The sequence below is a fragment of the Phasianus colchicus genome, chromosome 15, assembly GCF_987193195.1.
Source record: "Phasianus colchicus chromosome 15, bPhaCol1.hap1.1, whole genome shotgun sequence".
In the NCBI taxonomy this organism is placed as follows: domain Eukaryota; kingdom Metazoa; phylum Chordata; class Aves; order Galliformes; family Phasianidae; genus Phasianus; species Phasianus colchicus.
In genome coordinates, this window is record NC_143450.1 from 6909368 (window position 1) to 7053546 (window position 144179).

The following is a 144179-nucleotide window of genomic DNA, read 5'->3' on the forward strand; positions in this document are numbered from 1 at the left end:
AGAAAGGGGAGTATTACAGTACAAACAGTCTGTTAGGAAAGTCATTAATTGTAACTTCAGGGATAAGTGGGGAAATCACTGTAAGTGAAACCTTAACATTTTCAGCTTAAATATGACCCTGAGCAATCTCTGTCACCCTTTAAAAACAACCAGATTTCTTAGTTTTTGCTACAGATCCTGTATACGGAAGGGGAGAAATACATACAATGCTTACATACACATACACATAAAAATACACAGAATTCATTGCTCCTTGCAGACAGGGGGAAACTTCAGGCTCATGTGCACAATTTCTTCCTAACTTTGGCAAAGAAAATGAAGCAAAAGAACTGCATTCTAATGGTGAGAAAATTAGCTTTGTGTACTCTCAGCTTTCTCTGTTGCCAGAGGCTGAAGACACTCTAGAGAAAGGGAGAAGAGTGAAACAAAGCAGTTTCAGCAGCTTCATCCTCTGCAGTAGGATCATACTGGGAGCAACCCAGCAGATTCAAAGCTGATTCTTTCTATTTTGAGCTGCCATCCTCTGTACACCAAAGGAAACAGAAAGTGTTGTGCTAAATCATGTACTATCCCCATCAGTGAAAAAGCTGGTGGGCATTTGGAGTCTCTTACTGCAGTCAGTGAACCAACTTGAGATCAGAAACCTGTCTTTCTGAACACTTCATGTTCCTTTCATTACAATGCAGAGGACTCATTTCAGAAAAGGGAGAGCAAATGGAATACTTTTCAAACAATTTTAAGAAAATTGGGTTATCTAGCTGAGGTATGGAAATTATTAATTTCTCCTGACAACTTCAGTTTGCTGCGTTAAGCCCAGATACAGATACAAGTGCAAACTGATGGGGTATCATCTCTATAACTCATGTATTTATTTATTTATGCAGTCCATATATTTAGATCTCCTAACACAGTTAAATCAAGAATGTTAATGAACACAAGGAATCTCCTGAGTCAGTCAGTCTTCCTAATACATTTTCAGAGTTCTATCTTCTTTCAGTGTTAAAATCTCTGTTTATAGTGTAAATGCTATCAATTATGAAAATAATGAGGAAACAAATACATTTTTTTCACCTTTAAATACATAAATAATCTTAATAACATACCAAGTGCTGATGAGTGATGTTTATCTTTCGGTACAAATTTGCTAATAGTATGCACTAGAAAATAACATTAACATAAGTTTGCAATTTAAACTCTTGTTCTGTAGTGTGAGACTGGAAAATTTTGACTGTTCTTAAATGAAGACTCTCTAATTACTTTTCCTGATTTCATCATTATCTGCTCAAAATACTGATGTTTCCAAAGTGAAGAATGTGGAGATGTGTCTGGGAAATAGGAATGGAAACGAAGGTCTAAAGGCAAGTATTTGGAAACTGATAGGGGAGGTTTAATCAAAATGCCACTATGTCAAACATAGTTAGAAAATAATAGAGTTGGCACCCAGACAACTTCTAGAACTTCATTTGAGGCTTTCTTGTTTCAGCAAACAGCACGGCGCTGCTGGATCTCCAGCGGTGCTTCTTTCACAAGCTCATTTTCTATTCTTATAACAATGCACCTTAATTCCAATTTGATGAGTATTCCTGCCAGCAACACATTTTCATTTCCCTAAACCTCTGCCTGGGGATTTCTCAGAGCTGACGGTGCTGTTTTAGGGCCAATTTCTTGCAGTCATTGCTACCTATTCCCATCCACACAGCCTTGCCAAGATGCACAGTTCATGCTATGATTATGTCCTGACCGGGTCTAAATTAATTCCCTCTACTTGAGTTTTGCTGCTACAACCTCAAATTTTAGTAACTGTGTCCCCAAGGAACTTTATTATATCATGCATTCTATTATGGGGACAAAAATAGCTTTACTTCCTCATAAATGCTGATTAAAGCTTCTGAAAAGTTAGGAGGGTCACGATTATAAGTTCATTTTAGGTCCATTTCGAATCATGAACATCCATTATTATGAGCTAGAGTAACTAAGTTAGAATGCTCATTAGGCCTCCAAAAAAGTAATTAAAAATAATAACAATTTAAAAAATAATAAGATTTTAAAAATTAGAAGTAGAAGGAATGCTGCTCAAAAGATGCTTTGTTGCACTATTTTAATAAATACAGAGTTCTTAGATTTCTGTTCTGTAAAATTCTCCTTATTTTTAAACTTCTTTTTTGCACGTACTTTCTTTCCATTGCCCTGCTCTTAATACATTTAACATCGATACTTTGTTCTCAGAATCCTCTTCCCTACCTCTGTTTCATCTCCATTTCTGCAATTTTCTGTCAAGAATTGCAATCTTATCTTTTCTTGCAATGCTTCCTGCATGTTTTCATTCTGTTTTCATTTCTGTAACAGCTCCAGACCAGCAATACTTTGCTCAGAGAGGCCACAGTCCTCAGTGATGATTATTACATCTCCCCAATTTCTGCACTCAGTCACAAGCAAAACTTGCTCAAACACACAACTTCAGTTTTCAAGTCTGCCAAAAATCTAAGAAAAAAAAAAAAGTAAAATGATGCATGATTCCAAAGAGTTATAGTAAAAGGTCCATCCTCCAACTGCCCACACTTTTAAGAATGCATGGGAATTGCTATTCAGAATCACGCTAAATACAGGCAACAGCAGTTACCAGAACTGATTAAAAGGGTCTGCTCCATGAGACAGGCTGTCTGATCAGTGAGATGTGTCAGCAGAAAACGTTCTGAACATCACTTTACCACATGGTCAGGAGCCAGAGGTCAGTCAGGATTGAGACTCTAACAGGCAATGTCTGTGTGGCAAAGAGAAGTTGCAAAGACAACAAGTGTAGGAGTGACAACTGCTAGCTGTAATCCAGTTAGTGGAAGCAGTTGGAGGAATAAAAACATGATGCAACGCCTTCAAAGCGATCTAACAACCAGCATGTACAGCTACAAATAACAGCAAAAAGAAACTCATGGCCAACCCAATGCCACTTGGGTCTTCCATGCCAGCAAAAACATGTACCAGCCAAGATACAGATTCTGAGGTCCACCCAGAGGTCAGCCACGTGAGTACTTTGCTGTAGGAGTAGAACACCGCAAAAGCTGGAAAAATGTAGCCAAATAAAAGATTGCCTAGAGAATTCCTCAGCATCAGTGGCTCTTAAACTTACTCCTGTACAGTCTGCTAGGTGATGTGGGCTATGTAACTGCAATCATGGGGAAAGGCTGCCTGTGGTACTATGACTTTCCTGAGTTCCCATTGAGAATATTACTCATTATTATAAAAAAAAAAATCTAATATATACATATGTCACAGCTAAAGAGCAACAGCTTTGTGTTCCTTGATATGTGTTTTTCAGAACACTGATTTTGAACATTAAGTTTCATTTTCCAGGGGTTAGCTACATTAAACACCATAAAACTGTCTAACATTTCCCACCACTAATCCTTTTACCTAACTTTTAATAGGGTTTTAAATCTTTATTAAACTTTGATATTTAATATACTCGATATTCTGCAGGATGCAAAATTTTCACTCTAATTATTTTACTGGCAACACGCGCATTCAGTAAATTGGAATCCTCTAAATAGGGTTACAATGCATTAATAAGCCAAAATCTCTTGGCCCCGATGTTTAATTCATTGTTTTTTATTAGTATATTTCCAGGAGAGTATTTAATTTGTATGTATCAAGCACACCAACCACACAGCTTCACACAGGATGCATTTCATTAAGCGTAATCTCTAGTAATGAATCTTTTCAAATCTCTCATACAAAACTCTCCTCCCTCCTTTTCATTCCACCTCACATGTTTCTTGAGAAACTTAATCAAATTTATTAGGAAGGAAGCTAAAAATTCCCTTTGTGATACTAAGTATCAATCTTCTCTGTATGCAGATTTCCATTCACCCCCTGTTCCACCAGCAAGATTTTAGTCATAAAGTGGGCTAAAGGAATGCTTTGCCCTCACCTGCAGTATATGGCAGTATTTGCTGCAGTATTTACTTGCAAGCATGAGGCTCTGTTTTCAAGTTCTCCCTCAGAAGGCTAACTACCTTCATACTATTAATTATCTCTTTATTTCTTGCACATCGTGAAGCCACAAAGGAGGTGCAGTATTAAAATAATAAGAAAATGATCCTTGCGGAGAAATATAGTCTCTCAGTAAGGCATAAATACTGTAATAAAGGAAATTAATCATCTATTTATTTACAGCACGTTTAACATTTCCAAGGTTTTATGTATTGAGTCTTGATTACGGAATTATCAGAGTCTGTTTTCAGCTAATCTGTTTTTAATGAATGCGTGCTTGCCAACTTGGTGGCCCCATCTCCACCAATCCTACTTCATTTGCAATATTTTACCTTTACTCTGTGCCAAACTGAAGGGAAAAAAAGCTCATAAAATTGAAGAAAAGTACTTAAAGTATTTTTGAAGTCCCACTATAAAGCTTTAATTAAGGAAATCATTTGAGCATGTGCCTGATTTTATGCCAAGGCTAAGCATATGTGAAATTAGTCTTAAACATTACGTTGAATTGGACTCCATGTACCATTAACAGTTTAAATTGAATCGCAACAAAATAGTCATCTATGTTATACAACTTTTGTTTTCAGTAAGTCATCAATTTTTAAGTCAGGCAAATCACTACAGCTAAAATTCCACTGAAGAGTCAAGACAAATGATCACGATAGTAAAAGGAGTACTTGTGCTCACTGATGGGATATCTGGTGTATTGCTTTCCATAATAAAATATCAATAGAGCAAGAATTCCTGAGGGAATAGTACACTAGATTCTAAAAAGAACAGAAAAGCTTAGGTGCCACTTCAGCAGTGCAGTAAACGAAAAGAGATGATATTCAGCAGCTTTTTGCTCTTTTGTTCTGGATCTGTGCCAGCCCAGCTTCTCAAAAAGACTATTTTAACAGACACAAGCAACACAGGGCAACTAAGGACTCTCCAGTCAGGTGTGAATGCAGACAGATGCCCAGGCCATCACAAAAGCAGGGGTAAAAACAGGGGGCTGAAGCTCCTGGGAGAAGCTCACATAAGGAAAATTGCCAGTGGTTATTTAGGCCTCATTCAGGGAAACTGTAATAACAGAGTAAAACTTTTCCAACCTTTTGGAAAATTGAGTTCAAAGTCTTGGCACATTTTTTCAAAACAGTGTAGCGCTGTGGTAGGTGGTCACATGAATACTTACTGCATCAGAAATGAAAAGAAAAATTTCAAATTCCTGATACGGTGTCATTTTTGAAACATCTCATTTTGCATAGCTGATTTAGTCTCAGAGGAAAACTTTCTTCCACAGTGAGGAGAGAGAAAAACAAAACAAACAAAAAACACCTATTCAGTAATTTCTTATGCAGAAAGACTAGCTGTAGTGTTAGAACATGGGAGCCTTGCAGCCAAGAGAAAACAGTTTTAGTTCCAAGTCTGCACATATCTGAGATTATTAATTTTGGATTCTCCGGCTTTTGAGACAGATTGGTTGGAATAAAGGGTTAACAAGGAATGGATCACAAATGTGTTTCTGCTATTGAGAAGAAGCTGCCGCCTGAAAGCTATTACCCTGCATTAGTATGATCTCTCATCTTTCTAAGATACAGTCCTGAATTACTAATTTAAATACTTGTTTTTATTTCAAGTCACTTGACTGTGAGTTTGGCAGATTCCTTATTATTTGCTTGGAGACCCATAGTGAGATTCTGCAGAACATGGCTGGTATCTGCAGGCCTCCTCTAAAAGTCAAGCAGGGTAAAATCACTCAGGGCTGTTGTTCTGATGGCTGTCGCAGCCTGACCAGAAGCATAAATTAAGCTGAACTGCAGACACTGGTGTTACTTCTTTTTTAATCATATCACAAGCTCCAAGAAGGCCAAGTTAGGACCAAAGCCAACACCAGAACCTGTATCAACTGTGCTACCAAATCCACCTCATTTCTGCCAAGAAATGATCTCTGAGAAAACCACATTTTCCACCTTTTGCATTTGTTTGCTGTTACATCAATGCTTTCATTTTCAGTGACACAACAGCAAAAGGAATGGAAAGATAATTTACAGATAAGCAGAACTAAAGATACATATTTATAAAAGTAAACTCTCCAAAACATCTAACTCTTTGGGTGACTTGTGAAACCAGAGCAATCAAATCAGTCATTGTCAAAAGTCTAGCAATAATTCAAAATATAAATTCATTTGATTTGATTGTAACGTTTAATACACTTTTGCCCTCACAAAGAAGAATAGAATTAGCAAGTGCTCTTATTAATTCATAAAAGAAGCACTTAGATTTAAGTGGCTGTGCCAAAATACGGCAGATCTGATGACCTGACCTATGATTAAAATGATGAGCAATATTCGTTAACACTCTTTTTTTTAATGATAAATCTTTTTATCCTTTTGTTAGAAAGACAAGAGGTTAGCTCATGTACTTAAAACAGCATTATCTCATCCAGAGGACAAAGCAAAGATACAAGAGAAGGAAACCTTACTTTTGGATGCCAAATTACATAAGTAAACAACTTCGAGTGAATTCTGCATGGCAATTCATACGCATGCATATTTTCTACTACTGTGCAATTAGGCTTCCCAGCTTCCTCATTCTCTGTTGTAGGAAGTAAAGGAAAGCTATTATCAAACTGTCTGCACCACTCAGTTTAATGCAGCAGAACCTGATTTCGTTTGCCTAGATACAATTCCAGGGCTCTCATTTAAACACAGAAACTCTAGATTAATATCTGTGTAAATGAACTCAGTTTCACATTCTGCTTTTGCTACACTGCAATTGCTGCTGGTAAAACACTATGCAAAACAGAAACTGACAAAAGCTGGTGTAAAAGGGGGAGCAGGGCGTTAAGAACCCAGAAGAGGCAGCGTGAGCAGCACTGCTGTAACACCACAGGGCGCAGCTCTGTGAGGGCAAGCAGGAGCACTGCAGGAGGAGAGAGCCTGGCAGAGAGCTGCACCTGGCAGAGAGCTGCCTGAGCCCTGCAAGGCTCAGGCCAAGCATTGTGCATGTCAAGAAATTAGATTTATGCAGGGGAAAATATTTAGGCCTTATGAACAAACCAACTAGACCATCAAAAAATTCAGTATCTAAAGTGTCAGAAGCCTTAATTAAAGCTAAGTAATTAATTCTACTGTGACAGATAGTCACTGCTACTGTTCTGTAATGCAGTCTTAATTCTGTTCACAACACACGTGTACACAACTTACAGACACCCCATAAACCTCCCATTCTTTATTTTTCACAATTATTTATTTATTTTTATGGCCCCGATCATTTTTCTTCCTAGCAGGACCAAGCACAAACGATGGTTCTGTATAAAACGTTTACAGCTTCCAATAACGAGTAAATGCTTAAGTCCTTCACTTACCTCAATGTTAACTGCTGCCCCTGAGAAGAGATATAATCAGCTTCGTGTTTCTTTTGTGATTTGTTCTTTTTAAATATAAGTGAATGTAATGTAGGCAAAAGCTGCTGTTTTGCTTAGCCTCTCTCTGGAAAGGCAGCCCTGGCCTTCCGAGACAGCCAGGCACTCATTAAGGTGTGCAGCCTCGTTGGAACTGGAAAACATGGAAGAGGCAAAGAAAGGACACCTCAGGAGGATGGCTGTGGCAGAGGATCCCCATAAAGACAGATGCTTGCCATTTAATGCTTAGCACGGGCAATTGCAAACCACCAGAACAGCAGGGCTTGTGGTAAGGAAGCACAAGGGAAGCAACAGAGAGTAGGCAGGCTCAGGCTGGAGACAGCAGCCCAGGAACAGGGCAGAGGCAGAGGACATGGAAGGAATATATCCTAGTAATAAATTGTTTTGTCCTGAAGAAAAAAATCCTTACAAATTCTCATCTTTGAGTGAAGTCAAAAAGAGAAAACTGCATTAAAAACATTTTTCAGTAATATTTTCTTCTTTGAAAACTTCTGAAGAATTCAAATCCTTTATTATTTAAAACCTTTAAGAAATAAGACCATAAAGTGTCCTTCTTACATAAGGTGTTTCTTACTAACTTTCAGTGAAATTCAAAGGATTAAGCTGCATTCTGGCAGCTTGCATGGAAATTAAATAGGAAAGAACCTATCAGCACTGCAGACACTAACACATCAGTGCTGGGGGCAGCTTTGCCTATATAAGATAACAGAATGTGGACCCATAAAGACTGAAATGTAACATACTCCAACACTAGAAGCATTACTGGCACTAGAAGCACCCATACTTTGCCAACACTTCTCAGCTCTGGCTTGGAAAGGAGCATCCATAATGTGAGAAAATCATTCAACTACCCCCATTCTTTTTCCCTATAGAACAATTCAATACAATGTATTAATTTTCAATTTTGATGCTTTCTTGTAATGTCGGTATTGGATTATTTCCAATGGCCTGATACATTCTTCAGTTTGGTCTTCAGAACAACTGAATATATCAGCGATTTTTGACAGATAACAAATCCAGAAGTAAAAATGACTTTAGCCAAAATCTATTTAAGATAAGTGCATTAACTAGTCTTTAACTTCTAGTGGATACTATTGTCCTCAATGATAAGGAAGGTTCTTGATGCTTTTTATTTAATGGATAACATACATCTTTTTTCAGTAGGGAAAAAAGAATACTGCAATTCCATTACTCAATAATTGAAATGGTTTTTGCAATCCAATTTCCTTTTAATTTTGCTTCCAAATAGCATATCCTCAGATGAGAATGCCAAATTCTGTCACTAATTTAGCATTTAATTCAAATGTATACAAATTTGCCATGGAACTGAAATTTAGCAAAAGAAATAAATACTATTATTTAGGCTTTCATTTAACAACTACCACAACAAAAACACAATCCCCTTAAAACAGTTATGAAGAAAAGTACATAACCTGAAATTGATGATTCAAGTGTTATAGCATCACTTAGAGCTGATGGTTAAGAAATCCATGGATTCATCCTGCTTATTTAAGCTGCCTATTTAAGTTTCTCATTATTGTCATTTAACATGGAGAAACACCCAGTCATGTCCAAAAGGCAGCAGAGTCTTGAGATGAGTATTTTCCCTTCTAAATCTTCTAAAATCATTAATACTGAAATTTCTAGCACCTTCAGAGGATAAATTTTCAGGACAGAGTGATGCATATGGATTCAAGAAAAACATAATGGCTTTCAGACTACTTACAGATGGCAGTTTAACTCCATATTAATTTCTGCATAAAATCTGTTTCTTTTAATCCTCCTAAAGCTGCCATACAATTTGCAGCCAGGTATATTGTAAAGCTAGGGTCAAGTTTACAGTGGCACACGTCAGACTTGATAATCACTTGTGATATTTAAATCTCTAAGTCAAAACCAGTGGCCTATAACTGAAGTGCAATCAAACATTTCTGCTGCCAAACAGCTGCTAATAGCTAAACTGGAGTGAGTGAGATCAATAGGGCTGCATTAGTGTGCAAGCAAGAAGGCAGAACCATGAACTGCTGGAGCTAGGAAGAAATTACAGTCAACTAACTCCATAATGATTCATCACAGTCTTTATTTTGTGCTCCCTTAAGTACCTTTGTTTGTCAGAGATGGTACGGATGGATCACTGGTACACTGTGTTTGTGTTCTTTCACCCACAAGCACATCAGTTTTAGCACTGTGTCATACATATTATCTTGCTGCAGTCATAGGCTGGATCAGGAATAAGGTTCTGTTGCTTCTGTGACAACTCTGCACCTTTCTTTACTCCTCTTAGTACTGCTAACTGCCACTAGTTAATGCTAGGTGTGTTTTAATTCTCAAGGACGAATTAGAGGAGAGATCATTTTCTGTCAAGCTAGTTTTGAAGGCAAGTACAACTACCATAAAAACCAGTGCATTTATAGAATCATGAGGAGATTCTCACTCTGCTTTAACCAATTGCCCAGTACATAAACTCTTCCAAGCAGAGCACTGGCATAGACAGACAGTTCATTAACAGGAGCTACCGGAGCAGATCTTCACCAATCACATTGGTAAGCCACCCCTCATTAGTTTCATAATTACACTGTATATGTCCCACACACTACATATCATGTTTTTGAGCTGTTAAAATATAGCTTTCATTTTCTGAAAGGCTAATCACATTAAATCATAGAAGCCAGGAGTAACACTCTCTTAAACAAATCATCATTCATGTTAGACATATAAACACTTCTTTTCTGAATGACAAAATCTAGCAAGGTACAATATTGCTGCTCTTCAGAAGTTACTTGTTCTTCAGAGATGAGATTTTAATTATGAAGAAAATCATGAAATTGTTATAAGTAGGCTGTTAAATGAAAAACCTATCTTGTGGTTCACATGCCTTTCTCTAGGTTGCCATCACTCTTACCACCCCTGAAGAAAAACTGGAAATTCTCTTCAAATCAAAGTTGCCTAAACTTTGTATGATCAACAGACACAGACAAACTGATAGTGTGCTTCACAGACAAAAGGCATTTTGATGTATCTCCCTTGGACTCTGTAGCCCCTTAATTCCTTTAAGAAGCCATTGAATATTGCATTGAATATGAATATGCTTTGAAGCACTCCTCAGCCAAATATATATACTCAAATTTAGTTTTTGGAGTGGAAAACACACAGGACTACGTAGGCATCACTTCTAATGAAATGCCTTCCATAGATCCAATAGATATCCAAGGACAAGACAGGTCCAGCTACACCATCCAAAAGGCAAGGTGCGGCACATTTCCAGACGGTCACAGACAAACCCACTCTTCCCAGTATGGGCTGGCAGCTCCTTTTTCCAGTAACTTAGAAATATTTCTTTCTGTATTGAAAATACTTCAACACTTTTGATTGTATTAGTCATTAATACTATAAGTACAATTTGCACTACTTCTGCTTTTCTAGTTGTAACTACGAACTTGTATACAACATTGGCTACCATCCAAAAAGGTTGCTGTTTTCCTCTTTGAATTTTGGGGTCAGGTAAGTTACTGTGTCTGTAACCAGATACATACAACAGGCAGTCATGCAGAGATTACCGGTGTAATCCACCCTGCAGTAACCAAGGAGTCAAGCAAGGAAAGATGGAACAGAGATTTGACAGTTGCCTCTGAATGCATTTGAGCTGCAAAATTCATAGGGACCAAGTACTGTAAATACTGTGTGTTTATATAGCTTTACTGAGAGGTTATTCTGAGAAAAGCATCACTTCATCATCCCGAACATTCAGTTGAACCAAGAAATGAATGCATTAATTACTTTGTACTGTAGATTACAATTGTATTCAAACTGTACACAATAGGAAAAGCTGTGTTCAGAGTACTTAAGATTAAGTGGTTTTAAAAAACATTCTATCATCAAACTTTGGTACATTTAAACCACAGCTCTTCAGTATGGCATAAACTTCATATAAAAGAGTGTAACCGTTGATGTTCTTCAACCTGCTCCTGAAGTCATCTGTAAAAGAGTCTCCAACAAATTACAGTATTACTTTAACTGTGTCCAACATATCTATTCTGTCAGACATACAGTGGAACAATACCTCACTTCTTAGCAGCGTTTATGTGAATGGCATAATGAAGAAGTTGGCAGAGGCATTCTATAATGATTATTGCCTGTAAATCTTACTGCACCCAAATTTATGTATTTCTCTGGCCCAAATGAGACAAAATCATTATATATAAATACATTATCTTCTTTATCATCTTTCTCTTCTAAGAACTCAAGATTCCCTAGAAATCCAAAGATGAGAGACTTAATTGAAAATACCAGCAAATAGCTGGTATATATCCTCTATGAAGTAGAAATATAATCTTTACAAAATTATCCATTTGGTTTTCCCAATGTACAAGGGTAGCCAGTCTAATTTGAAGCTGCTAATGGTTTATGTCCAAAATAGCCTACCAGCAAAGTTTTTTCAGTTAGATTTTATTTTCTTGGCTTCCTTTCTTATATAATCCAAACTGACGCCCCAGACTCTCATTAAAAATTCAAAAAAATTAAATTTTTTCTCATTCACTTAAATACTCAACATTTATCACATTCTCTGTATTTATTCTTCCTTTACAATTATACTGTAAGAGAATGCTTTGGGACTACTCTGCAATATGGAAGACTTCCCTTTTAGAGGAATAATGAAAATGAATTATTGAATCCCTTACTACTCCTCAACTGTAAAATGTCATCAGCAGTTCTTATAAGATCACCAGCTGTTGAAAATGGCTTGACTTTCTGCACTGACCTTTAGCATTTGTAGACTGTTGGAGGACTCTGTACTGTTACATCTGCTTGAAAAGGATTGTAATGAAAAGGAAACTAATACTAAAAACAATTCATATAAATTTGTGTATTCATAATACTCATTCAAGACTTCCACTATTTCTCCTTTTCAATTTAATTAAATTTCAAAAATAAAAGAATTACCTATGTGGATGTGACACTTAATGTGACAATTTTTTTAACAGAAGATGTCTCCAGATAGCACAGGATAAAAATTAGTGGCAGCTGGCTAGGATCTTAGTATGAAGGAGAAAAGGAGGAACGAAGGATATGAAATAAGGGTAATATAAGATAAATCTAGGATAGAAGATTAAACGGGACAACCACCTTTGTCCAATTATATAAGCCACCCTGTCAGAGCACTGCGCTCTCTGCAGTCTCACAGTGATTCTGTCTTGTAACTGGCACAGCTATGTTGTGCCTGAAGCAATAGAACTGGCTTGGTTTGGGCTTAAGACAATTATTACCTTGTCTTTATCAATTTGTCCACTTGCTGAAACCAAGTGAAACTTTGACAATTTTATTATGAATCTCCCAGTAATGAAGGAATGGACCTTCATCGGTAATACAGTCTCATGAAAGCAAACAGTGTAGATACTAGGTTGTATAAACTATAAACACACTAGCACTCTGGAGATGCTTAATATATAACTAGAAGAACTCCTTCAAATATCTCACATGGGAGTATAGAAAACAAGAGACTTCCACAAGGCATCCTGACAAATATGTTTGGTTCAAATGCTTTGTCTTTAGTCTATAGAAAATAAAAACAATATTGTATATGAGCTACTAGGCACCACTTTGAGCAAAAGAACAAGGAAACTACAAATGCAAAGGGCACCTGAGCTCATTTTTTATTGCATCTTCTCATGTTTGTAAATAATTAAGGCATTTCCTTTATGTATGTCTATTCCTGAAAGAGACTGAACACAAAAAAGCTTCCTTATGTTAATGGTACCAGGAAGCTCTTCACTCGAATTGGACAATATCTTCTACATTAGCAGATTGGTGTCAGAGAATAGAAGAGATTTTGTTAATTACCAGTAACATTTTGTGAGGTCAATTTGTGAACTGTAAATACAACTACACGAAAATGAAGATTCATCCTTTCATGGGACAGATACAAGATAATGCTGCAGCCTAGAGCATCCAGAAGCAAATGTTGGGTGCAAAAACATCACCACTCAATAAATACATAAATTACAGCTAATCAGCAAGCATGAAAAACCAACTACAGAAACAGAAACAGATCCACCTTTTCTACAGTCTTATCTAGCCATTTCTAAAAGCTTAAAACAAATGTGCAGATCAAACTTTTCAGCAGGAAAACATTTTACCTGCAACCTACCCCCAAGCTATAGCAATGAGGTAGAGGGATTATGCAATAGGCTTTTAAATAATCATTAAAAACGTTAGCTTAAACTTCCTGATGTTAGCGTTAGTCACTGTTATGTTTTAAGACAAGAAATTAAATAAAATGTGTTGAATAGAAATAGCATGGGGAAATATGAATTTTCCTTCCAGAAAGATGCAAAAAAAAAAACCCTAGTTTAATGTTGTTATTTTAAAAATACTATTATTTTCACCTTTACTAAATAAATTATACATATTTTAATAACTCTACAATACAGAGAAGGCACATAATGTGTTCCTCATACTTAAAAGCTACACCACCAAAATGATCAGTTCCCTACTTCTTTTTTCTGCCCTTCAAACATGGCAGACTCATTTTGAATTATGGCTTTTTTTTTTTTTTTTTTTTTTACTGTGCAAATTTAGACCCATCTATTCTTGAGTTAACCTGTGTAGCCAGCATGCTGGGAGTCATTTTGGTTGAGCATCTGGCCCAACCACATGTTTTCCATTGGAAATAAATCATCATTTACGAGTTATGAGTATTAAAAAGGGGGCAACAAAGATGGGGTTGCATATATTTGCTACATTGTGAGAAAAGATTATAACAAAGTTGTCTTTCAGAAGTTTATGGAATAAACTGAAAATGAGATGCTTATCCCCACTGCAGAAAAGTAAATTATACTTTCATAGTTCAACAGATTCTGCATGGATTAGAAGTCTGAAAAATATTACAGCACCATCTGTATATAATTGATATTTAATTAATAATAAATACCTTAATTTACCAAAAAAAAAAAAAAAAAAAAAAAGAATGTGATACATATCTGTCTATGGACCTCTCGGTGATTTTTCTTCTACAGACCAAAGACCTGGTGGACCTGCCTTTAGTAAGTAATTGTGATCACAAGAGTGTCTTCAGGCTTCCTTGAATTAGTGAGGGACTCCAATATTTTGTCCTTATGCCTCCCTGAAATACCATTTCAGTACCATAGACTGGAAACAGGTGCAAAGGAAATCCATTGCTCAAGTTATACGTCACCTGAGCATTCAGACCTGAAATACACAGGAGTCATTTGTTTTCATTAGGCAATCAACCTTCCTGGAAGAACCTTCTGGCTTTTATTTACGATATACATATCTGGCAGCAGCAACTAATTGTCAGTCTGTCAGTATCAAAGCAACTTTAAAGTGATACTTCCCTTCACAGATGAAAGGAAAACAGAAACAGTTAGTTTGAAAAACCTTTTGCTAAAATATCAGGAGACTTTAAACCAAGTTATGGAAGCTCGTGACAGGAAGGGCTCTACTGGCTGTAGAATGGCACTAACTTCTACACAGACATCTCTGCAGCCGGAGATGTGTGCAGCTATGCCCCAGTAACGTTGAAATGATCAGTTCAGTAGTCAAGAAAGCATAAATGCATAAACTGACAGACATTAATTTGTAAACAATCCAGAAGGTAAAAATATTACAAAGCTGTATCTAACATTGGTCTTAAAGGCAGATGATAGGAAGAAACTGCAAGGCCAGAAGCTCTGTAAGTGCTTACAAAGCCTGCATACTTCTCTCCATTTCTGCATTCCCAAACTGAAGTGAAGTTTTCTTATCACTTTAGCAATGAGTTTTCTCTTAATATATGTGCATATTTTTTTTAAACCATACTGCAGTCACATTTACAAATCAATTATTTCTTTTTAGGTGACAGATTTAGCTAACGTGCAAAGTCCCAAACTGAAATTCTGCAAGAAAAGTTTCAAAGTTTTCATTGGTGCAAAAGGATTAAGGCCTCACTATTACATGTATTATGGACCACAACTGTCAAACTGGTTTAAATATTGTGTAAGGTTCAGTATGGAAAGTTCATATAATTACATTAAGCAGTGGGGTGTTCCAAAAAGCCACAACTTGTTGAAGCCTGTGATTACATGAGAAGACTCATTTTTGTAGACGAAAAACAAGCTAACAAATAAAGAAATATTCTTAGTTGAAGTAGTTAAGGTAAAACGCTTGAAAACACAAGTTGAGTTTGTATTAAAAAAAACAAAAAGAGGACATGAAAGACATGGAGAGCCATTCCAAATTCATTATTTTGAAAAAAAAAAATCTTCTGGGTACCAAGCCAAAAGCCTCAATTTCTTGTGCCTGAATGATGTCTTTTTTATAACCTCACACTGATCATGTCTAATGCACATCACAATCTCACTGTACCTACATCTTTAGTGCGATCAGAGGATGTGCAATGAATGCTTAACAAGGGTATGCATCATGCACTACGGATCCATATTATTGACTGCATAATAAAAGTCAATTAGAATATCAGTGAATGCAGTCACAGCCAACACATTTCAGCTCTTTTTCAGTGAACTGTTTGAATGCCAAGAAGATTTCTTCCATAAAGTTATGGAGAAAGAACTAGAACAAAAACTTTGATCATCAAGTGACATAATCATCTTTTGATTGAGAATTTATGGGCAGTATGTAAATATGGGCAGTAACTGAAATATAGGTACTGAGTATCCTACTTCTGGATATAATTTCCAGAGACTACTTAAGATGTAATTTCTGCATCTAAGCCATGTTGCAGCTTGCATGGGCAACATCATGCTTTTTGAGCTCCTGAGCCAGCAGCCCTGTTTTTGTTGCCCGTCCGTCAGCACAACACATCTGCAGACAGGTAAGGAGACAGATAAGTTTATTCCTATAGGATTAATTTTCAACCAGATCTCTCAGCTGGTCCAAGTTCCCACACAATCATATTATATCTGATGCTGACATATGGAATGTGGAGGGAACATACTGGAAAGCAGCAGTAGTGGGGAGGCAAGGATCAGTCACTTCAGAAGCAGCTCAAACATCTGCTTAAACACATCCCAGAAAAAACTGTCTTCAGGTCCTCTCTAATATTAAAAAGATCCTAGCTACTAATAAGGAAATGTACCTTGTTTCCATTTTGAAGTTTTTATTCAACATAGTTTTTCATGCTGAATGCACAAATGGCTTTGAGTTAGCCTGGAAAACTACACATTTTCCATCTATTTCAATGCATGCTTTTTATTATGGATACAGGCAGACATGCTATTCTCACTACAACCTTACCTTGGTAAAGAAACCACTATTTCCACCTCCTCCACAATGTCTCATCTCTCTTCTTACCTACCTCACCATTCCAGAAGGCATCCAAAACTACAGTTTTAACCTGGCTCCAGCACTTAGACTGTTTCAGGTAAGAACTGGTTTAGAGAGCAGATAAGGGAAAGAGAAGGATCTAGGTGTGTAGAATTTGCATCAAGTATTTTATGTTTAATACTGATCTAACCCCTAGCTTTAAAATGACTCTCTAATTCTCAGTTATATGAAGGTGCCTTCTTGGCTGGGGCTGATGAGGTGGTTTGCACAGCTCCATTCCCCACTCTAGGTGCAGGAAATGACCTGAAGACTCATTAAATATAGAGTGCTGTGTACTGTGCTCATTTTTTTCTTCTGATGAACTACAGGGAGCCATGATAAACATTCAAATTTATAAAGATTCGGTACAAGCAACATTCCCTTGGATGGTTCTATAAGATGTTGGGCCAAGTATGAATTTGCCATAATCTGTCACTCTACCAGTGCTTTCTAATTAGAGAAAAGCGCTTTGTACTAGATTAGTATTTCCATCAGATACTGCAAATGTGAATCATGTCTTGTGTTTGCAAAGAATTCTACTGGCCTAACTCACAGAATCACAGAATCACATAATGGCCAGGATTGGAAGGGACCTCAAGGATCATGAATCTCCAACCCCCCTGCCACATGCAGGGAACTCTTTCCAGCAGGGTGCCAAGGAGATATGCTCCTGGGCTAACCAAGTACCGAAGCTGCTCTTATAGGTGCAGCTACACAGCAAACTCCTTATTCCAGCAGACTGCCTTGTTTCCCTTCTAAGACATGGTTTTGATATGATGGCATCAGGCTTCCTGTATCGCTGCATTCATGCTGGGATCACGTTCTGGGAGCTTATGAAGTCCTAAGACCGTTAAAGGTATGTATCACCTTAAAGCATCCTCTGTTTCTCTTGTATCAACTTCCTAAGGAAAGGGAAATGCTGATATTAGGACTCAAAAGTCTTAGAAAGTTCATTGTTAATGCACTTACTGGTTGCCACCCTGTGACTCTCATTTAAGCCTGACTCTCTTCAAGCACAAATACCCTCATCACAGCTCACCCAGCCCTGTGGTGCACAGCAGCACAGACAGCACTAGCATCCCACTAGGTACATTATTTGCTCTGAAAGAGCCAGATCCTCAACAAGTGTTTCTCCTTTCACGTCACTAGAGCTACACTAGTTTGGATCAGTTAAGGGATCTAAGTCAAGGACTTGTTGGCTCCATCCCAAAATTGTTTCCTGCCCAGATTTCTGAAATTGTTAAGGAAGAACTACCAGGCACTTTCAAACTTTTTGTTCTTATACTATTCATTTATTTCTTTGGTCCAAATTCTGTGCCTGCAGATTGTAGGCACTAAGTAGGACACTGAAGCTGGTTTTTCCTCTTTTGAGTCAATACTGTTACTCAGAATTTGCCTTTCTCTCAGAACAGTTAAGTACCTGTGGTATTGCAGATTATTTCCCTATAGAACAACACTACACTTTGAAAATCATGTGACTAGCTCCACAGAAAGTCTTTAGTTCCTTATAGATGATGCAAAACCTTATAATTTACTGCACAGTGTCTACATCTTCTCAGAACTAAAATAATCCTATTGAAAAAAAGTTGCAAAAGTCCAGACAAGCATGGAGACTCATCTATTCTGAATTCCTCACATACTGTCAAGAAGACCTTACATGATGAAACCCCAGCCCACATGCATTGTGAAAGCTGGTGTGAATTTCACTTTGGCTAGTAGTAATGTGGAAAACTTACATTAGAAACTACAGAAAACTCCTTTTTTTTTTTTTTTTTTCAAAAGCACAGAAAATCCTGTGTATGTAAATTAATTAAGTAGAAACAACTCTATAGTAAAAGTCCACTAACAGGTGAAACGGAAAATAATAAAGTTACAAATCAGCAGCAAGTATTTGAGAACAGGCTTATTTACGCACTTATGAGAGTCAGTGAAAAAAATTTAATGTTCAATGTCACTAAAGCACAATTTATTACACATCCTTTTCCAGTTTTCTCAGCTCTCTCCTCTCATTCTATAGCAATGATTCATTTCAGCTATTTTTTATCTTAAGCACAAAGAGTTCCAAAATGATATATGACATGCAAGACTACATCCAGCCAGTGCCTAAAAAATTATCTTATGAACTTCAAACAGATGAAACTTTTGGCAATATATTTTTTTGAGTTGCTCTTAGTCTCCAGGTATAAGACAGACTCACAATTTCAGAGGAGACTGGTTCTGACTATATGCCAAGAAAGTTCTTTGTTATTATTTGACCTGATAAATATCAGTAGTGTTATCTTACAAAGCTGAATTATAAACAAATCATGTTAAATTTAACATATTTGGCTATCGATTGTATTTTTATTATTGCCATATTACTTTTCTTACTTTTACTGTATTACATGACAAAAAAATTACCAACTTGACTGTAAAAAATCATTCATGCCACGTGCAAAAGCTCATAACTGTATTTCTGCATATGGGATAAGCACAACTAAACTCCTAAAACTATTCAGTTAGATCATATATAGATGTGCCTAGAAACATGTGTTAGAAAAGTTAAACAAACTGGTATACTAATCTTGTGCATCTGAACAGAACATCTAAGGAAATTATTTTAAAAATGTTATAAATTAATTAGATTACATAAAAACATCAAGAGATATCTCAAAACACATTCTATGAATGTATTCGCTTTTAATTTGACTTTTAACTGAAAAATTCACATTGGTATTTTATGTTTAAAAAAAATGTACAGTGCATCTTTAAAGTATATTGCAGATGTTCTCAGGAGTAAACTTGCTCAAAGGTAAGATAACATAAGGACAAATGCAGTAGTTCTAACTGCTCAACAACAGCCAGGCATTGTAGTCAGAAGTAATATTTGCTAACTTAGGTTAACACTGTAGATGACACACGCAGAAATCTCTTACCTGCCTTGGTTGAATCTCTCCTGATAAGGTTTATTCTGTGAAAGATGCAAGTCTTTATGTATAAATCAGAAGCAACTTGTGCGTGGCACATCCAGTTTTCAGCAAAGCTCAAGCTTGTATGCGTAAGTAATAAATTGGCTTCTCAAAGTAGCTCAGATCGTATTAATTAGAAATAGTTAAAGTCACTGCTTGCAAGGTTGCTGATGCTGCTCCTTCTGCTTTGTGCCTTTGCAGAGAGCAAATGTATGAATAAGCCAGAGAGCAATTCCCTTTCTCTCCCGTTCTCCCTTTACCTTTCACTCCTTCTCTTTAATGGTGACTTAGAGTTCAGTTTATTCTGCAGACGGTGGTAGAGGACAGGCTGACAGGCAAGTGTTGCTTCCTCCCCTGCAGAGACACACTGAATGTGTTGTGAATAAAGACAAAGCCCTCTACCAGTGCACCACATCACTCTGTAGATAAGAGCTGCAAGGATGTGCTGTGCTGTTCTTCAGCATGCAGACAAGCCTTAAGCGCAGCCGGACAAACTCATCATGCTTTCCTCACTGAGGACTTACTGCAGTAACTTCAGTTGAGTACCACACCTCTCCTGTGAGGGCAGCTCCGTCCCTGCGGCTGGCAGGAGTTCTGCTTTGCCTTCTGGAACTGTCTGTCTATATGGTTTTGTTGTTTTCTTAAATCATAAAAAGCAATTTAATTCTAGTCGTTCCTTCTGCCTCATGGGTAATGGGATAGATAAACTGACACTTTTTCATACAGTTAATTCATGTAAGATCCTTACTGTGACTTCAGTTTTAGGGCTTGTAATGAAGTTAGGCCTGCAGAATACTTGCTGAAGTTTTTTGCATGTGTAAAACTGTGCTTTCCCCTCTGTTTCCCACTCCCCATTCTTTGTTGTTTTTTTTCTCAGTAAGAATGAGGATGACTGTATGCAAACAACGATTTTAAAAGACATGCAGAATACATAGGAAATACAAAATGTTTCAAGTTTACCAAAGGTGGACTTAGAGCAATTTTAAAAGGATAAGCATTGTTTTCTGTACTCATATCTACAGACTCTGACCAGTGGCAGGTAAAATATATATATATAAGTTGCTCTAAAAACACAACTATTTTTAATTCTTCATTTTTGGACATGTATATAGATTATATTCATGGCTACATGCAAACTTACGCGTTAGCACCTAACATGAAACAGTACTATCTTTATTCCTCAATTTTGAAGGCAAAAAACCTCTGGGGGAAAAAGAAAAAAATGGGAAAGAGGGGGCATTGAGGGAAAAAAGAAAATTTGTTTTCTTTCCCTAAGTACATTCTGAACTACCTGGAAAGAATCTCATTCCTGCTCACAAATGACAAGAAGCTCATCACCAAATGTTGCTCTAACCTCAGCTCTGAAATTCAGAAATCCCAAAGCCTCTCAGCACCAAAGTGCTGGGACCATGCGCACAAAGGCTGCGTTAGGAACGGAAAGGCTGCAGAAATGATCCCTAAAAGCATCTCCATTTTCCTGCAAAGGCAGATTGGATGACGAGGTGCTTACAGAACCACAACATATCGCATGGAAACCCGGAAATGGGACAAAATTCTGATTTGTGGAGTAAGTTATAAGGCATCTAATTTCTGTAGTATCAGGAACTACAAGGAATGAAGGCACTTCCCTCAGGTTTGGATACAATCATCAACATACTATGTAACACACATGCAACATACCCTGTGGATCTTCTATTCTTAATAAAAGTCTCTTTGGTCACTACAGGAATTATGTTGGAATGAAAGAAATTATTGTGAAATTTGAACACACACATGCAATTTTTTATGGTTTGAAAAGATAACAAGCATAAACAAGATAGCAAGCATTAAACACCAAAAAATGCAATTTGTCTCAGGCTGGTATTTCCACTGAAACTGATCCAGCTGTCAATCACACTGCAATTGTTTTAGTGAATTCCAGTAATAACGAAACAAAGAGATTGAACACGCAGCAGCCTGTGCCAGTTTCATGAGTGCATATACAGAAAAGAGAACTTTAAGGACAAGAAACATTTAAAATAGTGATTTATTTCCCCAGAGACGATCTTCCCAAGTAAGTTGCATCTGCTATTTGGTAACCTGATTTGAAGATGAAATTGCTTTTCCCAAGAGAAATATTAAGCAGTTAGCATTCAGCTTTGTGTTTAGAAATACTTTGGGATGGCTTGAGAACCACCACTGGTACTCAAGCCATTTTGCCTCCTCCTTCCTATAAACTGAAAACTTGAACCCTGGATCAAAGATCCCTTGCTTTTCCATTACTGAATAGTACATAGTTGTTACGATGCAACATGGGAGTAAATTTTGCTGCGAAGAGACACACACATACAAAAGATAAATTCACTCAAACACCTCACAGTGCACCAAATGCTGCATTGAGCACAGCAGCTCCCAGTTTTCCCAGAGGAAGCTGTTGGTTCCCACTGGCTTTCAGATGAGCTCTGCTCCTTAGAGCCTTGCTGAGCAACTACAGAATCACATACAGTATAGAAATGTGACCTAAGTCATAAAACACGACTAATCCTCTGCTTATATAGTCAACATCCCAAGGGTTATTGATAAAACTGCAAGGAAGGATAAGCAGGAGATTATTAAAATGTAACCACTACTTTAGAATTTAATCTAAGCCTTCATTATTCTATATAAATGTTTCTGGCTTTTAATGTTAATATTTCAAGTGGTGTTTAAAAATAGAATGTATCAAATGCACTGGCACAGGACTACAAAAAAATTCAAAGTCTTTCTAGAATTTCTCACTCTTCATGATGTGCCAGTGGGAATAAACCCAGTCAGTAGTAAAGAGCAAATTAATGGCCAGCCCTGAGCAGCATGAAGGCCTTATTCATGAATATTCACAGCCATGAAATGACTCTACAAAAATTTTAATGCCAATCAACAATCACCAGTATTAGAAGTATTTCACAATGGAAATATTTTTTGCCAGCCACTGGAAAAATCTTTCCTCATCATTCATCTAATAATTTCTGGCATAATAACTAAATAAAATCTTTCACCTTTTGAAGTTTGCCTATGATGAGCAGCAAGTGTGACAACAATCAGGTCTGGATCACCATGCTGGATGTATCTGTTCTTTCTCTCACATGAAATAATGATGCTGTATATTTTAATTGTATATTCCATTAGATCATCACCTTCATCTACTACAGCATCACAGCCCCTATCAGTTCTTTAGCATTCTTGCATTTATAAATGTGGAATATTTCTTTACAGTTTAATATTCTTTTGCTTGTTCATCACCATCATACTGAAGGAGCATGAAGAGACAGAGTGAGAAAGAACAGGAAAGAGAGACTCCTATTTACTGCTTGCTGAGGTAACACCAGCTGCTTTGCTACACTCTGATCTATATTGCTTCTGCATTAATTTTGGAGCTGATTAACTGACTCCATGTGATTTCTGACAGGTATGAGTAGTTTACTGATTCATGTGTTAATAGAAAAAAGAAAAGTTTAACAGTACTCTAAATTTCCAGAGTTGGAAGCTCACTAAAAGATCAAACAAAGGGCTAAAGGATCAGAGATTACCTTCCTAACTCAGTTGAGCATATTTACTGAAAGCAGTGCCACAGACTGTGGTCCCAGGTTAAATGACACAAACCAGTAACACTGCTAGCACAGTTCCTGCATTGTAAATGTTACTTACAGCACAGGGTTCCTCAGTAACCAAGCCAGCTGTTACCTGAAAAATACTGCTAACAGTTTCAAGGACCAAATTAAACCATCTCCACCACTTTTTCCCAGAGGTCACCATCAAAAATAAGATAAAAGAAAATGTAATAAAATTATATATTCAAGATACCTGCTATTCTGGATTTTAACATGTCAGCTGCTGCAGATGCTCTCAGTCAGCACTATGGGTGTTTTGTAGCTGTCAGTGCTATTGATGCAGTTAGTCAGAGTATATACTGGATTTAATCATAAGATGTTAAGGAGCAGCTTTAATTTCCTCTTTCCACATAGTCTATTTCTCTGGGTTTTTTTTTGTTTGTTTGTTTGTTTGTTTTTGGTTTTTTTTTTTTCCATATATATTTAAGTTCTTTTCATAAGCACAAGGGACATTCTTCAACAAAATAGAAAACACAATCAGTCCATAAACTTTTGTCAGCTACTATGTATGCAAGATTTAGAAGGGATATTGAAATATAGTTGGATGGCAGCGTTTTAAAATGTCAGTTTAAGAATGAATTCTTGTCTGCAGACACAGAGAGGAAAACAAAATTCTGGGCCAAAGCCTGTATACCTCTTGTGCATACAATATTCAGGGACATAAGAGGTTACATGGGCAGATGAAGAACACATGATAAGTACTTTCTTTTGTACATTTAGTGATCCATTCAACTAATTATATCTGGCCTTTCAGAATTGCACTACAAAGGAGAACTTTTAAACTACTATCCTCATGTGTTTCAATAGTCCCAAGCATAATACACTTGGTGCACTTCACATATTAGAGTCTCAAATTTGAATAATAGCTTCAAAATCACTAGGGACGAAATTCTGGAGTTTAGTCTAGAGAAAGCTGTCAGCAATTCTCTCCATATAGGATACTAGTTTTTCAGCACAAAGTAAAGCAAATACATTAAGCCTAACCAAGTGTGTCTTAACAGAAAAGACAGAAATTTGTCATTTGCTTTCAAGACATTCCCTTTTAATAAAGAACAATGTATTTGACAGAAAAGACAATGTGTCAGGGGAGAAACACTTTGAGAGTAAATTTTTACAATTATGTAAGTTGTCGGGTAACTTTTTAATAGCCTGGTTATTCCTAGAGTGTAAAAGACCCAGAAAATCAAGAACAATTCTGCCTTTGAGCTACTGGGATCCTTCACAGGCATTAAATGCTAAATGCACTCATTATGCATCACTGTTTTATTACTATCTAAATCATTTGTGTATTAGCTCAGATAAGTATGCCCCCAAGGGAGTGCTGTAGCTTTTAGGGACTTCCGTCATTTCATAATGGGAATAAAAGAAAGTGAAGAAAAGTGAGAGATCACTTATCAAATATCTGCAAAGATAAAGAGAAAACAGGAGCTCATGTAAGCATTGCATTTAGTCTGAAAATAAAAATAAAACATTTTCCTTTGTTTGTAAAGCATAGATGGAGATTATCATCTCTGGAGTTGAAGTGACTTTGGATATCTAAAATGAAGGACAATTCAGAATAAGAAGTGTGCATATTGAAGCAGGAAGAAAACCAGCCAAAGAATCCCATCTATTGGAAAAACGTGCATGAAATCCTACAGAAAATAAAAACAAAGGCCAGACATTCAGCATCTTCACAGAACTAGATTCCTACACTGAGAAGGTTATACAGACCAAAAGAAAAGTAAACATTTTAAAAGAGTAATATGTGACCTCATCCAGGGCAGTTCAGCACATCTGGCTTACAACATTAAAAACTGAAATTCAAAGGTGCCTGACCATAAGCTAAACACATAGCGTAATGGGTCTGAAAGACATCCTTCCTGTGGAATCCTGCAGAGGCCCAAGATGGCTCAGGGAGATTTAATTTAAACCTCTGTGCATCAGCATTAGTTAATCTGGCCATTAAACTTTAGAGTTATCCACTTCAGAATAGCTCTGCTCTTTAGGTGATGTAATAAATCAAACCGTGCCACATTAATGGAAAGCTAATGATAGCAGGTTAACCTGGCTTTCCTACCTGGCTTTCACTGCTACTTGTGTCCAATCAGCCTGTCAGCTCCAGCCATTACCCAGGAGATGAATCCAGTCACTTAGATGGTCCATCTCTGATCCCAGCCTTTGATTAGTTTTCAGTACCTTCAATACAGCTTCCCAGTTTTATCACCAGCAGAATATACTGAAATCTGTCCTTTGGTTTAGTAAAGGGTGGTATCAAAGTAACTAATCTTGGGTCTCTAGCAAACAATTTGTCACGCCCAGGCTAGCTGGTAAACAGTTTCTCAAAATTCTTCCAGTGTCTCAGGCTTAATTCAAGCTTCTGAAATAAAAGCATACAATTGTTACTATGCACACGTTAGCAGGAGGCTGTGGTACTTTTTCAGCATACCTTGTTCCACTAACTCTTATCCTGTGTTGTTTTCCTAAGAAGTCTGATGGAAAATTGCTGATCATCAGGCTTCAGTAGCTCTTAGATCGTCAGTTGCTATTCTCTTTATATTTATTTATTCATTTATTTTCCATGGGTGAACGTCCCCTAATTGTGTTTTAAGTCTCTAACTCTTTTCGTCTTTATTTGCACGTTTTCTCTAATACGCTGTTAACTCAAAACTGTTGCCAGAAAGATGGATTACCAAAGAGCCAAAAGAAAAGTAAGATTTCAAGAAGTCTGTTTCCCAGTGTTGCACCCAGTTATAACTGCTTTATATAACAAGGAGCAATGAAAGAAATTGTTTAATTTATTTTTCATGTCTGCAATATGTTAAATTAATCAAAAAGGTGTTGTTCACATTCACTGACTCAAAAGGACACTTTTAGCTAAAACAACTGATAACTCACCAACGTTGGCTACTGCTGAGCAGAGTTGACACAGTATCACAGATTTCTCTCTCTTCTTCCATGCCATTCAGCAAGTTGACAAGGGGCTGGTGGCTGGGAGGGGACACAACCACTACAGCTGACCCCAAATGATCAGAGGTATTCATTCCATTCCATTCCATACAGCACCATTCTCATCAATAACATCTCAGGGAAAGGAGGAGGAAGGCAGAAGACCTTTGTGGTGTTCCCAAATAACTGCATGCTCTGGGACCTGCTTTCCAGAAAGTGGTCGAATGTCTGTCTCCCAATGGAAAGCAGTCAATGAATTCCTCTTTTTCTTCAACTTGTGCATAGGCTTCTGCTTTCCCTATTAAATTGTCATTATTTCAATCCATGGGTCTTCCTGCCTTCCTTCCATTTTCTCCATGGCTCACAGGAAAGGAGAGTGCGCCAGAAGCTAAGTGGATGTTTCATCACTGACTAGGTCATGGCTAGAGACATGAGTTGTAGTGGATCTGTGAAAATTTTTGTTTGGGGCTGACAGAGAATGTCAGACTCCATGCCCTCTGCCATGCTTTCTCCATTCCTCAGGACCTGGGAGGGAGCTCACAGCTCCACACCAAAATGCCACCTGTGGCTACAAAACCTTCAGACAACTTCCACATTCAGTAAGAAGACAACATATAAAAGCAGGGGAGTTACCCCATATTCCTCTTTCTAGCAGAAAAGATGTATGGATTGAAGATTGAAAACATGTCCATTTCATTCAGTATCATAGTATAATTCAACTTCAGTTTAGATCACAGAATCACTGAATCACCAAGTTTGGAAAAGACTTCCAAGATCATCTAGTCCAAGTGACCCCCTATGGTTCCCCACTAAACTGTGTCCTTTAGTACATCTAAACATTTCTTGATCATCTCTAAGGATGGTGACTCAATCACCTCTGTGAGCAGCACATTCCAGTGCCTGATCACTCTTTTGAAGGAGAAATTGTTCCTAATGCCAACCTGAGGGTAGGGAACCTAAAGCCACCACTACAGCCTTACTCTTTCTAATAGTGAAAGGCTATTTTTCACAACAGTTATTTGGAATCTGATGACTTTTTAAAACTTTGACCTCTGAGGCTTTTCAACAACTGCTAGGGACAGTGACTGAGGAAAGCTGCCCCTTGTCAAGACGGAAAGAGCTGGGACAGTCATCAGGTTGAGGACTAAGGCCTGAGGGAAGGGACACATACAGCCTCTACCCTTGCTCTTTGTTCAAAGGAAAGGCATAATGTAGTGTTGTGATATCGCTTCAGCTCTTCAAAGATGTCAGAGTGGCTAACCAGAGAGAGACAGGTTCTTCTGTTTCCTGAGGCTGAGAATCTCCGTTTCCTTGTATCATCCAAGGCTCTTCTTCATCGGGACATAAATTATATGCTGAGAATCCAACTATTGGTCAACCATAATTGATCAGATTGGCTGCCTGCTTCATTTGATGGCCAGTTACAAACTGTGCCCAATTAAATGCTCTTGTTGGAAATGATCATGTGGGAGATCACCCACCCAAACGCAGAAATAATGGGTTGCTTTCTGCCCAGGAATGAGAATAATGTTTCGAGGGGTTTTTTTTCCTGTATTTGCTGTTACACTCCTCATGTTTTTGTAATGCGTAAGAATATGTATTTCCTTTTGATATTGAAATGAATTATTGGCTATTGCCTTGCTTCAATGCCTTGCAGCAGTGAGTTCTGCCGATAAACAGTGTATTGCCAAAAATTCCCTTATGGGTTTCAGAAATGTAACTATATCTCTCACACTGTCCGGAATGTCACTGCAAACTTTTAGTCGATAATTCCCAAACTATTAGTCCATTAGTATTGTGACTACAAATGTGGCATTTACAGAATATGAAATGCTCCGCTACCTTCCTCGTTCTCAGCATAAGACAATGTTTGGGGGATTTCCCAGCGTGGGTTTCAGTCAGCATCAACTATGATGCTCTCCACAGCTTTGCATGCAATTCCTTCACTGCAGAAAGCAAGCCAAGAGGACAGATCTCTGTGAGAAGAATTTGGATCCACATGTCCCAACAGTGTTCTGGGATGTGGTTCAGTTCCATCCAAAGGAGTTCAGACTCATTTAGTAGTGAATCCCATTGAGTTATCAGTCACTATTTATTTCCGTAGCTCACCAAAATATCCTCACTGAGAACCCTTGCTCCAAGACAAGATAACAAGATAACCTATTTTTGTTTCAGTTTGTTACAAAAAAGTTTCTTATTCACTAGACACTACTCTTGAACACCTTTGTGCTGAATTTTGAATCAGAAAAACCAAGCATCAAGAGGGAAATTATTTTACTAAACTACATTTCAGATGCTCACCTTTTATCTATCTAGAAACATCCAAACTACAGTTTTTGATGTTAATTGATTTTGTAATATAAAATTATTGATTTAGGGTATCCAGTCAGGAATTTTCTTCCCAATTACAGTGAAAGCTTTGAGTATTTTGAGTTTTAATTGTCAGGTTTCAAACTGACATTATTTAGAAAGTGACAGGTACAATTTAAATTATTTTGTTTTTCATGCTCTAACTCCCTGTATTATTCTCAGGTGATTTGATTAATCTTAATTTAACCTCCAGCTGATGAGGATCAGCTGTAAGATATACAGAAGGATAAATAACAGTTTTGTCTTGATGCAATGACGTATTTATTCAGCAACACAGATTAAGGAAAACCGCAACATTTTTAGCCACAGACCTTCTAAAAAGAAAAATCCTACGAGCATACTCATTGATCTTTTCTTCAATAAAAAGGTTTGAGCTCAATTTTTATGGCTACAGATGATTTGATAAACTCACTGAACTTGCACAAAGGCTTGAATACATCCTAAAAATACATGTAAAGGAGGAATGCTCTTTTCTCTTCTTTCGTACCTTTGAGTTCCCCACAAAGAGACTAGTAGCAGTCAGAGAACACAGCTAAGAAAACATTACCCTTACAGCCTGTTCATGCTTCTTTCTCACAATAAACAGAGGAGAAGCAGCTATATATGAAGCACACTCGATCTAAGAATGCAAAATGACTTGGCTCCTGAAAGCAATAACCATGTGAATTTTTTTTTTCTTTCATTGCAAATGAGATGTTTTAAAGCAGATTATGGTGGGTGTGTGGCAGTACATTCATCTAAGGGAAGAACATAGCAGCAGGAGGGCTAAATGTCTCAACTTCTGTAGGCTTTCCTGAAATGCGCTGTGTGCAGCAAGAGCCACTGACATATTGGATGACTGAAGAGGAAGCCCCTGAGAATCTGGGGTAAGACAGAGCCAATAACTGCACAGGCCTAAGGTGCATAAAGGATAGAGTGGGTGGGGAAGAACTGACAAAACATTGCTTGCACAGATGGTTCTGAAAAATACAGGGATTGAAATGAAAAGCTCAGGCAGCACAGCATGGGCAGCATGACATCTTTGTGGTTTGCGTTTAATCTTACTTTGTTTTCTTGCTTTACTTTGATGTAAGATGGTCTGATGGCATCAGAGTGCAGTTCTTGCCATCCTCTCCGGTTTTATCTCTGAATGAAAGAGGTGACAGGATGCAGGGAGGAAGACTCAAGTCTATTCTCTCTCTCTTCTTTTAGTTCTTCAGACTTCTTTGTGCTACCCTATCAAAAAGCATAGCTCGAGTCTTTTCTCAGGAAAGGAGGAACCACAGTCAGAGAAGCGGCTGACTTTTCTGGATATTTCCTTACCAGATGAGAGAGGTGTCAGGAGGTAAGGCAGACTCAAGCCCCTAGTCAGCTACAAAAAAATACACCAGAAATAATTTTAGCCTTTTTCATGCTCCATGAGATGGGGAACAGCTGTATATTGCTATTATCATCTTGGTCACAGTGTCTGTCACACATACACGCATTCCAGCACCTACATTCACTGTCATCAATGTGAAAAAACTGACATGCTTTCAGTAGCCCTGTTTTCCATTGTTTACCTAACTTCAGCTTTTTGGGTTAACATTTTTATTTAAAGAAGCCTACTTACTATTAAATTTATCAGGAAAAAAAAAATCATCACGAGTAGGGTTTTCATAGACTTATAGTGGAATCTGCAAAAATCAAGGAGTGCAAGACGTGAAGGCAAATTAAAGGCAGAATATGAACAGCCAGATGTGGAAAGTAGGAACAAGGATGTCAATAGAGGCATAGAGCTAGTACAGAAGATGAGATGTGGAAGCAAACAGAAAAGATTTTGAGCTAAGATGTCTTTGGAGTTAAGAAAGAAATACTGATGTGTGGGAGACCAGCCCTTGACAGGGAGCAACTGTTACAGTCACAGATGGAAACAAAATTGATAGGATACAAACCTATAGATGAAATTCATCCAACTTTGGCAAAAATAAGGTAGAAGAACATTATCAAATAGACTTTGAGGACCAGAAGAGAAATCAATAGTCCTGCAAAGGATCTATCCCTCACTGTTAGAAAGTACCTGTGACACCCATTGCTCCAATTCACTTGCCTTGAAAAGATGACAAAATTTGTTTGCTGTGCAAATGCATTACTGCATGTTACATTCTTCAAAGTTTTTTCCCTTACTAAGTGTACCGAAAAAAAACTGCTTTGGGGTTCAGTCAGGAAGGCTGTTAGAAAATAACAGATTAATCAGGTCAGACGAAAAGTGTAATCCGGTATCCTGTCTCAGCATGGAGAGCAATTTATAAGTGTGGAAAAAGTGTAAAAACAGCAAATACAGATGATACTTCTGCCAGAATAATGTCCCAGCTTCCTGAACTAGAGTTTGCATCTGCATCATTGTGTTTAATAGCCCTTGATGGGTCCATGATTTTCTCTAATTGCTTATTGCTCTTTTTATACTTTTGATATCCTAAAAATTGTGAGTTTCACACTTGAATTATGCATGGCATGAGAAATACAGCATTTTGGTTTAAATTTGTTTTATGAGAGTTTCAGTGGTTGCCCATTGGCTCTTCTATTATAAGAGGTGATGAATAATCATTTCTTATTTGCATTCATTTAGAGACCTTTATTGTGTGCCTGCTTCAGTTGTTTCCTTTCAGAGTTCTACTCCATTTAACTTTTCCACACAGGGAATTCATTCCAACATTTTTGTCATCTCATTATTCTTCTCCAAATCTTTTCCAGGTCTGAAGTATCTTTGCCAAAACTGGAGAGGGACAACATCTTCTAAAAACGTGCTTGCTTTTTTCAGTCATTAGAGGAATCAGGTGGGCATTTTTTGCATAATAATCCATAGTGACCCCAGATCTCTAAATAATTAAAGGAACAGTATAGTATTTCTAAAACTGCACACAGGTACTATGTAACTCAGACAGTGTGAAATCTACCTACCATTTCTTTCCATGGTGACTTAATGAGCAAACTCTAGTTTTGCTGTTAATGAGAGTTATTTTCATAATTTTTGAGCTTTATAACCTTGCTATTTGTTCCATGAATATTTAGAACAGATCCCTACAATGAATTTTACAAGACTTCATCTCAAGTTCAAGCTGTATTCCAAGACTTTCTATTCTGTCTTTAATCAGACATTAATCTCTAGAAGCAACAACTTCTTTGACGTTACAAAATTTAAACTACATTAAAAGTAAAATGATCATAACCTTTGAAGAAATCTGCCTATGGGACACCAGCCAAGCCAGTCCTAGCTGCATTTTTTGACCATTTTAAAAAACTCTAATGGCTTTATAAGGAATGATTTCCTCCATAAATATGTATGGATTCCTTTCCATTACTACTAATCCTGTCCCTTATTACAGTCTCACAGTACAGAAGACTTTCTTAATGACTATTTCCAGGTTCCTTCTTTATTACTTGCAGAAGTTCAGAAGTGCAGAATAAAAAATTGGAGATTTCAGGCAACAGAGGATGGTCTCATCCCCAAGAAAGAGGGTAACTCCCTGAGGAACTGAAATCTTCTAGATTTTTTGACAGTTTGTATGCTGTGTGGGTGGAAGTGATTTCTTCCAACAGTTCAGAGAATGCACAATTAATCTGAAGGGTTTCTGCCCGTCAGGGAAGTAGTTCAGCATTTAACTTCTGTGCACATCAACTGATACTTGCAGGTATGCAAAAGATGATGGAAGCTGAGTTCTAAATGTACAAAAATCCATGCAATGATACATAGTTCAGGCAGATAGGAAAAAAAAAAGTTGTACATGTTTAAAATAAAACACCCATAGTCACAACTGACCTTAATCTCTCTGTTCTTCCATGCCCAACTGAAATGACAGATAATAACATCATTCATCTCAAAGCTATTTTGTGAATGTAAGTTCATTGGTTTTGAAGCAGTCAGATACTTTAGTGAGAAAGATGATAAATATGATATAAAAGCCCAAGAGCAAATTAAGAACACTAATGTTGAAACTGGGTTTGAACAGTGGAGATGAAGTAAACATAGCATGAGGCATAAATGGAGCTTCAAGAAGGAAAAAAACAAATAGCAAAAAAATATTCATCTTCCATTTTGTTCACTAAGTAAAACAGGATTCTGTAACAGCAACCTTGTGCTACTATGCAATTTAAAAGTGCCCAATAAAAGACATGCAACAGTAGTTCAGACACACAAGGATTTTTGAAAGATTGATGAAAAAATAGCACTGATGTCCCCTGAAAATTATTTTGCATAAACACCACACAAAGAGTACAACCCTATACCCTTTTTTCTAATTGTAATGTTCAGTTTACAAGTGCAGAAAGATGAATGCAATCTTACACTAATTACTTCAGGATAAATACTAGAGTCTGATTCATTAATCACACAAAACTTTCACTGGATTTCAGTTGGCTCTTTCCTTCTAAAGCTTGTGGGATGCACTCAGATTTCACAAGACATGGAGAGACAGTTTATAAAGTAGAGAATTTGACAGAATATTTTATCAAGCTAAATAAATAAAGACAAACAATAAGCAGACAATGAAACACTTTTAACAAGAGATGTTGCAACCTCACTTTCATTCAACAGCTCAGCTCACAAACCAGGCTAATGGAGACCTGTATTTTAATTTTCTAGGATTGGTTTGACCCAAGATGAAATGGAGCACCATAATCACCTTAGCATGTGGGGACTGTTCAGAGACCTTCACTTTACCATAAGCTGGTATAATATGCCAGTAATAATATATAAGAATATGTTATTATATATACAACAACAATATAAGCAGCAATATATAGGAACATAACAAACCTTCCCACTTGCCAAATAGAGCACCAGCTGCAAGGACAGAGTAAGAAAGGAAAAAAGAAGTACTTAAATAATAGCTACAGAAAAAGCAGCAAATCCAGCAGGTGAAACTGGGAATACTATTTCAGTACAGTGCCAAGATTCCTCTTCAAGAAACAGGACTGGAATTGAACACACTCTGAGTGCTATCAGCTTGTCGTTTGCTCAACAGTAAACTCTTCAGTAGCTTCGGCCCTCACATGAGTACAAACATAACAGAGAGAACAACTACATAAATCCCTGCTAAATTATAGTATTACATCATCCAAATAACAGCTTCATAAGAAATTCAAAATCTGCCAGAAAATCTTCAAGGCAAAGTAGTGTCCTCACAGATAACTTACAAAAACTGCCCGAGATATTATTTTGAAATATCAAAGTGCCAAATCTTTACTCATCACCAGCTGCGCTCTGCAATCTCAAAAATTCCCTCCTCCAGAGCATTTAATACTGCAACAGATCAAGTGCAACAATGATACTGAACCTTGAAACCCGGCAAAAGACTGGTCTCTATTGCATGACCCACTGATACAACACAGGTGAGACATCCTGTTGTTTTTTTTTTGGCTGAGGACAGTGTCCCTGATCATAGATGAAACTATTACATATTTCAGTCACACACATTTTGAATGATGGTGAGCGGGTGGAATATTTTCAGTAATACGATCATCTACATTTAAAATGGAGACAGATGCCTAAAATGGAAGTGAGCAGACAGTCTATTGTTCATAGCCTCCCAAACACTTAGTGGAACTCAACTAAATTCTTACTGACAACCCGATGTACTTTTCTTCAACACAATGTTCTGTATTTTATCATTGCTGCTGTTAAGATCTACCAAAAGGGGCATAATCACAGAGTCTTAAAAGCAAAGCACCTATTCATAAGTGGCTCTACCTTAAATCTGCTTCGAAAACTCTCTTTAGAGAAAACTTGTTCTCCTTCCTCATATGCAGCATTCCCAGTCAGCTGCATATTAATGCAGGCTGCACTGTATAGAAATAAGGATGAATGCAATCCCTACTATTGCATTAACCATTGAACCATTGCAGAGGGCAAGCAGTGCAACACAGATGTTGCACCTGCAGGTACTAAGTCCAGCCTTTTTCTTCAGTTCACAGGAGAGATTACACAAGCACACACAAGGGAAGAGGGAAAGTGATTTAGCAGATTACTTAAACATTCTGAGCTTACACCATCATCTTTTTTTTTTTTTTTTTTTTTATCAGACAGAAATACATCATTCAGCAGATCTATCAGGAACTCTTCACATCCTGCTCATTGTCATTGTTTTTAATTGTTAAAATGCCAAAGAAAGTCTCCATTGCTCATCAATCTAGTTTTCAGTTCAGACTCAACGATAGCATTGAACAGTCCTGCTATTCGTATCAATTACCTTTTGTAACCTGAAGAAAGGAGAAAGTTACTGACTGACACTGAGGAGAAATTCTTTACATTCTACCCTCGCTATCCAAAGGGGCTCTGGGAGTTGAAACTACCAAATTAGTGTCAATTTGAGGTATTTCTAAGAAGTAGGCAAGGAAGAAAAAACCCTCAAGATTACCTGCATTCATTTTACATGCAGCCCACTGCTAACTTCTAATCATAGGCACCGTCTGTCACCTGGAAGGACACACCATATTACTATCTATATTCTTTAATTATACCAGGGAATAATCTTGCCTCACTTAAGCATGACATTTCAGGGATTTCAGTATCAAACAAAAATACAGTTATTTGTTATTTTCTGAAATAAACATTTCCTTTCTCACAAAGGAAGATGAGTTGAGAGTTCTTGTTTTGTCTTTCCTCCATAGGCACTTGCCTACCTATCAGCATCTCAGTGGTTCAGGTTGTGGTTCTCCAGGGCAAGTGATGAGTCAGTTCTCCAAAGTTTAACCAAATAAATGTAGCCAATAAAGGACAAATAGGATATTTGTTATTTTACACCTAAATATGCCTATTTAAAGCCACCCATTCTAAAACGAGGAAAACAATTTAATCCAATCCTCCTGCCTGATAAAACAACAAAAAGCTTGTGTGCTTCATCTCACACTTTAGTAAGGTTACTACTTGCTATCTAATATCAGCTTGTCTTGTCAACGCTGATTATCAGAGTCAACAGAAAATTTCATGCAGAAACTTCTCACTCATCCCTGAAATTCATTTTTTTGAAGTATAAGCTAATACAATTAGTCCAAATACTACAGTCATTATCCTGTTGATTGCTGAGTAGTGGATAAAATGACAGGATGAACTACGAGCTTTGAATCATTCAGTCCTAAGAACTGGGCTCAGATGCAGACCTGATGCAAGTATTCAGTCCTTTAACACGGAACTACAGGGGTTTTTGCAGATATTCTGTAACTTCTACTGAGTGTCCTTTGTTACACAGACTTCTTTAAAAAGAAATGTTTTTCATTTTGTCAAAAGATAAAAATGTGCGTTCTAGATACTCCCATTTTCAGGACATCTCTATTCAATCAGTGTAGCTATGTATTTTGTGCATCTCAATGGAAGAACGCTGTACATAAGTTGCTCCAAAAGTAATGCTTCATGTTTATTTCCATGGAAACCAGAATAGATACAAAGATCACAGTAACACTAATTGATAGAGCAAATTCTCAGCCACAAAACACTATTTTCCAACATAGTCACCACCAGTAGCTGCGTATTTTTACCAGTGACGAACAAGAATGACAACGATTGTCACTGGGTGCCCTCTTTTCTGCATGGCAGAACGCACTGACACACCTTTGCTTCATACACACTTCCATGGCAGATGCCATTGTGTCAGGCTGCCCCTCTGCTGCCACCTGTCACACGACAACACAATGTAACAGAATACTGATGTGCAGGTTCAGCCTCTAATGCCATCCCACCAACGTCTGCCTCTGATGTCTTGGGCTAGTGTAATAAGATAGGAGGCATTACTTTCAGAGCAGCCCTCATATATCTTTAGTCCACAGCTGTCCTCACAGTCTGTTCAGTTCAGCTGTAATACTGAAAATTAACATGTGTCCACAGACAAACCGATGCAGTAGCCACCACATTGTCTCTCTAGACACAGTAAGTCTTGTTTTCAGGAGACCAGAACTTCATCTTTGTTCAGGATAGTGCCGGCCACGTGAGTAACTTTGCTGAAACTGGGTGAAGTTCTCTATCTTCTAGCACTGTGACATCACCAGCTGCACAGCTGAAGTGACGTAACACAATTAATAATTTGTAGTTCAGGTAAAATAGGTGCCCTTCCTCATCAAATGCATCACCAAGGGAAAGCTCAGTAATGTTTATGAATCTCAGAAGCAATTGCCTTTTGTTGTTTTGTATGCTATGTCAAATTGGAAAAGCAGTCTTGAACATTTTCACACTGAAAGAATTCCACCTAGCAATCTGTCAAGATAATCCCCACAAAATCTATACAGTAAAAAAGGTTGGCTTTGTGCATTTTCCTATCTTACTTAAAAACTCTTCCACATAATTGGACAAGGCTTCTGGCAGAGCCACCATTCTCTAAAGGCATTATACCTATTGTGCTGTTTCACATCCAAGTAGAATGCACAAAGCTTTATCAAGTACAGCGGCAAAACGATACAATGCAGCATAATGTGGTTTTGGAAGGATTAGCAAGGCTGAGACAAAAGCGTCAGTCTCTCATGCAGTCTGAAAAGAACCGCCAAGAGAAAGCCACACGTTTAAGACGTTGGTCTAAGAGGACCAAATTCTGAGCTCTGTGACATGTCAAATTCTTTAATCCTGCTTATCCACTGCTGTTCATTAACAGCAATCCAATGTGATTTCTCAGAGATACTTCTTACATGATAAGGGGTTTAAATTACTGTAATTTAAATAATTATTTAAAGTGTCTTTTCTCCTATACTTTTTTCAAGAAAAACTTGGAAAAAACAGTAGAAATTTTGGCACAAAAAAAATACGTTATGAATGTTACAAAAATAACTTTTTCTATAAGACATTTCCTTACGCAGAACAACTCTTGACAGGACATAGATTTTACAACTGCAGTGCACTACACTTATCATCTCCATGCAGAAACCGAAGTCTAACAAGCTCTCTACACATCAAGCTGTTTCATCTGCAGGTACGGCCTGACCACATCTTCTGTGAGGACACACTGAATGCATAAAAGAACATAGCAGAACACCCCACACTATTATAAGGTCCAAAGAGCCTCTCAGCCAGGAGGGAGCAAGAGCACTTCCTACAGCAAACTGCTGCTGCCCTTTTCACACATCACTAATGAGCCGTTATTTCTTCCCCTTCTTATGCTCTTATCCTTATATCCTAACATCTAGCTTCAGAGCACGAATGTTACCAGAGGTGCTTAAGCAGTGAACTGGTGATAAGTGAGCAACCTCTGTATTAAACACCTGTACTTGCCCAGTGCTCATCAGCTCTTCACTCCAAATAATCTATGCTATTCACTTTAATATTAACAGGAATCTATTTTTTGTTTGTTTGTTTGTTTGTTTGTTTGTTTTTGTCATCTTCTCTTTCTCAGTCACAAGGAGTTAAGGGATTGGAGAAAAATAAACGAAGAAAAAATAAGTCATTTCCAGATCCCAAGTGAAGATATACAGAGTCCCTCTTACAAATTCAGAAGCTGTGATGAACTTCAATTCCCACTACAATCACCACAGTCAATACACAGGCAATACTCTAGCCCTCCATAGCCTGCTGTATGTACATAAACACGGTTTTTTAAGTGCAGGACTTCATTTAGGATGAGAAAATATTTAGAAGTATGAAATAGAAAATCCTACAAAGTCTAAAACAGAAGTGTTCACTCCCCCCCATCCTTTGAAATCCCACAGACAGAATAACACTCTCTTTTACTGCCTGAAGTTCCATCTATAGGTGATTTTCTTCACAGCAGCATAAATCATATATATGAATGCAAAATTCCTGTCCTGCAAGGTAGATCAAAATTAAACATTTCCACAGTTCAGATTAATTAGGCCTGAGAATGCCTCCATAGTTTGAGATTTAGCAAATATTTTTCATCTAGGTATTTGGGAATATTATCTTTTGACAAGATATTTTCCCTCTGACATTACAGCTTGTCCTGTACTAACTGCTATCTTCTCCTCAGGCTCTGGGTGCAAATCATGTCCTGATGTTCTGCTTTGGAAACAAAGAGAGCCTGCTCTTTTCCTACAAGGCTGGGCTCTAGAATGCTGTGTGGTCCCTCCTATCACAGCTATGAAGGAGAGTAGGGAATAGTAAATGATATTAAATACTGACTTGCTTAGGGAGCACATCTGTGTCTGGCGTTTTTAGGAGAAGCCTTGCTAAGCAGTAATTATGGTCTGGCAAAGTAGCTACCAGGCCCAAAGGCCCAATTCTCAGACAGAAGCAACTCAAAGAAACTCCTAGGAAGAAGCTATGTGGGTTGGGTGACAATTATTTGTTCCTGTGAACTGAGATAAGCAATATTAAAAACAAATACACCAGCCAAATGAAAAGGGCTGTTAGGAAAAAATCTGAGGAAAGAGAACAGAAGCTCCCACCCCAATTCATTCCCTGCACGAAGCTGGGATGCAACACAAAGTTCAGGACACTGCATGAGTACACCACCTACCACCTCATCCACTGCTTTGTTAGTGCTAGGTATTTCATGCAGGGGTTGACACCACTGTGTTATGTTTTATAAAGTTCTTTTCCTGGAAGACAGTATGCAAACTGGAGGGCCTTCACCTATCATCTGCTTCATTGCTATTTGCCTTGAAATTACACAAGCAGATAATCACTGAATGAGATCAGGCACACTGCTGTATCAAGGATGGAACTCAGTGGCGCATAGGCAGAAGGAAAAGCAGAGTCAGCAATTCAGTCTTTTAAAATACTAATGCTCTTTCCCTGTAAGTCTAATTACCACAGTTCAGTGCTTAATTAAAGCAAACTAATACATTCAGATCTGTTTTTCAAGCACCAATCTTCCAGTGAAAATCTTTAATCTTCTTTATCATGTAGTCTATTCTCCCTCTCCCTGCAAGGCCTCCAGTTTACAGAACCAATTTTTCCACTAGGATCACACCATAGTGCGGAAAGATAGGGCAGCAGGCAGCAGATCAAGGCTGCCCTGGACTATAACCTTCCAGTTTTGGAATATAAAAGACCTGAATATCAGGGAGGCATTTGAGATCACACCTAAGCACAGTATGCATCACTGAAGTAACGTTTACCTTTATAACAGAAATTGTGATAAAGTGGAACACTGAAAACTAGGGTCAGTTCTAATTTCTACACATCTTTGGGCTGAAAATACAAGGAGTACGAAAATCCAAATAAATGCTAGCCTTAAATTCACTTCTGGCAATCCTTGCAGGATTCTTCTGTCAACGCAATGCAGCTACTATCTGAATTTTACCAAAAAAAAAAAACAAAACCAAAAACCTACACATAGTAAGTTGCTGTTTTTACTTTGAACACTATCTTTCCACCTTGCACTGAACCTCTATCATGCAAGTCATTAAGCACTGGTAATAGAAGATCTGCCAGTGTCCTCATCCATACACAGAGACACATGGCCAGGTTAGAAAAGCATTTATACATATAATATGGTTCCTTCTTTAACAGGAAAATGAAAAGAAATGATATCCTATGGAAGGATATAACAAAAAATGCTAAATGAGTTCTCTTCGTTTTACTCAGTACATTCTCTATGTAACTGCCAAGCTGATTGCCTGTACGTGCATCTGTTTATGCATGATTTCAAGTATTCGTATCTGTGGACCGTTCAAGATTAAATCAATTGGAATTTAACAGTAATCCTTTACCTCCCCACAGCAGTCTTTAATTAGAACACTGTGGGTGTTTTGGAGCTTGTGTTTTGTTTGTCAAAACAAAATCTGAAGCCTTAGGACTTGTAACAAACTCGACAAGAAAAAAAGAATTAATTTTTATTCTTAAAAGGCAAGGAATTGATGTTTTGATAAAAGAAGAAAGGATAAATATGGCAAAATGTGTAATTAATGAAAATGAGCAACTTCCTTTCTCCTATACTGAAGGATAACAGAAAATAACAAGCATGACATGAAGTAAAGAACGAATTAGACACAATCTCAATAGAGAGAAGTTTACCCTCATATTGTAGGCCAGAAAGCACAAACAGAAAAAGGAGAAAAAAGAATGTTCTTTTTATAAAAAAAAATTCCTACGGAGAACATCAGCTGATAGTTGCTGGGCACTAATTTGCAAGATTACAGCTAGACTACATCCTGCATTCAGCTAGCTTATATAAATTGATTACCTTTTTCCTTACACTGATGAAATTCCAGGAGTTACAGCTATTCATGGTCCATAGTTCTGTAGTTACAGCTATTCATGCTCTGTATAAGGAGAGAGATGAAGGGCAGAAAGTATTTTTATTATTTTCTCTATATGTTGTCTACAGTGTTCCAAATACTCATTTATTCAATCAAATTTTTTTGCTTGTCATGCCGGAAGTCTGAAAACTGCCAGTGCAGCTTAATGAAGAAAGTCTCTGTTCTCCCACCTTCATGTGAAAGATGCAGAAAAAAACTGTTACATTTTAAAGGCTGAGCTGGCTGTGGTCTAAACTGGAAAACAGGTTTGTGCGTAGTAAAAGGAAATTGTTAGATGCTTTTGAAATGTTCTAAGTTAAATGGCTCTGGTTCATCTCCTGGCAGACAGTAGAACTTATCTCCCATTCTACACACAACTGTTCCAATGTAGACCATGCAGCTTCCAGCTCTGAAGGAGTGTGAAGCATAATAATATCCAGGATAAAGCTGGGTATTGGCTAAATGCTTTGCTCTGCTAGGTGCTATTCTGACCAAAGCTGAAATTCACCAGCACAGAAGTGCTCATACACTATTCATCTACACTTTGTCTGCCCTATCTCTCTAAAATATTTTGTCCCTCTGCCCTAAAAATAACTCTCCTTTGGCAAAGATTAACCCATTAAAAACAGATGGATGAGCAAGCATGCAAATATGAGAAAGTACAAGTTATTCTGAGTTCATTTCTAACGCTGAGATTAAAGTAAACACCACTGTATTCCAATAGTTAGAAATAGCATTTTATAGCAACTGCAAGTCATTCAAACTAAGAATGCTGGCTGGGAGATTTTATGACAACTGTGTCCATAGTGGCATAGGGCCACTATGCTACAGAAATAGTCCCTGAAATATTCGTTGGTAGCTCTTCATTACATTAAAAATCAAGGAAATAAAGATCCATATTACATTGCTTATGAGTTGATATGAAGGAGATGATTACACACACACGCTTTTATTTGCTCAATAAAAACAAGTTACAGAAAAAGGAATGGAAATGCATAGCCTTCCAGTCATAATAATCTTTTAGCAAATCGTCTATTTTATCTCACAGAATTCTAATTCACAATATAATACAAATAATCTGCTATACAGATAATAGCATCAGCCATTATTTAAAAACAAATATAAATATCACAGACACAAATTGTATGGATCCATGCACTGACTCAGGTTTTTTGCTATTTCACTTTTTTTTGTTGTTTTTGTTTTTTTTGTTTTATTCACAGATGTATAACTCTTTTTTTTAACTAAAATTGCAAATTGTTGGAAAACAAACAGAAATCATATTCAGAATTCCTGATCTTAAATAAGATGGAGTGTTAGCAGGCAGGGTTTAGCATGATATATGCCTCAGAATTCCTCTCTACATCCCTTTGTATCCAGATCAATGGTCTACACTCAACCTGTTTTTATTTGCAAAGCAGCCTACAAATTCTTTGTGATAGGGATAAACATACCATACCTAGAATTCAGACTCTGACAAAAATAGAAAGAGAGAAAATAAATCCCAGATACCGTAAGTTTATAGATCCTAATGTCGTTGTCAACTTCAACATAAAGTATATGTAGGAATTCTACAGGTATATTCATTTGTACATATGCAAATAAATACATGAGTATGCATGCATGTATGTACAGAGCATAAGCTCTTCCTTGCCATATCATGTGCCAAAACACCTCTTATACCAGAATATGCAAGACACGAACACAGTGCTCAAGCAAAGACCTTCTCACAGCATGCGGAGGACCTTTGTATGCAGGACTTTTGTCCTCATAAATGAGTTCCACCATGAGGCATCCATGGACATATAGGACTGATTTTTATGACAACTCTACGAAAAAAAAAAAAAAGAACTTTCTGTCGACTTCATTGTCAAAGGATTCCTGAACACTTTTGAAGCTCATTAGCTGAGTACGCTGTGTATTAAGAATGATAAAATATCAGGAAAATAACTTCTAAGACAAGGAATTTAATGACACTGTCCCCACCAGAACTTGTAAAAAAATAAAATTATATATATGTAACTTCACTATCTTGATGGGAAGTAGACATCCAACTTTATCAAGTGCATCAAAAAAAAAATGAAATTGAAAATTCCTGGACAGATATTTAATACCAGATCCTGAATTTACTTTTTTAAAAATCCAGATAAAGTCAAAAGTGCTTATGCATAAAAAAGGCAGTTATGGATATGCAGTACAGAAATTTAGATCAGGATTATTAGGATGCAAGTGATGCACAGGACCTGGGGTTTCCTTACTATCAACATAGTCATATTTTGAGCAATATCATGTTTCCTCAGGGATCTATATAAATCAATGGGAGCATCAACTAAGGAAAGCTCTGCTCACTTGATCTCGCCTCCATTGTAAGTAGACCTCACATTTACTGTAACAGACAGCTTCAGGCATAATCTCTTTCTTCATTTCATCACTGCATTCAACTTTCTAACAGACTTAATTCTGTAAGGGTGAGAAATGAATGTAACAACTTACTCTAGAAATATCTTTTCAATGCACTTATATTACATACAGCCTATAAGTTAGTTCATGTGTGCTAATAAATTAAGCTTCAGATCACGGGAGTACTAATCTCTATTTATTTCTTACTTTCATCCAGATACAACAGAAATGCTTGAACAAGATTGTTCTTTACATATAAGCACATCAGAAAAGTTAAATACTAGAATTAACTGATTAAGAAATGAGGCCAAACTGCCTTAATAAATATCTTAAAAGAAGTCAGTGGGGAATCTGAAAAATGGGCCACACTTCACATCTAGTTTTCTAGCTAATGTATGTAAGAGCAGCTCTAAGGAAGCCTATCCCAGCTGACATGCTAGGTCTCTGAATTAACCCTACTCTCTACTGAATAACTCTATGATATGTAAATGAAATTTTCATCATGCTATCAGGTATTATACCAACAAGTAGACATAATTTGAATATATTTATTTTTAACATGCTGTTGTCTTCTATCAGTACTGAAAATGTGAAAAACATGCCACTGTAGAAAAGCTGTTTATATTGTTATGAGGAAAAAATTGGAAAGAATCGACCAAAAAAAACCAACACAGAGTCAGCATGTAATTTAAAAATTATTGCAGAAGCCATTCTAAGAAACAAGTATCGTACTTGAAGTAACAGTTCATTCCTCAGAATATTGATATGACTGCTGAGTGGACACCCAGAAACAATCTGTCTGGTCCTGGATTTTGTCTCCATTGTGATATTCAGGGTTAAGGAGCATACATACTAACATGGGAAATTTCAGTGTTACTGGCAGTAATTGGTTAACTTGAATTTGCCATGTGTAACTGTAGAATAATACATCATATCTTTCATTTCTTAACTCCTACAAACTTCAGACTTAACATTATACTTTGTCAAAGTATTCCATCAATTATTTTTAAATCCAATCATTTAGTAATCACTTTGTCATAAAAAAACATACAGTAAAGTCAAAAATAATTTAAGCACAGCAATTATATGTGTCATTGTAAAGATCTGAGCTATTTTTTAAATGCAAAACAAATTCAGAGTACCCTTTATTTTTATTATTTTTTTTAATCAATGCCTGAAATATATGGCTGTGTATGGGCTACACTTGATGCTGTTACACTAAACAGATCTACTCAGATATTTAATAAATTGTAAGATTCTCCCAATATGTTATTGCAGAAGGGTAATTCAAATATAGCATTTACAAGGAAATCAATGATTGGTTTGAGAAAAAAGCTTTCTATCAAAATGAGAAGTGTATGACTTTCAATAAATTTAACAGTTTTTTAGCTTTTTAATAACATTACATTTTTATCCAGAAAACCAATATATCGCTCACATTCAATTGTCTGTAAGTTTGCTTATATTTATTCAACTCCAGAAGTACTGAAGTAATGCAGTTTATTAAAACAAAAAAACTAAAAAAAAAAAAAAAAGGGAGAGAAAAAAAAAGCATCCTCCTTCATCATAATAGAGGACTTTAAAGGTTTGAAGGAAGTGTTTGTCTCTACTCATCAGGAGGCCACACCTGGATTACTGTGCTCTGTTTTGGGTCCTCTAGCACATTATGAGAACACTCAGAAGCTAAAGTTCAGAAAAGACAGTGGTATGACAGAGCCATGTTCCTTCAGTTCACTGAAAAGTGAAACTGAATATTAGCAGGAAAAAACGTAATGAGGGGGAAAAAAACGTAATGAAGCTAGCTAAGCATTTCTACAGATTGTCCAGATTCCCTAATCCGAAGAGTCTCAAAAATCAGCTGACAAAGGATCTGCACACTTAGAGAAGCTGGCCCTGCTTTGAAGGACTATATAGCCTCTGTTGGACCTTTGCTACTTTTTTTTAATGTGGTTCTAAAATTTCAAACTGTCATGAAAAAAAAAAAAAAAAAAAAAAAGAGAAGTGCTGCCAGTTCAGAATGACATGGAAAAAATATTTTCTTTTAAGATTTTATATAAATTGCCACCTTAATCTTTGGAAAACAAATTAAAGTACATGTAGCTATAGTGGCCACACAGTACTGACATAATGCTGTAAGACATGAACCTCTAGACAAAACCCAGTTTATTTCTAAATAGTAGTACTAATACATAATTAAATCCATATGGCAGTGACATTTTGAGAGAAGACTGAGACTTTGGTATATAACTGATAACTTGTATAGTGTATGCTGACAAAAGGTAGATTTGTATGCCTTATTGTCACCTGAAAATTCAAGTTGAACACATCAGTAGTGATGTGAACCTGACCTATGATCAGTAGATCATAGTTATTGTGTTATTAGTTGTACATACACTTCATACACTTGCAGTCACCTTTTCTATTTCATGTGAATTTCCAATGTCATGAAAAGTCAGGGAAGCCTACAGTGTCAGGGCTACCTTGAATTACACCTAGAAAAACAGAATTATTAGGCTACATCTTGGAAGAATCCTAATTTGAATCTGAAGTAATTTACTTGTGAGAAAAAAAAAAAAAAGGAAAAAAAAAAAAGAAAAAAAAAAGACGAGTTACCTTAAAGGATGGTCTACAGTAAACTGGATACCAAGTTAGGTTAAAAAGGAAACAAATTATTATACTAATAAAACAGGATTTTTTTTACGGAAAACAAAAAACAATGAACGTTTCATAGGAATTGCCTAACATTGTGATGGAGAGCCCCACCAAAATGCTAACAGCAGTGGTAGATCACTGCTAGACTGTACATATAAGTTCAAAAACAAACAAAAATACTATTAAGCAATGCAAGTATCCCTTTTTTTTTTCTTCCAAAACTGGATCAGTAGAACTGACCGCACTGATATTCCATACTACAGTAGTCCATATGTAAATATCACTTCTTTAAAGAGGAAAAATGCTTCTAATGTCGCAGCAATACTTGCTTGATTCTGGTTAATCGGCCCCAAGGACCTGCTGAAAGAACTGGATGAAGCAGACTTCACAATACCACTGTGAGATAAATTTGAAATACTCTCCAAAATGAACAGATGGTCAAACTACAGAATAAAATTAAATACTGTTAAGCTGATCATAAATGGAGCAGAGCTGGGCAAGACATTTTAAAAGAAATGTAAAACCCTGATGACAATGTCTTTAAAATTATGCTTGAACACATCAAACTAAGTGATGATTCAAACTTAAAAATAAAAAAATGATAAAACTAAAAACAACAACAACAAAAAAACAACCTAGAACTGCTCAACTCTTGGGTAGGAAATCCTTGACAATGTATCATTTATCAGAAGAAAAAAAGAAAGATAACTTCAAATGTTAAGGGGAAAAAAATTTGGCGAGGTGGGAGAAAAAAGTGTTTCAGGGGTTAAGTTCTAGCTGTATTAGATTGGCCATGTATTAGATTCCACAAAACACAATTTTACTTATTCTTACAATTGTATTACAAAGATAGTAAGCAGAATTTACATAACATTTAAGGAGCCCTCTAAATCTCTTGATACATTCAGATCAAATTCAAAGTATCTTGGCTGTGTTGAGAGCCCTAGAGGCCTGAGGAGTTACAGTGAAGATGGAATAAGCCACAAGCTCTTTTTTTAAAGCTAAGATGTGATCACAGTCTTCCCTGCCCACCTTTCAAGAATTTTTTTCATTGAGAAACACCCCGGTCTTCATGCAATCTGATTAACAGTTTATACGTAGACTCATTATTCTCTTGCCAGCAACTGCTTTTACATAACTGCTTATAGAGCCCTCCTTACTTGAAACAGAGCTGAAGATTTATTCACTTAAAGCAATATAAAGCAGTATCTTGATCAACATAATATCTCTGCACCAGCCACCTTCCAAAGTTCCATCTTACACTACGCACAAACTGGATACAGATACACTTCTAGTCATGAACTAAGCAAGGCATGCTATCACCTTTCAGCTCTTTAATCACCTCTGCTCCCAGAAGACATTCTGTAAAAAATAACATAGTTAGGGATGGAAAATATTTCTATGCAGGTAACAAGAAAATGAAACACTGAATGCCTGCCTATTTTATACAGATGCATGAAAACTGAACTTGGTAAAATTTATATTGTTTGCTCAGGAAAAGAATTCTGTACGGGTGAAAAGAAAGCATTTCCTTGGTCATGTATTAATTTTTTAAGAAGTAATACGTTCTGGATTTCATTCTCTGCTTTCTGCTCTTTTCATGCAGATGACACTCTTTCAAAAGACATTCAGCATCTGTAAAGCTCCACTCAGATTTCCTCCACTCACATTTCCTGCAGCTAAAATACTCTGTTCTTCAAGATAAATCTTCTGAAATCACATCTGATTATGCAGGGCATAAATCTGATAAAATGTCACAATGGAATTATAAGACCGTCTCAAAAAATCATTACAGAACCTATTTTACGGTTGGAATCAAATACACACTTTAATTACCCCAACATTATTTAGAGTTATGATGCAGAAATCTACTGTGTTTTGTATTCCTTGCTTTGTTCAGACTGTTTCCTGCAAGCATCGCTCAAAGTAATATAGGTACAAAATAGAGCATTATTTTACGACTGCTGTGGTTAATACCATTACGTATATTGAAATCATCTTACTCTTACACTGCTAATCCTTTTAGTCATTTGCTTATTAACTCCCTTTTGCAATACTGCAATCAACAATGCAACTTTCTAATGGTTGAAGCACTGATGACTCAGGCAGAGGCTTCCTGGGGATTAACGATCACTCGGGAGAAGTTGATGTCCCAAAATATAGCCTAGGGCCATTTACTTCATTTGTTCATTAATCTTTAGGAAACGCTTCATGATGAGGTTGTTACTTCTATTACAGACTGAAGACTTATATAGGGAGATATTTTAAGTTCCTTGGCAAATGTCAGACACTTCTAGAGGATTTAATGATCCATACTACTCTTTAAATTGTGTTTCAAGATTATATTATTAGTAATCTAGGATTTTAAAATATGAAGTGTAGACTTGTGCGATGAAAAAAACATCAAGATAAAAAAAATATTCAAAATATGAAAACAAGAAATACACAGTGACAGATTATTTAAGTACCACAGAAGTATATACAGACATGTATTTGGGTAAAGAAGGTTACTGACAGAGGTACAATTTATGTCTGGTACTGTACAGAATAAAAAAACTGATAGAGGATATAAGGAGTCTTCTCCTCATCCTTAACCCTCACCATAATATGAAGGATTAGTAAGATTAACTATTTCCAACAGCCTCATATCACCTTGATCACTCAATCAATTTATTTACACTTAATTTCTGAGCATCAATCTTATTTGAAAGATAATGAGCATTACAGAATATATCTCTTCCACAGATGAAGTTAGTGAGAACATGAATAGTAGAACATCATCTCTGTTTGGAAAAAAAGTATTGATTCCAGCTTTTGAAAATCAGGTTCCAGAATTTCCACTCCAAGATGAAGTTAGAAATTACAAAGCACTTTCACTGTGTTGAATGTTGGATGTGGTGGACTTAAAATTCCCGCTGAAGACAAAGTCCAAAATCTAATTTTAAGCAACTCAGATGACATCGATGTCTTCTACATTTATTGAACTAACATGAATATTGTAAAAGTTTGAAAGCCAACAGTCTTACTTCAGTGTTCTTAGCTACAGAATTGAAAGTTTAAGAGCTTAGTTTCTAATTCTATACTCAAACCATTAATTATCAGATCTTGCCGTGAAGACTGAAAGCTTGAAATTGTAAAATACTGCCTCACACTGTGAGTCTCAGGGTTCTGGGATTGTGACCTACACAACATCCTTAATGATGAACTCTAGGAAGGAAAAGTGTTGACTGAATACTCCGTATAAGTAGATTTACTGACAGAAACATTTCTAAGGACTATATCCGTTTTATCAATATCAAAACTGAATATTTTTGAGCAACACTACCAATAACTTTAACAATATCAAACCTTCATCTAAAAATCCTATTTTGACAACTAAGCACACAAACGCCAGTGATGAGAACAAATTCTGCTAGCTATCTGAAATTAAATAGACTTTTTCTCCAAAAGTGAGTAGATTTTTTAATATAGTATTAAATCACAGAATCACAGAATTGTAGAGGTTGGAAGGGACCTCTAAAGATGATCAAGTCCAACCCCCATGCAAAGCAGGCTCCCTACAGCAGGCTGTACAGGTAGGCGTCCAGATGGGCTTTCAATATCTGCAGAGAATGAGACTCCACAACCTCTCTGGGCAGCCTATTCCAGTATTGTCACCCTTTACATACTGGTATGGAACTTCCTATGCTCCTGTTTAGGGCTGTTTTCCCTTGTCCTGTCCCCACAGTCCACTGAAAAGGGTTTGGCCATGTCCCTCTGACTCCCACACTTAAAATATTTATAAACTTAGTAAGATCACTTCTGATTCTTCCTTTCTTAAGGCTGAACAGACCCCGGTCACGCAGCCTTTCCTCACAGGAGAGATGCTCCAGGTCCTTTATCATCTTTGTGGCCCTTTGCTGGACTCTCCCCAGGAGATCCCTGTCTTTTTGTACTGAGGAACCCAGCACCGGATACAGTACTCCAAGTGAGACCTGACCAGGGCAGAGTAGAGAGAGAATGACATTCTACATAAGTGTGATTTGCCCTTGAAGTACCAAATAATTACAGCTAAAAGGAGGATATTTTATATCACACTTCCACTGTAACTTCTAAAACACCCTCTTTCTCAAACAAATATTATTTTACACAAGAGAGAATGCAAAGGGAAGATAAGCTCCTTGTAATCAGTATGGTCACAACCATACTTGGGTTGTTGACACTTTCTTTGCCTTCTATTGCTCCTGTGCCTGACACAGGACACGCAAACAATAAACTTGGTTACAGTGTGGGAAAAAATTCCCTTATTCAGATCTCCATACATTATAGTGTGGTACAACCTCTTGACAGTCATGAAACAAAAAAAAAAAAAAGCTTTGTTGGATATTTAGGTAGCTTGGTGACAAAATTCCATCAAGTTTAGACAGGTGGTTATTTACATCTCTGTGAGCATGCCACTGCTCTCATCTCTCACTGATTCCTGACATACATTTGCCACCTTGTGCAAGATGCATGCTTCTGCTTCTGAGCAAAGGCACTAACACTGGAGTGACTAGCAGAGATTTGCAAAGGTAATTGGCAATTTGAACTTGGGTTCAGAATGTTCCCAAATAGTATGCATTTTGTAGTTTGCTGCAGATCAGAAAGCATTTGAGCTTTTCAAATAAAAGTCTGGCTGCTTACTTGAATTCAAGTGAACTTTACAGAACATCACTAACAGCACTATAAAATACAAGGATTCCTTGGGTTTTAGCCTATCAATGCTAGCTGGTCTCAGTCTCAGAACTTCTGTGGTTACCTAATATCTAGGCATAGCATTAACAAAAAATTGTACACTTGAAGCATTCTACTTAGCTAATAAGACAAAGAAAATTAGCAAGGCATAATAATAATTAGCTCTAGCCTTCTTTGAGGCAAGAAAAGGTAATGAAAATCAATTATTTCAAATGTGGAGAATCAAGCAGGTGATTTTATAGTACTTCAGATGACATAATTACTCTCTTCAGATGAATGTCAAAGTGTTTGCCACATCTATGAGGCATGAGATAAAAACATTTCTCTGGGTTCCATGGAAAGATCAATATGGAGAAAAGATGCTGTATGGGTGCTTTGTTTCATTTCTGGACAACCGATGAATTGGTTTAAGAAGAATGAAGGTAAAATTATGCCTCAGAATCCTCATAAAGCTTCAAAACAGTCATAAACACTGCAAGTACATTATTGGTATTGGACATTTTTCAGGCAAACTATTCTGGATATGTAATGTCTCCTATTTCATAATTTTTGACAACACTTACAAATCCTTTTTTTTAAGTAGTTGTCTTTTATAACAACCTAATGTGAAGCTTCCACTTAGGAAAAAATGTCATTTTGACTGTAATGATGAAAGTGAATATATTAATATTTCACAGTTGTCAAGTGTATCCCAGCACTTCACAACTGTAGTAGCAAAGTCTAGGGAAAAACTGGGTTAGGTAAATTACTGGGAATTACTGTCAATACAAGGTGTGTATCTTAAGCCAGTATATATTTCCATTAGCATAGATAGTTGAGATTCTGCCCTAATGAGTAACACAGTTAATGTCAGCAGAAATCAAATAAATAAATGACTGTGGATGACACTGTTGTGTTGACATTAATTGGATACAAAAACTATAAGATATGAGGCTGTGTACTGCAAAGGAGATTGGCTTTTTTTGTATTGAGCTCCATAGTCACTGCAGCTGTACAACAATCAAGAAATGCTGGCATGCACTGTGTGCTTGTTCATATCATTGCATTCTTCTGCCCATTTTCTTTCTCTTGTAGCCTTTCAAAAATAGAAAAATAAATATAATACCAAAAAACTCTCAGGAGGGGTTTACAGGTTCTGTATACACAGTCCCTGAAAATTCCTGTCCTGGAATAGTTGAAGTGCATACACCACAAATCAACAAAAACAACAGGATTATTCATCCAGCTGCCTCTCAAATAGTCTCAGTTTATGACCATGTAGCAACTTGACAAAACAAATTTCATTGACTCAAACTTGGTATCCATGCAAAAATATCTCACACACTCTCCCCTGGCCGTATGGACTCGCTAAGCAGAACCAAATGAGAGCATGCTGCTGTTTAAGTATGCTCAAATGCAGGAGAGATGGTGCAATATAACTCACATCCAGCTGCAGGCTCAACAGTATCATATAGTAACATTATATGCCAGTTCCATCAAAAGTAATGCCTCCTACTTTTTTTTCCATGGAAACTACAAGAGATACAAAGAGTGTAATAACAGTATTTGATAGAGCAAATTCTCAGCTAAAAACTCTGTCTTTCAACACAGTCACCACCAATAACCATGCATTTGCACTGGCAATGAACAAGACTTTGTGTACCACGCTCGTAAAAATCTGCACCAATGGAGACAACCCACTGTCACTGTAGCACGGCTGAAACACACAACTGACCGCCTCACTGTCCTCACATCCACTGTTTGGTCTCCAGAAACATTCAGCAAGTGTCTGTGAATGTCAGTGGGGACCATTTTTTCCACATGGAGGAATCCAATTCCGCACTTTTACTGCCATCTGTTGCATGGCAACAAAATGCAATGGAATATCGATAAGGAGGTTCGGTCCCTACTACCATCCCACCAACACTGAGCATTACTTTCAGGGCAGCCCTCATAGGTGTACAATGTTTAAATTTTCTGATAATGAAGGATAACCTGGTACTAAATTGTCGCTTAAAAAGACTGAAAACAAGTCAGTTGTAACAGCATTCAGTTAACATGAATATTTCAATATTATTTTAGAATTATTTTTATAGAATTAAAATGGGCTTAGCTCATGCAGCTTATGTTAAATGACGTTTTGTATCCTCTCTCAAGTACTTTAAGCAGAAAATACTTGACTACAGAAAAAGTATATTGTTAAACTGCTATGTTAGCTCTTTTCATTAATTTACTCCCATTTGCTTTTTTCAAGTATAAATATACTTTTGATTTCAAGGGTCACATTCAAATGCCACCATCCCAAGGTCTAAGTAGAGAAAATTTAAGCACAAGCCAACATCTCTCTGGGATTTGCAGAACCTTACGTAAAGTAAATAGGGCCCTTGTGGTTTATCAGTCATTGGTGTGTTCAGCTCCTTAAACTAAGAGAATTGAGGGGATTAGTTAGAGGAGAAATGAAATGTACCTAATTAATTCCCCAGATCCCTGTAGATTACATGGCATGTTTGCAACAGCAGGAAATTGTGACTGAAATTAAAAACACATACCTACAGTGATGATGAAAAAGGCAGCCTCTCTTCCTATTACTGCAATATCATTGGTATATTAAGAGCGACTACACGTTAGAATTTTTATATATTTTTAACAGAATTCTTAGAACTCATTCTTAGTCTCTCACAGATAGAAAAGTAATGTTGGGATATGTTGGCATAGCAGCACAGAGCTGTGTCAGTGGAGGACCAAGTAGGGGTTGGGGAAAGATTCAGCACCAGAGGGTGATGGGCATGGAATGGGCTGCCAGGGTCATGGTACCAAACTGCCACAGTTTAAGGGGCATGTGGACAGTGTTCTCAGACACAGGATTTGATCTTTGTTTTTTCCTGTGTAGAGCCAGGAATTGGACTCAGTTGGATCCTTGTGGGCCCCTCCCAGCTGGGGATATTCTATGACAGATATTTTTTATCCTTGAAAATTTGTAATGTTTTAGATTTGAACCGTTTGCTTCCCCCATATCAACTAGATACGGCTACCTTCACTGACAGGGATATAAACTTGGAAAAGCTAAAATCCAGATAGTCTTCTAGACTTCCCTAAATAAGGATGAAAGAAAAGTAGAATCAAACCTGAGAATTCAGGGCAAAACGAAGGATAAGTAAATGAAGACAACAAGTTCCAAGAAGGTAAATTTGAACTAGTGAAGTTCTGAAGTGTGTTTTATAATCTATTTTCTCTTCCTATCACTACTGATAGTTACCTCTATCAGCTGATAATAAGGAAAAAAAAAAGGGCTGATTATGGATCGCATTACAAAACTTTCAAAAAATAATTCTCTATATAATTTTATATAATACATTCAGAGTTTTGCTACTATGCACCCTTCCAAGCCACATAAACTGAAATTAAGATATGTATTTCTAGAGTTCCAGTCATTTTAAAGTAATGTTTACCAGGTGCTTCTGTTTTTGTCTTGATGATATTTTTTTAAGGATTTTCATTAATGTGGAATATAAATAAATAGCCTTGCTTGCTCTTCTATCATCTTTTCTGGTCCTTCCACATGCTCCCATCCATGGAATTAAAGAGCCACTAGGGATGAAGATTATTTTTCTGCAGAAGCTCTATATAATACCATTGTCAGTACACTACCAATAAATAGAAAGATTTAAAAACAGAATTTCAAAGAAGGGGGTTGTAACAGCAAAGGGAAAACTCAGCAGTCTTCTCACCAACAAATTATGTGAAGGCATGGAGAAGGGTAAAAACAAGATCTACAAAATGTTAAGATAAACAGCCATAGATTGACAGGAAATCATGTGATTTTTGATGCATTCTGTAAACAAGGGATGTACTTTGAGTTGAGCACAAGGAAGGACAGACAGGCACTCAACAACATGATTTTTGTGTGAAAAATCACTCAATGGTATCAGTTCCCACAGGAAAATGTGATTCAATTTGATTTGAATTTGATTCAATTCGATTGAATTTGTGATTCAACCTGGACTTAAGCAAGAGCCTTTGACACAGTCCCTCACCACATCCTTATCTCCAAATTGGAGGGATGTGGATTTGATGGGTGGACCACACGATGGATAAGAAACTGGTTGAAAGGCCGCAGACAGAGGGTGGTCATCAATGGCTCCATGTCCAGGTGGAGGCTGGTAACGAGCGGCGTCCCCCAGGGGTCTGTCTTGGGACCGGTGCTCTTTAACATCTTTACCAATGACATTGATGACGGAATTGAGTGCACCCTCAGCAAGTTTGCTGACGACACCAAGCTGAGTGGTGCGGTCGACATGGTTGAAGGAAGGGATGCCATTCAGAGGGACCTCAAGAGGCTAGAAAGGTGGTGAACCTGATAAGGCAAAGTGCAGAGTTTTGTACTTGGGCCAGAGGAATCCCAGGCATCCATACAGACTGGAAGGAGCGGGCCTTGAGAGCAGCCCTGTGGAGAAGGACGTAGGGGTCTTGATGGATGAAAAACTGAACATGAGCCAGCAGTGTGCCCTTGCGGCTTGGAAGGCAAATGGTATCCTGGGCTCCATCAAAAGAGGGGTGGCCAGCAGGGACAGGGAGGTGATTGTTCCCCTCTACTCTGCTCTTGTGAGGCCCCATCTAGAATACTGCGCCCAAGTGTGGAGCCCCCAGTACAAAAAAGACAGGGAACTGTTGGAGAGGGTCCGGAGGACCACAAAGATGGCCACAAAGATGATCAGGGGACTGGAGCACCTCCCCTATGAAGACAGGGGAGGGAGCTGGGCTTGTTCAGCCTGGAGAAGAGAAGGCTGTGGGGTGACCTCATTGCAGCATTTCAATACCTAAAGGGAGCCTACAGAGGAGAGAGGAATCAACTCTTTGAAAGGGCAGATAACTGCTGGACGAGGGGAAAAGGTTTTAAGTTGAGGGAAGGGAGATTTAGGTTGGACGTCAGGGGGAAATTCTCTACAGAGAGAGTGGTGAGGTGCTGGAACAGCTGCCCAGAGAGGCTGTGGATGCCCCGTCCCCGGAAGAGTTCAAGGCCAGATTGGATGGGGGCCCTGGGCAGCCTGGTCTAGTATTAAATGGGGTGGTTGGTGGCCCTGCATGTGGCAGGGGGGTTGGAGATTCATGATCCTTGAGGTCCCTTCCAACCCTGGCCCTTCTGTGAATTTGCAACCCATCAATCATTTGGCATTATAATGGAAGTAAGTACTTCATAATGGAATGCTGGCACAGGAGCAACATCTTCTACTTTGGAAATCAACATTTCAGGATTGCTCCAGTATTTATTTTCCACAAAACAGATAATTATAAATTAAATAAATGGTTTCATGGCATTTATGTGGCAGTAGGAAATCATTACTTGGTGACATCTTATTTCAGCAACATTATTTCTAAATAAATAAATAAATAAATAAATAAATAAAATAGAATGTTCATGGATTTGTCTGGCACACATTCCATTTCATTAAGTAACAACCACTGACTGTCTACATATAATACTATTTTATCAGGAATCAAAAGACAATTAGCTACTTGTCATTCTAAAATATCAAAAGCCCAGAAGTCTACAGGTGAAGACATCTGCTATATAGTGTCCACACACTTTAAAAAAAAAAAATCTAAAAATTTACAGTAAATATCCTGCTTATAGTTTGTATCACAACTCAAGCTTGCTGTAGTGTAGTAAGGTGCCTGTCAAGTCTTTTTTTTTTTTTTCATGTGAATGAAAGATGAAGTGTTTTATTACTCATGTCAAGAAATACATAGAAAAGTCATACCACCGAAAACCCTGTCCTCCAATGTTTCAATTCACTAGTGATGGCAAAGCAACAGTTTCAGTTCTTGAAATGTATGGACATATTTTCATCATTTTTGAGAAATGTTGTTGAATTATTTTGCTTTGCTTCTTTTTCTTCCAGTTTCACATCTGAATAAACTATACAACAGTTATATTAAAATAAGTGAAAACTATCAAATGCTATCAGATTTCATGTGCTACTTGGATGCTTCAAAAAAATAAAAATTCTGCTCTGTTTTATAACTTAACTCAAACTCAGTGCATCTGAAAAGGTTCGAGAAACTCAGGAAACCCACATAAGCTTGTAGATCAGAAAGAAAAGGAAGACATGATCCTGCCTATAACGACCTCTCTCTAGGTCAGAGCTGACAAAACAGATGACAGATGGAGCTATGAATCAAATTCCTTGGAAATGCTTTGGGTTACTCCAGTTTGGGCCAGAAACCTGCATTCCATTCAGGTCTTGGCAGATAACACCCTTCAGTTCACCTTTTGTTCAGTTGTTTTGAAATATCAGTATTCATTTAACAAGACAAGCTAGCAACTTCATGAACCTCTAGATCTTCTCAATTAACTGTTTTCAGAAACTTTTTTAAGCATCTGCTTAGCTCTTATAAAGCACCTGAAGACATAACAGGTTGAGCCAATGATCTACTGGTAATCTGCATAATAATTTAACAGTGCAAATGCTTCCAAAGGGAAATGTATGTAGTATGAATAAAGTAATATGCAAATTTTGTTTTTATAGTGATTTAGTTCTGCCATAATATCTTATGCCATTATACAAGCAGTGCATTAAGCCATGTCATTGCTGACAAAAGCAGACAGGAACTGGACCAGATATCCTGCAGCTTCAGCCTGAATGTATGGATGCCTTAGGGGCACACTACCTATTAATTTAAAATTCTGAAACTAATTATGTATGTCAGGGTGACCTCTTTCTAATCTATATTCATCACAGAACACAAGCCTTCTGTCTCAGTTGTTCCCATAATAAAATAGCTGTTGATAGACTTATATAATTGACTGTATCTGAAGCAGACTCGTACCACGGTGCTACATTCAAATTCTTTGTAATCCCTGCTGAATAAAGATAAGAAAAATAGTCCAACTATCCCAACTAATTAACTTCTAAGGTTTCACAATAACACTGCAAAAATAAAACGTTATCCATGATTTAAAAAAAACAACCATGTGCATAGTGTACAGAAAACTCATTCATTGCACTTACCAAGAAATTATTTGCAACACTTCAGGATGGATCTAGCATAACATATTCAGTTTTATAAATCCAACATGCAGCTTGCCATATGTTAAACACTCAAAGATGAAGTGTTCACCTACGCCCAGCAAGGTCCCCAAATCTAACAGTGGAATTTTCAGAGGTGCCTGAAAGTACCTTTTCTCAAGAAAAGACAGAATAAAATATTAATTTATACTTTAATAACAGGAACATTTTGGTAGAACATGCATCCACAAGTCCTCTACCCTCCTTACAACAAAATACACAGAAAAAATACCTGCTAACATGTTGCTGCTTTCTCCAGCCTACATTGGAGAATTCCTTGGAGTTGCTCTTAACCACATTATTTTGAGAGTGTAAGTGAAGTGCTTTAAAAAGCACCACTGGAAAAACTAACTCAACAAGTTCATTGTATTGCATGTTTGAACAATGAGATAAAATTGAAGGGCTGTCATTAAATGGAGATCTATTCATGAAATATCCTAGTCCAGAAGGCATACGTGCTCAAAAGAGACCTCGAAACTGCAATATAGACTAGGGTACAAAATGCAATAAGCAATCAGCAAAGAAAATCTCATGAGATATGACAGACATCTTTTTTAGACACTGAATTTCTAGTGTTTAGGAACAGAAGGTTTAGTGATGGAACAATTCATCCACTTTTCCACTTAGAAAGAAAATCTAAGTGTATCCACATTAAAGAGAACTGGAATAACGCACAAAGATGTGAACAAGGTTCACCTTATAAGCCAAGCTGTCTTTATATTTGGTAATATTATTAAATTCTATTGCAAAGAGTGCACTTAAAAATCACAAAAGTAGTTTGTTCTGTATGAATGAGTTGCCAAGAGGAGCGGAGGAGAAAAGTCTGCTAACTGACCTATGAGATATTATCCCCAAAGTATCTGCTCTAGTCAGTTAAAAACATTAGTATTTAGGAGCATGAGCTCCTAAGATAAAGCTCTAAGCTATAAATGTAGAACAGCTACATACTTAAACCAAATAAAAGCTTTTTCACTTCTATGTGTATCTTACTCATTAAATCAATTCTACTTTGCAATAACATTCTTTATTTCTCTCCAATTTACAGCCTCATTTTCCCCAGTATCAATTTATTATTTCAGATTTATTGTTTCACCAAATTGTGCTTATCCACATAGGGAAGTGCTCCATCAGAACTCAACTTCTCTGGAAATAATGAGCACTCCAGTTTTCAAAGGCTTCATGCTATCTAGTAGAGACATTTGCAAAGAGACATATTAACCAGTTCAACAAAAAAGTAGTTGAACAAAATTCTACTCTATTCATACTTTATGTCTAAAGTTAATTTTCTTATTTCAAACTTGACAGTTGTAACTTTTGCCTATTTGAAACGTCAGTCATTAACATTTTAAGAAAACTTGAACAGATCATATTTATCATAAAATCCACATGAACATGACTGAATGCAAAGCCAAGTTCCCATACCAAAGCTATTAAATAGGACTAGTGAATTTGGGTTTACACAGTTACCCATATTTAGTTAAAAAAGAAATGCATCAACTTCCTGTCTCAAAGACCAGCATTATGCTTCCCCTGAAAGGTGCTTCTCTGGAGAAGTCACTGTTGATACTTTATAATCAGCAGCATCTCAGCCAAACAAAAACACACCATATCAGAAGAAGATCACAAAATACCAAGTGCTACGATAATTGAGAAAACACTTATCTGGAAGATTATTCAACTGAGGTAATGTTCTTTATATTTTTAATATAAAGATAGCATTTATTAATATAAAGATGGCATTTATTTCCGAGATTGCAGTGCTTTATTTATTTTTAAACTTCCTATCATGCAAACATGCACTCTTCTTAAGTCACAGTTTTACCTTTCTTCTTCATCTGTTTGCTTGTGACTTTTTTGTTTGTTTGTTTGTTTGTTTTTTGTTTTTTTTTCAAAATCTTGTTTTTACCACTATGGCCAACTTCTTCACATTTCATGCAGTTTTATACAGTACTCACTTCAGCTTCTTTTAACCACTGCTGTATCAGCAGCAGTTCCAAATTACAGAAAATTCTCCAATTAAAAAACTTAAATTCTTTCTTTTTCATTGACAAAACAAACAAACAAAAACTAAGACATGCAAATGACATATTGTTAGGATTTTTGATGAAAGAGCTGGATGACACAAAGATTCAAATTCTACAGAATTTTAAGAGATTTAAATGTAAAACTCCACAGCTAAAGTGCTGTTATTTATTACAGTCCTATACTGGAAAAAGGGGAAGCTGACATTCCAAACTCCCACTTACATAAAAGTCACAATAGACATACCAGTCCTCTGTTTGTCCTTTCAACAATATCAGTTTGTCCTTTCAACAGTGTCCCTACTGAAAAGCAGCACTGAATTTTTTTTCTAATATGCTGGAAAAGTTCTAATACTTGAATAAGCTTAACATAACATCAGTGGGATGGTTCAGTTCTTGCTAATACAGTACAACATCTGATAATACAGAAATTATCCATAACACAATAAGAATGTCATCAGCACACAGTAATTTTGTTTTCTTAACAACCTGTACTACATTAGCAATTCCAGTTTAATTTAGGTGAGGTCCCCCATTAGAGTGGTGAATCGTGCTTTCAATAATACAAGATAGACAACAAGATGAAGATTTCTTATTCTGAATCACGTTAGGTAACACACTTATATTATCTGAGGGCTGATTTTAATCCAGGTACTAAGCAAGCTGAGAAGCCACGGCCTCCAGTGGCATCATCATCCCAGCATTCCCCCAGTGGCTTCTACCATTCCTGTGTGAGGAATTTTGAATCACTTTTAACACAGACTGCAGAGCAAAACACTAAGTTTTCCAGAAAATATCTCTATTTTAACATGCACTATGTTGCATTTTGGAGACTCCATAGCATACCTATCTTTTCTTGTAGGTTAAAGATGACTTTTCAGATATTTAGAACAAAAGTCACCTTGAAACTCACTAGACTTTGGGGGCCTGAGTAATTGGAAAGATTTTCTACATCCTGTCCTTCCTTCAGCTAAATATGTCAAACATCTGTGCTTGGCTCAGCATTCAATCTCAGGTACATAATGGCAAACCCCAATGTCTATCCCTTAACAGTAATTAACCTCCAGTAATCATCTCCACCTCAAAGCCATACTCTTCTCCAGACATTTTGCAACATAGATCTATCATAGTAGATGATGTAATCCTCTTCTAAAAGCAATCCCTCATTCCTTGCACTGCTACAATCCAACAATTTTGTGGCTGTGTAATGTGAATACATGGAAGAAATAGAACTGAACATGAATACATCTTCAGATCAGAGTATCTGAACATCTTTTCATCACATGTAAGTACATATTAGGAAAAGGGATGGCTCTGAATCAGAAAGCTGTACTTTTTTTTTAGAACAGAATTCTTTGGTGGTTGACCTACTTTAAAACATGAGGTGACATCTCTCCAAAAACGATTCTCTCCTGAAACTCTCACTACCATTGGCAAAACAGCATAAGTCAGACATTTACCAATACTACAAAGAAGAGAACGGTCTTTCAGAGGCTCTCTCTGATACAGGAGGTAAATATTTCATTTGAAACATAGTAATAACAAGCACCATACACTGCAGACAGAATAAATGTGGACTTCACAATATGAAGTCTACTACAATATCCAGAGCTTCTTTTCTTTTTCATTTCTTTCCATGGTCTCACTAGCATAAAGTCAGATGACATTTAAAATGAGATTTACATTGAATTCCAAAATTGGGAGGACTGAAAAATAAACATAATGAAGTTTTGAAGTTCTAAACACAGTGGACATCAGCCATTTGCATGACATTACATTATAATTGTAGACCAGAAAGGAGAGAGGATTATTGTCTCATTAGAAAATTAAAGAAACAAACATCTTAAAGAACTTCTTTGTACCAATCTGCTGTGATAAGAATTCACGGCTGAATGCACAATCCTGGGATTTCATCCTGATATCCAAAATAAAACTTCTAGGTTCAACTTAACAGCAGAAGTGGTTGCAAAACTACTGTCATTGCTTTCAATTCTCCCTCTGCAGATAATTCAGACAGACACAACTTTTTTTTTTTAAAAACTGCTTTTCAAACTGTCACAGGAACTTCTTCAACAGCTCTTAATTAGTTTTCAATAGTACCTCCCTATAGCATTTCAACTTCTTTCATTGTGAATTTTATTTTACTAGTAGATGCTAAGTAGTTGTACACTTTCCTACGCCATTAGCAAGTGACTGATGGTTCCTGAAGTAATTACCATTAGTGTTTTTTACAAAACAAATAAAATAGGTTTTTTTCTTCTTCTCAAAATGGATAAAATTTACAAGTTCATACAGAGCTTAAAAACTACTCCTGCAAGTGGGAGTCTTGTCATCTCTAATAGAAAAAGATCAGGTTCTCCTTACCAGTTTCCTTTAGACAGTCAGGGAAAGGGCTTTTGTTCATTCATTTGTGGTAGACAAGTATAACACTAAGTTGATCACTGAGGAGCCTACACCCTTACAGAAATTAACTGCTTATATCTGAATTCTGTGATTGATCTAATGCTATTATTGGACTGCTGATCGCATTTTTTTTTCTGTTTGAAATACATGAATGAAACTGATCATTCTGAATGCCTGCCTGGGTTTATTTTTGTTTATTCATTTACTTAGTATCAGTCGAAATAGTATCATATCTGTAGAAATCACACTATTTCAAGAATGAAGTGAATGGAAAAAGCATATCACTACTACTTTAAAATAAATCTGCAGATTTTTTCCCAAGAAGCTTTAGAAGTAACTGTACATTTCACAGTGACTAGTTCACAATAATTGTATACAAAGAGCATTTTACTATTGTGGTTTCATGATTTCTGCTTGACTTTGCAATTCTAACATTGTATCTAACACCAATAAGATAAGCTTTCAAATCTTACATTTTAACAAATCAAAAGAAATGCTAGCACTTAAAAATTCAAAAAACTATTTGTATCACTAATAAATACATTCTGTAGAAGATTTAGTACATACTGTAGGCAATCTGTAAGCTAATAAATTATACAGCAAACTACATTTCTTTAAAGTTTCATTTTCTGCTGTAGGGGCTGTTACAGTTGATGGGAAGGAAAGTATATTTTACCAATTTTTCCCTTCTTCCAAGACAGAGCGAGCCATTAAAAAATAATTTCTTGAGCTAATTTGGAATGGTTCAAGTAGGCCAGCGAGTTGACTGGTGCTAGACCTATATTTTAAATTGCATTTTTAAGTCGTTCAAACTAATATGTTTTTCCTTGTAATCCATTATTTGCGATTCAGGGTGGACCACATTACAAATGTAGCAATAATCACACTCTTGGTATAGCCTACTCACACAACATAAGGCCATTAGGAATGCGGGAATATAGGGCACTACAGCTTATCACTGTACAGCTGTCAAGCCCTTTATTCATCTCAAAGTTTGGTGTGTTCTGGACCAATTCACTATGGTTGAAATCCCACTAGAGATGAAAAGCTTTCAAGGTGAAGCAGTTTTTCATTTTCGTTATCATGAAAGAAAAGAAGAAATGTCTGTAGTAGCAGAACACCACAGCAATATGTTAAGACTGGCAATTTTGTGACATTGTTAAGTTTAAATAGAATGGTGCTTATTGCTGTCTCTTCCCTTTCTCCTGAAGACAAACTCTTTCTTTTTTTCCTGTTCTCTTTCAGCAAACAAAGTACAAACAAGAAATGCTGCACCAGAAAGAGGTGCTTTTGAGGCATTATTGAAAATATCACTGCCTTCTCTAGACATAAAAGCCTCTTTTTTTTCCTCAGGTACTTTATGAAAAAAGGCAGAAAATGGTGAAATAACCTTAACGTCACCTATTTAACATTTCCTTGTTTTTACATAGTAAAAATTCAAATAGCAGCATCTTGCCTAATGCTAATCATCCCTCCTCTGGAAGAAAACTATCCTCTATCCCTAACCATGTAAATTTATCACAACACAGCTTTAACAAACATGGTAAGACTAAATCTTCACTGTAGCAGTAAAACAGAGGGTCTAGCTGCCAACACTTCATGTTCTTTACGCTTCTGTTAGCAGCACCCTCTGATGTCTGAAGGTGCAGTACCAGAGAACACAAAGTTTATGACCATATCACCAAACAGATCTCTACACTCCTGCAATGAAACTGAAATATGCATATATCAACCATTCCCAATAGTGCCCCAAACAAACTTTTTAAATTCCTCAATAGAGAACCAGCATTACACATTACAGAAATCTCTCCAGATTTTGTTGTACTGAAATTATGAGCGCATTAAATATAGATATAAGAACTCACACAGTTTTTTAAATCTAAATACCAGGCTTCCAGTAGGAGAGAACAGGTTTACGTTAGAAAAGAAATAAAAATTAGGCAGAAGTAAGACAACTGGTTTCTTACCTTTTCTCTGAAGCAAAAGGAAAGTCTTGTATGCTCTTGAAGAAGATAGTTTAGAACTGCTTCTTCTGGAAAAGAAGCAAAAGGCTTTTTTACAAATCAGATGGACCAAATTTTATTATCTTTTATATCTCAATAACTGACCATAATAAAGTATTTCCATGGTGAATTTAGGCAATTTTTCTGAGTTTCATTTTTATCGGACAAAATATTTTCTTTTGTTGTTTTGTGTTCAAGCAGTTGTACCTAATCTGTCTGGACATTAAGGAGATAAGGTTGGAAGTAATAGTTTCTGTATATGTTCTCTGTGTTCAGATCTTCTGTTGAACTTACGTTTTCAAATCTTTGTTATTCAGCTCCTCCTGCTTAACCATATTATACTGGTGCTGTTCCTTTAGTGAAGAGTTGAGATCAAAAAATATTTGGGTAATGTTCCTTCACTGTCACTCATAGCTGCCTATGTATGAACATACATTCACACAAAAACTGGGAAGGCCCAATAATCAAACAGAAAAACATGAAAGCAATTAGAACAGTAAACACACCTGTGATAAATAACAAACCACTGTCACCTGTGCACAGCTCACCTCACACCGACTGAGGAGGGCTGCAGCTCTCCTTCCCCTCCTGCTTTCTCCCAGAGAGTCACAGCAGCTACAATACCCATCTTTCGTACATCAACTACATTTATAACAAATCATTACGTAAGCTCACAGGTCGACTGTCCGTTATTTTGCAGGTAAAATTAGTATTTCCCACACCTTTCTGTTCCAGAGCTGCTGAGGGACGCGGCAATTCCCACCACAAGCACTGCCGCCTCCTCCTCTCAGCTGGCAGCTGCCTCTCGCTGCCCAGGAAAAGTCTGCATTTTGGCCTCTGCAGGAAAAGGCAGGCCCAGCACAACCTTCTCATAACAAACACCTTGCAAGCCACAGTGAGCATCACAGAATCATGGACAGAGTTGGAAGGGATCCTCAAAGCCTGACCTTGAGTGTCTGCAGGGACGGGACACCCACCACCTCTCTGGACAACCTTTGCCAGAGCCTCACCACCCTTACTGTAAAAACTTTTCCCTTTTTTCCAATCTACATCTCCCCTCTTTTAGTTTGAAATTACTGATACCATTTCTTCTTGTTCTATCACAACAGACCCTGCTAAAGAGTCTGTCCCCTTCTTTTACATAGCCCTCCTTCCTGGTCTCCTGAAGCCTTCTCTTCTCCAAGCTAAGCAGCCCCAGCCACCCCAGCCTGTCCTTGCAGGGAAGGTGTTCCATGTCCATGTATGTGGAAGCTGAGGAATGGAAAGAGTAAATATTTGATTAGTGTCTGATTATTTACGTTTCTTTAATTTGGTTAAGTTCAGTGGTGTCACTTGTTTTTTTTTTTTTTTTCTGTTTTCTATATTCTAGTCATTGGGTGGGTCTGGCATCTCTGTTACATGAGAAACTGCAGCAGCAGTAGTCAGTATAGCTCTGCTCAAGTCTCAACACTGGGCCCTAGCATAAAACATTCTGTTCAAAACCATGCCACTTCAAAAACCTGGGAACCTATTAGCAGTTTGAAATATTCACTTAAGCAGCAGTGAAAAAGCTGCCCCTTTGCCCCAGACATTATATTTCTTGGCTGCAATCAACACTTTACAGAACTCAAATGTTTATTGCTATTCTGACGGGGAAAAAAAAAGAAAAATCTATGTCATTTCCATTCAACACTGAAAAGAGCCTTAGGACATCACTCTCTATAATATTAATGTATAATATTAATACATGAAGATGAATTTACTTGATGTTGCAATTAAATCGGGGACAGTGTTTCATCGATCTATGAAAAGCAAAATGCTTAGAATGGCAACAAACAACATCTCCAAGACATCACAACCAACGCTGGTGCTAGCAAAGTTCATCCGATGCCTCCTGGATACATGGTAAGGGGTGAGCCTAAAACATCTGCTGCAGGATAGGCTTCAAAGAAATCTAATTAACACCGTGTCCAGGATTGATGAAAGCGGATGTATCCTGGATAAAGTCACTGACGGGTGATCATTTCATTATGCCAACACATTTTTAACTTGGAAAGAAAAAGGTTTGGAAAAATCTTCTTTGAAAAAATCATGGAAGTTTTCATTGATAAATTACATCCCCAAACCCCACACATAAATTATGATGCAAGAGGAAAAAAGGAGATGCAAGAAGGGTTCTCATCCTGTTTTAAACTGGATCTTGCAACTTTGAAGGTCAATGCAGTCAAAAATGGCTGGAGACATTCTAGAGAGCAGAGTAGTGCACTGAGCTGGAATGAATATCTTAGACTTCTAATAGAACTGACTCTGATTAAAACCCTAATCAAAGCTCAAAATACTAAGAACAGATACCAGTGCTTTCTTTTCTTGCATTCCATTGGTAAATCAAGCTGAAAACTAAATGGAAATCTGCATGGTTTCATTGCTGAAGATGACCAAGATAAAATCACTGCAATCTACAACAAATTGTTCTGTCACCTGAACAAAAGGGAATATAGCTCCATTTTTTAAGTACTGCCCTTTTGCAGTTTTGCAATCCTCTTAAATAAAAACTAGCTCAATCTCATTTTTGGGTGCAGGAGATTCATCTTTTACTGCTGCATTTATGGTGTGCTTTTTAAGGTGATTTTCTCTTAACTCATTGGCCATTGCCCAAACTTATTTCACAACCACCCCCTAATGGACTGAAACCACAGAGAGAGATAAGTAAAAAATATCAAGTTAATCATATTTAGAATCATTTCTTGATATCTATGTTGCCTCACTTCCCAACTACCTTTTGCTGATAGGTTGCAATCACAGAATGACTCTAAAAAGATACATCTGAGTTCTCTCTGTGATACGTGTCCAAAAGATTAATGTTTTGATTAAAAGAACCTTGATTGAATTTTCTGATAGAAAATGGTTCATAAGCACATGCCCCTTATTCTTTGATCCTAGGTTGACATTCTCACTTAGAGAGAGGCTTCATATAAAGGAGGAAGCGAATGGAGATGCTAAACACAGACAGTGCGAAGAACTCATGGCTAAGAGGTAGGCGGCAACACAAAAGAAGCTGGCATGTTCAGGCTTCATGTTCATTTCAGCACCAGCTTGCACAACAGCAAGTTCACAGGTTCCCACAAATAACAAATGATTTCATTGTACTGCCCACTAAATATTTTACTTCTGACAGGTCATGTTTCAGAAACGAAAACAGATGTGACACAGATCGCAAGTAACATGCTCATTCATTTTGACTTACAATTAAAAAATTGTCACCACAATGTTATTAAATGCGTCCAAGGAGACAGACTTTTTTCCGGTCCCCCCACCCCTTCCCCAGCAGAGGCATGCACCAGAGCAATCTTTTGATCACATATTTATGGAGTACTAGTATCTAGTGGGTAGAAAGGAAGCTGGCAATGAAGCTTCCTGAATTTTACTTTTAAGCTCAGCCATTGATCTCTATGTTGCTTTCGGCAAGCCGCTTTTTGTGTTAGAGTTGATCTAAGCATAAAATACTGTAAATAATGTAGGTGTGCTGAAATGTATTTAATCTCTGTAAATTATTTTTCAGTATTTAAGCAAAACAGATGCCCAAGTATTATTGTGATGGTAGAGAGATAAAATCCCACCTGGTCTCAAAAACACAGTACTGTGTTTATTTATGTTTCAAGGGTCAGTCTCAAAACAAGTAATTTCAATTATAATTTGCATACTACTTGCATATCTCCCAGATATTTTTTTTTTTCATTAAAATGTTTCCCTTGGTTACTGACAAAGTGACAGATTCTGTTAAATGCTAATAGTAAGGGCAGCTGACTTTTTTTTCTTTTCCTTTTAGTTTCATGATTGATTTTCTATTAACTTCAGTCTCAAATAGTCCTTTCACGTTATGATTTTGCATTCACTTTGAACAGACATAAATGAGAATATGTGGTTAAAGTAGTGGAGAAGTAAGCTTTTGATGCAGAAATGTGAATAGTTCTGCAACTGTTATTTAGCTTTCATTTTAGTATCCTGAGTTGGGGTGCTAGGAGATATCCCATCTCCGGTATTCCATAATTGTTACAAATACACAGGCAGAAGGCTATTTGCATCTGGAAAATTCTGTGCTGATTATATGGAATAGTAATAGAAAGAAAAGAAATCAGGCTATACGTGGGTGAGGATTAAGCTTCAGAAGGAAGCTCCGTGCTTAAGACATGCTAAGAAAGAAGCCTTCCAACCACTTAATGAAACACAGGCATCACTAAAGAGGAAGGAAACAAAGTACTGGTAAAATACATAGCAGTAAACAAAGAAAGGCAGTACGCTGAAGAGCTGCTAAGTGAAGAAACTTGGGTTTGGTGTCAGAAAAGAAGGTATTAAAGAAAGGATGCATAGTGACATGAAATGCAGAGAATAAAGAAAATGCAAGGACGAACATGGCTAAAATAAAGTGACAGATTACCAACAGTCAACAGCTACATTTTTAAGCGAGAAGCAAATGCACAGAAAGAGAGCTGATTAAGTTGTATGAAATAAGCCAAGAAATGTAAAACCAAATCAACTAATGAATTCCTTCTGAAATCTTCTCTTTCAGTTTTCTGACTGACTTATGGTGTTATTTATTCTCTATATCACTGGAACCCATTTCCCTTCTGCAACATTTGGAAGGAGTCTCTCAACATTGTCTTTTTTCTGTCCCAAATTCTCAAATTTTACATTCACAAATGCAATTCAGGCACCACCTATAATGTCTTCCTTGTTCTTTTCTATACTCCAGAACTACCTTTGTTCACAGAGAGCGAGCTGCACCTGTGATCTCTCCTTGCAGACCTTTAAGAATCTACTCCCATGGAACTACCTACCTAATTAGAAGAGAGATCCTAAACACCCTTTTTCCTGTCATCTTCCCTCATTTCTCTCATAAACAAACCATGAAGTTATCTATAATCTCACTATTTCTGTCCTGTCCATTCCTTTGGGCCCTGGGCACTCTTTTGAGCCCAATTTCTCCCTAGGTTTTCATATGCAGACTATGCCAAACCCTTACAGAACTTGCCTAGATGACAAGCAGAATATGTCATTACATAACCTTTCCTACTAACTTCTGACAACAACATTCTCCTAACGGACAGTCTTTCCTACATGCTGTTTCTATAGGCACTTTCTCTCCTCTGTTGCCTCAAATGAGCTGCTTATTTTCCTGTTCAAAGCTTTTCTTATTTTCACTTTCAAAGCCCTTCTTACCCTGTCTCTATGCTGTTTGGCTCTTGCTGGGTATTAAGGAGGTCACTGCCTGCCTTAGGTTAGCCCATGACCCCAGCATCTTTCCTCAGCTCGTTACTTTTTAAACAAGCACTTTTTCCCCTACTGCTCTCACACTGGGAAGAGGTCCCATAAATACCTACAAATTATTCCATCATACATTTCCAAAAACCTTTCTGAACCACACTAATACTCAGAAAAGTCTGAAAGTATGTGCCACTGTGGTTTTATGAGGCTGTAGTCAACTAATACTGTTGTGTGCATCTCTGTATGATTAAATCTGTTGTATCCTGTCACATACAAGACGTCTACAGAATTTCTTTTCAATCTGTGTTCATCCTGTGCCTGGCATACATACATGAACTTGCAGATGACACTGCATGGCTACAGATCCTATGTGCCTCGTTGTTAAAAATACAGTATGTGCTTTACTAAATTCTGCTGGTATAAAGCCCTGTAATATGTAGAATTAAGTCTTTGTGAATGAAGCCAAGATTTAAATCTCAGACTTCTTAATCTGGGCTTTTACAACTCCCTTTTTGTCAGATTGTGCAAGTATTAAAAAAAAAAAAAAAAAAAAAAAACACCTATATCTGAGTTTATGGGGTGGTACTAAAGAGCTATAACACAAAACAGATACTGATTCACAGACTGACCTGTTGAAATCATCCCTGTGTGACTGCACTAAAAAGCATTACTAAAAGAGAAGAGAATTTTCTTCCTGTTTTTGTTTCTTACATAAAACTGGAAAAGTGAAGCAACCTGTGTTTTAAACTTTCTGTTCCAAATTATTTGGAAGGTTGTTTTTGTTTGTTTGTTTTTTTAAACTTATCAACAGTACGCAGTGTTTTTCACTGTTTAAAATCAAAATTTAATGTAAATCAAGCGATTAAAGCTTCTAGTGCTTCAGAAGCACTCAGCAGAACGTAGATTCACTCATTTAACAGATTTTGACAGGTTTGATTCCTCAAAGCCATATTTAAAAATAAGCGATGTCTGCAAAACCTGTGTTCTAAGTGAAATCATTATTCTGCAGACTGAACCTAATACTGAGGTAATGTAGAGTCTGACCTTTCCAAATAAATCTCTCTTAATAAACGTTCCTCTCTTGTCTCTAGAACAACAGAAGCCTGTAAGGCAGCAACAAACTAGGAATGAGGGCAAGATGCAAGAGTGAAGCAAGAAGCAATGTGATTTAAAGGTGAAAGGATCTAGACATGACCCTACTGGGCAAAGAGAGTCAGAGGCTACATTTTTCATGAGTGCCTACGGCATCTTGTTTGCAGAGACTGAACCTCTGGTGAACAGCTCAATGTAGTTCCCGTTTTCTACTTTCGAATTTTATCAACCTGATTTTTGTGTCAGAGAGATGAAAGTTACACCGGTTGCTGTACATCAGTTTACATCAGGGAATTATCAGTACATATACTAGCCATTCAGAATACCACTAGAGGTGCTATTATTTTTACCAGCATCAGTAAGTTTAATTCCCAAGTATAAAACGCTCCCTTAAAAAAGTTCAGTATAAATGTAAAGTGAAATAATCCCTCACAGACCCATCGTCAGTAGGTTGATGCTTCACTTTTCCCAGTAAATCAGGGATAACGGATTGCAACAGAGGTGAGACCAAAATGACGCTAATAACCAAACTGAAATGAATATTTGAGGAGAATTTCCAATAAGAGGATTAAACAAAGGAGGCATAGCAGGGGAGCCATCCAGAGTCTACCGGGCAGCCCTAAGAATCCACTTAGGATACTTTGGTGGAGTTCTTAGACAAATTGGGCCACTTACTGAGTCCAGCAAAAGTTCCTTTCACATATAATAGTCTGTAATGGTTCCTCCTTTGTTAGCCTGAGTATTTCAGACAAAGCAACTCCAGTTAGACACTGGCTGTGATTGGACACCTGTAGAGGTAATAGCATTCAATGACACATCTTCTGAGTGACAGGCCAAACACAAAAGGACTTTTCAATTGCATGTAGGATGAGGTTAAGGTACACACACACAATTACACACAGCAGAAATGCTGACAGAGAAGCACAGCAGAAAAGCAACTTGCTCATGGGACTGAAAACTCAGAACTATGCAGTTATTTTGAGATTTCAGAGCAAGGCAGCCTATTCAGTGCCACACTGATGTCCTTTCCAGTAGGACTCTGCTATACTAGGGACCAGCAGGGCTCCATACTGTTTAGTAAGTTTATACTCAAGAATTTATTCAATGAGCCCATACTCAATAATAATAAAAAATACTTCTGGATAGATATTCTTTTTCTCATTCAAACACTGAAAAAAATCATTAACAGTTCGGAACCACAAACACTGCAGTGTCTTCTAACGTCCTTCTAAGGAAAACATACATCAAAATCCCTTTGGACGGTAGAGGACACTGAGAGACCTGTGTTGAAGTAATACTCCAGTTATGTATTCCTAGGTAATGAGTTTTATCTCTCAGGATCAATTTTCCATTAATAGCATTCAGTGCTCCATCTAACTTTTAAATTAATTTGACCTGTGAACCCAGGGTGTTCTGAAGCTGCTTTTTAAACTTCTGAAATGTAATGTCAACATAACATACAAAAATTATAGCAGCACAACTTTAATGACCAAAATGATGATTACTGAAGAATTTTAAGGCAGTTTAATGGCAAGTAGGCAGTGTAAATTTGAAAGATACGAGAAGATAAAATTGTTTTTTTCCCTCTCAGCTGCAGAGTCAGTAAGATAAGCAATCTAAAGCTGCATTTATCAGGATTGTCTGAGGGAAGAAAAGTGTTGTGTTATTGATCTGCAAGAAGTTTATTTTTTCCACTCTGTAATGTTAAAGGAATCAATCTCTTAACTGAAGAAAAAATAATGGTATTGATAATCAAAATAATGGCTTTGCTTTTGTAGGACAATGAGTAGGTTGTACTGGTAGTGCAATAACATAACTACCAGGTCTGACTGTGTCTTTGACATGCCAACCGGAAGGTTATGATTACCAGAATTAATTCTTCGTAGTAAAAGAGACATTTCCTCCAAAATGTCAGTGGGACAAGCAAATCATCAGGCGACTTTTAATCTCATGGTTGTGCGCAACACAGGTACATTTTAATATACATAGACCAAAAGGCTGAGAATATAATCAAGTGGATGCAGACTAAATAACTGCAGTCGATACCATCTTAAAGTACATTTCTATCGCTTTATCTCTATGTGTATGTGTGTATGAATAGATATACATATGTATATATATTTATATATGCAGTCTTAGCCGCTCTGATTAATTTTGGGGGGTGTTCTCTTTTGGTTTTTTGTTGTTTTTTGTTGTTGTTGTTGTTGTCGTATTTTTTTGTTTGGTTGGTGTTTTGTTTTTTTTTTTTTTTTTTGCCTCAGTCATGTGCCAGGAGGAATTCCTCCATTTCCAGTGAATCAGTAATTTTATCTCACTATATCCCTAAAGAATCATCATATCCTGAAGGGCAGCCAATGTCATAAGGTTCAGCAGAAACCCAACTTCTAACAGTGTTTTAGTTTATAGTATTAAACTACATCTCACATAATTCCTTCAGAATTTCAGAGATTCCATTTTATTATGTGTAGAACTATAATAAATAACATTTTCTCAAATTAGAAGAAATATATATATATATTTTACAGCAGAGTAGACAAAGATTTAATTAGTTATTAAAATGATTATTAAGAATATATCAGGATAATCTGACAAAAGTAAGTAGTAAACCTTTAAATATGAAGCACAGAAAATATAAAAGACGACCTATTTAAAAGGAATTTTACAATGTCTCACGATAGGAGGTTCTATTCAATGTCCTCAACAGACCACAGTAATTTAGCAGCTCTTTTTGCATTTCTACAGCACAGCAGACCTCCACTGAATTGGGAGAGGATGTAGCTAACAGCACTTTCCCCCTTTTCTGGGTGGTTAATCATCAAGTTTTGCTTTGAAAAAATGTGAAATGACTCAGTTCGTATGAGCTTTTGGATAACCAAGTCCTATCTTCATCCACTTAGAAGAAGAAATAGATAATGGTTGTTAAGCTATTTACATAAAATTTATAAGTCACTGACTCAGGCTCTTCAATAACATAATTTTATCGTAGCTGATTATCTTAGTGGATTCCAACTGTTGCAAGGCAGTAAAACTAGGCACTATAAATACGTTCTCCTCCAACATTCAACATGACTGAAGTATTACTTTGATAATACATGACTTGGAAATAATTCATTTCAAGCTAAACGTTGCTTTATAAACAATCAATTGAAAGAAAATCACAAAACTGAAAACATAAGGAAATGCTTTAATGAAACCCTGTCTTATGTGTGTTTTATTTATTACAGCTCCTGAAGATAATCAGTATTCAGGAATACTGAGCCATAGCAGCTGATGGATTCGATTACTACTTGCAAGAACCTAAAATAACCTGCCATCAAAACCTATGTATTTACTTAAATAAACAGAATTATTCTGCTTAGAGCACAAAATACAAGTCCACCTCACATCTTTTTAAAACTAATCACTATAGTGATTAATTCATATTTTTCTGAAGTATCTGTTCACCTAATTACACTGTGTTCTTATAGAAGATGGCTTATTTTACCACTGGAACAAAGTAAAGATGTTTTAACAGTTCTTTGCCTTCAGTGTCTCTCACTAGGATAGCCGAAGGGAAATTCAGAGATTTTATAAAACAGAACATGCAGTCAGTCACTACCTTTGTTATGAAAAGCCCTTCCTAATAATTTCCAGGATAAAAAACTGTTGCTGAAGAAACTTAAATGCATGCTTAAACAAACATGCTAGACTTAGTATTTGTTAAAATGAGTAATGCTTTCTACACAAAAGAAGCACGTTGCTCATAAATGTTCAATTAAGTGGGCCAAACTTCCAAAAATGGCATTCAAATCTAAACTTACTATCAAACAAAATAAACGGTGCAGAGTTCAGATCCCCCGTTTTAGACACTGTCCTTTCATTATGTAGGCTCCTTTTGAGGTGTGATTTAGTGGATGCACTGAGTTTTTAATTCACTTCGTACCCTTCATTTCTGTGACAAACAGTAAAATAGCATCATGAATACAGACAGCAAGAAGCCCAGCATTAGAATTCTTTGTGTGCCATGTACAACTGAAAGGGTTAAACAGACCATCATCAGCTACTTACCGGCCACTGCCTTATCCCAGAACATTGACTGTACTTGAGGAGAAAGTAGTAGCATGACTCATTGCTCTCAAGGCCTGTCTTTGTCTCTTTTTCTCAGGAAAACCAGCTAAAAAAATATATAGATGATATCTATATTTTTACATTGCTTAGTGCAGTGGGGCTAGGGCCTCAGAGAAGCCCTGCAGTATAAATAATACAGAGTAAATAACAATGACATGTACTTTTTAACTGCAGAAACCCATCAACCATGCTAAAACATACATCACACACACCGCTATCATCTCTCACTGTTCATTAAAAGGGAATGAATCCTGAGGGAGTCATCATTGAATACAGATACGTTTCCAACACACCAAATCATATCCTGAGCCTGCAGTAAAGCTAATAAAGCCATATTAAATACGTTCCAAAAGTTCCCTTGGCTTAGTCCATACCACTTGGGCAATTTATAATTTAAAGGAGAATATGAGATTAGAGAGAGATAGAAATAGCATGATCCAGAATCTGAAACAGCAGTTTAACTGTTCTGTTATATGCATAGGATATACTGGTTTACAGTAAATATTACTGAAATTTATGTACAGAGAACTCAGACGTCTCTACACTTTCATATCCACAAATTGTGTGTACAATAACGCTGGACTCTCAAATAAATGACAAAAACATACTATTTATAAAATTAGTCCTGTCAAACCCACTACATTTTAAAGATACCTATGTGTCGCAGAGGTCACGTATATATACACATTTCATCCACACTAAGAATCACAGAATAACCAAGGTTGGAAAAGACCTTCAAGATCACCCAGTCCAACCATCCACCTATCACCAGTACTCACTAAAACATGTCCCTCAACACAAAGTCCAAACATTCCTTGAACACCTCCAGGGTCAGTGAATCAACAGCATCCTTACTCTCTGTGCTGATGGGGCTTTTAAGTAGCAATGCCTGAGATCACACACTTTGTCAGAGCTCTGAACTTCCAATTGTGCACAATATAGTTTTATTATTTTAATCAAAAAGCTCACCATATGATCATTCAAGAGGCTTTTACCATAAATATTGATTCTTTATTCATAAATGCACTGATATTCAGCTTCTGTAGACAATTGAAGACGAACACAAATTCCTTCCTGGGTTTTCTAATTGATGAAGATAACATTATCTCTTGCTTCTACTCAAAAGCAATAGGGCTGATACTGTCCTGATGCTCTATAGATACACTTCCCTTTCTGAGCACAGCCACGTGAGTTCTCCTGTAGGCTGACAAATCAATGTTACCACATACACTAGAAAAATCTACAGATTATCTATATTTATATAATAGGCTGTTTGCTTTGACTTTCTAGAGAAATATAATTTCTCAATGTTTTCATCTCAGTAAAGATTCTGTGTTAAGTGCTGGTGAGATCAATAAGCTTGCCGTGAAATACAAATGGCAACTGTGTTTAGACTTCTTTTTCTTATATTCTATTGCAAATACAGAATTCATTTAAATTTCTCATAGCTCAACACACTGATCATGCTTTGTCCTGACTAGAAGTAAAGGATTTTAGATGGAGCTGATTAGTAAATCCTAAAGCTTTTTGTTTTAAAAGGAGTATGTCCCTTTGAGAATAACAAGAATGATCCACTTGGGGTAACAAAAGCTTTTCAAACCTTTGCTTGTATTTATAGACTAAATCGACATGGAAAATTAATCTGAAAATATGCAAAAACCTTGGTACTCTTTTCATCCACAGCAGAATAATTCTAGCATGATGTATGCTGAGCCGTACCAGGGGAGACATATGGATTTATTCTTTCAGATTAATACTTTACAACAGGGTAAAGTGAGTGGTGAAATAAACTTGCACACGTTGTAGCATCTAAATCTGTGAACATGCTCTTCCAATTCATCTCAGGTATTTAAAAATCTGGGAACTCTTAAAATAAAACTATTATTAATGTTTGAATATGCTAAAAAACAATTTTCTACCAGAGCCATGTTAATCTAACATTAGCTGAATGTCTTTTAAAACTAAACAATACACTGTTTATAGCTTTTTCCAGAACAACCACAGAACTTCTCAACCATAAGATTTGCTTATTCAAATAAACAGATGGAATGGCTGCTAGCTGTATTTTCCTATCTGAAGATTTCAAAAGCAAATCTTTATTGTAAATTTGAGAGACAGGCTTATCCTCGTCTTAGAATAAGCTGCTTTTCACACATACATTATCACAAAACAATGGAGTGGGGCATTCCTTGGTGCTTTTCATTTGTTGAAGGATGAGATGTAAAAAAATGACTGTGCTGTAGCTAGCAACTGCGTTGTCAGCTAATGGCTGCATGCTGACAGGAAGATGTACTTCACTGAGTACTATGGATGCCATACAGAAGGAACCATAGAAAATGAATTACTCTCTAGGCTTACAATGTTGTCATACACTCCTGGCAAAAAAATTCAGACTTGCTGTTCTTTGAGTCAGTACCAATTTCCAGGTAAGAACACAGCACAAATAGCCTAAGTCCTCGCTGCCTGACACCAGGTTGCTCAGTGCTGCCACTGGAAGGGAAACACTGCGCCTCAGCCTCACAGTACTGAGAGACTGCTGACCTCCTAACATTCCTCCAAGTAAGTCGACAATAAACCTGTTGTATAGCCATGGACTCATGAAAAACTATGACTCATCCATTTCATAAGTATTTACTTAAGCGAATTCTTGGCTTCCGTGTTACATAAGGTCAAGTTCTATCTTCACATACTCGTGAGCCACAAAACAGATCCCCAGATCAGAGGGAAATAATTCCTAATCACATAGCCATTTCTCTCAGTGGTCTGTATTCTCAGATGCTGTAATGTCAGCAATATAATTTTGCACAGTACTGCGGTTTTTCGTTTGTTTGAACACAGCTGTACAAGGGCACAGTCACTAACACCCAGCTACTGACTCCTCAGAACCATTACAGCTTCTCAAGGCCAGCACAGTACTGTTTTTTAAACGTTACCCTGAGCACTCAGTAAACAGAACACATTCAGAGATGTGCATTGGCTTCACCTCTCTTTCCTTATGGCTGAAATCCTAGCTTTGCTGAAGGCTACAGGAGTTTTGGCACATCCTTCAGAGAACCAGTGACCCTTTCTAATTCCCACAATTCATTTCCAATAACTTCTCATACTGATTTTTGGCCAGATAACTTTCAGTGATAGGACCCTTAATCTGATCAAGAAACATATCTGAACCTCATAATTACAATAATAAGGAAAAATGCTGCCCTGTACTGACTAGCACAGCTCTGTTTCATATCACTGAATGCAATGTACTTCTTTGGTACTTTCAGTCACACTACTGGACAAGGCTGTTGTCACACACTTCATTGGCTTTTTAAGAAACATACTAAATCATTGTTTACCATTGCCATATTTTTCTTGTCTGCAGTTTGTGATGCTTATCTGCTCCTTAGCCCTTTTAAAACCCTTTAAAATCTTTTAGTTGAGACGTAGGGAATCACATGATACAATCGTCTCTTGCTTACTTTTTTGTTTGTTTGTTTAAACTACCTTGTTTCCTCATCTGCCACATCCTTTACACTTCCTGAACACTTTCTGTTTATCCTGGTGACTGTTCTTCACAGAAGCTGCACACAGGCTTACCCTTTCTATAGGGCATATCAACTTATGTCTGAGATTTAGAGTGAATAATTATGTCCCATTGTTTCTTATACACTTCCCATAGTCGCATTCAAAAGTTTATTCCAATCAATGTAATCCTTGCTGGTTTTGCTTTGATCTTTTTTGTTTTAAATAATATCTAAACACTTGCAACAACTTTCATAAAAGCTCACAGTGAACACATGCTATACAGATGTTATTATGAGATCTGCAGGGCATACATTTTCTTGAAATATACTTTTAATGTATGTCTTGCATTTGTGAGATCCCCATTCCAGTCTTCTACATGCTACTAAGATGTAAAGAAATGAGCTGTAGTACGTCCTAATGTTCAGATGCAAAAAGTCAGAAAGGTAACAAGTCCCAGTGAAACCTGCTTTATCACTGAACAATTCCACTAATGCAAACAGTGGAGAAGTAGCTTCTTTTGTGGTTATGATGCAGCAGAAGTGCTAAGAGTTGCAATGTTTATAGTCTCTGCAGCACCCACATCTGTGCTGATCCCCAGAAGACTCTTTGTAAAACCTCAGCTACTTATACTACCTATAATTTTCATTTTGTTTCTGAAATTACATGTATTCATCTAGAATGGACTGCAGATTACTTAAATTAACTTAATATTTAAACCTATGCACATATTCTTTCCCGTGTCTGAATACAACACAGTAACATATACAAAACCATTCACAATTACACTGCTGTATCCTAGAGATTCCTTTTAAGTGAAAACTTCCCTCAGGGCATCTGCTTAGTGCGAAATATACAAGACTTCAATCTATTTTGAACTCAAAGTATCATACTTCCGTGTAGCTTTATCCATTAGAAAGTCCAGCTACTACCTTTCTTTGAAATTATATTGCACTAACAAACCTGCAATTAAAAATAAATTTAAGAATTATACTACAAATCACTGCTGAGCTCCATCTGTTTTGATTTCTTCGATTTTTTTGTGTTGGGTTTTTTTTTTTTTTTTTTTTTTGGTAAATAAAAATGAACTATTTGATGTTTACAAGCTGCAAAATATACGAAATGGTGTATAGTTTTACACTGACACTGACACTCGTACATTATGATTGCATTTGTCAATGGCATTCAGAGCAGTTGGCTTTTTGAAATAAAGCATGTATTCAGTGGAGTACCATTAAGAGCAATTGAATTGCCCTTCATCTGTTTCCAAAGCTCTAAGGACTAAAAAGCACTGTCTGGAAGCTTTATGGGCATTAGCTGCCTTTTTGTTTTGTTCTGCTTAGGCAGCCTTGTCTGTTTTCATACATTAGACGAAAGGATTTCCAGCAATAACCTTCTTCTGATGAAACACATCTATAACTACTGCTCTTTGTTTCTTAGTAAGTGATGAAAAAATCCTTTATGGGTGTAAGCTTACTTAAATCAATAGCAACTTCTCCATGCACAACAGCGCTTCGGTGTGTGTTCATCAAAATGTCTGCTCAATAGCTGCACTGTCAGTGGGAACATTCACCTGTCCAAGTTAAGTACTCTGCTCAGTGCTGTAGTGAATAGGGACCTACTTCTTTATGACTCTAAAATATGCCAAATATTCAGGTTTTCAGGCTTATTGCTGTCAGGGGCAGGGCCTGGTTTATTTGTGATGGCAGCAGCGCTACACTCAAAGTGAAGACATCTGGCAGTCTCTAATAACCGGGCAGTCTGTTGCTCGTATCACAGCAAGTGCCACCTTACCATCCATCCAGAAAGTGGCTGGTACTTGCTTCCCAGGAAACTTCTCTGAGCTCGTAGGCTGGGCTCAGACCCAGGTATGTGTCCATTCAGCTGCCACTGGCCTCCCAGTCCAGACAGCTTGCAAAGCGATTAGTACATAAGTATGAATTACACACCTTGAACGCAGTCAGTTGTCTTTGGCAGTCCCACAACCCCGTCTGTGCCTGCTGGCTCTTCTGACCTCCACTCTCTGGACAGCATTTTATATCACACTTATTGGATATTTAGCTTCTCATTTTCCTTGCATAACTGCTCCAGCCAGCCAGCCCAGTTCTCTCTGACTCCATGCTGCCAGTAAATCCCTGCTGGGCCAGGCGAAGGATATGCTCCTGACATACGGTTAGCTGGCAGAAGAAGCATGAAGCACATTTTGGTGAACATCTGGAGGGAATACCCCAAGTATAATGACTTTGGCTGGAGAATGAGAAGAGCTCATTATTGTATCACTGGAAGCCAGCTTGTTCAACTGGGCATTTTCAAGGCCAGGTTATGGTGCCTAGAGCAACACAAGTACTGCAAAGATCTGTCACTGGCAGGAAAAGACACTAACTGGAGTTCTGTTCATGCCCAGCTTTATGCCCCTTCTTTTAAATGGGTGATACTCACCAGTCCTCAAGCTTCAAAATCTTCCTGACACACATTATTAGAGAATGTATTTTATCAGAAAGGAAAATAGAAAAGAGAGAATGAAACATGCCTACTAGTAAGATGCCAGGGACAGTGCGTATCCTTCCATGGAAATAAGCAAGAAGTTTTCTAGAACACTGAATGCAAAGGACATCTTTACTGTGATCTCCTGAAAAATTGCAGATTCTGAAAGGAGGTATAAAAAGACCTCATAACCAAAACTGCATCCTGGTTAAAAAAAAAAAAAATTGATATAAACAGCAATTTCCCTACAGCTCTCCAATTTATTTGAAGTTACAAAAGCTTTTTCCCAGGATATGATTGATCTCAGATAAGTACAGAGGGATTTAACCAGTCATTAGCTATTTTTCCTCTCTTTTTCCCAACTATAAAGCATAGGTGCTCTAACGTGGCTGCTGGAGGATTGTCAATGTATTTACACAAATACGTACATCAGTTGCTAAATGCTCTGAAGTACTGTGTCACTGATTTCATCTGTATGCTTATACACCTTCTGCTATTCGTTACCTCAGATGTTAAAATGTTCTCATCTACATCACACTGCAATTTTTGAAAAGATTACAGATTCAAAATTCTCCCAGGTTACAGTTCAATTTGGACTACTGTGTGTTGTCTGCCATATTGTGCAGCTACTGTTTACTGGTATATTCTCAGCATTTACTCTCTGAGATGGAAAAGGAGGAGTTCCTACCAATCAAATTTGAGCAGTTATTGTACTGGTGACAGGAATAAAAGAGTAAGTCACATATAAACTGGAAACAGTCTGCTGTTGAAATAAATTATCTATGAGGTCCTCTGAGACAAAGGCCAGAACTCAGCAATGAATAGGATTCCTGTTAGCCTTGTGTCCTGCAACGGGCAAGTATCATCAACAGCTGTGTCACAGCTAAAAGGACTTCTCCAGAGGATAAGGATCTCTGACCCTTTAGCAAAGGCCCCTGGAGTATTTAGGATGAACAGATTTTGTCAGCAAATCCCGTATTTGTTAGGACAAGTCACATAATGTTCTCATATTTCTCAAGTTTCTTCAGCTAACATTTATTATTTTAATTTCCTTTTCACCAAAGATTGAGTTACAATTCTTCACAGAGACTACTTACTGACCCCCAAACACTGCCACTGAAAAGAAAGGATATAACATTGCTAGAAACAAAAGTAAAAGGACACAAGAAAAATGGCAAAAACAAATTAGTTCCTCATGACACTGCAACTAAAACATTCATGGATGAAGCCAGCAACTCAAAAAGGGTCAAGGAAGAATCTGATCTATTCACAGAGGAAAGCAGAGCTGTAAAGGACTGTAAGAGTCACTCCCTACTTTTTAATTCAAGTATTACTCAGTGAGAAATATTATGTTTATTTATGAGTGATTGAGAACAAGGCTGTTATCACAACCTGTGGTGCAGAAGGGTTTGAAGAAAACTGCAGAAAACTACTCATTTTTTTGAGTACTGGAAAATTTTCTGCTCCATGTGAGAAATCTGGAATAGCAACTTTTGAAGCATCAAAGCTCTGAGATTTGTGGATCAGGCACACAACTTTGGAGGGCTTCTAGAATCCCAAACACAAGTGAAATGAATACTATGCCAAGCTGTTTAACAGCTTTGATTTTGTTGTTTTACTCTATGAAAACTCACTGGAAACCTACAGAAATTTTGAAAAGCTTTGCTTGGGAATTATTTTGCCTGATCTTCTAATAAGCTTATGGTTTCCATGCTGCAAACATCATGGATGGTGTAGCAAAAACACTACAATTTGAAATGCCAGATTGCCTGGACATTGAATTCAAAGAATTTTTTCTCTCTAGCTATTAACATCTGAAAGCCCTGCCAGACTTGGAGAAATGCCCTAATTTATAGAAGTCCTCTGTTTGGTTAATGGAAAAATACAGCCTTTTGCCCCCAATCCAGTTTGGTGCATGAAAGCATAGACATTTTATCCCAGTAGAGCACGAGAACACAACACTGAATTTTGTACTCTCTTAGCATGATTACTTTGCAATTATGGCATACGTATTATGGCAAATCCCAAGTAAATTATGAACTCTGTATATTACAAAGGCACTGTAAAACACTGATTGATTTGGACAGTTTGTAGTTAATTAAGTTCATTTCCAATTCTATCTCTTCACACAATTTCAAAGCATTCTGCATTGAAAGCCCATTTTCAATTAGTAAGGAAGATGAAACAAAAAAGAATTAATTATAAAAGTGGCAATCCCCATTTAAATCTTCATAGTGCAGCAATTATTTATGTTAAGTGTTGAGAAATTGGAGAGTTGTACTTGTCTAATACAGTTTTTTTTCCTTGATATATATCTCATGTATATTAAATCTGTACAAAGTAGTGGGTTAGTATTTTTTAAATCAATGACTAAAGTATTGCTCAAAAACTTGTACAGCATTCCAAGAGGCAGAAAAATGTCTGTGTTTGGCTTTAGTCAAATAAAGCGTCTCGGTTTGATTCTTCTCTGTTCTACTGCACTCATATCCTAAGGTAATTTCATTATTTGAACTGAAGCAAAATTCTGCAATGAAACAGTAGTGAAGGACCAATGTATGCAGAACTTTATGCTGTGGATTGATTGCCTGAAAGAAACTACAGAGTTTTACTCTAGCTTTGGACAGCACTGATGTTGTCCAAAATGGTGTAAACCACCACTACAAATCACACAGGAAAGCGTGGCAAGAAAGGTTTTCCAGGTAACCTTTTCTAGTCTTTTGATGAGTACATGCTAAGATCTGGTCACCATCTGGTTTTCAGGTTTTAGTAATTAAGCAACATCACAGTACCTATAGAGTAGTCCAGGAAGTATTCTTTAACAAACCATCTTTAGAAAGAGTTACAAATGAGATGAGGCCTTTAACATAACAAATTAGTTGTTTGTTAACAAGAACAAAAAAAAAAACAAAAAACTGAGGTTCATCCCTTGAATTGCTAGTGTCATTGTTCTACAAAACAGACCCTCTTTTAGCACAGCAACCCATTTTTCTCCATACAAGCCAAATGCCTCCAATGCCAACCAAAAACAGAGAAGGAAAGAAAAAAAGCATACATATCTGCTGCCAGTTAAAAATAGCATATCTTCACTTGCTGATCGTACTGTTTTCAACTTCAAAGATTATCAGCCATAAACTTGATCTCAAAATGAATGATATGAAGTTAGATGTACCTGTAGATGCACAGTACTGTAAAACAACTTCGTTAACTTCATTTGCTTTCATTTGCTAGATTTTAAACTGTCAACTACTGGCCATTTGTCATTGGCATTGATTTCCGCTCCGCAGCCAAGATTAGTGCTTTAACCAGCAGCCCATGCTTCACTGCCTGATGTGTGGCTCTGGAAAGAAAATTTTTAAATGTATCCCACTGACATTCTGCATGATGCAGATGTAGAACAGGAGCGTGTTCCTGAGTGTGCTACAAGTAATACCTTAGAGGAGTCCTCTCACTGTTCACCCTGTACTAGGGGATAGGAGGTGCAAAGCCGCTAAGGGGATCAGGCTGTACATCCAACAGATAAGCACTGAGCAGCTGAGCATAGACTCACTGGATCAGAAGAGGCAGAGTTGATCTCCTGCACAGGCAGCCAGTTAGAACAAGGCCTGGGTTTATTCATAGTACAGACTGAATCTACAAAGAAAAATTAAAATTAAAAAAATTTAAAAAGGTCTTCATACAACATTTTTTTTCCTTCTCTATACCAGTTATTCTGCAGTTCAATGCGCTGTAGTGCCACTTCAGAGAAATTTCTTATCTAAGTAAGTTACTGCAATAAATTATAAAAAGTTTGACAATGTTGCAACAGAACAATCACCATGAAAAATTCTAAGCAAGCTAGAAGGACAGCATCTCTCCTACAATATTTTTTGCTATAGATTTCCAAGTGTATTTGGAAGAATTATTTAAGGGTCTATTTTCCACTTATGCAGGTAAGAATACATATTCCAAGTCATTCTATCTTCCCCTTTTTTATTTTTTATTTTTGTTTTTTCTTCTTTTGTCCATGTACACTGGGCTCTTCTGCTTTGAAGTGAAGGAGCAAATGCTCACTGACTAACCATTGCAGTCATAGCAATGACAGAAAAAGAAACAAGAAGAAAGAAACAACAAATGTGCAAGCACTGAAAACTCTCTGCCTCTCAGGAGCCCCTCAGATGCTCCCAAGGATAAGGGTTCTGATGGTACTGCTCAGGTCACAGGGAATTCAAGACAGATCTCGAGGAAGCCACAACAAATTCTCCCAGACATGTACCAATAATGGAACTCTGCACCATCACTGCTCCTGCATCACATCTTGCAAATCTTCTACTTGCAATCCGCATTTATACACTTCATACCAATACACAAGCACAAAACACAAATACAAGGCCAAAAAATTGGAGTACTGATGATGCAAGTCAAAAGGTGAGCACCCACTGATATCTACCAAAACAAACCTAGGTCTCCAGTGCCTTAACAACCTCTTCAAATAATAGCAGCAACAAGCTTGAGACTGGGTTGACAATCATTTACATTCAAGTGTGACCTTTTTATTCAGTGGTGACATTTGTATCCTATTAGCAAAATACTGTATTATATTTAAGCAATAATTGCATTTTGTATAGAGATAAACGACATGTAAATCAATAAATGACAAGGCCGCAGGCCAAGCACATTATTGATTTTTCAGTCATGTTCATCTCCGAGCTCAATGCTGAGAAAATAGAGTATATGCTATGATCTTTTACAAGTTACATCTTTGGGGCACGACAGAAGTTTTGTAAGTATTAAGAAAGATATTCTCCAGTTGAGAGAAAGGAGATTAAAGGGAGGAGGAGGAAAATAATTATACAGCTGTAATCAAAGTTAACACACAATATCTCAAAAGTAAGTGCCGAGTGGCTCGACAACAGCTTCAACACCACCCTTGTCATCTCTTCAGTCATTATGTTATAACAAATCTTGCACTCTTGGTGTTTGTATTAGACCACACGTTAATTTGTATCATTTATTCAAACACAGGATGTACAGAATTTTCAGTCAGAACTGTTCTTACCACTTCCGTCCTCCAGTAATAAAACCAGATTACTAAAAATCCACAAACATGGGACTGTGACAAGTGGCAGATAGTGACAGTGCAACTTTCCTTTTATAAATCAATCAAATTCAGCAGTTAAATTTTAAAGGCAACCACTCTTCCTGTGGGAACACAAAGTTTCAAAGCAATACAGCTTTAAATTGAGAATCAGAAAGGTACTGTACTCTGATAATTAAAGGAGAAACAATAGTTTTCAGAAAGCACAAACACTGCAGTTAAAAAATGGAGGAATAATAAGTGGGTAAAGAGAAAAAGAATAATCTGGAATGGAGCAAAGACAGATCACTAGCTTGTCTCTGAAAAAGATAAGCATAAGTTGTATGAATCTTAACAGAGCAAGCAATGAAGAAAAACTGCAGCACCCATGCACACAGCCCCAGAAGTCTTAGCAAGGTACAAGCAGTCTTACTAGCAAAGGTGTCAAATAATCATCTGTGAATGAGACAAGATGTTTAGCTGCTTCTCAGGGTCACAAGAGACAGTAAATTACTTACAGCCTCACTGCTATATCACTGCAGTGAAACCACTGACGTTTTCTAATCTCCATCTAAATCATTAATAAGGTCATTCACTGAGAACTTTTCAGGGGACTAAGCCTGATATAAGAATTTTTTCTCAAATTCCTCTGTGACAGACATAATTTAAGATTACACTATTTTTATGTTCTTTTCTGTGGTTGAAAATAAATTAATACTTAAAAGAATAACTGCCAACATTGTATCTGCAACGTCAACAAGCAGAGTTCACCTACTCATCTGTATGAGCAATAATTCTGCAGTATTCCTTCATGCTGACCAAATCTTTCTATATAGCATAGAAGCAGCAGACATGGTTGTTAATTTCATTCACAATGGCCAATTTCCCTTCCACTAGAAGTTATTTTGAATATGGATTATGCAATCTAAATGCAGCCATTCAGTGTGTAAAATTCCATAATATCCTACCATTGAATCAACAGGTTAAGACACTTTTCATCTGACTGCACTAAATTATTGATCTAACAGTCTCTTTTTCAGATTTTAAATCATCCAAACAGAAAGAAAAATAAATGCAATAAGACTTTTCCTGTCTCAGTGAAAAAATATATGTAGGTAGTTTGAGTCCCAAAAGTAAAAATAATCACATAGAGTATCTTGCAGTAATCCATCCGATTTTGAATTAACCACTCAAAAAGTAGTTTATTTTTAAAAGATGTTTTATCTTGCTTGCGAGTCGACTGTATAAGTCTCATCTATCAATTCCTGCAGTTTGCGTATTATAATATAAATAATATATGCCTTTGTCATGTGAATAAGATAACAGCCTTCACTCTTCACTGCTCTATAATTCTTGTTCTGTGACATAAAACAAAACTTTCCTTGAGCAGCTAAAAAGGAATTCAGAATAAAAGAATTATGAATACATCAATGGAGATAGATGCTAATTTTTTTTAAAAAAGTGGAGAATATTACGCAAAACGTCAAGATTTATTAAATAGAGTTATACCCTCAAAAGTGTCTAAAGATTTAACTGAAGAGTAGAGCTTTCTTAAAAACACTTCCACAGCTGCAGTAAATGTCTTTTTAGGTTATTTCTTCAAAAGCTTCTGAGACCTATATGGTTCTCAGCAGCCAACAAAGAACACACTCCTTGAACGCTGGCAGGTGTGAATTCAGATGGGTTCAATTCTTAGTTAACTTCTCTTATTTTCAGAAAATGTTCTCTAATTTGTTTATTGCTGATGCTTTGGCAAACTGCTCCAAAGCATCGGGAAACCGCATCTGTTAAGAAGAGGTTCCAAGGCCGGGCACAACTCTGGTATCTCGTGCACTAGTTCCCAGTTCCCACTATTCCTGTTTGGCAGTCACTATTTCTATTTCTGAAATAATCCCAGTAGTAATTTAAACACCTGGTTCAGCGTTAATAATGTGGCAGTTTGGATATGCCTGGATGCGAACTACAGCATCAGATAGCTTTAATATCATAATTCAGTACAGGAAAGTATGAACGGACAGAAACCACAAGTAATTAAATCACCTACAACGTACAAACTGAAACCTCTTCCCCTCCCCATGCCATTTTTCTATGAGTTCTTAAGACTTCACTTTACTTTTGACTAAGGACAAAAAGAATTGGAAACAAAGAGGAACTGGATGAAAAAGAATCAGGAGAAAGCCTGGTACGCACTTGCTTTGAACCAGGACTGTTTATTTGTCTAGCTTGTTTTTTCCAGGCTTTAAAATTTGGGCATGCACACTTACTTGGACTGTCACAACTGTTTAAGTCAGTCAGTATTTGATATATGACTAAATATTCACAAAAGCGCCAGGAATAGAAGAGTGGAACGATTTCAGGTGAAATTGGAGAGGTTAGGAGAGAAGGGTGAGAAAAGAAGAATAAAACAGGGAGTTGACCATATCTGATATTAATTTCTTATAATAACAAATGTAAGAAGAGGGGAAAACATTAAAAGTAACAAAAAAAATTTCAATACTCAGATATAAGCATATATATCTCTTCATTTTTAAAGGGGCTAAAAGAGCTAAATGAGGTATGTTTCAGTTAACTGTATTTTTCTAGTAATCCAAAATGATTTTAAAAGTAATTTTTCAGTGGCAGAGAAAATTGCACTTTAGGATAACTTGACAAAACTGTCTTGCTGTCTTCTTCTCTGATAAAAATCAGCAATCTCACAAGATAATTTATTCACACAGATGTAATCAGCATCACTGCCATACTGTTCACAGGTCCCAAATACCTGGAGAGCAAACCTTGGTCTGCTGCTGGTCATAATGAAAAAGCAGTCCATCATCTTAATGGCAATGGGCTTTGGATCTCAATTTTTTATGGAAAAGAAAATACCCTTGCTTCAGACAAAGAACTCAGTCTTCAGGCCTTGGTTTGACCTTTAAGTCAAAAAGAAGTGGGAGAAATGCCACAGATGGGTTAATAGTTAATGATGTTCACCAAGGTGCAGTGACATCACACTAGAAGAAAAAAAGAAGCCATAGTCCTTCACTCTGCTGTTATTCTTGTTAGAAATAGAAAGTCACAAGCACTAAGCAGATGATAACATTTGTTTTAAAGGAAATGTTAATTGAAATTGGCACGCCGCTGCTCACAGCTAGGAAAAGGACCCCAAGAGATCAGTAGAAAGAGGAGGAAAAAAATGGTGAGAGTTTTGCCAGAGAAGCACTGACTCCCAGCCAGCAATGAGGAGGGCTCTATGTCTGGTAATCCACTTTTAACTACGGCAAGATTAACGTTGACCTGAATAAAAAGCCTTTTCTAATGTGCACAAAGTCTATTATCTGCTCTATGCATAGGAGAGGGAGATGAAGAAAAAAAAACAACACAGAATCTACTTAAAACTGCTATTCTATTTTTTTTATTTATTTATTTTTAATACAGATACTGGATCCAAAAATCTCCAAATAATAATAAAAAAATATTTATCTTAATATTTGACATACTTTGTTTATCATTTAATCATTCAGAAGTGCTGACAGGTTTAACTACAGCCTTCACAGGATCAGAAAGACAAAAAAAGTCATGAATCTGACCACCCAAACACAAATTTTGAAAGTTAGGTTCCACCTTCTTTCCCAGTGCACATTAGATCTGTTAAGCCTATTTTAAGATCCATTTTTAAACAGAACACCATCCAAAAACCAATAAAAAAATCTTTTAAAATCTATATCAAGGACCAAAGTTTGCTTGCAGGCTAGCAGTAACCTACACCATTCTTACTCTGCATTAATTGTTACTGGGTAAAAAAAAAAAAAAAAAAGGAGCTTTACAAGGCTGCTGGAAACCGTAGACACTGAATTACAGTTATAAATAAAAGATTCAGGTGTCAGTTACTGCAGTGGCTGAAGGACACTGAACAAGCAGTGAGATAGAACAGTATCAGACGGCTTCTTAAAGCACACTGCCAAGCCTGAGCAAAGGCATGCCTACAACTGAGGCGTGTGGCATTTCTCCTGGAGATAAATCTCCAGGTGGAAGACCTCAAAAACTCTCACAGTTATGCTTTTTTTCATATGCAGTCTTTGGGTATAAATAACCACTGCACCTTAAGCTGTTCATTTCCAGGAACTTGTTCATTCACAAACACAGAGATTCATCCGAATGCTTAATATACTTCCAATTTTATGAACATCAGATACCTGAACATTTTGAAAAGCTGCACTTAAGAATCCCATCAGTGAGAAATCTTTCATCAACTTCAGTAGAAAGAGATACAAAACATTACTCAAAGTAACTACTTTGATCCAAGTAGTCTGATATTTTGAGGAACGCATTAGATTTCTTTTTCTCCTTAAAGTTTGAAAAGTATCTGCTGACCTTTGGCAGCTGTTACAGAAGTCTACACGTTCAGTTTTCTCTCTAGGTAGATTTATTCACGTGTCCTGCCAAGGAAAAGAATTAAAAAAAAAAAAAAAAAAAAAAAAAAAAAAAAAAAAAAAATCAATACAACAAATTGAAGACTGTGTAAAATTCACAATCCCATGACAGCCACTCTTTGTAGGGTTAGATCCCTTGGTGAAGTACATGGCCTTGGCAGCTAGTCAATTCACTTTGTTTGTTGAGCAAGGTTAACCCCTTCCTCAATCACAGTATAGTTTTACTACTTCCAGATGTCAATACAGCATGAATGGGTCTGATCCAAAATTCACATTGTTCAGTAGGATGCATTCATTTATTTTAAGGTAGTTACTACTGAGATATTTCCCTGACCATTATTCTCTCCTTTGCTCCTCTGGTTTATTCTTTACCGTATGAAGGTGAAAAACCCCAGCCTCTCTCTTCTTACTCACTTTTTGCTCTCTCTGGGTATAATCCTGTTTCTAGATTACATCTTATTCCAACAGCTTTTTGTGTGAAATCTAAAAACTATTTCCCTCACTGCAAGAAAAACACCTCCTGAGCCACTCTAATGGCTTCCAGAATTGACTAATGAATGAGAAAATATTGTCATTATATAAACACCACCTCTCAAAACAGAGCCATGTAAAAATATGCAAGACCTGAAACAGTTAAAGCCTACTCATACAGAAAATGAATTTTTGATAACATTAAAAACAGCTTAATAGAATTCTCTGAGAGAAAAAAAAAACACTATGATACTCAAGCTTAGTATCATACTCAAGATTAGTAGTTGCAATATCCATTGCTCAGAGAAGAGACAAGACACGCTGCTGCAGCTCTTCTCTGACCTGAATGAGCTGCCTTTTTTCAAATGGGAATACTCAATATTGTCTCTTTTCATATTTCCTGCTTCTGCAGCAAACTAATGCTTTTAAGAAAAACGAATGCGTAAGACAAAAATAGGAAAAAAAAAAAAAAAAACAAAACGTGCCAGAGCTATGGAAATAACTTATTCATATCCTAGTGTATAAGAGCCACTCTCAGCCAGATATTTGCCTATGAAAAAACTCTTCAGGAAATCAGCTACTATAATAGAACATATTTGGAAAGGTAAAGATGCTAATCTGTCTAAAATACACACAATAGTCTTCTTCCTTTATGCTTTTATAATTACGGCATTAAATCCTATACTTTTTAATGTATTAGACACATAGAAGACACAGGACACTCGCTTAATGTTATACAGAAAGAAAAATCCAGTGCTTTACAAGAGAATTTGAGAGTGGGATTGGCTTTTACTGTACATATCTGCACTGAGCATCACTCTGAGAAATAGGAAGAAAAAGGAGAAACACTGTTAATAGAAAGATCTTTTTTTGCAATAATATGTCTGTTGACTTATTATCAAAGAGTGCCTTTGACTATGCTCTATTTCAATGAATATTAAATGTGGCTATTTGAAAGATGCAATCAGATAGAAATCCAAGCTTTGGTATAGGTATATAAATGGAAATTTATCCTAGAGTGAGAATTAAGAGGATACTGATAATAAATAATTAGACACTGCTGGGGTTTGTTCCATGAATTCCAAAATCCAAAACAGTTTCCATAGCTTCCAAACAGAAGCAGAGGTAAGGGTTTTCTATCTATCTATTTTCTAAGATGGTGGAGACTTTGCATTTCCCACCTGTAATTGCCTGTAATGCAATCATTTACTGTCAATATTCATTCTCTCTTATACAGCTGTGAAGTGAGAAAGCAGTTACTGTCTACAGTGCAAAAACAATTATCCACAGAATACAGTGTATGGTTCTGAACAACATGTTGAAAGACTAAAATTAACACAGCTCTGATCACCCCTCAGAATCAGAAGGAAAAAAAAGGGGCAGAAAAAATATCCTGCATTTATTTCAAAAAGTCTACTTCAAACCTGTGTTCTGAAATAAGAGGTTAACAGAACAGTATTTCTGTTCAGTCTCTGGCACTTTCATTATGCCATCAATTATTACAGTGCCATCTTCTAACAGGAATTTCATCATGTATTCATACTGGTGAGCAGAGTCATTTAGCAGCCACAACAAATTGAGCTCAGCAGGCTTTATTTCAAAAACTACAATGGTGTCAAGTGGTCAGTCCTTCACTTTTAATTTCTGGATATATGAGATGCAAATTGCCTGGTCTCTCATTCTAACAGCCAGTCATGGCAAATAGTTATAATTACATTCTAACATACTCTTAACTGTGGGTAAACAACATTTAAAGCTGAGGATAGGACAGCTAGAATCACACACACACAAAATCTGTTGTAATACAAAAATATGTATTTATGTTCTATGTACCATATATGTATGTACTATACGCATTACTCACACATGAACAAATCAAATTCATTTTAAAAATCTGAACAATCATGAAGATTCTCTTACTTTGTCAGCATTCCATGTCTATATCTGTAGCCTGAAATGCATCTTTCCCCCATAGCAAGCCATTTCTAAAGCTGAGTTGCAGACACTTGTTTCCATCTCCAGCATACCTAGCCACTGACCCTGTAGCACCTTAGGTTTGCTCCCATTCTGACACAAGACTTTGAATAAGACGCTGAGTCTAAGTGCCAGATGCATTTTCCTCCTTGTACATGAAAAGTTGGCAATGAATTTGTCTGTGACGTGAACCAGGAAGACTTGGTGTATTTAAGCCCAGTAAAAGCAAAGGAAAAAGTTCAGCTGGCTTTAATGTGAGATACTGCAAGAAGCAGGAGTTAATTCTCACCCAGTTCATTTTACTTCAGATATCTCCAGCCTCATTTATATTTACTGTAGCATTACTTAAATTAGAAAGTTAGACATAATTTGATAAAAATCTAATAAACATAATTCCGTTGGTTTCGTTACTGTCATGAGACAGTGGTCAGAGTTGATGGTTTGTTTGGGTTCAAGGAAATCCAGAAGAATCACACCTTTCCAACCCCAAAAGGCAGTGCACATCACTTTACCTGCTGAGGGCCACACCTTGAACTTCTCTTCAATGGGGAATTCACATTTTACTCCATGGGTGGCTGTTCTGACTCAGACTCATATTGTTATTACCACATCTCATCATCAGAAATGATGTGATCCAGGAAACTGACACCTTCAACCTCATATTGGTTCAATAGGTACTCAGAAACTTGCACTTAATGTTTCTTCTCTTCCTGTGTGAGCATTCGTAGGACCTACCTGTGCAGATTTTGTTTGCACTGTGGTCACTGTGTGCACATCACCTGTTTGGACTCCAGAAATATTCAGCTAGCGTTTATGAGCAAGTGCTGTTTATTTTGCATGGAAAAATTCAATGAAACATCTTTACCTCACACACAATTCCGGATCAGATGCCATTTTATCAGACTACCCCTCTACTGCCATCCGTCACACAGCAAAAAATGGAGTGGAATGTTGGTGGAAAGGTTTAACCTTTGTCATCCCACCATCACCTACCTCTGATATCAGATGCCAACATAATAAAATAGGAGGCTTTGCTTTGAGAGTAGCCCTCATAATTCCTTTCCTTCCAGAGCAGACAATGAAGTTTTCGTAGTAAACCAATGTTACGTGTTTGTATCCACCCTCAAATTGCATTGAAGATGAACATTAATATTTGGGAATTGGTCATCTTATATTTGATCACCCACAGGGGTTTCACAGCTAATTCATGCAAGATAAACTCAGTCCAGCCTTGGATAAATTACAAGTGATTAAAGGAATTTCAATGGGCCACCTGTAGGAAGTGGAATATTTATTTAAACAATTCACCAATTTCCAAATACTCCTAAGTTAGTTGTCAACACAGTAAGATTGCAATGCTGGTTCACTGTCACTGTAGCAGATGGTAAGGACTTGTTAAAGCAGAATGAACTGCTACTTAGCCGCTGCCACAAATTAAAACTTAAGTCTTGAAAAGTGAATTCAATCAAAAGCAATAAAAATGGAAACATGAAGTGTAGACCTCTGACAAATTTAATATACGCACATACATTTTATGTGCACTTAAGCCATCTTCTGAGAAATGCAGAGCAGTGACAGTTTTTCTACAGAAAAAAAGATTTTATTTCCATACATATTGTAGATTCCCAGTCATAGTTCATTTATTGCTTCAATATTAAATCATTAAAGCTGAAAACGTATCTTCAAGATTTGGCGTGACACAAAAGACCTCCACCAAATACATGAAATGGACTGCAAATACCTAATTAAATATAATAGTCATCTTCGCATGTAAGAGTTGGGTTTGGATATGTTACTTTACTATAGCTCCCTGTGGAATAATTTCCTTAGGAATAAGAGAAGATTTCTCTTCCTGGCTCAAATCCTGTCACAAGTCAACAGCGTTCAGTGACATGCTTCAAATCTCATGTTACTATCCCCATAGCATAAACAGGCACACATGGCCTTCATTCTGCAAATAGCTGCTGTATGGCCAGAACCACTGCAATATCCTTACTGAATGACTGATGCTAAATAAGGACAATTTCTGACTATTCCTCAGACTACAACCATTTCTCTTCCTACATCTCAATGTTTGCACACGATATGACATCTGATCTGTTTTGCAGCTTGCATGGATTTAAACCAGCAGTCTTAACAAAACAAACAATTATTATCTTATGTTACATCATTGTCCTTCTGCTTCATCTGTGTTTTTTTCCCTTTTCTTTTAAAAGGCATGCCTATCCGCTCCGCAATACAAATGTAAGAGCTTCATTAAGCACTGCTATTTATGCAAGTAAGTTTAAAAATCAAGGCAGATGTTCTTTAACTAAGATGCATTTGGAAACTGAATTTATGCCTCAAAGCATAAGCAGATCCATATCTTGAAATAGTGGCTATGGGAGTACCAAAAGGTCACCAAGGAAGTTCCCAGCACAACTCCATCTGCTGGGACTGCTCTCTAATCCCAGCACAGGAAATTCTCAGGCCTTTCTATCCTTTCTACCTGTAGAGCATCCAATTTCTCCTTGCCTTTCTTTCCTCTCTCCTCTCACCCTCTCCTGCTCCAGAAATGCTTACTTCACTTTCAAGCATCCACCATCCTTGCTGAACTTTTTAACAAGTTACATACAAACAAATCCTCACTTATCTTTTCACCTCAGCTTTTCTTACTCATTTGTGTCTCTGGAGACCCAAAATACTATAGAAATTGCTCAGCATTCCTTTGTGCTTGCACAGTGCCTAGAAAATGTCACCCTAATCCACACCTTTGTACTATGGAGACAGAAGTTACAGAAAATGATAGAAGAAAAAAGTCTAAAAGGAAAAAGTACACACCTATAGAAAATTACATTATACAGTCTAGAACCTCTGAACTCAATGCAACAAGTGTTTGGGGTTACACTTCCTCTCTGGCTTATTTAATGAGAAGGCAAATCAGAATTTTTCTCTTTGATGCATGTGACAACACTCTATTGAACATCCATGTTGAAATTCTACTGGTGTACAAAATAGGGATAAGAAAGAAGCTTTGATTGCTCACAAAGCAAGGGGGATTTATTGAGACTTCGAAAGAAATTTCCTGGATTCTCTTGATGTACAATACGAAACCAAATAAATACATGATAGCATGCTAGAACTGTTAATTTTGATTGATACTATTATTTGGGCTAGTTCTAAATATCTGCATAGATTTGCTAGCCTTTCTGTGTTCCAAGTATACATTCCATCTTTGTCAGATTCTCTTTCTCTGCACTGCTACTGTTTTGTTTTTTTTTTTCCTCCATTTTCACTCATTTATTTCAGTTCTGAATTTTTTCTGTTTTCCTACCCAGCAGAATTTTTCCCAGGTAAACAGGTTAAGCTGTGTCACTACGAGGCCAAATACTTTCCCTCTCTGTGAGGAACAGAATGGTTTGGGTTCAAAGGGAACTCAAGGATCATCGAGTTCCAACCCCCTGCCATAGACAGGGCCACCAACCTCCAGATATGGTGTACTAGATCAGGTTTCCTAGGCCTTCACCCAACCTGGTCTTGAACACCACAAGGGCCGGAGCACCCGCAGCATCTCCGAGCAGCCTGTCACAGCACCTCACCACTCTCTCTGTAAACTTCTTCCCCCTGACATGCAATCTAAATCCTTCCTCCTTGAGCTTAAAACCATTCCCCTTTGTCCCATCACTATCTACCTTTGTAGAAAGTTGATTCCTCTCCTGTTTATAATCCCCTTTTAAATACTGGAAGGCTACAATGAAATCTCACAACCTCCTCTTCTCCAGGCTGAACAAGCTCAGCTCCCAAAGCCTGCCTTCATAGACATAGTTCCATGCTGTTCAGTCACATTTACCAAAGGCAGCTTAAACTCAGACCAGCAGAGACCACTGAACAATAATTCATACTTTTGTATTTCTACACATCAGGTTGTCACAAAACAGAAGAGCAGGCGGTCCACAGAGAACTGGAGAGAGGTATGTGGGGATTCTTTTTGTACTCTGGCAGTTCGTACCTTGCAACAACCATCATGGTTCACCTGTATGAAATGAGTTCTGAGGACAACAGGAGTGACACAGGACCAAACTGCACACCTATGGTTAATCCACTGCTGAAGAACACCACGGTGTTCCTATGCGATGAAATACATTTACTGGGTGTACTTAGTGATAAACAAGAACTGTGCCACTATTTAACACGGAGAAATAAGGCACAGCAATTTTAGAAAAGCAAGCGATAATGAGTATGACATTCAAATGAAACTTCAAGAGTCTTTAAAAATAAGAATATAATTACCTGACTGAAATTTGTCCTGAGCACAGAAGATATCAAAATGACCAGGAGATAGTTAATGAGCGTGACCTTGACTAAAAAAATGATCATTTTCTCCAATGTCCATTAGATGCAGATGATTATGTTAGCATTTTAACTAAGAATCTTCTGTAGGAATACACGGCTATGTATATACATATTTGATGCATTATATTTTAATTAGGTTCATTTCCTTTTGACAGCAAAGCTTCTGTTCAGGTGTCAGAAATGGAAATTTATTCCTAATCCTTATCTTCTAAATGGATTATAACATGAAATAAGACTTCAAATAGAAACTATATCTCTATCTAACTTGGTGAAGTAAATTCTTTACATCAATTATTCTCTTTTTAATTAAAGTTAGACACAATGATGCCCTCTCCATAACTCTACATGTATACGAGGCAAATAGCATATATACATTTCTCATTAGAAATGAAAACAAATCTTAGGAAGTTTCAGAAGGCAAAAACGTAAGAAGCAGCCATACACACTTATACATACTTGCACACACTGAATTTGCATACACAGAACAGATGCACAGGTCATTGCTGCCACAAAAATAAAATTCCCACTCCCATAAAATAAATAAATAAACACACACAAAAAGAGGCAGATCTAAACTATACTTTGATTTTCAGGCTCATATCCATTGCCATTGTTCATGTCGTATAATCAGAAAGAAAATTATCCCATAAGAAAAATATGGGCAGCTGTGCTCCTCACTAACAACATAGTAAAGTTCTTACATGAACTGTCCCATTTTTTTTGTACAACTCACAAATAAACTAATCCATTATATGCATTCAAATAAAGTGATGCAGTCACGCACAGGGTGTGACTATTTGCTTATTAGTGTAATTAATAATTGGGTACTCCCATAGGTATGTTCCAAACTCAGAGCCCTACTAAGCAGAATGACTAAGTTAAGAAACTTAACAGTCGACCTTCTGCTTGTCCTTCTCAAGCTCTGCATTTCCAAGTGAGGGAATTGAAGTGTTAACATAATTACGTACATATATAAGCTCCACTTTGAAAGCAACCATACCTTGTTGGTTGCCTGCATTACTCGGCTTGTTTTATTAGACAGACCTGCTACAGAACTCCCCCACGCTAAGCACAGATCAGGGCAATCTGTCTTTGAGCATCTCCTTCCTGCTTCTTAGTACATCCACCCTCAGTACTTCACTTGCACAGCCCCATGTTTTTTTGCCTCACACGTGCTTTCCCAGAATCTCTAGAGCATTGCTACAGAACACATTTTTGCCAGTACAAGTTTTTCACAAAGATGACAAGATTCCCTAAAATGAGAGAGACTGACATAGGAAATTCATATCTTTCAGAAAGAAAACAAAGGCAGCGTGCTTGAGGCTAAGTGAGACTTGCACGAAGACCATGAAGCCTGTAGAACCAGCTACTCACCAGCTGCATTTGCCTGTGGATACAGCACTATTTCGTCATCTACTCCACAAATACTCAAAAACTACTTACCAGGTAAATATTCATAAGGTGCAAATTAGTGATTTCACAGCTCTGTTCCCTTTCTTTTTCTCCTCCAAGCTGCTACAATAAAACCTCACTTAACAAAATCCCAGTCAAATGTAAGGCAGGTCTGTCCCTTGATCTAAGCTTATACATGCCACCTCTCCAGATTATTTAAAATACTGATTATTCAAATATTTCTGTCTCTGAACGTCTCTGAAACATTGCATGCATATGTTAGGACTGATTTACAGCTGGAAAAAATAAATCAAAGTCACAGAATGCATTGATAAAAGGCTGAAAGACCAACTCTGTGGCTGGATCGAAATCTGCAGTTAACATAAATATCACACTTAGCAGATAGTTCTTGAAAAAACATACACCAACTGTGCAACCTTTAGACAATATCCTTGTACAATCCATACTTTTTTTTTTTTTTTTTTTTTTTTTTTTTTTTTTTTTTTTTTTTTTTTTTTTTACACAAAGAGAGATGCAGCTTGGAAATCTTCTGCATACCGTGTTGGAGCAAAACAGCATCCTGGCCAGAAAATAACCTTTGCATCAAAAACAAGGTGCTTAAAAGAAAGATCTATGATGCTAATAGAAAAACTAAAGGTCTGATGAGGGTCCTGATTCCCACACAGCCTCTGTATTTTAAAACACTAAATCCCAGTCCTATACATTTTCTTCCTTAAACTATGTTTGACAAAAGTCTGGAACAGGCTCACTAACTCTGAACAGACACTAGAACTGAACTCACAGAGCAGACTGCAGTATGGAAACCCATCCTGCTCCTGGTACTGAAAAAAACATTACCTTCAGCTACTCTGCTGACAAAACTCTGTGCAAACACAGAGTTGCTAAGCATGCTGTCATATGACAATACACATGCAACATCCTCACCACAAAGTCACTGCAGGTTCTTTTTGTAATTGCTTAAGAAAGAAGAAAATATTCTAGACAAGTAAAAAAAAAAAAAAGTCTTTCAGTCTCAGAAACCGAATTAAAAATATTAATTTCTTTTGCTATTTAATCTGCACACCAAATTATTGTTTTTCTTAAGATGATAAGAATAATTATTAGAAAAAAAGTTTCTGAGGTCAAGTTCCTCATGCTTACATGTGTACAGACCCTGCACTGCCATCAGACAGCACTTTCTAACTTTAGGACTCAGAAGATGAAGGATAGCTCCAAATAGAGCTTCCCACTGACATTTTTGTGCCAGACTCCAAGGTGTTTTATGGTGGTACTTCATTTTGGTTTACATGCCCTAGGAGAAAAGCAGTACCCACAGAACCTAGAGCAGCAGCTCGTTTCTTTTTCTTCATTTCCTCAACACTCTCTTTCTCCAGCAGCTAATGTCATTACCAGAGATAACAAAAGTTAAACACTTATGCCAACCCCAGGCAGACAGACAGAACCCTTTGACAACTCCCCTGAGAGCTCCATCTGTCTGATTCATTATTCAATGAATCAGAAAGCTGAAGTATGCTTTCCTATAAAAAAAGATGATGCTATAGTTCTGCATTCCAACTGGCTTTTCCAATTTATGGCTAAACTCCCACATAAACAAATTCAATTTGCAGTATGGTTTTATTCCACCAGCTTTACCAGTGAAGCTAAGTAGAAATGTCATCAATGTTTGAGTGATTGCTGGATATTATTTATTTAATGCAAAATGAGTACTAAATGAATTGGCAAATTAATCAGATAATTATGTTATTACCTTGAAGAGATTTGAGTTACTTCATGTGAAACTATAGCTTATTGTAGTACAACTTTGATTACTGTCTAAATGTACAGATCATCAGGAATGATCCTAATAAAAACAAGATTAGTGGATAATGGAGACAAGGTGGATGCCGGAGGTATTGCTGACACCTCATATTTAAACAAGAAATTGGAATGAAATTGAGCTGAAACATGCTGGAACAGGTGAACATCAATAAACTTCTTTTATAGAGCACTCTTATTGACAATACGTATGCTAGGAAAGCATGAGATTGTTTCCTTCCACAAATTTGACTAGGACTAGGTTCCTCTAACAGTGTACTGAAAGAAACCAACCAGCTGGAAGCGCACAGTTAAGTGCAGAATTTTCTCATCAGAGTTTAAAAGATTCTATGAAAATTAATTGCTCTCCTCCCCTAGAAGCAATTTAGGAGCATGCATTTCAATGACTGGCCAAAGACCTGAGGGAGGGCACGGAAGAATATCTAAAGTGAATCAGGCAGAATTTGGGGACTGCAGAATCCTGCAAAGATTTGAAAGGAAGCATCAGATGCCTGGCACTCCTTGCTACTCCGTCTTCTCCAAATGCTCCGATTCTGGGAACATGCTGATAATTCATACCATCACTCTCTACTGCATGTGAAGCTGAGAAATCCTTCTGCAGTCAGCCTTAAATTCTCTATTATTTTATGGATTTCTAGACATAGACATTTCTAGACACAAAGGCCAGACCGTTGCATTTTTGACTTGTTAGCCAGAACACTGCAAAAAGGTTCTTAATTGCTCATTTATTAAATACACTCTATGTCTGTGTTTATTAGCACTTTGTCCAAAAATACATTGCTATCTACACAAAAGAACTCATTATTCAAATGCATTTTCTGAATAGCTTTCCAGCCTCTGTAATTTCCTTATTTGCAGCATTCTGTATTTGAGACAATTCCAGTATCCAAATGTTACATTTCATCTTTATCTACTCCCAATAGAACCATCATAACTCATAATAAGCAACTCTGAATGGCAGGTTTCTGACGCAAACACATGAATTATGATTTAGCTTTAAAAAATTCCTTGCATTTAACATTTACAGTACTGTCAAATGTTCGTGTAAGTCAATATATTTTCCATCTGAAGAAAGTATGAGATGAAAAGGGTAAACTAAGTCAGAATATTTTTTAGACTGACTACAGTCACTCTTAGCATTTCAAGATATTTGTACCAAATAAAAAAAACCTAAGAGTTTGGCCAACAGCATCAAGAGATTTGAAGGGTTTCCCTGTCCTTGGGGTGCACATTTATTTTCTTCTGTAAAGATAATACTGTGGGACAAAGCTAAATTTTCTCCTCAGACATTATATTTGCTGAGTGAAAAAAAAAATTGCTTTAGTGACTGAATATGATTTCTATGGGCACAGATCAAGTTCTACACTAAAATGGTTGCAACATAATACACCAAGGCATGCCTTCACTTTTGGGAAGGATTATTCATGCAGTTATGGGGTAACTTGCTTGTGCCCACATCATCCTGATCACTAGCTATCTTACCTGCAGAAGACTCTTAACTACAAATGTACATGTTTCACGTGAATAATTTTGTCTGCTGAAGCAACAATATGAAATCAATGCCCTTGAAAGTAGAATTAACTTACCAACATTTACATCATTACATACTTGCATATAATAATAAGCTGGTTGCACTCTGAACTTTAGATTGTTCCACGAAGTATTGGAATAAATGTTTCCTACATTAGAATCATAAAATGGCTTGGGTTGGGAGGGACCCTGAAGATCACCTAGTTTCAATTTCCGTGACACTACTGGGGACACCTCCTTCTAGATCTCCACTTTCATCATTATATAGCAGTAAACAAATGAAACACATAGAAAAATAATTTTATTGAGCTGCTTAGCCACAACCCTGCTAGACTGGCTGCTAGAATCACTTTACTCGAGAAACAGAAAGAAAGAATGGAGCAGGTTTCCATTGGCACAGCTATAGAGAACTCAAATTCTCACCAACTTCTTGCAGTTGGACTACACCATGCTTTTTTACATCAAATTCTTAATACATGGTACAGATCTTCACAAAGCTCCTGTCTAATTCTAGCTCTTTCTTGATATCAATGGAACTTGAGCTTTCTCTTGGGGCAAGCTAATCCAAAAAGGTGTTTCTCCACTTAAGTTTAAAGAAGTCTGCAGAAAGTTAGCTACAAAGGAGACAAGAGGCTTCTGAGACACAACTGAACCTTATGAAAAATAAATTACAGAAAAAACATATTTAATAGACAAGCCTAATGTTTTTCTTGGTGAGAATACTAAATTGACTGCCAATTCAAGTTTGCATCCAAACTGTCAAATATAATTGCTTGTATACGTAACATAATAAAAATCTTTATTGTTGAAGTTTTAAAAACACTAAGTAATATAACACCAGCTTTTACAGCATTAAAAACAAATAATAGACTTATGTCAACTTATTGTATTTAGAGAAATGCAGAAAATCCATTAGATTTCATTAAAGACAGACAAATTGTTAAATGGTTTCTGCTGCTTTGATCCACACAAAAGACACAAATCATTTCTTGGAAACATTTCCAATTCAAACTTGCCTCCTTAAAATAAGCTTTTCAAACTGTGCATTAAAATAAAAGCTATATTCAAATGCAAACACTCAACTCATAATTTCTGCATGTTGATAATTGTATTAATCGGGTAGCAATCTGTGCATCTGTGATATTGTTGTGACCTCTTAAGCTGAAAGCAACTTCTAATAGGCACTTTGAAAATTCAAGAGTCATTGACATGAGTGCAAGAATGTTCTATTTGCAAAGAAACGTGTTCAGCTGGTAAACAGGAAAAAAAGAATTCAAGATAATCTGAAAGATGAAGCAAACAAACTGGCACCAAATGAGGCATAATAAGAAAATGGAGTAGCAAAAACAATTTAAATGGCTCTCCTGCTGCCAAAACCAGTCTAATGTAGAAGTTTAACTGCTCTTCCTACACAGAGTGTATTCCCTTCAAATGCTTTTATTCTAACCCTACTGCATCTAGAAGTTTAGAAAGGGCACATTCTATTTCTGAGTGAAAAATGAGACTGGCAAAGATGAAACCAGAGACCTCTCACAAGTAGATCCAAAAGACTTGAGAAACAATGTCAATATTAATGGATAATAACCAACTGAAAAACAATTCAGGAAGTAATAAGGTTATGATGAAGATTGATACTCATTAAATACAAGCCTTACTCAGGCAAGAGGATCCTTTTTGACAACCCCGGGAAATGGATACATGCAGGAACTCTCGCAATAAGACGACGACAACTTCCTGACTTCCTATACATACTGACAGACCAGAAATGATGGCAAGCAACAGCAGCTACAAATAAGTGAGGTGACATTTGGGGTGTTATTCGCTGTAATTGTTTTTCTCGCTTGCATTTTTTGTTTGTTTAAATGAAAGGAAATAACACTGCTAAAGAAGCAGTCAGAAGGGAAATGGAAGCCTCTTACTTCTCCCCATCTTGAAAACACAGCCTCATTTAGCTATTTCATGTATGCAAAATAGAAAGTTCAATATTTATTTTCTAAACAGTTAAAAAGAGTGTCAACCTTTACACCTCCTCAGTAGTAAATAGAATAATCCACTCCTCATAAACAAAAAAGAAATAATGATGACACGGCTTCTGAGTGCTAACAAGACATTTTGAAAAGGAACATTTTATCTGTAGGTGAGATGAAGGTGCGAAGTGCCACAAGACACTCCAGGTGCTCTCAGCAGTTTTCGAAAGGGAAGAGGGCACCAGACTTGTGCCATCTCACATCTAATAATGTGACTTGAGTCATTCTGGAAGCTGTCCCCCTATGACTGCATGTGTAGCAAGTCCAAGGGAGTTTCCTCAGCACCAGCACAAGAACTCATTTCTGCCTAGAATGCCCTCAATTTTTTTTTACTTTATTATGGTATAAATATTAAGTAGAAGAGTAATTAAATACATTACAAATTACATGCCCTTAAAGAGACAATAACTACTCCTCCTAATTAAGAAAGAAATTACTGAAAACTGAAATTTATTCACCAAATAGATTCCATATTCACGAGCTCCCTTGCTTAAATCCTGATCTGGTACCAACTTTTACATGGACAGCAAATCTGGAGATCTGAATCCAGGCAAAATTTATAAAAAGGTGTAAGAAGGAGAGTGAAGGAATAGCAGAGGAAACAAGAGTAACAGCATGTGCCCAACACAGGCCAACTATAGGCATAACTACATCGTTCCATTTTTTAATTCTATATTTAATTATAAAATGATATAAATAGTACATAAACAAGATGCATATGAGAAGTACCTGCCGGACACTACTTAGCTGCTACCCGGCAGCAATTGACTTCATGCTCCACACTTAGAAGTTCAAGAGCAAGCGTTGAAGCCCTGAGAATTTGAAGATCACCTCCAAGTTGCAATTGTTAATTCTCCCTTTTATTTTTTTAATCAAATATTCAGTCAACTATAGTTGATGCTTCCATAAATTTGTGTGGGAAATGGGATAGTAGTGTTCCAGTGCCAAGCTTGAAAATAACATTGATGTTGACGGTGACTAAAATTGGGAACTCTAAAGATGAGCAGACATTCCTGTGCCTCTTTCTCATTTAGAAGGTATACTCCCCTCCAGACCCTCCTTAAAGCACACATGAATAGGAGCTAGTCTGTAGCAGCATAGAGAAAGACAACCCCTATGAGAGCCTGCACCGTTTTATCAGGTTATTACTTGCTTACGTATATATTACCATTATTCTTAGAAAGGGCTTATCTTCACTCCTCTCTGTGCCAGCTATTATCATCAAATTTTAACAGCTCAGCCCTGCTCCTGTGCCTGAATTTGATTTCCTACTTCCTCAAACTGCTACTGTATTCCTTTCAAAGAAAGGGGAAAAGAGGAAAAAGAAACAATCAATATAAGATGCAACTTTCAAGCAGAGTTTCCACAGTATCTCAGTGGTCAAATTGGAAAGGGAAGGGCATGCAGTTGGAAGATAGGAGGTTGCATACAGATATGGTATCTGCTGGCAGCTGGGCATAGAGGCAGAACTAGAAACTGCTGTGGCTGTTTTCATTTACAGCTAAACACCTGGAATATTATCATGCTTCTTCAGAAATAATTATGACAAAAAAAAAAAAAAAGAAAGAAAGAGAAAAAGCTACACAACTCTTCTTCTGATTGTGAATGCCTAAAAAGAAATGGAGAAGCCTGGTCAGTCCCACGTTATTTCCCACCACAAGGCTCCTCTGCACTGTTACGCTTTGCCCGTCACTGGAACTTCAAGCAACAAGAGAAACGTTCACTTCCCTTTGCCAATATTACCCAGGCGCATCTCAAAAGCCTGTGTCTCTCCATGCCAGTCCTTACTCTAATATCACCTTGGACAAAGACACCCTTTCCTTTATCCTCTATAGAGCAAGTATTCTCTCAGCTTTTAAGTACTATATTTTAAATACTTGCACAAATAAATTCGTTCTCTTAACAATAATGTTTTCCGTTCTCAACCTGTGTTTATTACAGTTAGGTCATTAATTCTAGTTTTGAATGTAGCATGAAAAATTCTATGAAGAATTCTGAAGTTTTAGTACACTTAAAACCATGAAGCCTACCAAATGTGCATTTCCCAGGAACAGCAACTGCCACAAAGTTATAAATGCAATAAACTTCAAATTCTGTACCAGGAGAATATGGCATCACTGCTACCAGTTAAATAGCTAATGTGCTTTAAATGAAATAAATACTTGAAAAACTGAAAGGAAATTCCTGGAGTTAATTCCAATTAAAACCCATGAAGTACACTGGGAGCAAGGATGGCACATAGATAAGAGCTGGGGTACATCCTACTAAAAGGTTGTGGTTATTAAGAGAAAGTAAGGAAACAAAAGCCTATTCTCCACCTGCCAGCAGCAGACCTAGTGAGTAATCTCCCTCGTTTTGTTGTTAACTGATGATCTAGAGGACTACAGACAGAAGACATACAGAAAATCAAGACTGTAACTGGAATAGACAGGAAATAATGAAAATGAACTCAAAAAGCAAAATTGAAAAGACAAGGAAATGAAATGGAAGAAGGACATTCAAAACTATCATGCAGTGCACCTTTGGATAACTAAACATTTAAGTGTCATCCTGATGAAAGGAAACTTAGTTAATCTTTTCCGACAAGTCTCTTGTAAGATTCTTACTCTCTTACTGTCTTAATGTCTTCCTTACCGTCTTCCTGTAATACCTGTTACTAGAGGAAACTTCTGTAAACAGAAAGGGCTGCAAAGGAACAATCAGGTGAAAATCTAGCAAAAAACCAATAAAAATTGCTTTAGGCAACTGCAGTCATAAAAATTCCTTCAGCTACTTTATTTTCTCCACCAGTGTTAAACTTTATGGAGCATACCATGAAAAGGAGCATCGTTGCACTGGCAGGGACCCTAGTAGGGTTTGCGTAACTGCGCAGTGTTTGGCTCTAAATTTGTTTGTTTCTTCTCTTCACGAATATTCTAATCCCTCATAACTCAGGTGTTGTTCCCCAAGTTAGAAGAGCACATTTCTCATTTCTTCCCAGGCAGAATTTTACTCGAAGTCTGGAATGACTTGATCACATTTCCAATGAGGTCTTCTCAGGCAGCAGCTCCGATAGCAGCAGGGCAGGGCAAGGCAAGGAGAAATCTCATCACTTGGAAGCTTGCCTGAGAAAGACACTACCAATAAAACTTCTCCCTTCTCCTTCAGAAAAGCACATCAGATTTCTGAAGCAATACCTTCAGCTTGCTCTGACATCCTCAGTTTCTCCTTGATATTGCCACCATTGGAAAAGGAGGAACAGACAAAAAGGGGAGAGAAGAACAAGACCAGAACTATACATCATAGGCACATTTCCTCAGGGCAAACCGCTCCATTTCCTTGCTCATGGCTTACATAAAATTGGAGCTAGACTCTCCTTTATGCAGCAAAGGGACCAAGAATGAAAGTGGTTTACTTGTGATGATGCAGGCAGCCTATCACAGCAATAGCAGTGTTGGTAACGGCTGATCAGCTTTCTGGCTCCTCCCTCCCTATCGCCCTTCAGGCAAGCACAGCACTGTCCCATGGCACTGCAGCACCCAAGCGGCTCACTGGAGGAGGAAGAAAGAGCCAGAGCTGAAGGGCAAGGCAGAGCCCCATGCTGAGGTGAACGCAGCCAACTTGCTGGCAGGAACAGGCTCTTTATGCACATCATGGAAGTGCTAGGAACAACTGCATGAATGATTATATATTATATATATATATATTTTTTTTTACTGCTGCAATAAGAGTTTCCTTACTGTCTGAGAAGCCTTCTGATCTTCAAGCCAACTCTTGGTTTTACTAAACACCTTTCCCTCCACATTCTCCACTCTCAACAGCATTCCCAAATTTATTATCCGTGACCCATAATGAGGCAATAGGTTTCTATGCTGGAAAGGAGAGGCTGTATGAACATCCTATTTCCAGTCTCTCATTCAGAAATCATCGCACAGGGAACGTGGTTCTGTGTCCTTTGCCACCGTGTGGCCTCTAAAAGCATTAACAGTTGACAGATTTCCAGCAGGAGTTACCTAAAGACTTCTCTCCTCAAAAAAAAGGCACTCCTTTTCGTTTTTCCTGATCTAATTTGTCTTCTAAGGGGATGAACACTGTGTTTCAGAATGCCAACATCAAAGGATATAGAAGAAGCCCAGCTTTCCCATGCTTGCTCTTCATGACTTAAACAAGAGCATGTTAAATTGATTTTCAATACAACAACAATGTACACATTACATAGATTCCACACTTCATGGCAAAGTCCAAAAGACCTGAAGAGCAGGGAGCTCTGAGCTCCCAGATGGGGGAGAGAAACTTCTGAGAGCTTTTGCCATAGCAGTTGGTTATGACAGCCATGCTTTAACTCCTTCATCAGACGTGCAGTACATCAGTGAACGCAGCACACTCAAACAGCAGGTCACAGCAGCTCCAGGAAATATAGGCTAAAAACTAACAAAAAAAAAAACCCAAAATAATCCTATGGAAACCTTATAATATACGCAGAAAGCCCTGACAAAAATATAGAGCTTTGTCCCTTAGAATATAGGTCTCTTTGTATAAAACAAGGTCAACATCTTGTGCTTTGTTTTATGAAAAAAACTAATTAGAGCATATTTTTACTGAGTTCAGTATGAGCACAAGTAGTTCATTTAATTGAATACGTGCAAAATAAAGACAGCTCCGAATATCAGATCTTTGTAGCAACAGTGTTTACATTCACCCCTCACACATTAGCAACCATTAGACAAATCAATCACAGATTGAGAAGCACTTGAGCAGGCTGAATGCAGGAAACGGAGGGCAGTGGCACAAATACGCATTACACGTTCTGCAAGGTTAAACTAACGTGAAGTAAATCCCTCAAGTTATGTAAATAAATTATAGTAATGTTGTCTGACAGCTTATATTAAATAAGATTAATTCAGTAAGCATAAAATATGCAGGATACTTTTCCCACTAATATGTCCCTATGCATCTGGTGACATGCAAGGCAAAAATGTGACACCCAAAGAAGATTCTGCAGTCTCCAAGCCCAGAGAAGTGAGTGAAAGAGCTGCCTGTCCTGCAGTGGCATCTCTCTGCTGGCTCAACTGCCGCTCAGCCCACCTGATCACACACCAGAGGCACGCAGCACACCCACTGCCAGGCAATACCTGGAATTCTACAGAACTATTGAGAGGGTCAGAAGCTCGAGAAGTGAAGCAGACTCCTCTGCCTTTTACACATTTGGATGTAAACTGGCCCCCAAACAGGTTTATAAACCGCTCAGTCTGCAAAGCAGATACAGCAAAGTATTTCAAAACAACTAAGTGGAAGATGAACTGTTTTTGAAAAATTCCAAATGCTTCATCAAACATTTTTAAAACCAGATTCCATCTCTATCAAGATTTCAAATACCAAAATTCCATGAGGAAACAAAAATCAGAGCAAAGTACCAATATAATTAACACTGATACTTCCATTTTCCTGTAAAATCGTGAAAAGCTTTCTAACCCAAGATACTCCTAGCAGGGAACCGATGCATTTCCATCAAACTTCCTATTAAAGATTTTATCTTTTTTCCAATCCTCCCCCTTTCATCTGGCTTGGCACCCAACCCTTCGAAGTTTCATACTTCAAAGTACGAACCTGCTTTTATATACAAAAGAACATACTTCTGTAAAAACAAAGAACCCCAAAGACACACACACAGCTACAGAACAAGCCACTAAACTCCTTTATACTTTTGATACTCAGACCTAACCCTTTTATCACCAAAAGAGTATTGGGAAACCACAGACTGCAGACAGAAGTAATCACTTTTAAAAAACAATTGGGAGAAGGATATTTTTGGTAAAGGAATCATGTAAAAACAAACCAACAATCACTTAATTATGGATCACTCAAAAATTAAGGACTTCAAGACACTGAAAAGCAAGTTATATCCCAAAAATCATAAACCATTCCTACAATGTATTATCTTCATTGAATTGAGATTAAGAGTGACTTTATCCATCTATCTGTTTGCAGGCATGACTTCAGCAAGTAAGTTCTGCTCATTTGAAATAAATAGGCTTAATCTTACTTCTTAATCTTCACTTCAACTTTCATCTTAAATTTCCTGCTTTCAAGTATCAAGCCAAATTGACTTGATGCTTAATGCTTGATAAATAATGAACCTTTGAATTAGCCTACGTGTGATAAGGCAGTGATCCCATTATTTCTAACATTCTTATAATCAGGCAATGATTAAATTATTTCTAACGGTCCTTAGCACAAATGCAAAAATACACTAAAAAGATCCTTAACAAAGCTCCCCACCATGTTTTTTTATTAAATGCCCTTAATTTGAGTGTTTTATCACATGATTACACTAGCTAGGCCGTAAGAGCTTATTTTAATGAGAATAGGAAGAGCTCAAACAGTAGGTGTTCTGTGTATCTCTTTGACATCTTTATAACCATGTGCCATTTTGAGTGTGATTAGCCAAACAGCAACCATTAGCAAGGTTGATTAATACTTCTAAAATATTCTACATCTTTGGATAGCACTCAGTTTACTTTCCTCAAGGAACAGACTGAAACAAAGACTTCTGCTGATCTCCACCTGAGGACACAGCGCAGCGTAAAGAGTTCAACAAAAAAGGGACCTGAAGCTCAGCTCCCTGCCAGCATCACTGACATTTCTATTTACAGAATTCTGGACTCACATATGATACCCAAGGACTTATCTTAATTAATATCATTTCCACGTTACAAGTGTGAGCACAGTTGCAGTTAAAGAAATGGGGTAGGCAGGGTAGCTTCAGTTTGTGCCTCCAGGACACTGCTATCAATAGCAGACACCTATTACAAAGCTGAGAATCAACACGAAATGCCATTTAACATCCTATTAAAAAGAAGAAAATCTTCCACATATTGAGCTTGCAGAACAAAGAAGTGCATTAAAAGCAGTGATAAGGGTATTAAAAGGTAATATTTGATGTACGCCTATCTAGTACATTAATATTGAATTTGGCTGTGATATGAGTTCCACCAGTTAAAATTACATATTTCTCTTTTTCCTTGAATCAGAAGAGACAGTTACAGGAAAAAAAATCAATAATCTAAAGCCTACAAAGCCAAAAATCTCCTTCCAGCACTTAGATACCATGGTGATAAAGGCCATGAAATAAAGGTCAGAAATACATAAAATAGACATTAGATGCACAAAAAGACATTTGTCATGTGAACTGGAATTAGTCATGCCTTGCTCTTACAGAGCTTTGCCATAGGAGCTTCTCCTGCTGGCACAGCACAACCTATTCCTTCTGTCAGCCCACAGGTAGGCACTAAGTGTCTGAAGTAGGGATATGTGATTAATGGGTATACTCTGGTGGCAAAGTGATGGGGAAAACTGGCTTTGAAGACAAGCCAACAATTTTCTGTCATTCACTCTGACTACTGCTCAGTCTCAAGGCTAGCAGCCATCCTTAGGAAGACGCTTCTCCAGCACAACTTTTGGATGCCTCATGCCTCCATACACAGCAAGTTAAGCATCTTGCAGTTTTCCATGAGTTCGGAAGTTGCTGCAGTCCTTTGCAAGCAGATGAGGGCTAAAGGATGTGGAGTGGAGAAGTGTTATGAAGCCAGCTTACAGAACATGCCTTCCCATGGACCACACTGTCCACGTATCAACCACCAGTTAGATATTGATCCTAAAATTATTACTATCTAGCCAACACTGAAAATAACTAGACTATTAGAACAAAACATAGGGTATAAGGAATGGTCTTCTCCACATGACAAGCAGTACGTAGGCTGCCAGCACTGTCTCCATGAGCCCAAAGGTGGAAGAACACTTTCAACTACCTGCTCTGCCTTGCGCTTGCTCACACAGTGTTAAAGCTGAAGCAACACAGACTGCATAGCAATTGTCAACTTCTGCCAACATTAATCTCCTTCTAGAGTACTGAAGAAAAGATGTTTGGATTCCCTTCAGTGCAGTTAAGTCATATTTTCATCCCACATCTAGTTGTTACAAGGACGTACATGAACATGATCATGCTGCTGTTCATTTCTGTACTTTGGATAAAAAGCCTGAAAGTAGTTACAAGGCAAATTTGACATGGAGAAAACCACCATAATTTGTTTTATTCACCTGTAATTTTCAGACCTGGCTTATCCTGCCAAGTCAGCCCTCTGTCTGAGGGATGAAGGAGATTTCCAAATAAAAGACCGGTTATGTTTTATTGAGACGATGTGTACTTGACTGTAATAGAGGAAACATGCTAGAGGAATTTATTGCACTCATAGAAATGTAGTTGGAGTTCACTTTATCACTGGTAGATAGCACAACTTACTGGCTTCTTCACATTTGTATATGCTCATTTTATTGTATTAAGGCAAAAGGAGAACGTTAAGTGTCTCTACCTAATCAGAAAACAAGAAAAAGTTCAGAAATGAGATTGGGGGGAAGAGGGGAAAACAAAAAAGAGAGGAAAAAATAAATCCCACAAATGAGATGGATTTGTTGATTTAAATGTAACTAAGGTGTTAGGAGAGATGTCTCCTCACCTCCACACCAATTCTTGATGTGAGGAGACATCTCTCCTAATTACAGGAATTGCACCAGGAAACAGTCCTCACATGGGGAAAGGCAGGCAGCAAGGCTGTTGGGGGCCTGAATTCCCTGCTGAGCTTCTCCATACCTGCAGCTTGCTCTGACTTAAGTCTTTAGTAAGGAGAAAGGGACAGAAGACAAGAGTGGAAGAAGGACTCAAGGACAAAGTGACAGGGAAATGTAATGAGGAATGTCAGTAGACAGGGGAAGAGCGCTGAGACAGTAACAGTGATCAGCAGGCACAAACAGAAGGAGAAATCAGGGACAAAGGCAAAAGGAAAGATAAAACTTTTCAAGAACTTGCCCCGGTTTCTCGTACTGCCTTCTAAAAAGCTGCCATGCAAGAGGGCAAAGCAAATACTTCCAACAGACTTTCTTTGGACTTCTGAGAAAGAGTGGGAAAATTGTGTTTTTTAATAGGTATAACTCACTTCTCTCTTTCATTGCTACCCTCAAAAAGTTGTATTCATCAAGACTTTGACAACTTTAAAGGAGCAAAATTCACTTTGTAACCTAAGCACTAATGGTGGCAGAAGATACTGCTCCAAAGAGAGGGGATCTTTCTGAAAGAGAAAATAAATTGAGTAGGACAATGGATATTAAGGTTACATTTATTTTTGAAAAATTAAACTAGTACGAGTCTGAACAGTTTATGCACAGGCTCCAGTAAAGGTCAAGACAAGAAGGGGAAAAAAGTAAACAGCTCATTTTATTACCTATCATGTAAGAATCAGAGCCCTGCAAAAAGAAGAAATATCCTCTTTCATGCATACATCTTTTCTTCCCTCATCCCTTTAGAAAAGAGTGACACTGCTTAGGAGACAATAATTCAGTGGGTTCCCTGTCCGCAATCATCTCGTGCCACTTATGTACAGGGTGCTGCACAGCAGCTGTTTGCAGAAGGCAATGCTACTGCAGGCTGTGCTGGTACCAGTGCTGTGAAATGCTAGAGCCACAATGGTACTGAGAGAGCCTTCACAAAAGGAATAATTCCCTGTTATTGTCAGACCACTTTAGCTTTTATCTCATTATGTCAGAATCTTCCCCCAGCAAGCTGCTTCCCTCTACAGCCTCCTGCAGTCATGTAAATTTGTCTATAGCAAAGCAGATCCTAAGAAATCTTCCCTTGCTCCATGTACGTACAACCATACCATATTTCTGCAGAACATCACCCTTCATTTTCTGAGGAAGAGAATAAAATCATCACCTGCAACAGCATCTGCTCTACATGAAAGAGCAATGTGTACATTTGTCATTTCACAGAAAGCAAGATGACTGCCAGGGCTCTGGGCTGCCCTGCCACCGCCCATGCTCACCCAGCTGAAGGCACAGAGAACACCATCCTCACAACTTAACACACATAGTTATGTTTGCTTTCCAGCAGAGAAAGGAGGTTCTTTCATCAGAGCTGATGGAGTGAGGAGTTTAAATGTAGAACTGAGGGGGAACATTTCAAAACGCTTCCCAAAGAGCTTAGCAATATGTAGATGAGTAGTGCTTTCAATGTATCTTCACTACATCATCAGGCAGCCAACACTAGAGATGAGCAAGACAGAAAAAGCTTTCAGAAGTGGTCAGGAACTACAGGCATCACTGGATTGCTTCCATTAAAGCAACACATATCAGGGCACAGTCAAACCAGCTTTAATTCTGACAGCAAATGACTGGCTCTTGGCAAGGTTCTGGGTCAGCAAACATGTAAAAATGGACAACAGGCACATTCCTACCCATACAGCTTGGCTATTTATTACAACAAGTAGTGAAGTGGTTGTAATAGTCTGCCTTATTCCCTCCAGAATGTAATTCTACCACAGTGCCCATTTGCTCTGTCGTGGGAACGCTTCATGTGAACAGCTCTGCAAAGAAACGGAGAAGACTAGCAGCTTTTACCCTCAGGACAAGACAAATCCAGTATCACAATCACTTAATGAGGGCTACAAATCCGACTAAGTGCTTTTTCATTTATAAGCCCTAGATAAAGGGGCAGGAGAACCTACGGTTCCCCTCCAGAATGCTCCAGATAAAGACAATGCCAATTTTGGCCTCATGACAGTGTGTTAATACAAGATGATCTGCAATAAAGCCTTTCTAAAGAACACCACAGAGTATATGTTTTAGCAATTATGCCACAAGACTGGTGTGCTTCAGCAGCATAATCCCCCACCATTACAGCCACGCTTCAGTGAGGAGTAGTCACTTTGCCATGATAATGCTTCAGCATTACTCTTCCATTTATGTAATGAACAAGAGTTTCAGAAGTTTGATTTGGCAGATGTTGGAGTAGAATCACGCCTGACATTCCTTGCTGCTGACACCCAGTTACTTTCTTCATAAAACATTGTCAGGAGCTGTTTCTCCTTACCGGGTCAGTCAATCGAACATTTCAAAGACAACTTTGACATCACCTGGATCTCAATAAAATATGTTAAATTAATATAGAGAAAAAATTGGATTACAGAGTAGTTCCCATATTCCTCTTACTCAATCTCTTTTTTTTGAGACCCAAAAAAGAACTGGGTGAGGTATTACAGGACACAGATAACCATACTCTCTGCACAAGGCACGATTACCTTCTCCAGGTTCTCTCACTAGGGGAAAAAATTACATTCACAGTATCACCTTCACACTGTACGTATCAAAGTATCTTCATATATCAGTATAAACCTGAAGAAAGAGTGAAATATCTACTCAGATGATCAAGGACAGGAACACAACCCAGGCCAGGTCCAGTTGGCAATGTAGTCAAGTTTAGCTTGATATGTTCTAGAAGGGAAAATTAAGATTACAAAAAATAACTTATTTTTCCTTCAGGTCAGCCTTGTTCCTTCTCCTTCACATCCCATCCAACTACTACCAACAAGCACCACTCCATGAGAACACAACCTTTTCACTTACAAGTTCCCTGAAGCAGGTTGTAAAGCCCTGCTTAGATGTACATCTCTGCAGCACTTCTGTAACACAAAGAGCCTTTTTAACAACACACACACACACACACGTAGTCTTACACTACTTCAAAATGAATTTACACTCTCCAGAATAGCACTGAATGAAGAATAGCCAAACAATCACGTTTACATGCCAGCTTTCATGATGAGAACAGTAAAACATTCTGTGCTTCTTTCAAAAGGGAAAAAGTGTATATATATATGCTTTCTTCTTTATCACCTATGATTAGCTAGCAACCAAACATGTCTCTACAACTAAACTGCAGAGCTAATGCTTCTCTTTTTCAGCTGACAAAGCAGGGCTGAGGAAGAGAAGCTTTCCCAGTTTCGTGCTGTTTGTCCTCAGTCTTCTAAAAGCCATACTATTCCTTGCCAGGTTGTTTATGTTAGAAATGTAGGACCCAGAATCCAGTAGTATAGTTGTGAATTTAACAATTAGGTAGAATTGTCAAACCTACTTGCTAAACAACACAATGAGACGTAAGAAAAATAACATCTATCTGTATTTGTCTGCCATTTCCACACTGCCAGAATCTGTCAAGAAAAACAACGCCTATGAATACGGCCTACATTCAGATGCACTGTGAAAACGCTTCAATAGTTATAACCAGGCTATGTAAGTCAAGGTTTGTACCTTCAGCTCACTGTACAGTGCTCCAGCATAGAAAGAAATAACTTGGTAGTAGCTTTACTTTACAGGGAGCTAACCACACATTAGCTGGTATTATCAGCACAGGCGTTGAACTAGTGAACCACGGGCACTTACCCCCAACTCACTTACAGACATCGTAAGAGCTGATAAGAGGCTTGTTATCCAAAGTGACAGACAGCACATGTTTATTTTTCCTCTTCCAGATGCAGTAGAGCAGATTACATAGCACTTCGCTATGTTGCATAGTGTCAATTCTGCAGCATTGAGCAGAATCACAACAGGTGGTGACAAGGAGTAGTATGATGGCATTCAAGATGGGCAGCTGGGTTTGCTTGTAATTCAAACCCCAGCGTGCCCTCCAAGTTCTTATCTAATGCCTGTAGTCAGTATCGCACCAACAAAGACATACATAGGCCCAAATACATAAATAGTTCACTCATGTATAGACATTTTCTAAGAGCTATTTGTTTCAGCAACCAGCGCTCCTTTAAATGGTTCTCCATTGCATATGAACATCTACATCTTCATTCTCTGCTTTACTCTATCATGACTACAAAAATCCCTTCATGATGACTAAATTTGCCTTTTAGTTGAACAGCTCATCTACTGGAGGAGGGAGGGAGACAGGAGGAAGGCATCAATTGAGCAAGTGCAAATTATGATACAGAAAAAGCCTTTGCACCTTTTAAAAAGGTTCTTAATCAAAGAAGTCATTCTCAGCACTTGAGAATCTGAGAAAAAAGCTTATTATATGAAAAGTGCTTGATAAATTGGGTACCTTAGGTTTTCCCTTGAATTCTCAAAAAGGACTAAAATTACTGGAGTGCACAACACAGAGCTGTGCAGCAACCATTCTGCAGACAACATCATTCCTAATTACAAATGCATAGAAAAGAAAGTGCACATATCACTCCCTCAGGAATACAAAGAAAATAACAGAAAATGTTAAGACAACCTCAATGAAAAGTTGCTATCTCTAGTGTATTATAATCTAATCTGAAGTACCTAACAGAACAAGACAAACTTTTACTTGCAACTTAGATCTTCAAGCTTATATACAGTGTTCACAGAGCTTCGTACATCTTTCTAGCCCCTTGAATCTAAAAGATATTTTCGCAACTATCATGTTCCTTGTGTTAAGGCCCAGCCTCAGACCTATTCAGGTACAAGAAAGCAGAAAACATCACTTGACATTGCCAACCCAAAGTCAAGCTGGACAGAACTATCTCCATGCCGAGCTCACAGGTGGGTAGCACTGCAGCAACACCCAACTGGTGAGTCCTTGCCTAGCTGTACCCATGAAAACAGCAGGAAACTCTTTTTTGACAAATGCATTAAAAAACACCTGTAACTTTTGCCAGCTGCTCTCCTGATAGCGTTTTAGTTAGAAATGAAGCTGAAGCACAGGTTGTTAGCAATGAAATATAGTCTACATTCTGAATAAAATAAAGATATAGAAATCACACTGATATATCAGTTAAAGATTTCCAGAATTCCTGCCTTTGAAGAAAAAAGGAGGCTTTTGCCTCTTTACTCCTAAAGCAGCAAGTGTTAATGTGGTTTTGGAGGCAATCCAAAGATGCCCTAGTTTCCTCAGCTAATTTCTTAGATTCCTCACTGCAGCAGCAAGGCTAGCAAAGTAAGAGCATGGGGCTGAACTTTATTTATGTGAGAATCAGAAACATGCAACAAATCTGCTCAAACTGACACAAAGACAGCAAAACACAACAAAATTTAGGCTGAAGTTTTTCCTGAAAAAATGATGCCTTAATTTACTGAAATGCCAAAGACTTGCTGTCAAAGGCTCACAAATATCACATCTAAAAGTTTCGTCCAGTTTGAAATAAAAAGCCCTGATTGACAGCAAAAATAGGTCCTTGTTAGCAATCAACATGCTTTGTTTTTCAGCCTCTCTGCATTTTGTGGACAACAGCCCAGATTTAGGCAGATTATTTCATTAGGGGAAGCTTACAGTTTAACTAAACACAGCTTTCTCAACAGAAAATTGGTATCAATCATTTCACATTTTTTAAGCAGTGAGAGTGATTCATCTCCAGGAAATCTGTATGATAATCTAGAGTTACAGCTGATCAGACAAAATTAAAAAGAGCAAATCACTCCATTTTTTGTTCCTTAAACTACAGTATCTTTACACGTGTACAAGAAAAAGAGAAAACAAATCCCCAAACACATCTGAGTTTTGTTACTTGTTTTCCTTCTTTTTACATCACAAAGTTTAGTTTGCAATACATTCACCATCTTTGTTTATCTGTAGGGTAAAGCAAAGTTACAGCCAACTAGCATGACTCAGCTAATGCTTTATGAAATGCTATTTTTCTTTTTGCAACTACATAAATCTCCTTGGGGCTGAGATGCTAGCTAGATTCTTACGCTGGCATTCTGCTTAGATTCAACTGGTCAGAACAAAACAGCTTATGTGTGATGGTGATGTGTAGAGGAATAAGAGGATAGGAAAAGGAGCTTTTCTTAAAAAATTTATAAATAGTTGAACATTCAGTCATCAAGCAAGGCTTGCCAGAACAACCATACTTGTTCAATATTTGACTGTTTGTATAGTCTTGAACTTCAAAAAATGTGCTTCTCTAAACTCCACTGTACTCAACAGGGCAAATGTAACGGTTTAACCCCTGGATTAGTTTTAAATAGAGAGTCTTTGTTCTCTTTTCCAAGGCCAGTAAAAATATGAGCCACATCTAATCCCACTAAAAATACATATATCACCAATTAACCAGATCTGCATTTAGACAAACTTTTACAAGATATTATCTAGGTAAATAAATAGCCATATCTGAAAGCACCCACTTGAAGTACTCACTCACAGGAGTCATGGATCTTCTCGGGCTTGGAAAAACAACAGGAACAAATGGTTTCCACCCCCAGCAGGGCTTTAAGAAACAGGTGATTCCATCCTAATTAACAACATCTAGTGCTACTTCATACCCACACCTGATCACAGTGATTTAGTTTACTCACAAACTAGGGGCAACACAGTGAATCCATTTGAAAGATGAGTTTTAATCTGCTCTGTGAATGAGAATTGTTGTTCCTATCTGAAAGAAACAAAAGGGCTCCCCGGCATCTGCATTCTTCTTCTCAGTCATTGCATTACTTAGCTAAGGCATTGCTAGGTCAGACAGTCACTTCAAAACTAGAAGAAACCAGGTGCTTTTTGTATAAACATAATTAAGTAATTTAATGAAAATCTGGTGAGTCCATCTCTCTCTGAGAATATTCAGGGTTCAGTTCAGTGTATTTTTGCTTGTTTTTCAATGCAAGCTGCACTTTAATGTAGCTTTGCTGTCACCAACAGGTTGCCATGAGAATTTAATGCTTTTCATTTCATTCTTTTAATGTTGTTATTCAGACTAAAAATAACAGCGTGACTCACCCAGACTTACTCTTAGTAAGTACTGTTTTAACTTGTAAGAAGTCTTGTTATGTTTGATGTAATTAATGATGAAGTAGTTAGCAGTCTCTGACTAATATGGGCAAATCTGGTAGGGGAAGGCAGATTAAAGTTGCTGCTGTTCAAAACATCACAGATAAAGAGCGAACAAAAATAATCTGATTTTCAAATTGTAACACAGAGATGCACCGCCCAGCGTCCCACTTCTGGTTTCTCAGAGCACTTATTCATCTTTTATTACAAACAGAATCATCTGTAGCCACTGCGTGAGATGATTGGTTTGAAAATAACGGGATTTTTTCCCAGCCTTCGCTTTGCTTCTATTCAATATGTCATGTAAAATAACGTGCCTCAAAGTGGCTGACCTGTCTGTCTACTTGGTGTTTATAAGGAGTTTGTCTCCATGGTATTTCAGTTCTTTATCTGAAAACAAAAGAGGAGGTACAGGAAGCCAAGGAAACCTTGAAAGGGAGCTGTAACAGTGATATACTCGAATCAGACTTGATGACCTAGGCAAATCCTGAGAGGCTGATGGCATGTCAGCCTGCTTCCTGAAAGCCCTGGGAACACCACAGTTCCACCTCTACTTCCACTCTCCTCAGAGCATACAGATTCTGCTCCAGCCTGACCTTACCAGGGCTGAAGAGGCTCAGCTGCACCATCAGCATTCAGGTGGGGAGGTGCGGAAGGCTGACCAGCTCCATCAATACTCCCCCCAACCCACCTGCCTCCTCCAGAGCTGATTAATACCACAGGCACAAAAAGGGACAGCTAAGTCTTGAAATACTTGCTGGAAATTGCATGATAGCAGCTGAGTACAAGAGATCAAGCAGTGTATTGGAAACCTGAAAGAACTATGTACAGAGGCAGGCATTACAGAGCACCAGACATTTAGATCTAGGGCTCCATTTGCTCCTGTTGGGACCAAACTAAATCACTTTTAGGAATTGAATCATGTGTTTGCAGCTGGGACAGCTCAATTTGTCATGAGTTAACCTGGTGTTTTGTCCATGGCCTAAGTACCTTTTGTACAGAGTGCTCACTTTATCATGCACACAAGGGCTCAAGGACCACAGGAACAAAATGAAAAGACTGGAAAAAAGACTTAGATTCTCACTTTCTTTACTCTTTTATATTTACGTCTATTTTAAGTTCAAGTAAATGATAAGGCGTGTAACACCTTTCTGTAACTCTGTGATAAAAATTGTAAGCCTCTTTCATATGGTATTATTTCAGCAATATCTAAGAGTATCGAGAAAGAAACAAAATTCAAAAAATCTGTGCTCTAGCGCAGGGAAATTTAAATGATCTCCTTGGCTTCTTTCTAGGGCTCTCTCACATATCAGTATGGAAGGAGGTAAGAGTGAGAGGATTCATGGGTTCCTGCAAATCTCTCTACAAGCTCAATAGAACTCTATACAGTTCAGCAGGGAACAAGGGCTGCAAAAGCCCTGATACACCACAGCCCCAGTGCCCACTGGTGGGGTTGGCAGCAGGGAGGCCAGAGGCTCTATCCCTGTGCATGGCCTTCAGACCACGACAGCCAATTCAGTTATCAGCCAAAGTAATTCCTGCTGTCCCTGGCTTTTTACAACTCTGCTTTATCTACTCTGATTTGTCTTGGCTCTTATATTTCGCCTTCCTTAGACAGCTGTTCCCTCTGCTTGTATACTAACACTGTCACCAGATATAACTAAGTTAGTTCTTAGAAGGACATATGGCACAGCAATAAATGGACTTCTAGAAAGCACCTTACACCATATAGCTTATTCCTTTTGTCATGCGTGTTAGCTACATCTGTTGCCAGGTCCGTGAGGATAGTATTGATTAAACTACATCAGTAATGCCTAAGTGGCACAACATTTGGGTTCAGACAAGGTTATAGAACCCTCCAGCACCTGCTGCTTAAATGGAGATCAGGGCAACAATAGGGAGAAACCAGGAGTGAGAGAATTTCAGAGTAGTGCCATTAAAATGGCTTTGCTCCTGCAGCAGCTCTGTGCTGCACACTTGCTGAGCTGATGCACCAGGAAACAGCTGAACAGAAAACAAACCCAAAAGAAGGAGCTCGCTCACCACAGGCAGGTCTCCCTGGTGTCCTCAGCTAAAATGTTAACCTGGATGTCTTTCAGGATAAATATCTCAAAGAGTTATTTGTACACAATGCTGCAGTGTTTACCTTTTGATTACAGATCTTTACACGCTGTCCATTATTATTGAATGCCAGGATGAAAGGCAGCCTAAGGGTCTGAATGCAATGTTCTGTCACAAAGAAAATACAGTAAAAGTAATGGCAGGCTCTGAAAGTAGACATACGCTAGATTGGAAAGAAATATGAGCATGGTGTCAGGGTTCCTTTTGCAGGATGCTAGGCTTCTGCTTAAAAAAAAAAAAAAAAAAAGGTTTGTGCTGTTTTCCCAGGACAATGCCATGTAAAGCCTGGATTTGGATATAAATGCAGATTGTGCATATAAAATCTTGACCAATTTGTGCCTCTTGCATTTGTGTCCACACAAATAAAATATACATCACAGAACTACGCTTTCCAGGTTAGTGCATGTAATTCGAATAAAGTTCCTATTCGGGCTCAGACCCTTAACTGAGCTTCAAGAGATTAAGCCAATGTGATTAATGAAGTCTAATGCTCTCACTGAAGGTAACTGAAATGAGTCACTCCTGATATTTAAACTGAAACCTCACATTCAGCCAGTCCCTGTGCATTCCTCTCACACTGGCAATCCTGGAGAAACAAGGAAAGATTCTGCTTTGTGTTCCTTTGAAACACGAGTACAGACACACAGTCTGTATTTTTGCAGATACCACAGATTATTTATATTAAGTCTTAAGGATGATTCTGAAAAACAATCAAGCATATTTACTCATTTTTTAAAAAAACAAAGTTTTATATGAATAGTGCTAGTAATGGCATAGAAATGAAAATATCAAAAAAGCAGTCATACAGTACATGTAGCAATGCATGTGCTACAGTTTTGGAGGGACAGACTCTCAGTCTGTGTTAGTACTGGCATTGCTACCTAGAACCACAGTGAGCTCTACACTTTTCTTTAAGTTATTTAGAAATCTGATTTTTAAGCATCTCAACAAGTTACATTTTAGCTACGCTCACCTTCCAGGTTTTTTTCCATTGTTTTTGTGCTGGCACATAATTCGCTCCTTAGTCTACTGCTAGAATCACACAACTCATTTGCAATTTTTATGCTCATGTTCCAGCAGTCTGAATTTGGATTTCAAAAAGCCAAAGCCTGGGGCTGTTTCCATGAAGCATTTTGATGTGTCACCTGAGATAGATAGTTCACAGTTTGAACATGGTCACTTGTGAGGTATTGACAACAGCACAGTGTCCAGACTTGTTTTCATAATTGCATCATGACATTACCCCACTTACCAGTATGCTTTCTTCCACTTGAAAAAATTTACAGAGATTTTCATTGAAAAAATATTTCCACAGCTATTTATTGATACCGCAGGTATTTATTAATACCAATACCTGATGAGTTAGAGTAGATTTCTAGTAAATCTTGAGCTTATGTTTCTTTTATAGTACCTTACTGCTCACTGTAATACTTCTAAGAATACAAAACCCACTTCCTACATGTCAAAATCTACCCAGTGATTTCATCCACTTGAAAATAATCACGCCACACTCCGTCAGGCTATGCTAATACAAAATGCCACAGCACCACCTGACTCCACTGAACAGAAAAAGTGAATTCAAGTAAATGCAACTGCTCTGCATTTAAGGGTAGGAGAGGAAGCAGTAACAATTTTTCATACAGTCTTTCATTAGGTTTCATTCTTATTAATAAGAAATGAGAGTCATTAACACTATTAAAAATCTAATTACATTAGCAAATTTCCATCTTGTCACTTATGAGTAGTTAAGTATTGGTATTTGTTTTTCCTAATGGGATTCAGAAGTCTAATTAAAAGCCTCTCTTTTGTGGATAAGTGGAATGAGACTTCATGAAAAACAAGGCACTCTGAATAGCCACAGAACGTTTATTTCCTTAAATACCGTACTTCACAAACATCTCTTCAGCGCTGTGAGTAACAAAAAAGATGACACAGAGAGGCACCAGAAACTCCAACAGACTTACTGGTCGCTCCAATAACGAGCTGCAAGCCCTTCGCTTTTCTCATTCCTCTCTCCATGCCCCGTTGCTTTGCACGGTCTGCGAGTTGAGTAATGGTAATAAGGATAAGTATAACATAACCTTTTGAGCCTTCAAAACAATACTAGGCTAAAGTACGATTTTTCAATATTTCTCAAATATGTTTCCAAAAGCTGAATTGTGGATACAGTTAAAATGGAAAAAAATTACTTCTCTCAAGACAGCAGTGTAAGAGATAGCAAAAGAGAACAGTTTTGCCACACAGCTGCCCCACGCAGTTTGTCAGCACAGCAATTTAGCAACGTTTGGCTAGTTTGGGCTGAGGTCCCAATTTTATTTTGTGTATGTAACTGAAATTACATTGTAGGGGAGAAGGACCCTCAAGAGTCCACTGCCCCTGGACTCTTCTGTGCTTCCATTCAGAGGAGCCAGCAGGGCAGCCAGCCCTTTCACAACTAATTCGGACTTTCTATGGTGAAGCTGATGATCTTACAAAGCCCACACTTCTCTGCCTTCAATCCAATTTACATTTCCAAGACACTTCTTACACCTGTTTGTGTTGAATCCACATTCAACTGTCTGTGAAGCAGAAACTCACCGTAAGAGGGAGAGAGACGGCAGAGGTAAAAAACAACAGGCAGTAAGGGTGTTCAGGACACCTTAAAACAGCAAGATAAAATTGAGATTGTGAATACAACAGCCAGTAAAACCAGGTAATACTTAACAGCCCAGAACGAAGCTAGCATGCATGCTACATTGAAAGCACTCTGTCCTTCAGTGATGCCACTTTAACTTGCCAATAATGATACGTGAGGAATATTTTGCATATCACTGAACACTGCTTCTCTATCCAGCAGAAGTAAGCACGTTACTACAAAATGCAGATCTAAGATGCTCCACAGCGGGCAGGCTTCGCTCTTCCTTAACACATAGAGATCAATGACAGGTTAATGCTTAGTTAACATTTATTAAGAGCAACATGGTTTTAGAAACTTCAGCCTAAAGGTGTCAATTAGATGAAAGATGAAAGAACCTCTGTGTTGGACAGATACTCTTATGTTTTGCTGTCAATGATTTATAGTTACAAGGTCCTAAATGCCCAAGCTTATCAGTAATGAGATAAGCAAGTATGGACTAAAGGGTGCAGTTGACTATTTATTTTACATAATCTCACTAACTATGTCTGCTATCAAAATAGTCCAGATATTACAAAGTCACACAGTCCTACAGATCAGCACGAGGTAAAATATCAGATACAGCTTTAGGGAGCGAGCTGCTGAAAGCCTCTGTGAGGGTAACCCATCTGTACTCAAGGTGATACACCAAACCAAACGTATCAACACTGACTCCAAATTAACTCCTCTACAGTCTTTTATATTGGTGCAGACACTGAGACTGTGTGAAATGTCTGACAGTCTGCACATAATAACTACTAAAGCTGAATGGGAGAAGTACAAAGTCATCTGAGGAGCGTACAACTGCAGGCTCCATGGCGAGAGCAGCGAGTCAGAGGCTTCTGGGCAGCGTCTTACACCCAACAGGTTTTCACACCGCTTCAATCTGTGAACTCTCAACAATTTTCTACTAAAGTTGTAAACTCAGTGCAGGTGTCTAACAGTGGTCTTACTTAAACTGTCTGTTCCCTGGAGATGAGAAACCAGTGCACTGTCAATTTGCACAGGTGTGAATGGCTACACAAAGAAGTTAGCAAGAACCAAAGATGTAAACCTAATTTCTGTTATTCTGCACCACACAAAATACAAACAAAAGCCAGTAGTCAGTACCCAAACTACCAACACATCAAGCACACAAGGATTTTAGAACCTCCATACTGTTACAAGAACAGATACGGTACAACTGACCCAGGTCTTTGTGTGGACAGGCAAACAGATCTGCTGAGTTCCTTTGTTTCCAGTGAGAGTTACTTTTCATTCCAAAGACATCTCTTTAAAGAGTATACACAGAATCTTTGCTAGAAAAAAACCATACTAGTTAAAAAACATTTTAGACTTATTTGGAAATGGCCTAGAGTTGTTTTCTTTTGTGGCAAAAGAAGAGAAGATGACAATCTAACCTAACCTGCCTAACCCTGCAGGAAAATTTCCATTTTAAGTATTTATTTTTCTGTGTGTACAGCACTGAACATGACCTCAGTTTATCAATAACAGGAGTATTAGGAATATCTTTTGGTTCAGGAGACATTTTTTATTCATCATTTGTCAGAATAAAAAATATTACCAAGTAATGAGATAACTCATTGGACTAAAAATAAATAAATAAATAAAAGTGGGAAATAAGAGTAGGAAAAAAATAGGTTTGGGGTTTTTTTTTGTTTTGTTTTGTTTTTGCACAAACTGATAGTAAAATCCTAAGAAAAGGTACTGCCAGAAGCTATTTTGCATCTCAATCAAAAGGCTGCAAGCTACAGGCTTGAATTTCCATTGCAGATGGTAAGATGCCATACTATTAATATGATTCTATTTGTGTACTCTAATCAAAGCATGAGAGAACAGGAAAAACAAATATAACATACTGGGTGTCTTCAGATTCCACTTATGATGCACTGATGAGACCGTTAACACATCAGAACCAAATTCATGTTAATTTCCTTGCATCTCTAACACTTCCCTTCTTTCTCAACACCATCGCGAGTCGGAGGCAATTGTTTTGTCTGAGGTACTCCCCAAATCTGCCAGGAATGCATCTTCCTCCCACTGGAATGCACCAGATGATGTATAGGTATCAGATTTTGTTGCCAAAGTTTCCCCGAAGGTGGATCACAGAATTTTCTGAGATGAAAAGCTTTGTTATACGCCACTGTTCTCATCTCATTTTGACTACCTCTTTCCCCACTTCCCCACCGTCCTTTGTGCAGAAAACACCTCCTGGAAGGACAATGCTTTGCTCCTGATCACACTGATGTTTTCACTAGTTTTCTGTTTCTGCATCTCCTACAGACAAAAATCTTCAGAGCTTTCCTGCTCACCACATGTACCTGCCTAAACCCGCAGCACACAGTGCTGTGATCCTATCCTTTGTTACATTTTTTGTTTCACTGTAGTGACAGTGGCTTTCTGTCCATCTGAATTATTTAAAGCTACAGAGAACACAGTGACTGTTCTGTAAGGAACAGTGGTGCTTTGGTAAATAAAGAGAGGCATACGACTAATAAGCAATCTGATACACGGTAACGCACAAGCTTAGCTATCTTTCTTCCCTTTCTTAAGGAACCAGCTTTTGGCATAATCAAGCTCAGCTTTTAGCTACCCGGTTCTGATACTCCGTTACATCACAACATGGTGAGACAAACAGCAACCACAAAACGCTGCAGTGAAAAGCAGAAACATTTCTAAACGTAAAAAGGTCACATTTATTTATTCTGGTCTTATATAAAATTTACTTGTGTTTTCATCTGGGAATTTCCTTCAGGAACAGCAAAAGCAAACAAACAAACAAAAAAAACAAACAAAAACAAATAGGACAGATTTAAAATGATGGGAATGGCAATTTGCTAAATCTCCTCAGTGCAGCATTGTATTCACAGGAATTCAGTCTATTGCTCCCACACCTATTTTCCCTACTAATTCTTTTGTTATATGCAGTGATGGTAAGTGCCTTACAGTTCTTTGCAGCACGAGATACAGAGGCACCGACTGGAGCCTGGAAAGGGAAGAAGGTTTGCCAAACCACTGCTGAAAAAACCCCAACCATTTCCTGCTTCAGCAGCCCCTAAAGACATTATCCCCTCATCAGAGCTGTTTCTTCAGCTCCAACACCCTACGATCAAGCACAAAAGACACTCAATGCTTTATACAAATTAATTTCATTCATTAGATGTTTCACAGACTGGCATTACAAATATTCATTCAGCATTTACCAGAGGTGATTTCAGTCTCCATAAGGAGCCAGCCATGACCAGCACTGTGCTCAGTATGGGACTGCTAATTCAGAACAATAACAGTACGTGGGTAATGGTCTGTACCACTGCACAGGCTGAATTTCATCCTTCTAATTACGTGACAGGTCATTTGGTACTGTTTTGCTCTCATTTTGGATGAGAATAATTGTATAAACTCACAGATCAAAACTGTGCGTGTTTGAACATGGACATCAACAAAACCTTCCTCGTCTGAACCTCCCGAACACTGCACACAGAGAAACACGAGATGATGCATTCCAGCACTCCAGCATGAGACCTTATGGAATCCTTTACGTAACACTGTCTCAAATTCAGGCTGATCTTTCTTTGTCTGACTTTGTAGCTCGACTCAAAAATTGGTCCCTTCTTAGTGAATCAGTAACAGTTTTCAATTTACAAATTGAATTAAAACCAAGGAGCTAATTGGGCTGGGAGACATAGCACCCACTCCAACATACTACAGTTTTTATTGCTACAGAGTACTTATGTACTGTGTGACAAGCATGTAGAATGTTAAATGAAACATGAATGAATAATTCTCCTTCCACACTTAATTAATTAATCAATTTTCAAGCATATAAATAAATGTTAATAGCAAAGGTTTAATGCCAGTGCATAATAAATAAACTTAAGTAACACTGGCATATATTTTGACACATCAAAGGAAAGAAAGGAAAAAGGAATTGCGAAAGTGAACAGTTTGAAAGAAAATGAAGTTTAGGTGACCTAATTAAAGGCTTTTCCTCAGCTACAAAGAGACATCAAAGTGCTGCTTCTGAAGTTCTTTTGCCAAACCAACAGCCTCAAATTAAAAGACTGCATTAATTTCCAGGAATGAGTCAGAGAAATACTCCTGTAAGAGCCTTCAGTCCCTCTGTGTTGCCACAGAAACAGAGCATTACGGCTAGTTTATAATCCAAGTGTTCCATTTATATATGAGAATTTATTTTTCATTTTCACCTTTTCATTTACTCATCTAGATATATAAGAAAGCCCCTCAGAAATTAATGATGCTTCTTCCATGACTGACAGCTGGAGTTTGGATGTTGAACAATGCCTGTTTTGTATTGTTCTTCCTTAATGGCTTTCTGACACAAGAGAAAGTGGCAGTCTTCTGAGCATTTGCAATGCAGAATGCAGTCAGTCTCTGGTGAAGCTGGGCTCAGGTCTGCAGCAGAAAAAGCCTGAAGAAATGCACCTGGTGCAAGAAATATCTTTCTAGAAAGTCTAGGAATGTTAATGCACATGCTGGGGTATCACCGAGGTTCAGTGTATGGGTTCCAGTATGTAACTGTTCACAATGTGAGTTCCTGTTCAGTCTAATGGCTGAAACCCTGAACTGCCGCTGTAGTGCAAGGAAATCACCGCTAGAGCAGAGATGTATGAGTACGCCTTTCTGTCCCCACTTAGAGTAGCTTATTAATCACCTTCTGCATGCAGCTTGATGAGCAAACACTATGCGTGGGGACAAGCACATGCAAATCTTTGGGTGCTGCCATGGGAAGAAGGCTGAGCCCCCACTGCACTGAGCACCCGTACCAACAACTCTGCTCTCCATTGGACTTTTGCCAGCGAGGGTACTTTGACCCACTGGCTTCAAAGTCACCTTCTGACTTTTCTTGCTGTATAGTGACCCTGGTAGAATCCAGCCTCCAGCATAAACATCAAATTTAGGAGAGATGAGCTGGCATAAAATCGACCCAAACTGTTCATTTCATGGCAAAATTAGCATAAGCTTTTGTTTCACTCATCCTGTGTACATTTTGCTACAAATGACATCAGCTGTAGATTGTATAGAATTTCAACACATACACTGTGCCCACAGTACAATTTAATCAAGTTGAGTACTACCTCCTCTGAAACAGCTAGCAACAAGTCTCATTTCTAGGCCTTTTAATGAATATTCTACATTGAAGAAATGCATAAACATAAGGATAATTTACATTGCTAAAGTTAATCAGTTTTCTTATACATTTTCTGCATCTGCATGATTTTTCTTCTGTATTGCATAAACGTGTCTTCTCCTTGTTTTTCAATATGCATACATAAAATCAAACACTCACAGTGCCTTTTATTTTCACAAATTTCTAAAATCATACCCGATTCAAGATTTAAGAATTCCGTGGCTTATATGAAAAACTAACAACAAAAAGTTGTAAAATAATTACTGATTTAGGGCAATGTGTAACTTAGATGTGAACTTGTCTTTTTGCAGCACAGTTTTTCTATCACTAAAATGATAATACAAAAATCTCTTTCAGAAGCTGACTTATCAGCAAATGTCCAATACAGAGGACAATTCCATTAAAGAGAATGGTTCTGTACTTACAAATGTCAGTTATGAAATTTGACAAAGATACTGCAGGTCCTCACTGATTAGCATTTGCAAAGGTTCCCCAGGAAGCAGGAATGAAAGCTCTTCCCTATGAAACAAAATATGCATTTGTTTTTAATGTCATTCTACATTTTAAAGCTTCCTCAATGCACCTTAATTAGACTATCATTAACCTTCAAATATTTCTCCAGCACAAAAGCAAGGACTTTTGAATTCTTCTGTGTCAGGGTCAAGTGAATTAGGCTAACAGAATAAGTTAGGGCTGTTTTGTCAAAAGGGCTGACCCGTCCTTGATTTTTTTTAAGCTCCTATATATCCAAGTTAATTTCAGCTAAGTCCACATCTAGTTTACACACATAGAACTAGGAGCAAGGAGACCTTTACCTTTTAGCATGCAACATTTCATTATTTACAGACCAACAAGAGAAACTTAATAATATAATTTAGAAACTTGAGCACACCGGTCAGTTGGAGGGACTTATAGATCAGTGAAGCTGCTATTAAAGTGCCATCAAAGCATTTCTGACTCTGTAGAATTAATCATGAAATCTGTTCCTGCCAGCTCACTTATCATATCCGAAATATTAATTTTGAGCAAAATTAAATTGGACACCTACCGACAGCAACATTTTGCCCTTCAGAACTCCCCTTCACATTGATTTATTAACGGCTGCCAGAACAGTGTACCAGAGCAATTTATTACTACTTTCTGGATGTTTCCCTGTGCTTACAAATAGTCCTCCAGAGTGAAAGGTGCTACCTGACAGCATTCTGACAAAGGTGCATTTTTCGATTTGCATAACTTTCTTTAGATTTATAAGGATGTAAGGAAAGGAATTTCACTTTATTATCAATAGGTATGGGTGATTCACATAAAAGAAATCAGAGCAGAGATCCCGTGTTGAGTTGCTTTCAAATAAAGCAGAGCTAGCATTTTTATTAGTACTTGGTGTGATTTCAGATAGAAGAGTCAGCATTTTTTTTATTTCTCAGCCTCATTTTCTTTGCATGCAGTACAGCCAAAGAGACTATACAGAGCATTTGGTAGAAGTAGGGCTGGAGATGCAGTGTTAACCCAAAGAGAGGGTTTCATGTAGCTTTTACATTCTGTGTTAGAAAGGTACATTTTTTTCAGGGGTGGAAAACATCTCCACTTAAACTTACAAAAATAAGGCAAGTTAAAGTGCAGCTACTAGAAGCACCAGGACAGGTTCACCTAAAAATATAACTTTTTGGAATGCAAAGTTTTAATTTAACACCATTCAGGGTATAACTAATGGCAGGGAAATCTGAAGTCTCGGAGTTACTACATCAAGTGATCAACCTGAGCCAAACCCTGATGTTTAAGGCAGCTTTCCAGTCTGAAGCATTTGGTGTCTGGAGCCTGATTCTAACTTGGGTTTTTTTTTAATTCCTTTTCACCAAATAATCTCATCCTTCCTGTTTCTCTTCCAGTTCTGTGGTCCCACAAAGACTAAGTAATCCCACTACTGGCCGACACAGATACTGCTTACTAACTTGCTGCCCGAGACAAAGACAGTTCATAAATACAGTGGCTCCTGCCTGTTAATATTCCTGGCTCCAATCCAACTATTCAATCTAAGCTCTTATTTTTAAGCCTGAATAGTCCCATTAAGTTCAATTGGGCTGCTTGTGTTCTTAAGTAAAACAGGTGTTTAAGCACTTTGCTGGATCAGAGCCTATGAATGCACATCTGCAATCTTCTTTGGCTCACTTAAAGGTTCCTGCCTAATCATTATACATTTATCTAGGAATTCCTCTTGTTTATACTTGCATACACATTAAGCATTTGCAACAGGCTACTTGATACATTTAATAGCAATTGTGTTTATAATGAAAGACAAAACTGTCGACGTCTCAATACTAATTCTGTACATATATGCTGAGAGAACAATGTAGCTGAAAGTGTAGTAAGAGCAGAGCACACAGTTGAACATTAGTGGAGAGGGAAGCTTTTGGTAACACACTGGAAAGCAAAACAAGCTAAACACACAGAGCTGATTAAGGTTCTCCAGATTTAGTCAGGAAAAAAAATGGTATCAGCTTAGATCAGCAACAGTCTTTTGTAACAAGACATTTGAAAACATTCAAAGCAAAAAAAAACCCACGAACACACAAAATTTAATACTGTCCAGTGATTGTCAGCTCAAAAAAATCATTACCTACAAATAAACTCAGGCTTGTCTCCTCAACAGCTACGTATGGAGTACATGCTGTTGGCAGTTATTATTTTCATTTTCAGTTATTTTCATATAGTACACAGTCAAGGCCAACATTTCCAATCTCATGTGAAATTTGAACTGCTCCTAGTTCTCACAACCAAATTCTCCTGTCCGCTGCCATCACACTCCATGCCGTGTACAGCACACTGTGCCATTTTATACTCCACACTGATACTTGTCATTATTGGGTAAAGCTCCCTCTTGGGAAAATTCTGCATGCTTTGACAGGCTACCAAGTGACAGAGTGCCAATTTTGTCATAGTTGCGTTGGCTCTCACAGTATGAGATTTTGATTTTTAAACCCAAACTCTTTAGCACTGTACTCTATCTCTCAAAGGACAAAAAAGAAACACGTGAACATACATACCCATACCCAAAGCCATGGGCAGATGCTAACTAAGGTCACAGTTTTCATTTTGATTACTGAACCTCATTCTCTTTTCAATAAAAGCAAGGTAGGAAATTGAACCTGTGTTCACAGGAACACTTGTCATAAGCACTTCACTGTGTCAAGATGCCCGTTTTCAGCAAATGAGTTAACAGATCAGAGCCAGCAACAAGTTTTTGGCCAGTTACTCCCCACCTTTTCTTATCATTCAGCGACAGCATCTTAGTTGTTTCTCAGATAGTTGCAAATATACGAGAATAGTTAACTACTGGGACACAGAGTAAGGAAAGAACACAGAATTATTTGCATAAGTTGCTTGTGAGGCCATGTATGCGGGCACTGGTTCTGCTTCCACCTCTGGGTGTTTCCCCATCTGCTTCTGAATGTGGCAGATAGAAATCACATCTCCATAGTAAAATGGCTGAGGGAATCATCTCTTTTGATCTGAGATATTTATTTCTTTAAAAATGCTCCCAAGCCTAATAGAGTATCTAGGTTCACTATAGAACTCTCTTTTCCATGCTTCTAATTTGTCTTTTAGAAAGGCTCTTTCCTATTAAAGATTTCCCAGTTGAGTTCTCTGAATGCTTTCTACTGTAATCATATTGCCAGCAACAAGCCTATTTTTGGAAACGTTAGTGAGATCAGCTACCTTCAGTCTTGCTCTTCTTTCAGGAAAGACAATGTGGTGCAATGAAAGTGGAATGAAAATTAGCAGAGTGCAAAAGTGCAAAAGGTTTAAAACATCACACTGTCCTCAGTGAAGAATGACAAGTATTCTGTCCAGTTAATCTCCCTATTAATGCCAGCTTTTGTACTACGCTCAGTTTTAGTGCCATTTTAAAAGATGTTTATCTGACCGTCCCCCTCAAGTCTCTTCTACCATCTAGAATAGTTTACTCATTACTTCAGTAAATACCTTTTTAATCAATTTTATTTTTTTGTTGTTTAATAGCACACTTGTTATTGTTATTCCTATGTATAGTTTGAGTGAGCAGTAAAGTTTTCTGAAATGAGTTATTCCTCATTGTTCTCAGATATTTAATACATGCATGTTTTATCATCATTTTCCAAATTGCTTTTATTTATCCAGCTCTTAATCATTCTTTCTTGGTTTTCATCAATAATTTCTGCTGACCTTTTCTGACCTCCTTTCACTTTTCTCAATTATTATCAACTTTTTATGCGGGCAATTAGAGATCAATATAACCTAAGAAATAATTATAATTTAAGACTTGAAATATAGCAACAAAAGATGACCAAACCACAGTCCTTTTCAAAAATAGGTGAGTTTTGAAACTGATCTTCCTGTGTATTTTATATATACACATACAATAGCACTAGGGAACCTATTGTTCCCTTTATAGATCCACAATACTTACTGCTCACAAACACGACACTTACAAACATATACTACCTTGATAAAAATTATTAGACAAATTCTACTATGTTAACAATATGCTAATTAGAGCTGATGATCCTAACTGTACAACCATCACAAATAGAGAAAGAATGCAGTAAGCACCTGATTACTGATCAGTTTTCACTGATGTGAAGGAAACTGAGGCGTGATGAAATGCTTCTATTTTGAAGAGAAATTCCCCCCATTCCAGGTTAAGAAAGAAGTATTCTACATGGTCTAATTCCTCTTTGCTTTGTTTCTTAAAACACTTTGTGCTTTGGTCTCTCATACATCTACCAGAATTAAAAAGAATCGTGCCAGGATCCGTCTCTGAGACATTCATCTCCTTCCTTCATTAGACTGAGGCAGCTCCTTGCCTCCATGCCCTGATGGACTTTGCCTCCTTCCACACCGGTGGAAGAAAAAAAATGCCTATCTTGTTTCAATCTTCTTTAAGGTACTGGCTTCAATTTACACACAGAGATGAATCTCACTCAGAACCCTACCCATCTCCCCCTAATTCTTACCTATTTATCTTTATTTTGCCTTCTTTAAGATAGAGAATTTTTTACTAAAGAAATGTTTTTTCCGTGGGAGTTGAGCAGTGCAACAGTGACATCCAATGGCTGGCAGTGTCAGCATCCAAAGGACTTTCTTGACTTGTGAGTGGCCTTCTGCCTTGGTAAAGGCAAGTGCCGATAAGTTAATATTTTCCGCCTTCAGTACATTTTCTTCATTTTACCTTCATAATAAAACCATCTAGACGTGTTGCTCCATGTTTTCAGTGCACTGGGAGTTGTCTTCAAATGCAGTCTTACACATAGATCCCACTGCACTGGAAACAAGAAACGCAGCCAGCTAAGCAGGTATTCTTTTTCACTCCTCATTTATGGGTGCATGTGAGGCATTTGTCATGGTGAACACAACTCTCAGGCACCTGGTTCATTTCAGCAGCTCTCAGGCAATTAGATGCTAGCAGAAACACTGGTGCGTGTGTGTGCAGCAGTACTCTGCATGTAAAGAGAGATGAAAAGTTATGACATGTTGTAAACAGAATTGCTACTTAGTTTAAAAAGATCACTCAGGTTTCAATGCTAAATGAGTGAAACAAACCTGAACTTTCCATGGGATAAAATCTGAACTCTGCATTTGAAGAGAGGAATAGGCTTCTACAGATATATGGCAGCATGTTTTAGTGTGTAACCTTTGTAGCACACTTATTTAATGGTGTTTTGAAGAATTCTGATCCAATATTCTGCATTTTCTGACAACTATGCAATATGGTTTTTTTATTCAGAACACTTACTTCACATATCCACATACAGCACTTCACAAACTACAGAGCAGTGTTAGAACCAGACAGCCAAAAGCCACATGCATACTGAACCACACGTGGAGAGTTCAGATGCTAAAAAGTCCTTGCTTGTGAAAGCTCTGTTTGAACACGACATATCACAACGTGTGGACATCCCAACGCTGCTCCTCCCAGTTCATCCATTGCTTCCATAAACAATGGCAGTGGCCTAAAGTTTTGTTCTGTTTCTAATATTGTAGACAGCTGATATTTTTTAAAGCCAGTAATCCTCTGTGCATTCTTAGTTACCTGTTTTTATTATACCTTTGGGAAAAGTTGCCAGTCTCTTCCCACAGACCATTAAAAGGAGAGTAAGCCATATGTAACTATCAGTTCTTACATTACTGGCTTTCCATTGCATATAGAATGCCTCTCCAGTTTACACACATATACACCTTTCAAAATAGGGAGAAAATTGTGGTGAAGGGAGTTTGCCATTTTCCTTTCTCCTTCCCTTTTTTGTCTTACTTGTCTACTTTATTCTGTTGTTTCCACTAATGAATCTTACTTTGCCCAAGTCTTATTGTCATTTTGTTGAATATATTCAAAGTGCCTCAAGCCGCTAAACAGCTGGCAAAACACACAAATGTTTAAGACTATAGGCTGAATACTAAATCATGATTTCCAGGAGAAAACAATGTGGTCCTTTCTGATTTAATGACTTCCTTTGAACTGTATGTCATTTTTGCTTTCAAATTAATCAGAGTGGGGAAAACAGGTTGAGTATATTTTTATTAGAAGACACTCCAAATATTTAGACAGTTATTTGAATCATGTTTTGGCAAAATGATTACACTTGTCAGTCTGAAAACATACAATTTCCATATTTCCCTTACATTAAATCTCTTTAACAAAGAATTATTAAAATCTTAAATGCTATTTACTCTTCTTTTTCCCTCCCTCTCTGGCATACATACTTTAAAAAAGCCCTAATAAAATATTTGGGATAAATTAAGAAACATCTGAACTGCAGTTGCAATTCTGCTATAGTCACAGGCTTGTCATTAGAATGCACAGCACAATGTTAGTGCAGCTGTATACAGCTTTTATTATTCAGACTGCTAAACGGATAAAACATATTTTAATTTAATGTAAACTGTGCAGCTAGAAATATGAGAGTATGAGGCTTTTTTATTTCCTCAGGAGAAGCACAGATCCTTGAGCTCAATGATAACTTCTCCTGGCCAAGGGCCAATCCAGATTTATTGAAAGAGTCCCTGTGCTGCCTCTCCAGACATACATTTTGTAATACTTAAGGAAGCAGACGGGAAAGACATGCTTTCACAGCCCTTACCACTTCCTCTTATTAACACGTATCTGTTAATATTTTCAGGACCTAATTCTATATTGGGATACAGGCAGCAGCACTCCCAGCGTGAGAAGTGGCTCTGATGCTGCTGGAGTCAGCTTACACAGCTATGCAGTAGTGCCCAGGGACACATGGTGCTGAGGTACACAACAAAAAACGGCCCCAAATTTGCAGCCTTATATACATGCTGCTCCTTTTAATCATGTGCTAAGGAGTCTGCATCAGCTTAAGCTCCCTCCTACGAGTACTTTGTTGATTGACTGAATTCCAGTTGATAACTTCAAAAAAAGGCTTTGGTAGTAACTTCACATCTCAAGCACTGTTCTATCACTATCTGCTAAACGTACATTAGCTGTTTAACCATCTCTAATTTTTATTTTTAATTTCATATATTGAGAGAAGAATAAAGCAGAAGAAATACTTCAAAACTCACACAAAAACCATATGGAGGAGGTGATTGAAAAAGCATAGAGATCCACAGGAACGCGCTAAATAGTGATGCAGAAGTATATGCTGAGAGACGGGATCAAGGAGTGCAATACTTAAATTTCTCTTTAAAGCACCCTTGCAGTAGAAATGCAACAGAAGATAATGAGGGCCATAATGGACAGCAGAGCCCACGAACCAGATGAGCCATCAGTGTGAACAAATGAAGGGTCTAGCCTTGAAAGAGAGCAAGTCCACTGCCAGATTTCAGCCCTCCTATGCTAAGCTAAGCAACAAAGTATTTCCTGGCCTATTGTGTGCCCTTCTACTGAGATGGCAGTGGAGTCTCATGAACTCCACGGGCTGTAAAAGTGCCTCTAATTAGCTAGTCGACAAAGCTATACCAGAGGGTATTTTGGAGTAGATATATTCTAATTGTCTCTGTTGGGTGTCCACAGTGATTCCATAGAAAACAACCTTCACACAGGGTATGCTCAGCTTGGAGGCATTCCTGTCTGCTCTTTCACTCATTCACAGGATTTTAAGCCTGGATGCCACATAAAGCCGAGATGGACATGCAACGATTAAAGACAGAATAAAAATGAAATGAAGCAATAGACCAAGGTTAAAAATTGGAAGTAGCAACAGCTAATTAGTTCCATAGTTGAAAAGAGAGAGCCTTAGTGCTGCTCTTCAAGAGGCTGCTGCTGCTGTTAGAATGTGCTGGTATTCCGGCAGTGTATTTCTACATTTCTCATGTGTTGGTTTATATAGTGGGTTTTTTTGTTGTTGTTGTTTGTTTGTTTGTTTTTCTTTTCTTTTTCTTTTTTTTTTTTTTTAATGAAAGCAGATACTTTTATTACTTACACCTGGCTGCTAAAGCTTCAGTATTCATTTTCTCAGGCTTCCTGCAACAATCTGCTACCAATAACCCTGATATGTATGATATCAATCATCACCTACTTCAGCTATAGCACAAAAGAGGTTTCTGTAGTGCCAAGACACAGAGATTCAAACCTCTTTTCTTCTTCTTTCTGTTCAGAGCCTAAAGCAGCCATTCAATTGAGATTTATCCCTTCTTTGTAATATGGTGGGACATAAGTCCTCACCCATGCCCAACACTGTTTTCATTCACAGGTCCAAAAGTTCCTGTGTTTCTATAGAGATACACCTATAGGGTTTAGGGAATGGTGTATATATATATATATATATTTGCTATTCACGGAGAAGAATAAAAAATAGTTACTTAGAAAAGCACTTACGTTTTCCTATTCTCAGAATTTGTTGCATGCAAGGCTCTTGACCATAGACTCTTGGGTTCATATGGTTTAAAAGTGCCAAATGGTTTCATATGAATCACAATTTGAGGAAAAAAAAACACAAAACAAATTATGCTAAAAAAGACTGATGTTTAAGACAATATCTAAGTGACTCAGGTTCAAAACATTTCATCTACAATATGTCACCATTAGTCTTATGACAGAATTACTGTAGAGTTTCCACTCTCCATTCTCTCATTTTTATGTCTTAGCAAAAGGAGCTTCTCTCAAATTGCTGACTATCACTCATCAGCCATCAGGCAAACTCCAGTCAGGATAGTTTGGGCTACAGTGGAAACATGTTGGTCCTGTTGCAGGTTCCTCTGCAAAACAATCAGTGTCAGCCTACTAGCCCATAGCCAGATATTGGCCATTTGGAGAAGTATTAAGCTGCCATTTAGATTGAGAAAATTTTATTCATAAATCAGATTGTCAGCCAATTATCTAGACAGTCAAATCTCTGTGGGAAAGAAGGCTGCTTACTCATTCCTCTGTCCAGCTCTGTTAGAACTTTAGGCAGCAGCAAAATATTCACGAGTAATGCTGTCAAGTTAGGGACTAACAACATAATAACCTCAATCTATAATATTCTTGGCCACATAACTTTGTGTTGCATTCAACATTACTCCTATTTACAGCAGGACATTCCCCAGAGATTTTTCATTCCCCAGATGCAATTCACAATTTTTCTTGCTTACTTACATTTTTCATTCACTTTCTTAAGTTTGATGCTTAGTGAGATGAGTTTGATGCTTTGCTAAACTTTGATAGCAAATGCAAACCACAGCAACATATTTTAATGAATTTATCAAATTTAATTAGAACTTAATCAGACTGAAGATTTATCTAGATACTTCTTCACTTAAGTAAGGTTACATTTTAATGAAAAATCACAGGGATTCACAAAACTGTGTGAAAAGTTAGTATTTTCTGTGAGCACAATGTTCTTCCATCCCTCCTCCAATTCTGATATTTACATGTCAGTGTTTTTTAGAAAAACTACCCAAAACAATGCCCAGGTTCTCTTCACCTCTGTACCATTTCAGTTAGCTGAACAAATTAGTTCCTCAGCATCACATAAAAGATGCAGGTAACTGAGTTTTTCTGCCTTTCTATCCTTCTAAGCTTGTTGATACATTATTTACATTCTGCTTAATGAATAAAATCAAGATTAAAAAGCTGAGCTGCCTGAAGGCATTCTTTGCTAACAGAGTTGTATGTGTTCAATTGTACCTTTATTTATTTTTTTACCTCAGATTACACCCAGAGAGAATTTTCTTTTATGAATTACCCATATGATGTGTGTACATAACCAATGGAGCTCCCAGGAAATAACTACATTTCCTCCTCTATCTACCCGCCCTCTACTTTTTGATTGTTCTTTATGATCTGTATGAACTCATCTTCCCTACCATCAAACCAACTTGCTGGATGAGAACCCAAGACAGCAGGACTTAATAACGTGAACAGAAAGAGAAACCTTCAAAGACAGAAAGGGTGAGAAGGTGTTGCACAAGACCTCCAACACTTACCTGCCTCACTGGTGAAAAACAAGGACGTGTGTCTGTGCGGCACCCGGGTTTGTTGAGGAGACTGCATTGTGCAAGGCCCCAAGCTGAGTGGGATTTATTGCCAGACCGACAGTTGCCACTGTTTATTAGAGCCATTTTTCCTCAGCCAGTGAACTGAAAATGACAAGAAAATAATCAACAGTTATCTGAGAATATAAGCCACCAGAAGCAGTCCTTCTCAACAGCATTTTAAAAAAAAAGAAAAAGAAAAGCCATTAAGCTTGCTTAACACAGCTGGAACTGGAACAGGTTCTGGTTCTAAACTGTTACTGAGAGCCAAGGAAATGCCCAATTGAGGAAGAAGTAGCTGTAGTAGCCAAATTGCAAATGGCTTGGAAAGAGGGCTTTTCGGTTTATACATCCTTCAGTGCTTCATAAGAGGGGTCAACAACCTCTGAACATTGATATGACAAACTGCGTAATTCTTCCAAATGATGGGTTAAGTGTGCAAGAAGGACCTCATGCAAGAAAACTGACAACAAGAATTCTTGACCAGTTTCCCAATTGCTAATGGATTCTGTTACCTACTTAATGAGCTGCGGTCTCCAGCTCACAGGCCTGTGTCAGTGTTGCCTCATGCCCTCCAAGCCTTGTGCAGATCTTTTTTTCTTTTTTTTTTGGTACATTTACACCTTTGGTCACCATTCTCTCCCACTACTCATGCCATTAGTGTAAGCAGAACAAAGGAAGAACATGTGAGAAGGGGATGTCCACAGAAAGTGGACTCCCTGAGGAGTACCCATGAGACTGATGCTGTTTGCTTTTGGGGAAAGTATCCTTTGTCTGAGCAGTCTTACACCAACACCAAGAATGAGATCATACAAATTGTTTGTTTTTCTCTTTTTCCCTGCTGGGAAAGGGAGTTTTTTCCTGCCATTTATCTTTATCATTCTTCTCCCTCCTTACTCCCTCCCCATTAGCACAATTATAATGAGAATGCTACAGTTATAATAATGCTGCACCTAGATAAAGTGGAAAACAGCACAGGATTACTCATATTACATCTTGAAGTGTTCAAGGCTCAGAGCTTGCAATACTATTAAATAATGCTTCAAGCAATTCTACCAGTGGTCCTTAGCTCAATATGACATAACTGCTCTCACACAGGTGCAGCACTCCAAAGCCTGCAGCCAGTTCAGAGAATTGTGAAAAATTAAAATAGAAAAATAATTTTTCAGTTGTCAGCATGCACAAAGGTTCTTAGTTAAAAAATACAGCACTAATCTCTATTTTAATTTAGTGATTCCAAAGGCAAAGGAGAAAGAAATAAGATGGCTGATACCATTTCGTTGGCTAAATGTACTGAAGACAACAGAATCTGAAATTAAAAATAGGGAATTATTGTAGAAGAAGGACACTCTTTTGAACAGGAAAGCCTTATGATAAGCACTGAGCTAGATCCACGCAGAAAATAGAACCAAATTAGTTGTACACACTCTATGTCATACAGAATCTCTGCTGAGGAACAAAGCAATAAGGCTTTACTGAACACGTGTAGCAGAGGAAAGACAGATTTTAAAATATTAGAATGTCAATTAAGCTGTGATATTTTTAATATACCTCATGAGCTTTTAATTAGATCAAAAACTCATAACATCAAATATTTTCTGAAAAAATACATCTTAGAAAGAAGTCCAACCTAGAGTTCCTGAAGATTTCTTAAGATCAAATAGACAAGTGAAATTCTTAATTCTTGGCCCAATTTCTCAATATGGACATAGAACACAAACTGAATTTCAAGTACAACACATTCTGCTTTTTTTCTTTGAATACATAATTACCTACCTCCTGGCAAGAACAGTTTCTATACAGAGACTAAAATCTGGATATTATAATTAAGCATATGATATCCAAAAACTTCACTACTGAAATGTTTGATAACAGTGAACAGCATGTCTATACAAGCTTGAAAAATACAGCTAAAGCTTTTCTGAATACTTCTTAATTCACTTGTTCTACTTTTGACTATGTCTTGGCATTAGGCAAGCTAAAAAATAGTTTTCTTCTGTGAACCACAATTCAGTTCGGCCGCAATTCTGTTGGTCCACATTTTTGTCTGCAACTTTTAGCAGAAACTAACTGAGCCTGGTAAGAAGCAATGATCAGAAGGGCTGGCCATCACCTCCCACAAGTTGTTTTTTTTTATTTCCTGAGGATCCCCAGTGCATACCTCTATTCCTTTGGCTTCAGCCTTCCCTAGCTCCCAGAGAGTGGCTTTCCAAACACTTCTAGAGTGAGATACAAAACAGGTCCCCTCATCCCAGAGTACTTTAAAGTACAGCAATCTTATTAAATAAAATTGAAAGACCTACTCCTACTTCTATTAAACCTGTAACAGTCCCTCCCTTTTGGCTCCAAGGCTGGCTCCTGCATGAGTTTTCTAGCAGAGTGGGAGTCACTTCTTCTACAAGCTCCTATTCCCTAGGAGCTCCTAGTTCCTCATCATTCCTTTCTTTGACACTGAGTGCACACAGCAAGGTGTTATTTGAATAGCCCCCATCAGCCACAAACAAAATTCCTTATTTTTCATCTAGTAGCCCGAAACTGTCATACTCCACACTGGTATCTAAATGTTTCCTTCAAATAATGGCTGAATAGTCCTTGAAATTGTTCCCATTATGCTTCCAACCCCCATTTGCCACCTGCAGTCGTCATCGTTGTCCATCTGCAGTCATCATGGTTTTTCATCTTTGTCAAATTTACAGCAAACACAGTATTGGAAGGAACAATGCACAAAGCAGAACTGTAAAGACAAGAAATAAATAGGGGGGATTCTCTAACAGAAGACAGGTGTGAAAGTTAATTAACTGCAGAGACGTGGTATGAGTGATTCAAGGAACAATTTAAATAATTGGCACTACACATTTGCTTGATGCATCTGAGAATTAAGTGCCCTCATCTTTTCACTAAAGCACCAAATGTCATAAAATTATTTAGGAAAGCATGTTCATTAAGTTCTACCACACCGTGAGAAGAAGGCCTTATCCAAAGTATTTCAAATAAAATATTAATGTTTCAGATGATACAGGCAGTAAATTTTGACAGCATCCAATCTCTGGGACTGCAGTATCTGTGCTCTGTGCTCAGGGCCCCAGAGTAGTAATGTTAATTGTTTCTTTTTAAAGCAATGCTTGAAAAAGATAAAAAGACCTTTAATTTTGCCAAATGAAACTTAATGAAGGTGATTTAGTCTATAAAGTTAATGACCACTTTGGTGTCACTGATTTTGGAGACTTTCCATTCCGAGGCAGCAAAGCAGGCTTCACAGACAAGGGCACATCAGTATTTCTCCAGCTATCACTTCTATAGATAAAGGAGAAGATATAGTGTCTGCTTAACAGGCACACAGCTTTTCCCAACTGCTTTATGATAAATATAATCTTCCTCTTCTTGAACTTATCTGTAGATAAGCCTCTATTCCACACACCTATCTGTGTACTCTCCAGGCTCCCCAGTGTGTATTCCTGTGCATTCTAGAGTATCTTAAAGGAAGAAAGGTCTATTATGGCTCTCATTTGCTGCACTCTCAGGGCCCAATCCAAAGCCCACATTAAATCAACAGAAGTCTTTCCAGTAAATGTAACGTGCATTCACTCCTGTCCCTGAATATTAAGCCTACAGAGGATCCAAGTATCAGGAAATCAAAACACGGAATTGCAACAGGGACAAATTATTTTCCCCTGCTATAAACTGTCTTCCTGGGGTAAATGCAGCCTGAGACTACTGAAGCTGAAGGGACTGTCCAAACATTTCAGTGCTCTTTCACATTTTTTTTGGAAACCAGAATAACCAGAGAGATGGGAAGTACTGAATCCACACCCCGAGTACCCTCGTATTTAAAAACTGCTCCTGCATCACGCCTGAAAGTAATTTCATTTCACTACATTCATACTGTTAATGATAAATAGAAGATGAGTTCTGATGCCAAGGCAGATTATTTTCTATTTCCCTAGGAAAGCAATTTTGCCATGTGAATCCATTTGTTCAGTATCATACATACACATATCCAGAATATTCTCCTCCTTCAATAAACGGGCCAGAAGACCAGCATGAGAGAGCATGTGAGCAGCAGCACATGGGCTTTATGAACAACTGCTTAGCAAGGAACAAGAACCATTTAAGATTATGGTGTAGTGAAAGCAGTTGGCAGATACAGAGCAACTGCTGCAGAGTCAGAATCCTTCATATTTACTTTTAGATGTGAAAATTCAGTATCGTGTTCATGCTTTCTCAATGGATTATATTTTTATTCTTCCTCTCTATGACTTATTTTCTCCTTCTTTACTACCCAGTAAAATTAACCTGAATGAAAATACACGCAACACACAATCCTTGTTCTTTAACTCATTTACCTTCTATCAGTTGCCAACAACTCTTAAAAGTGAGAGGTTTGTATTTCAGAAGATTTTTGTTTGTGGAATATATAACATTTTGATAAATACCATTATTTTAAGTGTTTTAAAGCCTGCTTTATACTGTTTATGAAGTCATACAATAAGGCAATGGTAATTGCAAAGAATTTATTTAAAACTATTTTGCTTACAAAATAAAATGCTTGTGCAGATTTGTCAGTTAAAAATCAAAATTGTAATTTACTACAGAGAAGCCTTTAGTGCAAATAGAATTCCTGACAGATTTATGTTCAGGATAAAAAATGTTACCTGTCAGAAACAGCTATAAAAAATTAAGTATCTGCCTAATATGAGGCTTCAAGTCTTGCAAATGCAGCATTCATTATCATAACTACAGTAGTATGATCTAATTATGCATTCTGTACTCAGTTTGTCAGATAACACAATTTGAAAATAGCACA

The 144179-nt window shown here is 37.5% G+C and overlaps 1 long non-coding RNA gene across 2 annotated transcripts; it reads right to left on the reverse strand.

Moving 5' to 3' along the window:
- Positions 1–28868: 28868 nt before the first annotated feature.
- LOC116231891 (uncharacterized) lies at positions 28869–118454 on the reverse strand. Of its 2 annotated transcripts, XR_016471336.1 has the most exons (7): positions 118381–118454; positions 89785–89849; positions 83929–84011; positions 63918–63982; positions 40661–40739; positions 29883–29931; positions 28869–29795 (listed from the first exon to the last, which is right to left on the reverse strand). It is a non-coding gene; the product is annotated as an uncharacterized LOC116231891 (long non-coding RNA). The 2 variants fall into 2 exon arrangements; XR_004167560.2 differs by lacking the exons at positions 83929–84011; positions 89785–89849; positions 118381–118454 and adding an exon at positions 64248–64378.
- Positions 118455–144179: the final 25725 nt, after the last annotated feature.